Source organism: Pseudorca crassidens, chromosome 11 (genome assembly GCF_039906515.1).
Source record: "Pseudorca crassidens isolate mPseCra1 chromosome 11, mPseCra1.hap1, whole genome shotgun sequence".
NCBI classification, from domain to species: domain Eukaryota; kingdom Metazoa; phylum Chordata; class Mammalia; order Artiodactyla; family Delphinidae; genus Pseudorca; species Pseudorca crassidens.
This window is the reverse complement of record NC_090306.1, coordinates 11,600,302-11,744,480: the sequence shown is the minus strand read 5'-3', so window position 1 is coordinate 11,744,480 and position 144,179 is coordinate 11,600,302. Positions and strand designations below refer to the sequence as shown.

The 144,179-nt window shown below is 40.3% G+C and overlaps 4 protein-coding genes and 1 pseudogene across 6 annotated transcripts; 4 read left to right on the top strand and 1 right to left on the bottom strand.

Annotated features, from left to right (window-relative positions):
- Positions 1-39,014: 39,014 nt before the first annotated feature.
- Positions 39,015-43,273, bottom strand: PDE6H (phosphodiesterase 6H). The gene is made up of 3 exons (XM_067698637.1): positions 43,119-43,273; positions 41,931-41,971; positions 39,015-39,384 (listed from the first exon to the last, which is right to left on the bottom strand). Exons 1-3 carry the CDS (start codon positions 43,250-43,252, stop codon positions 39,308-39,310), a joined length of 252 nt encoding a protein of 83 aa, XP_067554738.1. The 5' UTR covers positions 43,253-43,273; the 3' UTR covers positions 39,015-39,307.
- A 14,289-nt stretch (positions 43,274-57,562) lies between these two features.
- ARHGDIB (Rho GDP dissociation inhibitor beta) lies at positions 57,563-75,903 on the top strand. Of its 3 annotated transcripts, XM_067695770.1 has the most exons (7): positions 57,563-57,729; positions 66,576-66,756; positions 67,463-67,546; positions 69,433-69,509; positions 72,924-72,987; positions 73,606-73,708; positions 75,226-75,457. In XM_067695770.1, exons 2-7 carry the CDS (start codon positions 66,582-66,584, stop codon positions 75,230-75,232), a joined length of 510 nt encoding a protein of 169 aa, XP_067551871.1. In that variant the 5' UTR covers positions 57,563-57,729; positions 66,576-66,581; the 3' UTR covers positions 75,233-75,457. The 3 variants fall into 3 exon arrangements, with proteins under 3 accessions (XP_067551871.1, XP_067551869.1, XP_067551868.1); XM_067695767.1 differs by lacking the exon at positions 73,606-73,708 and having other exon boundaries at positions 57,571-57,729; positions 75,226-75,903; XM_067695768.1 differs by lacking the exons at positions 67,463-67,546; positions 73,606-73,708 and having other exon boundaries at positions 57,570-57,729; positions 75,226-75,903.
- A 157-nt stretch (positions 75,904-76,060) lies between these two features.
- Positions 76,061-97,865, top strand: ERP27 (endoplasmic reticulum protein 27). Its single transcript, XM_067695766.1, has 7 exons — positions 76,061-76,997; positions 77,364-77,461; positions 79,181-79,318; positions 91,186-91,302; positions 94,893-95,018; positions 96,171-96,368; positions 97,154-97,865. Exons 1-7 carry the CDS (start codon positions 76,904-76,906, stop codon positions 97,199-97,201), a joined length of 819 nt encoding a protein of 272 aa, XP_067551867.1. The 5' UTR covers positions 76,061-76,903; the 3' UTR covers positions 97,202-97,865.
- Positions 97,866-118,636: 20,771 nt separating this feature from the next.
- Positions 118,637-121,337, top strand: LOC137202670 (mitochondrial intermembrane space import and assembly protein 40 pseudogene; annotated as a pseudogene).
- A 10,369-nt stretch (positions 121,338-131,706) lies between these two features.
- On the top strand, positions 131,707-134,938 carry MGP (matrix Gla protein). The gene is made up of 4 exons (XM_067695759.1): positions 131,707-131,865; positions 133,317-133,349; positions 134,079-134,154; positions 134,562-134,938. The coding sequence occupies exons 1-4, from the start codon at positions 131,805-131,807 to the stop codon at positions 134,701-134,703; spliced, it is 312 nt and encodes a 103-aa protein (XP_067551860.1). The 5' UTR covers positions 131,707-131,804; the 3' UTR covers positions 134,704-134,938.
- The last annotated feature ends 9,241 nt before the right edge of the window (positions 134,939-144,179 follow it).

Sequence of the window (144,179 nt, the reverse complement as noted above, 5' to 3'; positions counted from 1 at the left end):
AGATATAAAGTGATTTGTTCAAAATTACATTGTTAGTAATTCCAGGGCCAGGGATTGAACCTAAGCATCCTGCCTCAAAATACAGTCATTTTCCCACTATGCCAGAGCTGTCCTTTCCTTCTTTGTCTTTTGCAGTCATGAAAATTCATTCCTTCATTGCTCCCTGGTGGGGAAGGAACGTGGGGAGGTGAGCAGAAGACCACACTTCCATAAAAAGTCCTGTGTTCCCTTCTCTCTGGAAGAGGGTAAATGGGGCCAACTGAAATCCCAGTTACATCTTTTTCTGCTATCAAAGCAATAAGGTATAAAATACACTAAGCTCCAAACTCTAAATTTGAATATTATTTTCAAAATTCCTGGGGGAATAAAATCCTGTAACCTCACTACCCTACCACAACTTCTATTTTGGTAGTGTCACTTTTAGGTTTTGTATTACATGTATTACATATGTTTATATAGTGACAATTACTAAAGCTTTAGCTCCAAGAATTGCTCAAAATCTCCCCTCCAAAAACATTGTTTGTGGTGACAGGAGAGTCACTGGGGTCACACTGATACAGAAGGACAGCATCAGAGGGAAAGAGAGTCTTGAGACTCACAAAGAAAACTTCCTGTTTGTAGTCAAAACTTGGATTTGGAGCTTTTTTTTTTTTGCGGTACGCCCGCCTCTCCCTGTTGTGGCCTCTCCCGTTGCAGAGCACAGGTTCCGGACATGCAGGCTCAGCGGTCATGGCTCACGGGCCCAGCCGCTCCGCGGCATGTGGGATCTTCCCGGACCGGCGCACGAGCCCGTGTCCCCCGCATCGGCAGGCGGACTCTCAACCACTGCGCCACCAGGCAAGCCCTGGAGCATATTTTTAATTACAGTGATATCAACATGATTTCTGCATAGAGATTCTCCTTTTCTAGTCCTGCATAACCTGTTTTGGTTTGGTTCTAAAGGTAATTAGAGAGAGTGAAAGTAGTAGTGACTTTGATTAGCCTCTCACATCCAGACTTTTGGAAGTACATCATTTCAACGAAAAAGAAAGTGACTTACTTGAGTATTTCCTCTCCCCTTGAGCAATTGTCCTAGGTATTTTTCAGGGAAACATGGGTTAGGAAAGTGGTTTTTAAACTGTTGGCAGGGAAAAACAGATTGGGCTTGCGTCTCCTCCCCCAGATATCTCACTTCTAGAACAACTCAGATCTATAGGCATTATTTATGTTACACATCCATGTTAAAAAAAAAAAAAAGAAACAAACAAACAAAACCAAAAAACACAAGATTTTAAACATTGTGAAGATTGGTCTCGGAGTTTTGATGTGGTGTATTAATAAAGAGTGGGGATTGGAAATGCAGGGATAATGGATAACAGGGAGGAATGGTAAATGCCCAACATTTGTACATGTTGCTGTTCACGGTGGGCAAAATTAGAGATGTCTGTATCACTACTTTCCCCAAGGTTAAAATCTGCTGATGTATTTTCCCATAGGTGTTTTTGCACTTCAAGCTGTTTATTTTTGATTGTAGAATAAAATAATTTGTCCTCTCTTAAATTTTTTTAGTCATCAACAAGCATGAGAACATGTGTGGTGAAACCCTTTCTTGTACTCCTAAAATCACATTTTCTTCATGCAAATAAGACAGACCAAGCCTGGCAGATTGTCATAAGATTCACATATCTGAAACTCTCAGATGTTGAACTCTGGGAATTCAAGAAAATATTAGCAAATCTAATCAAACATAGTATAAAAGGAATAATCCATCATGACCCAGTAGAATTTATTCCACATATGTAAGCTGGTTTAATCTTCAAACTTTAATCAATCTAATTCACCATAACAACCAGCTAAAGAGGAAAAATCATATGATCATATCAATTAACACCAAAAAATTTCAACATAATTCAACTTCCATTCATTATAAAAACTCTCTGTATGCTAGGAATTGAGGGCGACTTTTCCAACCTCATAAAGAACATCAATAAGTAATCTACAGCTAACATCACATTTAATGATGGAAGATAGAATGCTTTCCCTCTAAGATCAGAAACAAAGCAAGGATCTCTCACTTCTATTTAACATAGAACTGGAAGTTTTAGTCACTGCAATAGTGTTACTGAGTCCAAGCTCATAGTGCTCTTAGCGTGACAGGCCAATAAATTGAGAGACGAGTTTTGGGGGCAAGGAATAGTGACTTTATTTGGAAAGCCAGCAAACCAAGAAGGTGGTGGACTAGTGTCCCAAAGAACCATCTTACCTGAGTTAGAATTCAGGCTTCTTTATACTAAAAGGTGATGGGGGTGTGGCTGGTTGTTACAGACTTCTTGGTGCAGGAATCCTTTATTTTTGCAGCTGTCCAAGTAGATCTGGTCACAATGTTCCTATAAACCTGCAACAAGACAATTTTTATTTTCTGTTTTGCAACTTTTTATCTCTATATGAATAGAAAAGTATTATACCTTTAGAGGTCAGAGCCTTGAAAATGGGCTATCACGCACATATCAGTCTACAGGCAACATTCTTTTAAAAAGGTGCAGAGCCAGCATGACTAAGCACAGGGAACAGAGTTAAAGAAACAGATTCAACATGGAGTCAGGTTTGTTCTTCTCTGTCACAATTATAAGGCACGGAAAAAAAAGAAACGGCACACAAATTGGAAAAAAAAGAAATCAAACAACCTCTGTTTGCAAATGGCATCGTGTAGAGATAGAAAATTCCAAGGAATCTACAAAACAAAACCACCTAGAACATTTTAGTAGGGTCACAGGATTAATGATCAGCACACAAAAATATTGACAATGAAAAAGTAGAAACGGAAATAAAATATGCATATCATTTACAATTGCCCAAAAGAAAATGAAATAGATATAAATGTAGCAAAACATGTATGGGAGCTGTATGTGAAAATGAGAAAATGCTGAGGAAAAAAATCAAAGAAAATTTAAATACTTGGAGAGAGTATGCCATGTTCATGGATTTGAAAACTCCACATAATAAATATCAATTCTCCCTAAATTTATGTATATGCTTATCAAAATTCCTATCAAAATCTCAGAAAGTTTTATGTAGACATTGACAAACTTACTCTAAAATTTATACAGAAGGGGAAAGACTCTAGACCTTTATTTTTCAAGATAATTTTGAAAATTAAAAATGAAGTGGGAGGAATCCCTCTTTCCAATGTTCGGGCTTAGTATATAGTTGAAATAAGCAAGAAAGTATATTACTGACAGAGGGAAAGACACAAAGATCAATGAAATAGAGAACCCTGAAACTGACCCACATTAACATGTCCAGTTGATTTTTGACAAATAAGCAAAAGCAATTCAATTCAATGGAGAAAGAATTACTTTTTCAATAAATGGTGCAGGATCAGCTGAGTATTCATTGGCAAAAAATGAATTTAACCTATATCTCACACCTTATACAAAATTAACTTACGCAAAATTTAACTTATACAAAAATGGGTCATGGACTTAAATGTAAAATTATTAAATGCCTAGAAAAGAACATAGGATAAAATATTTGGGACTTAGGACTAGCCAAAGTGTTCTCAGACTTGACACTAAAAGCATGGTGCATAAGAGGAGAAAGTAATAAATTGAATCTAATCAAAATCAAGAACTTTGATCTGCAAAATATACTGTTAAAAGAAAAGACAAATAATAGACTCAGAGAAAATATTTGTAAATCACATATCCAACCAAGGCTTTATATTTAGAAGCTCATGAAAATATGTTCCACATCATAAATAATTAGTGAAGTAAAAATAAAAATCACAATTAGAATCACTACATACCTATCAAAATGACTAAAAATACAAAATAATGACAACATGCAATGCCGGTGAAGATGAAAAGAAACTGCAACTGCAATTCTCTCTGTAATCCCACACTCATACATTGCTGATGTGGATGTAAAATGTAAAAGCCACTTTGAAAAACAGTTTGGCAATTAAGTAAAAAAAAAAAAACAGCGTGAAACTATTATATAGTCTAACAGTTGCATTCCTGGGCATTTATCCAAGAGAAATGAAAACTTATGCTCACACAGAAACCTATGCAGAAATGCTCCTAGCTGCTTTATTCATGATAGTTAGAAACTAGCAAAATCCCAAATGTCTTTCAACATCTGAATAGTTAAAGTGTGTTACATCCATACCATAGATTATACTTCACAATAAAAAGGAATAAACTCTCAGTATGTGCAACAACACGAATTTCCAGAGAATTATGCTGGTTTAAAAAAATCGAATTCCGAAAGATTCACACTATATGATGACATTTGTATAACACCCTTAAAAGGACAAAACTATAGAAATGGAGAAGAAATTAGTGGTTGCCAGGGGTTAAGGAAGAGGCAGGAGGGAGGTTCATGAAAAATTTTAAAAAGTGGTCTTCTGATATTACCTCTGATACTGAGAAAACTCAGTCAATGATAGTATCCTTCTCTAACCAAGAATGAGACTTCTCTATGTCTACTCTTCCAATCTTTCTCTTCCACTCTTGACCTTTGTGGGAGGTACTACGATGTAGATGCTGTCAGTCCCCACTCACGCCCCTTTTGATGTTATCATTGGAGTGAAAACCAGCCAATTTTCAACTTTCTGAGGACTTTCTCTGCAGGTGAGGGCCTGCATAAATCTGGCTAGAAGTGTTGGGGAATCAGTGTTCCCCCTTTACACCCACCTCTGCAACATTTCTTAACCCTCTCCCTTTGGGTGGGCAAACTATGAAGTACATTTTCAACATCCTGGGAGAATTAAGGTCCAGTCACGTACGGCAGTAACTGGTTTGATTATGCACCCTTTATCGACAGATTTCCCTACCTTTCAATTTCCCACGCTCCAGCTGGCTTTTCCTGAGTCACCACCTCCAAATCAAATGTCTTGTGTTAAAATCTTTGTATTAGAATCTTTGTATTTTCCTGAAGAACCCAAAATGAGACAATCACTCCACAAATCTAGGAGTTAGTTCTGGTGAGCTTGGGATGGTCTTTTCTTCCACTGTGTGTTTCTGTACTTCACACGCCCTTACCTAGACCTTGGAAAGAGGAGATCTGAGGTTCATTCTTTTCCTCTATTTGCTTTGACCTCATGAGCAATGAGTACAGAACCAGCCTAAGCATCCCTGGTTCTAGTACATTTCCCATCCCTTATTAGCTCCCTGAACATAGCCCGGACAAACAACCTCATTGGCTCTGAATTTCTTTTCTTGAATAAATAGGGATAACAGTACCCGCCCTGCTGCCCCCAGAAATCTGTCTCTAGCATAAAACGTGAACATGATTGGGAAAGAATAAAACACAATAACACGTGAAGTCAGAACATCCGTACCTTTGTTTTCCCAGGGAAAATTCTCTCTGTAATCCCACTGCCCTGGTGTGACCGGATGCAGAGAGGGGAGAGGCTCTGAATCACCCATTGAACCTTCCCCTTCAAGGCTTTCTCTGCATTCCACTAGCGCCAAATGGTTTTTGTAGCCAGTATAAGTCTGGTTGTGTTCTATCTTGTTGGGAACTTCAAACTATCTAATTTCCTCTTCACCAACCCTGCCACAACATCGTTTTGTGTTCAGCCTAAGCCAGAAAAGGAGCTTACGTTCTGTAAAAAGCATTTACACGTTCCCTTTGTTGTTTTGTGTGAATCTCTAACAAAGGAATCTGAGTTTTATGAATTTTCCCTTCCCCACATTCATAACAGAGATATATTATTTTCTCTCTCTTTTAAATTCAAAGGGAAGATGTTGCCCAAGGCAGAGACTACTTATTACCAGATATTCATTTTTCATGTAGCTTTCCCCCTGCTGCGGCTTAATGTAGAGATGATGAAGCTACAGCTCTCATATAATCCGGGTTTTAAATAACTACGACAAAGGTCTCTCTCACCCATCTTGGCTAAAATGGTGCAGATCTCTTAAAATGAGGGAAAGCTTTCGGAGTAAAGAAATGAGAAGTGTTTGGTAGAACATGTAGAAAAAATTCTCTTTTTCTACATTCTCTTAGAGGCAGTAGTAACTATAATGCCAAAGAGGCTTTCGCATTATACTTTTATTTAAGATCTGTGTGACCTTCAGCAAGAGACTTAACCTTTGTGAACCTTCATCCAGAAAATGGGTATAAAAATGATGACACCTACCTCAGGGGTAAAAATGCTCAGTTCCTGGCACAGAGTAAGTTTTCAACAAATGTTCGCTGCTGCTATCATTACCATGATCATCAGTAGCATTAATATTATTTTTTCAAAAGTAACATTATGGTCATTGAGATTCTCTTCTTAGAAGATGTACATTTTTCTTTTCTTTAAATAGCAGATTATTCATTTGCTTCCAACAGTGTGGCAATGCTGGCTCATTTGAGACTCTATTCCACTCCACAGAAAAATTTTCATGAGTGTCCCAAGGATCACCAGTTCTTCACCTGTAATGCTTGGCACTAACGACGCCAAGAAAAAAGTGTCTGCCTGTGTTTCCCTAATATCATCTTTACCTTAGTTTCTTAATGTTCTTGTGTTCCCCATCATCAGGGAACGGGCTTAATAAAGCAGGCATAAGTGGTAAGCAAGCTAATTACTTGCCTGTTTTCAGGAATTGTGTGTACTTTTAAAACATGTAATTAATAGACTTTATTTTTTGAGTAATTTTAGGTTTATGGAAAACATTGAACAGAAAGAAGAGAGTTATTATATAATTGTGTACTTTTCAAATCAATAAAATAATAGTCACGAGCCACTTACAAATATGACTCCAACTGGCTAAGAAAAGTGCATCTCTCTTGTCAAAGAGATGGTCTCACACTGAAGAGTTCAATTTTGCTTAAGAGTAGGACGCAAAGGTAACATAAGTAAGAGATGATGCTTAAGAAAAGGAGAGAGAACTCAAAAGACACTGAAAAGGTGTAAAGATTTTGTCCTAGAGGTAATGCGAAACTATTAAAGAATTTTGCACAGAGAAAATGACATAATCAGCTTCGTGTGGTAAGGTCATTCTGATAGTAATGTGTCAGATGGATTAAGGAAAGTCAAGCCTAGGTGAGTGGAAACTAACATGTCTATTGAAATAATTCAAATATAATAATTCAAATGAGAACTCAAGCAATGACAGTAAAATGAAGGAGAGGATGGCTCATATGTATAAATTATTTGAAATGAAATTAACAGACCATGTTGGGTCATTCTCGGTGAGGACAGCGTAGAGGAAGAAATATAGAATGACTCCCAGGTTCTGACTTGGGCAATTAAATTAATGATGATGTCATTTCCCGATAAAAAGCATGTAAGGAGAGAAGGACATCAGAAAAGAGAGTAAGTGGAGTTTTAAATATGTTGAGTTTGGGACGTTCAGGTAAAGCTATCTAATAGTGTATAAGATGTAACATTCTGGAGCCCAGAGAAAGATGTTTAAGGTGGAGATAAGATTTGGAGGTCATTAGCTAGTTGAAGAGTTTTCCTAGGGTGTATGTACTTGGAATAAAGGGGAGGGTCTAGGATAAAACCCTGAAGAATACCAATATTTATGGAGTAGCTAGAGGAAACAGCTTTAGCAGAAAAAGAACCAGGTGAAGGTGAAGTCAAGGAAGGCAATAGAGAAGAAAGTTTAAAGAAGAAGGAAATAATCAATGAGGCTCTGTAAAAAAATGCTTCTAATGTAGCTCGTCACTAGAAGGTCATTGACAACCTCAGCAAGGGGAATTTGCAGTAGACTGAGGTGTGAAATTGAAATGTCTTATTCATCGCTGAATCCCCATCACCTAGCACAATGATTTGCCCTTCTCTTTGTTCAGTAAATATTTATTGAATGACTGCATGATGTAGTCACTTAACCAACAGGAAGCAGCAGAATTGTTGTTCTTTTGTTGTACTCAAAATTTAGTGGTTCTCCTTCTCTGATCTGCAAGCTTATCTGATAGACTAACGTAATCACATGCGCTCAGCTATACACTTTGCATTCTGTGCTCTTACTCAATTATTCATGGTAGAATTTTAAAACAAAGTCCTTTTCTTTGCCAAACAGTTTAAAATAAATTTTTAATGCTTTAAAAAAATTTTAATTGTGGTTAAAAAAAAACATTAAATTTACCATCTTAACTTTTCTTAGTTCCCTAATGTTAAGTGCATTCACATTGTTGTGCAACAGAGCTATAGAGTTTTTTCACCTTGCAAAACTGCAATTCTATTATCAGTTGAACAGCTCCCTATTTCCCCCTCTCCCAGCCCCTGGCAACCACCCTTATACTCTCTGTTTCTAGAGTTTGGCTACTTAGGTATTTCATGTAAGTGGAATCATGCAGTATTTGTCTTTTTGGGATGGGCTTACTGTTCTCAAGTGTCAGCCATGCTGTATCACATAAAATGGACCTGTTTTTTTAAACATGGCTTCAGTACTTTTCGCCCAAAAGTTCCAAGAATCCAACACCACATATAAATCCTACAATTTCAAGTTAAGTGGGAATCATGAGGGTTTGTCCCTGTTTTGCGTGTTTCTTTAACAAGGAAAGAAATTCTTCTTCCTATCAGAAATCATTCAGTGATAGGGAACCCACAGACTTTGGGGGTGCCTACCCCATTTTTTAATATACCTCACCATTGAAAGTTACCACTACTCTACTCTCTATACCGTTCTGGAGAGGCATTTATTGAAATCCTAGAATCTGACAGAAATAAAGCAGCGATCTAATGCCAGTTTAGAGCACTGATTTTCCTCAAAAGCTCATAACATCCTTCAAGTCACCTTTGCCTTTCTGGCAACTAGCCATTCTATTCCTTGTATCATTAAACTGGGGTTACTGATTAATCATTCCCCATGAGATGACTGAAGTAACAACGTTTTGCAAAAAGTTTAAGCTTTCTGGCTTGAGGGAATGAAAAGAGAGAGAGGTATAAGAGAGGAAGGTTTGAATTTATCCCCAAAGACCAAACAGAAACAAAAAGCTGTCTGCTATCTCAGCTGCTGAAGGCTACCTCCTACCCTACCAGATCTTACCATAATTAAGCTCTCAGTATCCAATTTAGCATGACTGCAATTTCCAAAGGTATTTCAGATACAGAAAGCCTAAAGCATATTCCACACATTTTCATTTGTAGTTTGGTCAACAGAAAAGCTGAAAATGAGAAAGGAAGATGTCTAAATTCCTATGTAAATAGAAGATGAGGATAATCCAGTCATGATGCTTCTACCTACGCTTCTCAATTCTGTCACACATACATTCCAGAAAGAACTGGGTTAATCTTAGCTAATGTCATTCTTCCTTTTGGCCATGTACAATAGTCTAGTCTCCCGGAGGCAAACATGTTTAGTTATTTTTACTAGGGTTGAACAAATAAGCACTAAATCTTTCTTTAAAACTTGAGCTGATCCTCAACATAACCTTTTAGGAAGTTCCAAAAGGTTTTCTTGCTTTAAGTTTTCAACCTGGTGTTTTCACTTGTTCCCCTGTTGTCTACCAGCCAATCCTCACCTTTAAAAAAAATATTGTTTTGAGAAAGATTTTATCAGCTCTCCATATAAAATATGAGAAAATATTCCATGATTACTCTGTCTACAGTTACTTAAACTATCTTTTTAAAAAGTTTTTGCCAGGCAAGTATTCTTCTTTCTACCATAGAACACAAACAGTATTGTGGCCTTAGTACTAGTATTGACTAAGGCTTTCCCTTTGAGAAGACCCATAAGTGTACGTTGAAATTAATAGAAATTCCTTTATATGGAAGATGTTAACAGTTAAGTTTTACTATCCTATCTACTCAGATATATACGCTCTTGAATGCCCTTCATAACGGTTCCCTATGCCCAAGACTCCAGAGTTAGGTTACGAAGTATGACTTGGGTTTTTGCCAAACTACATGATGCTGCTCCAGGATGAAGCTGACTCTCTTTAGCCCCAAGCCCTCTACAGATTTGTGGAACATCCTCTCAGCCTTCTGACTTACACATGAGGCACAGCTCTACAAAAATAGTGATTCTTGACACTTTTAAAGAGAACACAATTACAAAGTATGTTCTTATATGTCACCTTAACACAACAATCTGAGATACCCAGGTCTGGAAGCATAGCCGCATTTCATAGATCAGGAAACTAAGGATAAGCCCATGGTCTAAAGACAAAGAGGTGAGCAGAGTGGAGACCAGATCCCTGGTTTCCTGACTATCTGGTTATCTGTGTAAGACCCAGAGTGAAAGCAACATTGTGCTTCATATCTCTTCTTCCATTCGGCTGTCTTTCTCTATACCCCTCATCTCTGTCTTCGCTTCATCAGTCTTCTATGCTTCTCCGGAAATTACCTCTGCCTCGTAAGAGTCAGTGCATATTGACACGTTGTAGCCACTCCCTGAGACTTCCTGAGCTGATGGCTTTCCTGAGCTCTAAAAACCTCTCATTTTTCTCAATGCCCTGCTAGACGGTTGGGACCAATTCATGAGAAATTAATGGGAGGTAGTGGTTTAGTGCAGTGCTTCTCAATCAGGGTGATTTTATCCCCTAGGTGCCCTTTGCAGTGTCTGGAGACAGTTTGTGCTATTGACATCTAATGGCTAGAGGCCAGAGACGCTGCTAAACGTCCTACAATGCACAGGACAGCCCCCCAAGACAAAGAATTACCTAGCCCCAAATGTCCATAGTGCCCCAAATGTCAAGATTGAAAAGCCTTGGCTTAGAGAAATAACCCACGCCACAATATTTATTACAGCCATTTTCCCAAAAGAATGACCAACATCAGGACTTTCTGTCACCATGGTAGTTGGAGAAGATGATAGGATTCAACGGAGTGGGGAGTGGGAGGGGCAAGAGGATGTGGTATTTTCAGTGAGGTCACAGAAGTAATAGCCTAGTTGGATTGTATGCACTGATCATTCTTGACACCATAAAGCCACGTTAAACTTGCAGGGCTGCTTTCTGGCAACACAGCAGAGCCTTGCCATGAGAGGAAAGCAAAAAAGGGAATGTGACCATGGAGTTCTCCATCTCAGAGACACTCAAGGTTTGTTGTGTGAGTCCCACAATGGATCTCCTGCTTCCAGAGGTGAGTTCTGGGCCAATGAGTCCCAAGCAACCACAGGAAATGATTACTTGATGGGCAAAGCCTTGAGAATTAAAAAGACAAAAATTATTTTTGATGTAGTATCCCACGGTGAGGAACACATATCAGATATGAGAACTTGAATGTGAAATCTATGGTCTGCTATTGCTGGATCTATCAGAGCCGGGGGTCATCTAATTCCACTCCATCTACAGAATAAAATACTTATAAAAATTCATTCTGAGACCTGTGCCATGTAAATTTCTAACTAGCACTGCAAAATTCCATTTCATCTCAAGAACAAAGAACAATTTACTCTCAGCCACAAGCATCCTTTCTTCCTTCTCTGACATCAATTATGTTCTTGGTTCCTCCTGTCTACCCTCATGTGGAACCAGCTCAAAGGACAAAGATATCCTTTCACCCCATTGTCCCTCCACTTTCGTGTTCATGACATGTATTCACGGTATTTTGAATGCGCTATGATTACTTAATTCTAACGTTTTTTGAAAGAACATTTTCCTTAAACTTCTTACTTTCTGACTCCAATTCTCCCAATCCAAGGTAATTTCTTCCCTCCCACTTAGCTAAATCCTGGGACCAGTCTTTGTTGCCTATCTTCTTGACGCCTGTTTCACATCTGATGCTTTTCCGTGCTCTCTACCTAACTGCTTTCCAGTTTCAACTGCAGAGGCATTTAGTTTTTATTTTTCCTCTCTTATTGTTTCTTTATGTTACCAGAACATTACATGTACACACGTCACTTCTTTTCTTTTTGTACTATAGGATTGAAACTATATGGGTATACAAGTTCTACTCACCACTACTCATGGAAAACTGCATTTATTTTGAGCTTTCATCCCAATTAACTACAACCCACGCATCACAGTCTGATTCACTGATTCTACTACTGAGATAAATAGGCTGGAGCTCTTCTACATTTCTCCTTTCCATAATCAATTTAAAGCAAAACTACTTGTGGGTTGTGTGTGAGTGATTCTGTGTGTGTGTGTGTGTGTGTGTGTGTGTGACCATCAGAAAAAGAGAGAAAGAAGAAGATTATTTTCAGGTATTTAAAGGTGATAGAGGGTTTCCCTGGTGGCGCAGTGGTAGAGAATCTGCCTGCTAATGCAGGGGACACGGGTTCGAGCCCTGGTCAGGGAAGCTCCCACATGCCGCGGAGCAACTAGGCCTGTGAGCCACAACTACTGAGCCTGCGCGTCTGGAGCCTGTGCTCCGCAACAAGAGAGGCCACGACAGTGAGAGGCCCGCGCACCGCGATGAAGAGTGGCCCCCGCTTGCCACAACTAGAGAAAGCCCTCGCACAGAAACGAAGACCCAACACTGCAAAAATAAATTAATTAATTAAAAGAAGGCTCAACATTAAAAAAAAAAAAGTGTATGGCAGAATTAATGAATCAATAAAAAAAATAAATAAAGGTGATAGAAGTTCCTTTTTCTTAAATAAGTTTCTACTTATTTCTACTTACTTCCACTTCAAGGTCCCAAGCTTATAAGGATCATGCTAAGAGAAGAGGGATTTAGGGCTGTGTTAGTTTCCATTCACTACTGGAGTCTTTTCCAATGGTCAACTATTTTTTATCCTTTGGCAAGGACACGTTTTTGTTTTGTTCAGAAAATCCTTTGCTGTTGGCAGTGCAGATATTTCAGTTCTCTGAAGGAAGTGGAGAGAACTGTGTGACAGAACATTTTTCTTGATTTTTTTCCTCAAAATGGAAGGATATGGGTCATTGAGGATGAGAAAAATAAGGTGTATTTTGACCTCTACAAAGTAAACACTGTATGTACTTCACCGTCCCACAGAGCCTAGTTAAATCTCTATAACCACTCAGTGTCAGGTCAGTATCATCACCAGTCTGCTTTTGTCCTGAAAGTCTAAGAAAAAAATAGATAAGAACTTCATGCGAAAGTATACATTTCACCTTTATAATAAAATACTGTTTAGAAGGTTAAAGGATCCACCCAGTGAAAGTATATACAAAGGCTTTAAACCTTTCAATGTGCTGCCCCCTAGTGATCATTTGCTAAAAAGACATCTCTGCCTGAGCGTTTTCTACCACAAGCCGGAGGCGGGGCCACAGCCCATGGGGCTAAGTTGGTGGTGATGATGGTGCTGATGTTGGGGGGAGATGAGGAGGGGCAAGAAATCCACCGAGGAGACTGAGACAGAAATACAGAGACCAAAACTGGTGTGGAATGGCTACTTCTCAGAAGTTTCTCTGATGCATTCATAGATTTTGTGGACTAACCCAGCCAGGCTTCATCCATGGCAAGTTCCAATCATCACCCCAGCGCTCTATTTTGGAAACCAGGGGCTAATGGGAGGGATTGAGAGGCAGGGGGAAAGAAGTTGGCCTACCAGCTGGTGGTAAAAAAAAACAAACCTGAAATTTACATATGATCACAATCCTGAAAGATGCTATCTGAAAGAGCCCTCTGGCTATTGAGAAATACTCCAACTTTGACACATTACCTTCTCTGCACAGCAAAATTATTGTGAGAAAAGGAGTTGAATTTGTGCCACGTTGGGAAGTGTTGAGTCTGGGCCCTGAGGGTTCGCAGGTCCAACGTCGGCACTCTGCCAGAGGTGAGATGTGGGTAAGCTGAATCCAGCATACAAAGAATGAGGACTTTGGAGGTCTGACCACGCCACTAAATACTGAATCTTTTGTTTCAGCATTCTAAGGTAGCCTACTGTCCCCTTCTTGGGTATGGAATATAGGCTTAACTTCTTCAAAATTGTATAAAGGTAAAATACAGTTTAGATGACATCTCTTTAACTAGCAGCCTATCCTTTTTGGCAGCCTTGCTCTGCTACTACTACCAGTATTACTACTACTAATGTAGAAAACATTGTTTTTGAATACCTACTGTGTCTTTCTTTAATCCTAAAAATAACCAACCCTAGATGTAAATCTAATTCCCCAGATATTGCTGCCAGGAGAGTTGCCCATGATTAGGAAACTAGTACATGGCAGCACTGAGACTTGAACTGCTTTGTCTGGTACTAAAGATAGAGTCTTTTCACTATGCTCAAGTTGCCTTCTCCCCTCGTTAACAATTGTTTCCTTTCAAGACATACAAAATTCTGTCTGCTCTTCAGGAAGATAATTAGCGAAGTTGATCTAATCTGAGCAAAGTAACCCTCCCTCTTCTCCTGAGTCATGTGGGCATTTGTCACCATGGTTTTTTGGAGATGGTGTCAGATTCAAGGAGATCATTGGACATTTCTAATCAGACATAAAGGGAAACTATGACAGAATAGTAGAAGTAACTCTGGGCAGATGAAACCTTGCAATTCCTCTCAAATTAAACAATATTTCTTTGGATGAGCAGACTTTCCCTCCTGCTTTGTCTTTCTAATCCATTGTACAGGACTGTATAGTGTCCCCTCAATTCATGTCCATCTGGAACCTTAGAATGTGTCCTTATTTGGAAATAGGGTCTTTGCAGAAGTAATTAGCTAAGATGATGTCATACTGGATTATAGTGGGCCCTAAACCCAGTGACTGGTGTCTTTATAAGAGAAGAGAGAAGGAGACTCAGATACGAAAACACAGAGGAGGCATAAGGAACATGGAACAGAGATGAGAGTGATCTCTCTGAGCCAAGGAACACTGAGGATTGCTGAGAGCCACCAGAAGCTAGGGAGAAACAAGGAAATTTCTTCTCCTAGAGCCTTCAGAAGGACCGCAAGCCTGCCAACACTTGACTTTGGACTTTTAGCCTCCTGAGCAGTGACAGAATAAACCTCTGCCCACCTATTTTGTGGTACTTTGTTATGACAGACCTAGAGAACTAACAGAACCTTCATCACTAATGGATTTATCCATGCAGTTATCCCCTTGAACACTGAAAAAGCATAGAATGTGAAAGACTGAAATAGAAAATAGTCAAGGTTCAGTGGCTGCTGAAAACACAGAAGCAAGACATGCCAAGTGGTTGGAGGGGAAATACAGCGATCCAGGGACTGAGAAAGCAGATAAGGTGAAAAGGACAGGTAAAAATACGATATTGACGTGAAACCACTTGCTGTTCACTTTTGTCTAAGGGTCCCAGTTGATGGTAATCAGTTCTGCCAATTTCCTAAAAATAAATTAGGAAAATTAACATGCTGAGAGGATTTTTTTTTTGTATTGGGGTATAGTTGATTTACAATATATTAGTTTCAGGTGTACAACATAGTGATTCAATATTTTTATAGATAATACTCCATTTAAAGTTATTACAAGGGAAATTCCTGGTGACGCAGTGGTTGGGAATCCACCTGCCAATGCAGGGGCATGGATTCAAACCCTGCTCTGGGAAGATCCCACATGCCGCAGAGCACCTAAGCCTGTTCGCCACAACGACTGAGCCTGCATGCCACAACTACTGAAGCCCACACTCCGAGAGCCCATGCTCCGCAACAAGAGAGGCCACTGCAGTGAGAAGCCCACACACTGCAGCGCAGAGTAACCCCTGCTCTCCACAGCTAGAGAAAGCCCACGTTCAGCAACGAAGACCCAGTGCAGCCAAAAATAAATAATTAATTAATTTTTTAAAAAGTTATTACCAAATAATAACTATACTTCCCTGATCTGTACAATATATCCTGTTGCTTACTTATTCTATACATAGTAGTTTGTGCCTTTTAATCCCATACGCCTATCCCACCCCTCCCCGCTTCCCTTGTAAACACTACTTTGTTCTCTATATCTGTGAGTCCCTTTCTGTGTTGTTATATTCATTCGTTTGTTTTAATTTTTAGATTACACATATATGTGATAACATAAAGTATTTGTCTTTGTCTGACTTATTTCACTAAACATAATAATCGCTTAGAGGATGTTTTTAAAATTAGTGTATTTAAGTTATGCTTTAGATATTTTATGTAAATAAAACCACTTTTCCCAATAAAAACATTATCTAACAAATTTTAATTCCAATATGCTAAACCAAAACATACAGTTTTAGATAAATGAGTGCTTTTTTAAAAATAAATAAACTTCAAAACCCGATATTCCTATGAAGGCCTTCCTAAAGTCAACAGTAAATGTACGTTTATATTAGTTCTAGCCAGAAAACACTTTCAAAATGCTATTAGTACACACAGTTCTCTGCTTACGGTTTCATAAAACCCTTAGCGGATACTTTTCGGGGCTCTTCAGAAAAACAAAGTTTGAGTTAAAGTTAATTGCTTTCTCAGAGCAAGCAAGCAGGAGTCTTGGATGGAGTGTGGAAATCCTTTCTAGTCCCATTCATTATTAAGGAAAACACAAAAGGACAACATAGTTTAATAAAAGGAACCTGGTGCAGAGACTCAGAAGACTCCACCTGAATTATAGCCCAGGCTCTGACAGTGATTTGCTGTATGACTCTAAGGCAAATATTTCATCTCCCGCTGTCTCACCTTTCAACTTACTTTCTGCTGTGTAACATTCGACCAGTTATACAATAACGTTCTACCTCAGTTTCCTCAGCAATTAAATTAAATAACGCCATCTTCTTGTAGGGCTGCTGTGAGGATTAAATGAGTTCACATGTCTAAAGCACTGAGAACGATGCCTGGCACAGAGTAACTAATATCAATGATTGCGGTCTTACATGTCTTCTCTCCCCTTTGAAATTTTAAGCTTCTTGAGGACAAGAATCACATCTTGCTCATCTTGGTAGCTCTCAAAATACCTAGAAAAAGATCTTGCATATAGTAGTTGCTCAATAATTAACTGACCTGAACGTAAACATCAAGGACAACGGCTATATACTATCTAGGTTGCTGGAGTTGCATTCATTTAAATGTTTCTAAAATCCTGTTATCCAGGAAAATAAGAGAAATCATTGGGGAAAACATCTGTGAACAAAGCATTCCCACGAGAAAGTTTCTAACAGGTTGGAAAAGTACTTTAAAAAATCTTCCCCCCAGTGAGGGCAGAAGACTTTCAGTCTCTCTGGGCGCCAGTGTGTGCTCTGTTAGCGCAGCCTGGAATATACCCACTGTCTGGAAAAGCCTAGTTTCTCTCGTGATCCCCTTCTCTTCTTTCTACTTTCCCCTTCCTGGCCCCAGGCCTCACCCCAGCCTCTTTCCCATTCTGCTGAAGACCTCCTTCTCCCAGGAGAACTAACTGTAAATTCTTTATTACTTTAGCTTTATTGCTTTTAGTTCTGGAAACAGTGCACTTTTAGGCGGTAATTATATTTCATTTATCTCTAAGAGAATAGCTAATAGCTTTCTGGTAATGCTATCTGTAATTCTGTAGCTGCTGAAGTTATGTGTCAACTAGAATCTCGAAGTAAACAAAGCTTATAAATTGATTCCTGTAGAGTGATGTAAGATCTCGCTAGACTCTAATGCCACTCAGATAAGAAGAACCCAGCTCTTCAGCTAAGCCAGCAGTGAAATCAAAAATACAATGAACATTCTGAGCCGTCTTGGAGAACCAGGAGAGATTAACAGTGAAACTCAACATGTGAATGTCAATTGTTTTGTGAAGCAGTCAGGTTGCAGGTTATCCAGCCTCCAAAGGTTCATGTGTTGTTTTTTTTTTCCCAAATTAGGTTCAAGTTAGCTTTTCCCATTAAAAAAAAAAATTATTTCATTAGAAAGAGACTTTAACCTTCACAGCGAAGAGTTCAAGGCATTGTAAACAGAATATAAATCACAGGTAGCTCTACTGACCCCCATAGAAGGTCAGCAGATGGAAATGCTTCTCAGTAAGAAGTTCATTTCCACTCTGATGTCTTAGCTGTGATAACAGGGTCAGGATGAGCTCTAAGGTAAACTACGTGTGGTGGCTTTCCCAACACTAACGAGCATGAAATGTTGGGAAACTTCCGTATACTAAGATGAGATTCACTTTCTCTCAGGAGATAGCGTTATGGAATGATAAACTGCATAAGCTCTGAGGACAGAACTCCACAGGTTTATATTCAAATACTCTTTGAGTTGGACAAGCTGTGTCGGTTTTTTTCATTTGCAAAACAGGCAGTAGTTGCGAAGACTAAATGAGTTAATACAACAGAAGGACCTAGCACATCATAAGAGATCAATGAGTGTTTGCAATTATTATGTTACTATTATTATTATCATTTAGAGTTATTTTTCTTCAGAATAATTATTAGAGTTATTTCATTCTGAATTGTTCTATTATTTATAATTATTATTTAGCTCTCTTAGCTCTTGCAACCTTTATTTCAGCTCATCTACTGTCAAGATGCTGCCATCATCTTTACTGTCCTGAAAATCTCTTTTTTTTTTTTAATTAAAAGACCAAACAAGAATAAAAACAGTTAAATCTGAAAAGAAAGATATTTAGAACACAGTCTTCCAGAGTGACTTGTTACTAGTCCTAAGGGAACTGAGGTCCCCGGGGAGCCTTTGGCGTCCGCAGGGTTGGAGGAGGCTCTATTTCTGGAAATACAAGGAATTTAGCCAGTTTTCTCCTCTCTCATCTGTGGCTTCTGTTTTCATTTACTGGGATTTCTATTTCCTCAAGACTGGTTCCAGAGTGGATCACAATTCTCCCCGAACTTTCCGTTTTTGTGCTATTTCCCCTAATTAACAAACAACACTTTTTCATCCAAGAATTTGATTACTATTACTATAGAGTAAAGAAAAAAAAAAAAAACGGTGCTTAAATTTTTAAAACATTTTAAAAAAATTTCTCAAAAAAAAGTAAAATTGGGAAGCTGCAGAACTCTCAAAGTTCTTATGAAACGCTGGGATTTTGACCCTGAATGTCTTTCTTGTATGGAACATAGACTCCGCTATCTTCCAGTTCTTCTGCCCATCTTAAAGGTGGAAACTTTAACCAAAATAGCATCCATCACTAAATCTTCTCCAAATCCTTTTCTTTTTAAAGACTCTTCAAAATAAGGATAAGGACATAATTAGGGTGAATGAATTAGGCTCTTCGCAAATGAGTGCCATGTACCTCAGATGAATTCCAGATGTACAGCTCTCATTTGGGGCCACCTCTGTGTTCCTCCATTTCTGTACATTAAGGGTCACTGGGTGAAGTCCGTTTATTTCAGGACCCAGTTCCCATCCTTAAACCAGTGTTTCTCAAATTTTAGTGTGTATCACAATTACCTGGAGGGCTTGAAAAGGCACTGATTCCTGGTTCCCACTATCAGAGTTTCTTATCCAATAGGTCTGGGTTAAAGCCTGAGAATTTGCATTTCCAGCCAGAATCCAGGTGATGCTGATTCTGCTGGGAGCACTTTGAGAACCACTGACTTATGGTTTTCCTACCCCGGTCCCTCCTTTCTTCTCAAACGGGGAGAGCCTTTCTGCAGAATGAAACCAGAGTGAGACACACAAAATCAAAGGAAAGGATGGGCCACACCAACAGAAACAGAAACAAGATCGTTCAGCTCAGGGACCCATCAGGGTCTGAAGCCAGCTTCAACACTCCATTTTCCAGTTATATATTAAAAGTTATAAATATACTTTTGGCTAAGCTAGTGTGAATTGGGTTGATGCCACTTGCAACAAGAGACAGCACAGCCAGTATAATCTCAGTAAAATGTACAGTTATAACAGTGTCCATTCGAGGGCATTGCTCACTGCTTCTGTAGGTAATCAGAGAAGTTATTTCTCCACATCAGTCTATCAGCTTCGTCAACAACAAATATCTATTAACGACGTGACAACCACCACATGTTTAATGATGGAGATCTGACGGGGTTGAAGCAGATGGAAATTCCCCCAGGTAGATGCAGGCACAGGAGGTAAAGTTGAGCATATGATTGGTGAGCCCAGAATCATTCAACCGTTGATTCAATAAATATTTGTTAAACCCCAGCTACGTGCCCCTCACTATGCCAAGTGCTGGAAGGAAACAGTGAAAAAGACCCTGTCAAGGTGGGGTGACAGAAGTGAACAGTCATTTACAGTAGAGTCAGATCAGTGCTCTGCAGGCATCAACATGGTACCATTGGCTCTGGAGTGAACAGAGGCACCAGGGAACCAGGAATGTGCTCTGTCAACTATTGCTCTGAGACAAGTTTTGGGTGATGGTGAGAACGCAGTGGATTTTAATGTTTTGACGGACAGGCTTTTGTCTTCGAATAGACTTGGATTGGAGGTACCACTGTTTTCTCATCTAGTTAGTTACATTGATTAATTACCTCGAAAGCCTCAGTTTCTCTTAGTTATAAACAGCTGTTTTTACCTAGTTTAGGTTCATACTGCAGTAAGAACTGCACACCAGTATCAAACGTACAATAAATGTCCTATCAATGCTTGCAAAACAAAATATCCCCAAATTACATAATTTTAGAAAAACAGTAAAGGAAGCCACCGTCTTCCACTGGAAATCTACTTACAGAGGAAACATGAAACCTGAAATTCCAAAGACCAATGTGACACTAAAATTAAATAGAAGAGGAATTTTGAGTGATCAGTAGCTTCAGAACTGAAACTCCAAGGAACATCTGTAAGAATCAAGACTGAGGCTATACAATTTTTTGGAAAATATAAGAAATGGCATGGTATCTGTTTTTGAAAATGGAAAGATGATGGAAATAAAAAGGAAGCCATGAGAGACATGCAGATTAGAAGCAGTGAAGACATAAGTGCTCTGCGGCCCTCATTCATGGAAAACAGGAAAATTGCCACTGTAAGATTATTCGTGTACACATAGTAGAAGAAAGAAAAAAGGCAAACCATCAGGCTTTAGACTTAGATTTCACCAAGAACTAGCTCCACTACTTTCTAGTTGTGGGGCATTAAATTCTGGGTTCAAGTCTCATGATAAACGATGTCATCAAAACACCTACAAGACAGGTTTGTGGAGAATCAAGAGGGACAGGAGTGTGAAGCGCCTAGGATACTGCTTTGCACCTAAGAGGCACTCGAAGGATGGGAGCTACAGTAACTGGTGAGACGGAGAGAAGTGAATTGACTCCCGCTCCACTGGGCAAGCGACACTCCATTCTGATGGCTTGAACCTTCCCACTGCATGACTCTTTCATCTTTTGCAGAACACAAAAAAAATGCTGTTATAGCCAAAGTCAAGTTGGTTGCTGGACCTTCAATCAACAATTCTGAGACAGAAAGCCTACTGTGGGCTTAATTGTGAAATTATTGAATATAAGGAATTTCAGGCATTTTAGATGACAGTTTCTGCCCCAGCCCAGGTGTTTCTAATGAAGAATTAACTTTGAAAGCTGCCCTGACTCTGACCCACCAGGAGAGGACAGTTTCTTAAAACATGGTTCTCAAAGTCCATGGACCTGCATCCCTCTTACTCTGAGCAGATGCTGGCATGAACGAGCAAGTGGTGTGTCAAGATTGGGTGCTCCTGGAAACTACTGAAATTGTTCCATATGAAAAAAATTTTTACCTGTCTGAGGATAGGATTATAAACCTATAGACAGTTTTTCTCCCCTCCAATATGATAGAGAAAGGGATGATCTCAGAATCCGTGGACCATTGAGTTTTTTACGTAGCATTTTAAAAAATAGGTGCTTTTAAAAGTAAGAACACATTGATCTCACTGAAATGTGTTAAAATTGATACATAAGTATGGCACTTATATTCTGTACATACCTCCACTTGTTTTATGTATTTAAATATCCACTCTCAGAAAAATATGTTTAAATTAAGAGAAACGCGGCAGTTAAAATTTTTTAACATCTTTATTGGAGTATAATTGCTTTACAATGGTGTGTTACTTTCTGCTGTATAACAAAGTGAGTCAAATATACGTATACATATATCCCCATATCTCTTCCCTCTTGCATCTCCCTCCCACCCTCCCTATCCCACCCCTCTAGGTGGTTACAAAGCACCGAGCTGATCTCCCTGTGCTATGCGGCTGCTTCCTACTAGCTATCTATTTCACATTTGGTAGTGTATATATGTCCATGCCACTCTCTCACTTCGTCCCAGCTTACCCTTCCCCCTCCCCATGTCCTCAAGTCCATTCTCTATGTCTGCGTCTTTATTCCTGTCCTGCCCCTAGGTTCTTCAGAACCTTCTTTTTTTTTTTTTTTAGATTCCATGTATATGTGTTAGCATACGGTATTTGTTTTTCTCTTTCTGACTTACTTAACTCTGTATGGCAGACTCCAGGTCCATCCACCTCACTACAAATAACTCAATTTTGTTTCTTTTCATGGCCGAGTAATATTCCATTGTATATATGTGCCACATCTTCTTTAACCATTCATCTGTCGATGGACACTTAGGTTACTTCCATGTCCTGGCTACTGTAAATAGAGCTGCAGTAAACATTGTGGTACATGACTCTTTTCGAATTATGGTTTTCTCAATGTATGTGCCCAGTAGTGGGATTGCCGGGTCGTATGGTAGTTCTATTTTTAGTTTTTTGGGGAACCTCCATACTGTTCTCCATAGTGGCTGTATCAATTTACGTTCCCACCAACAGGGCAGGAGGGTTCCCTTTTCTCCACACTCTCTCCAGCATTTACTGTTTGTAGATTTTTAGATGATGGCCATTCTGACCTGTGTGAGGTGATATCTCATTGTAGTTTTGACTTGAATTTCTCTAATGGTTAGTGATGTTGAGCATCCTTTCATGTGTTTGTTGGCAATCTGTATATCTTCGATGGAGAAATGTCTATTTAGGTCTTCCCTGCAGTTAAAATTAAATCTTAAAAATCCCTGCAAGTCAGTGATGAATTGTTAGAACTTCGAAATACAGAATTTGTAGAAACATCCACAGTTGTGGGAGAAAGAACATGGTGAATAAATCAGTAAAGAATCTTTATCCATTGGAGTCCAGTTAACAAAACTTGAAAGCATACTAATTACATTAATGGATGGAATTTATTATAAATAAATGATAATCGATTATAAGGAATTGCCTAAATAGGTGTTAAAAGACTGAAAATACAGAAGGGGACATTGAGGTAATAGACGTAAGTTCCAGAAGGAGGAACCACCATAGGGAAGGTGGAATTAAAGGAAGGAGTTGGTAGAGAAGGGGTGCTTGGGAGCCGAGCTGACTTCTGAGAAGACGCAGCCTGGCTGCTGCTGACACCTCTGCAGACAGTAGGGGGCACATAGCAAGAACTGGAGGCTAGAACCAGCACCACGGCTGCTGCCAAGATAGGGGAGCTGTTGCCAGGAGCTGTTTCTGTCAAGAGCAGGAACGTCTTCCTCCCTCCCTCTGCCCCACAGGTGCCCCTGGTGCCTCCTTCATCCTGGCACCGAAACTAGCCTCCCCACCCAGAGTCACAAAGCTGAGGACAGAATGGTGGGTTTGGAGTAGAGAGACAGTAACTTCATAAATCAGCACAGTATCTTCTTAGCAACCCCTTCAAGTAAACTCACGCAGAATCACAAATCACAGCAGGTGTAAAAGTAAGAGAACATTGATCCCACTGAAATGTGTTCAAATTCAACTGGCATCTGCAGTTTGCATTGATCTATCCAGAGAAGGAATGCCACTGTTTATGCCATATTGATCTTTGCAACTGAAACGGAGCAGGACTCTGTGGGGCTCCTGGACACAAAAGCCTTTCTGTGTCCCCCATTTCTTGACGACAGGAAATAGGCTCCATTCAGCCTCCATGACCTTCCCTGAGTTCCGTTAATTAGGGAAGGGAGAGGATGCAGAGACAAGGGAGAAACAAACAGTCAAGAGAAACAATAGTACAGCCTTGGGGCAGGGTCCTGGTTCCCCATCAAGGGATATACATGACAATATCTTTGAGCTGTTTTGCAGTTACTGAAAACCACACCCGGTGGGAGAAATTAACTGTATGCTGCCCACAAGCACATAGACCCCTAAACCCCAGACCAGGTGGAACCAGAAGGTTGATGACGCTGACTCCCACTTACCTCACCACCAACCAATCAGAAGAATGTCCATGAGCTGATCACACCCTCTTTGAACCACTACTATAAAACTCTTCACTAGCCCCTCTAGGTCAGGACGCACAGTTTTGAGGGCATTAGCCTACTGTGACCCCCTTTCCCTGACAAAGCAATAAAACTATTCTTTTCTACTTCACCCAAAACTGTCTCTGAGATTTAATTCGGTGTCGGGGTACAGAGGCCAGATTCGGCTTCACAACCATCCATGTGAAACAGGAGGGAAGGAGGCAGGGCACAACCTTTGAAACAATGACATAGCCCGAGGACATGACTTAAACTGATTAGAACCAAATGGGTCCAAGATGGTGGACAAGTCACCTTTCACTAGACCTTGAGCCTCAGTATACGATCACATCAGCAAGCTAAATGACACACCCACAGGCACCATGACAGTTCCAAGATGGACCACAGGATCAAAATGTGGGTGGTGGCCCAGTTCCTGGAAATCCCCTCCCCTTCCTAATATAGCTGGAATACTCCTCGCACTCATTAGCCTATGAAATTACCCACCCCTATAAAAACCAACAACCCCATACCCTGGTGCCACTCTCACCTTCTGAGATGGCCCACACTCTGTCTGTGGAGTGTGATTCTCTCTAAATAAATCCACTTCTTACCTATCACTTTGTCTCTCAGTTCTTTCTGTGATGAGACATCAAGAACCTGAGCTTCATTAAGTCCTGAAACCACGTGTGTGATCTCAGTTGGAAGACTGTGGGTTTGGGCCGGGTTCGAGTCCCAGCCATGTGGTTTCAAGTCCCAATCTGGGTTTTGGCCGGATTCGAGTCCTGGCTGCATGGGTTCAAGTCCCAATCTGTGCACGGTTTCACATGCACAAAATCATCTCATTCATTTATTCTTATATTTATTCACCCAAGAAGTATTTATTGACGTCCTTCTCTTTCCGGGCATTTTTCAAGGTGCTGAGATAGTTATAACGGTGAATAAGACAGATAAATTCCTTGTCCTCATGGAGCTAACATTCCAATGGGGTAGATGGACAACAAACAAATACATAATCGATGGCCAGTAGCGCTAGGTCCATGGGGAAAAGAGGGTATTCAATCCACTTTCTTTTCCTAATGTGATGAACACACAGAAAATTTTATAAAAATGCATGATTGCTCCAGTTTACCTGGATTGACATTTTACGTTAACATCCTCTCTGTCATAAGCCACCGTTTCAACTGTCAAGTGGTTCATATTAAGCAGCCTGATTGACATCGTGTACCTGATAAAACGACATCTAAGATTTATTGCTTTCTGGGAAGAGCCAAAATACTGACACATCAGCTCAAATGCAGCTCGTTGAGGTGGGTGGACTGCAGGAAACTCTCTGAAGATGTTCTGGTGTCCCAGATATATCTTGTGTGTGTCTGAAATGATCCATCTCAAAGAGATTTAGCGATGAGCTGCAGGCACAGATTTTGTAGGAGAAATTAAAACCTAAAGGAGATGTTTCAGGGGCTGATCCTTCTTTTAAAGCTTCAGTGGCAAATCACCTACTTGTAGCTTAGTGTACAGTTAGTTGCCTGGATAAAATAATATCGTAAGATGATTCTTTTAACTTTATTTTTACTGTGGGAAAAAGATGTATTACAGATGCCTTAACTCCAGCTTGTTTTGCTTCTTCTAGGCACTATGACTATTAAAATATGGAGAAAATTAATCAAATGTGTGTGTGTGTGTGTTGTGATAACCTCTGTTAGAAAAAATAACTGAGGTTATAACGTACATTTACTAATCCTCAACTAATTTAAACTCTATGCAATATCCACAGATTATGTATACCAACTTTTTTAAATGCCATGGATATAAATCTTAATTATTTTTAGAGCACTTAAAAAAATAACTCTTCTCGGCCATATGACCTAGCAGTCCTACTCCTGAGCATGTATCTGAAAAAAACTTGAATTCGAAAAAATACACGCGCCACTATGTTCATAGCAGCACTATTTACAATAGGCAAGACATGGAAACAACCTAAATGTCTATCAATAGATGAATGGATAAAGAAGATGTGGTATATACATAAAATAGAATACTACTCAGCCATAAGAAAGAATGAAATAATGTCATTTGTAGCAACATGGATGGACCTAGAGACTATCATACTAAGTGAAGTCAGTCAGAAAGAGAAAGACAAATACCATATGATATCACTTATATGTGGAATCTAAAATACAACACAGATGAACTTATCTGCAGAATAGAAACAGACTCGCAGACGTAGAGAACAGGTTGCTAAGGGGGAGGAGGGTTGGAGGAGGGATGGATTGGGAGTTTGGGATTAGCAGGTGCACAATATTATGTATAGAATGGATAAACAACAAGGTCCTACTGTATAGCACACGAACTATATCAATATCCTGCGATACACCATGATGAAAAAGAATATTAAAAAGAATATATATGTGTGTGACTAATCACTTTGCTGTACGGTAGAAATTAACACAACAATGTAAATCAGTTATACGTCAATTAAATAAATTAAGAAAAACTCTTCTCACCATATTCCTTCTCATACCTAACACTAAAACTCATATTCTGACTCCTCTTCTGAGACTCTAGGAATACCGGGCCCAAATTCCCAGGGGCTACTGCTTGTCGATGTCATGCAAAATGCAGCACAGTCTCTGGTTCTGCTCAGGCAGCTTCACCCAGTTTCTGCACGTACTGGCCCCTGGAGGCATTTGAGCTTTGCAGACTCTGCATTCCACTGAAGAGCTTAGAAGAAGTATTAAAAATAGTTAATACCCAGTAAGGCACGGACAATAGAGTGAGTTCCTAAAGGTCTCAGGCAATGTTAGGCATTCACCCCTAACCCCATCAGATTCACTTCTGATCCATGAGCAGAAGTCTACTGGAATGAGGATAGGCGTAAGTGTATTACTCTCTGGCTATTTGGAACTTTCCTTTCCTATCTTAAACATGGATGTGATGGCTGGTGCTGAAGCAACCATCTTGAAGTCATGAAAGGAAGGACTTGAAAATCCAGGCCAGGACATCTTTGAGCAGCCCTGACATCTTTAAGCAATTGAACTGTCACTAGACTCTACATACTTTCACTCTCCTTTTTATGAGATCTATACCAGATCTCATCCTTCATTCTTAAATATGAAGAGACAAACCAAAGATAACCACACATGAGAGAACAACTGGCATTATAAAGAAAAAAAAAGAAGATAGACAAAAAGAAAAACATAACCAAAGGGGGAAAAAAGAGAATTTGGGTATTCAAAAAGATTTTACATCTATGAGTAGGATGTGAAGAAAAAGGAGCAAGCAGAGAAAACTAAAGAGGTTAAAAACAGGATTGCAAAAAATAAAAATCAATAAAATAGTAGAAAAATAAAAGAGAGAAATATCCAAAAAATGCAAGCAAAATGATAAAGAGAACTATAATATGAGAAAAAATATAAGAGAAATAGAGAACCTGTCTTTTGACTTAGAATCCCAGAGAAAAGAGAACAGAGAAAATGGTGGAGAGGATATTATCAAAGAAACAGTTAAAAAAAAAAAAGATTCCCAAACTTAGAAAGACAGAACTTTTCAACAGAGAAGGGTTCCCTGATAGCTGAGTGGGAGCTGTGAAAAATCTTTGTAAATTTTAGAGCACCAATGATAAAAGATAATTATAAACATTTCCAGAAAGGAAAACACAAGTGTGATCTAAAAAAAAGAGTGTGTCTGGGATGACACAGCAATGCAACAAGGTTGGAAAACAATGAGTCCAGAGTGGTCCAGTAGGACAGAGGCTCTGGTAGGAGTGACTTCCCCAAAACAGTCAGAAGACTTGGTACAATAAACAAAATAATCGTGAAACCAGATAAACTTGAGGGTGTGACAAAGGCATATCATTCTTTTGCCAAAAAAAATAGAAAAACATGAGAAATAAACAAGTAAACAAAACAAAAAACTTTACAGGACTTTAAGTAATTGATGACATGTAAGAAAGAGAGTCCTTTTGACCTTAGTCCTGGAAGGTGTTCCGCTGAGCAGCCTGGAAATGTAGACATTGAATGGATGGAGGAGGGAATGTTTTCTGAAGCATGCTACTTGGCCTTGGTTTTTTGTTTGTTTGTTTGTTTGTTTTCTATTGTGGCCTCTCCCGTTGCGGAGCACAGGCTCCGGATGCGCAGGCTCAGCGGCCATGGCTCACGGGCCCAGCCGCTCCACGGCATGTGGGATCCTCCCGGACCAGGGCACGAACCCGTGTCCCCTGCATCGGCAGGCGGACTCTCAACCACTGCGCCACCAGGGAAGCCCCCCTCATCCTATCTTTATTCTCACTCCAAGTCTCATATCCCTCCAGCCTGGGACTTACATAGTCTTCATTACTGAGCTTGAAAGGAGAACATGGCTGATGTATCGAAATTGCCCATCAGATTGGCCAAAGGAAAATATCATGAGTGACTAGTCATCTCACCCTCTGGACCTCAAGCTTTTTCTTCTGTAAAATGAGGGCAGCCGTGAATAATCTGAAGTCTCTTCCAGTTTTCACATAGCTTAAGAAGGTATGTGCGTATTTATTCGCCTACATATTTGTTCTTGTCAGCACTAGATTGCAAATCTAAACATCCACAAGATGGCAGTAGAAGTCCAGTTCTATAAAGAATCTGCCCTGATTTTGCTTTATAATTGTCTTAGACTTGCTGATAGAAACTACACAGCATAAAGAACCAAGAGAAATATTTTGAGGAAAAGTTCGGTATGGCCATCAACCACACCCAGAGACCAGGCTTACCTCCCCCAACCTTCAAACATTTACCAAACCTCTCCAACAGCGTGTGAATTGCACTGTCACAAGTCCTAACAGCCCGAGTGTAAACAAGTTCAAAATAACGATCACAAAACCAAATTCTCTGCTTTGGACCTGCATTATCACAGTAGGAAAGCAGTCTGCTGCTCATTCCCCTATGCCTTCCAGCTATTTCTGAGATTCCTGGCAGGTACTTTATCAGCCAAACCTGTTACAACTTCATTTCTGTATCAGCCAATGTTCTGCCACAGAAACAGAACGACTAGGATATAAACACAGAGGGATAAATTAGGAGTTTGCGGTTAACATACACACACTACTACATATAAAATAGATAACCAACAAGGACCTACTGTAAAGCCCAGGGAACTCTACTCAATATTTTGTAATAATCTGTAAGGGAAAAGAATCTAAAAAAGAATCTATATATATTTTATATATATATATATATATATATATATATATATATGAATCACTTCACTGTACACCTGGAACTAACACAACATTGTAAATCAACTATATTTCAAATAAATAAATAAATAAATAAATAATTTTATGGCAGAAATTAATGTACATGATTGTGGGAGTTGACTAGCAAGACTGAAATCTTTAGGGCAGGCTAGAAACTCTAAAGCAGGTCCACAACCAGATTTCTTCTCCAAGGAAACTTCAGTACTACTCTGAAAGTGTTGCAACTGATTAGGTCAGGCCCACCTAGATTAGCAAGGATGATCTTTTTTTTTTTTTTTTTTGCTGTACGTGGGTCTCTCACCGCTGTGGCCTCTCCCGTCGAGGAGCACAGGCTCCGGACCCGCAAGCTCAGAGGCCATGGCTCACGGGCCCAGCCGCTCCGCAGCATGTGGGATCTTCCTGGACCGGGGCACGAACCCGTGTCCCCTGCATCGGCAGGCGGGCTCTCAACCACTGCGCCACCAGGGAAGTCTGATCTCTTTTATTTAAGTCAGCTGACTGTAGATGTTTATCACACCTACAAAATACTTTCACAGCCATACCTAGTGTTTGACTGAATAACTCAACACTGTAGCCTTGCCAAGTTAGTACATAAAACTGACCATCACCGTTTTTGTACCATTTTCCTTTCCTCCCTCTTGGGGGGGATGGGTTCTTTGGGGCAATGTCAGCTCCCAAAGATGCACATGTTGCCGGTGCTGCTTACGTTGGGGGTGTCTGGAGTACTCCTTCTGAACTATTGAAGCTGCAGCGCCCAGGGGTTTGAATATCCTCGTGCTCCCTTGTCCTCTTAATTTCTTCACCCAGATTTCAGCAACATGGTCTTTGGTTACGGCCTCTCTTCCCTGGCACTCAGGACACAGGATAATCTAAGTGGGAAGAACCCAGGACACATTCATGTACAAACCCACCCTCAGCCACCAGCTGTTTTCTTTAGACTAAACTTGTATATCTTGACTTTCTCCTCCATTCTCTTAGAATGGATAAATAAAGGTCTAACTCTTGGCGTGGCCTACGAGACACAAAGTGTCGGACATTTTCTGTTTCTGTCTGTTCTTGCACTGTGTTGCCACTGCCCCCCTACACTGGTTAACTGCTTTGTTCAATTCTTTGTCGTTGCCAGCCTCACTCCTGCCTTGGGCCCTTGTATGTGCTCTTCTCTCTGCCTGGTGTTCTCCCATCAGCCACGCCTTCATTACCCCAGTATCTAGATAATTGTATTTTCCCTCCAGATTTCACTTCAGTTGTCATTTCTTCGAGAAAGTCTGTCCCGACAACGTTACCCGGTTATTTCCCCACTATATAGGCCTATAGATTTATGTGCCACAAATACTTATAGACCTTACCACAGTTGAAATATTTTTTATATGTCAATTTTGTTTCAAGTATTTCTTCCCAACTAGAGGGTAAGTACCACAAAGCTAGGGACTATGTCTGGTTTTGTTCCTTATCATGTCTGCAGCACTTAGCAAGAGCACCTGACATGAATTGGTGCTCGAAAAATTTGGTGACTGAAGAAATAATTATCTTTCGTATTCCTTTCAAGACTTAACCAGTATATTCATTTCCTACGACGCTACCATAACAGAGGCAAATCAGGCTTCCGTAACGAGGTGTCACCAACTGGGTGACTTAAAACAACGAAAATTAATTCTCTCACAATTTTGAAGGCTAGAGTCTGATGTGAAGGTGTTGGTCAGGCCATATTCCCTCAAAACCTCTAAGGAAGCATCTTTCCTTGCTTCATAGTAGTACCAGATGTTTCTTAGTTATGACAGTATAACTTCTGTCTCTACCTTTATTGCCACATGGCCGTCTTCCCTGTGTTTCTCTGTGTCTGTGTCCCAATTCCCTTTTTTCCTTTTTTCTTAATCTTTTATATTGTTTTTTTCATTTATTATCAAAGTCGTTTTTTTCATTTATTAATCAAAGTAGAGTTGATTTACAATATCATGTTAGTTTCAGGTGTACAGCACAGTGATTCAGATATATATATAAATATATATATATATATATTCTTTTTCAGATTTTTTTCCCCTTATAAGTTACTACAAAATATTGAGTAGAGTTCCCTGTGCTATACAGTAGGTCCTTGTGGATCAACTATTTTATATATAGTAGTGTGTATCTGTTAATCCCAAACTCCTAATTTATCCCTCCCCCTCCCCTTTCCCCTTTGGTAACCATAAGTTTGTTTTCTATGTCTGAGTCTCTTTCTGTTTTGTAAATAAGCTCCTTTGTAGCTTTTTTTTAGATTCCACATATAAGCGATATCATATGATATTTGTCTTTGTCTGGCTTACTTCACTTAGTATGATAATCTCTAGGCCCATCCATGTTGCTACAAATGGCATTATTTCATTCTTTTTTTATGGCTGAGTAATATCCAAAAAATAGGCAGAAGATCTAAATAGACATTTCTCCAAAGAAGACATACAGATGGCCAACAAACACATGAAAAGATGCTCAATATCGCTAATTATTAGAGAAATGTAAATCAAAACTGCAATGAGGTATCACCTTATGTTGGTCAGAATGGCCATCATCAAAAAGTCTACAAACAGTAAATGCTGGAGACGGTGTGGAGAAAAAGGAACTCTCTTACACTGTTGGCAGAAATGTAAATTGGCACAACCACTATGGAGGTTCCTTTAAAAAGTAAAAATAGAGTTACCAGATAATCCTGCAATCCCACTCCTGGGCATATAGCCAGAGAAAACTATAGTTCAGAAACACACACGCACCACAACGTTCACAGCAGCACAATAGCCAAGACTTGGAAGCAACCTAAATGTCCACCGACCGATGAATGGATAAAGGAGATGTAGTGTATATATTTAATGGAATACTACTCAGCCACAAATTCCCCTTTTCTTAAGGACAACAGTCATATTGGATTATGGACATAGGGCATTGGGTAGAAAAGAGACTTAACGTTGTACTATGTTCACTTGTATACTCTTTTAATGTTTATCTTGTGTGTAGGCAAACATGTACATGATAAACGTGGACAGCCAAGTAGCACAACAGTTTAAACTGGTCAATAAGGGGGAACAAACTCAGAATTAGCTCAATGGATTCCAAAGTCTAATAGAAATGGTCTTCCCGGGGTTCATGAAGTGTTCATTCATGACAGCAGGTGGCAGCACTATGCATGATTTGGTTTAGGGGACCCTGGAGAAATGTGAAAGGAAAGTAGTTAACCACTCATTCTGAGAAAAGCTGGAAACAGTCTCAGTGCCTTGGACCTCTGGCCATAAAGAGAATGGTTTGCTCATGTTTGAAATATGTTTAGATTTATTACCTGAGTTTTAGAGTTTTATACCGGAAGGGTCCTTAGCAATTATTTCATCCAATATCCTTTCTTTAATCCTCAAACATTGAGCCCCAAGAAGACGAGTGAATTAGCTGATTACCTAGCAGGTGCTCTGCGGCAGGGCCAGGCAGAACAGAGCGCTCCCGACTGCTTTGCCGCAAGGAGATGGTGTCCACTGGTGTGGACAATTGTCCACACGATTCTCGCTTTTAATTTTCCGTTTTCAGCAGCCTGACTCTGCCCTAATGAAGCGGGAAGTCAAGCAGCTCATTTCAAGTTACAAAAAGAGAAAAATAAATACCATATGCTAACATATAGGTATGGAATCTAAAAAAAAAAAAAATGCTTCTGAAGAACCTAGGGGCAGGACAGGAATAAAGACACAGAGTTAGAGAATGGACTTGAGACACGGGGAGGGGGAAGGGTAAGCTGGGACGAAGTAAGAGATTGGCATGGATGTATATACACTACCAAACGTAAAATAGCTAGCTAGTGGGAAGCAGCCACATAGCACAGGGAGATCAGCTCAGTGCTTTGTGTCCACCTAGAGGGGTGGGATAGGGAGGGTGGGAGGGAGACGCAAGAGGGAGGAGATATGGGGATATATGTATACGTATATTTGATTCACTTTGTTATACAGCAGAAACTAACACACCATTGTAAAGCAATTATACTCCAATAAAGATTTTTAAAATAAAAAAAGCACATGCTAGTTTACACAAACACACAATTTTTATGGCCTGTATAAGCCTTCCCCTCTGGCCTTTTATAAAACAGAAGTTCTCTTCTGTTTCTCTCCTTGAAATAATTCAGTGTCATATCTGCTCAGTTCTCATAATATTAGTTTTTATGTTGCTCGGTCTTGTGTGATTATTTTTCCTCTTGTGCTAAATATTGGACTTATTGATTATTCTTGTCTGTGTATCTTTTCCCTTCGCGTCTCTAGTTGTCGAGAAAATGCTCTCCTTTCCTCCGTTTATGGTGATTCTTGATCTTCTTACAACAGCCCAGTGGCAATTGTTGAACAGCAACTGTGTCTCTTTGCCTAGGGTGTGTACACCAGAGGAGCACCTTCTCCTTACATACAGTTTTCTGCTCTAACTGTAATGCTAGGAACTCTGGAATGGGAGTAGGTGTCTACATCACCAGCACCATCAACCCCAACTTCTACCCAAGGATGCAAACGAATAGGAAAGGGGTGGTGGGTAAGCGAAGGTCACTGCCTCACCTGCCCAGAGAAAGCTCTCGTTCTCCCTGGTCCACCTAGTCCCGCCAGAGGAAGCAGATGAGGACAGTGAGAGACAGAGGCTGCAGAGGGAGGGTGGCCACACCAGGCAACGGCAAAAGGTCACCCCTGGGAATAATGGTGGCTGTCTGGCTCTAGCTTCTCGGAATTTGTCCAACACTTAGGTTCTGAACTCTCTGACATTCTCTGCAACTGAAGAAGCGCCTAACTGGGTTAGGTGTGGAGGAGGGAGGCATCGTCTATCTTATTAGTCCACACAACGGTCTGAGAGTCAGAACACACGACTATTAGCCCCTGTTCTCACACATATTACATATGTTTTGGGGGCAAGTGGAACTGATCTCGGAGAGAAAGCAGTGAGCGTTCCTGAAGAGAGATCTTAGTTCCCTGCCCGGGAATTGGACCTGGGTAGCCTGGATGAAAACCAGGAATTCTAGCCACTAGACCACCAGGGGCAAGAGGCTTGAAGCAAACTTCCCCTGGCTCTTACACCCAGTGAAAGTAAGAATATTTCAAGAAGGCAAAAACTGTAAAAACAGGTACAAAGTATACTCATAGAGACACAGCACAAGGTATGGGAGAGCCCCCAGAGAAGCAGTTTATTTATTTATAAAGTCAGAAGCTAGGCAGAAATACACAAGAGCCCACAGAGAAGCAGTTTATTTATTTAAAGTCAGAAGCTAGGCAGAAATACACACCCAGAGAGAAAGGGTATGGGCGTCCTTCCTAATGAGGAGAAGGTCAGTAAAGAGGTGATTTAAATCCCTTATATAGGATGGTTCTTCTAGGTCTTTGTTTACCTTTGGCCAATTATCCTGTTTCTTTTTTCACACCTGACCTGCCCTAGGATGCTCCCCAACATGCGTGCGCAACTTCTTGCTAGGATGGATCCCACCGCAGAGGCCTGTGGGTGCATGTCCACACTTATTATGGGGTGGCACTCCCTCCCTTTTTGACCCCCAAGGAGGCTTCCTGTGCGTGGGCAGACGGGCGGGTCTTCCTTGACCTCAGGTGTGGGTGCCTTATCTCTTTACTTCAGCAGAGCTCAGCTTCTGCCACTAGCTTTGTGCTTGGAGTGTCTGGGTGCGAACAAAGCTTCAATTTTACTCCACCTGACAAACGCCAGCTGTTCAGCCCAGGGGCACATCCACGAACTATCTCAGAGCCAGTTAAATCAGTCACTGGACGGCAATACGCTAAGAATTCGCTAATACCCAATGTTTAAAATATAGGCTTGGACCACATCAGTGTTTTCAAACGGACACAAATTAAGAAGCATTGGGGACCCATATCAAAAATACAGATTCTAAGATCTTTTCCTTGGAGATTCTTATTCAGAAAACCTGGTGTGAGGTGCAAATTGCATGTGTTTGTAACAAGAGATTCTCAGTGGCTCTTATTATCAAGAAAGTGTCAGAAGATTTCAAAAAATCCTCCAAACCCTAAACTTCTAGAGAATTCCCTTCTGCAATTGCTCTTTTTCATCTATTGTGTTCTTCCTATTTGACATTGTGCTTCCTCCGCTTCTGGGGTTTATATTAGAATCAACTTTGGAGGTTTTAAATGTATCCATGCTATTTCCCAACTCTAAGTAAAGATCACTGGTTGACAAAGAGTGTCTCTTCTTTGATACTAGTGCTCTGCTGGCTATGTCCAGTTTGCCCCTTTACATCCATTCTCCACCCTTTTCCGCCTGATCTTTGGTGTTGAAGGTGAACCCTACTCACCACATCAATGGGCTCCTTTGCTTCCTGACTTCAGGTTAGGTTTATCCAATGGGAGGCATCAACAGAAAAGGAGAGGATGGGAGAACAACATTGGGGTATTAATTAGCCTCACTCCCACCCCTCCTGGTTACCCATGGGATCACGGTGGGCTGGCTGTATCTTACTACTGAAGACCACCTCCCTCTCGGGGTTGGGGGGTACACTTCCTTATGATTAGAGCTGACCTCTTAGGGTTCCTCCAGATCTATGTTGGTCACATAGCCCCAAGATTGTTGCTAGCCCCAAGTTACTCTATTACCTTTTGTAGATTCTCCTTAATCCTTCCCAAGCCTTTGTAAATAGTCCCTTTGTTAAAATTTCCCCAATTACTCTGTTTGAGTATGGCATCTCTGCTCTCGGGATTTTGCTGGGGGTAATAATTTACCTTTATCTCTTTCACATGTGCTATTTGTGTAATAAAGGTTTTCTTGTATCTTATTAAAAATAATAGAAAAAATAGAATTAGAATTTAGGAATAGAAAGAACGAAATTCTAGTGCTTGAATAAGCTTTAAATTATGTCTATTCTACACTATGCTTCGTAACAGGAACTAACATAGTGTAGTAGGTCAAATGTACTTCAAAATCAAACAAACAAGCAAACAAACTCATAGAAAAAGAGATCAGATTTGTGGTAACCAAGGGGGGGTGGGGGATGGGAGGAGAGGGAATTGGATGAAGGCTGTCAAAAGATACAAACTTGCAGTTATAAGATAAATTAGTACTGGGGATGTAAGGTACAATATAATAAATATAATTAATGCTGCTGTATGTTATACATGAAAATTGTTAAGAGTAAATTCTAAGAGTTCTCTCATCACAAGAAAAACATTTTTCTATTTCTTTAATTTTCTATCTATATGAGATGACAGCTGTTCACTAAACTTATTGTGATAATCATTTCATGATGTATGTAAGTCAAATCATTATGCTGTATACCTGAAATTTATACAGGATTGTATGTCAATTATATCTCAATAAACTGGAAACAAATAAATAAATTATATCTATTCTAGCTTACTACTAAATACTAGAATCCTACATGAACTAGGTCTGCTCCATCCTGTTCATTGCAACTTTTAAAAAATTTATTGGCAATGAACATTTTCTCTTTCAGACTAAATATTATGCATTCTTCAACAGTTCTTCACATAGCATGGTTTCTAGATCCTTCTCTATCCTGGCCATTGGCTACGTTCCTTTGGGTGAATTCTGTTGTGTCAGCATTATTGCTTCATGTTTAGGAAACATTTGCAAAGTAAGCCAAATGTGGACAGATCTCCCCAGCTGGAGAAGAGCACAGGCATCCCTAAGTGAAAGGCACACCCTTCCACTGGGATGAGCAAGTGCAGACTGAAGGTTCTGGCTGCCAAACGGAGCAGCTGCTCAAAAACAGGCACATGGGTGGAGGCGTGAGCTCCTGCAGGGGGGAAAACATCCTTACCACTACACTCCTTGCATATCATGGCTTTACTTTTGAATTTATACCCTACTTCTTCTTTTTCTTTTTTTTTTTTTGCGGTACGCGGGCTTCTCACTGTTGTGGCCTCTGCCGTCGCGGAGCGCAGGCTCCGGACGCGCAGGCTCAGCGGCCATGGCTCACGGGCCCAGCCGCTCCGCGGCATGTGGGACCTTCCCGGACCGGGGCACGAACCCGCGTCCCCTGCATCGGCAGGCGGACTCTCAACCACTGCACCACCAGGGAAGCCCCCTACTTTTTCTTTTATACTTTTTATTTTTCACTAAGTATAATAGGGAAGAACAAATCTGACTCCATACTGGATCTGTTTCTTTTACTTTAACCTTTGTATTTTATTGCTTTTGCTACAAGTTAATCACTAAAGGGATGTTTCCTATAACTTAAAGTATGCATAATGGCCCGCCTGGAACCCTGGCTCCCATGCCTGAATGTTAAGCTAAAATGCCTTTGTTTAAGCTCAGAGGAAACATCCTGACTAGGCCACCTGTGAATGGCTACAGGAAAGAAGAAATTAACAACCCCCTCCAGAGTCTGGCCAGGACCAGAAAATATTTGCAACAATTTATCACCTTTTTATTTTACGTCCTCACACCTCTGCCACTTTGTTATAGAAAAGAAACTAGCATCCATATAAGTGGAATCTAGAAAAATGGTACAGATGAACCTGTTTGCAAGGCAGAAATAGAGACACAGATGTAGAGAAAAAATGTATGGACACCAAGGGGGAAAAGCAGGATGTAGGATGAATTGGGAGACTGGGATTGACATATATACACTAATATGTATAAAACAGGTAACTAATAAAAACCTGCTGGATAGCACAGGGAACTCCACTTCAGTTCTCTGTACAGTAGAAACTAACACAATATTGTAAAACAACTGTACCCCAGTTTAAAAGAAAAATAAACTAGCATCCAAACCTGGACAAGATGGTTCTTTGGGACACTGGTCCACCATCTTCTAGGTCTGCTGGCTTTCTGAATAAAGTCGCTCTTCCTTGCCCCTTTTTCGGCCTGTCATGCAGTGAGCAGTACGAGCTTGGACTCGGTAACATGAGGAGGGAACAAAGTGGAATTCTAGTTGGGCCAAGGGTTAAAATGAAAAATAGGCATGCTTTAAATGTCCATGATCTGGAAACCCAGTGTCCTTACCCCATTCCAATCCAGATGTGTCCCTTGGGCTTTTAGATTTCTGGCCATAAGGTAACAATGTCATTTGTGCAAAACAGTGAGTGCAGAGCCTGCAGCCGAAGAAATGTTCCGAAGAAATTTTCTCCAGCGCTGAGCATCTCTCGTTCCCGTGCTCAGACAAAGTCACAGAATTTATCGCTACCGTGAACCTTAGATTACTTAATTCAGGCAAACTGAAGGATCCCAAGAGTGAGATCTTTGCCCAAAATGATGGCGGCAGGATTAGAACCCAAATCTCTTTCCCCTCTATCATCCTGCCTCTCTTTTCAGTTAATTTACTCCATTCTTTTGCCACAAATTACAAAACTGAAATGAAGAAGTTAATACTGCTAGTACCCAAAGCATCCAAGCCAGACAGAGGCAGCCCTTGAATTGCACAATTGCCTTGAAAGTATTGGGGAAATATGTGCACATTACATCTGACACTACTTCACTGGTGAAGCAAACCATTATTTTATTTTTCCGATTCCGCTACCTATCTTTTGCATCTGAGTCTAAACTTTAAAGGATACAAATCTTTTCAATCCACTGAATCAAGGCACTCAGAAGGCTCAGAGTCTTGAGTTTAAATCTCCAGTTTGCCACCAACTCAGAACTGTACAATTTAAAGCTGCATCAGATCTCAGGGATAACCTAGTCCAGTAAAATTTAGACCCGGAGAGGCCGTGATTTACAAAATTATAAAGCAGAATCGGAACTTGACTCTTAATCCTATGCTGCTTTGCATGCACTGTGCTTATTTCCTGTGTGACTGTGCCTTCTTTGTTTAATTGGGTCTCAGAACAGGACATCAGATATTTGCATATAGCATTTAATACAACTTCATCATGAGATTTGAGGTATCTCCTTTATTAAAGAAAATGGTAGAGGAGTGACATAAATGGTATCTTAAAAGCCTAATACCAATCATAAATAATGCCTAGCTAAAACAGATTTGAAAGACTTAAACTTTGGAGAAATACTGATGACTTCTAACCAGCTGATAGGAAAAAGTGGTAATGTTTGAAAGGCCCTATAAAAAGTTGATTTCACCCACTCTTCTGAGCTAAACTATACTGCATGAGAGAGTCTGACACTAAGAGAACTCTTAATAGTAACTTAAGGGAAACGACTGTGTAAGCCAAAGAAACCACTTCCGACAGCTGTTATGTCAAGACTCTGGCAGATCAATAGGGCAGAAGTAACCAAAGTTACAGCAGATGCTGTTGAGAGTGGCAGAACCTCTGGTGCCTCAGATGATCCCAAACTGAGCGAGCTCGTTCAACTCCAAGTGGCTGAATGCCTCCCAAGGACAAATCACCGTGATATCTGCAAGGGAAAAAAGAAGAACTTATAAGCCAATCTCACCCCTAGGAGAGCCTCTTCTGCTCAAAAGGGCATCCTTCAGGCAGAGAGCCCTCACCCCTCCCTTCCATATGCTGTCTAGATGACCGGGAAGTTGTCTAGAATGGCCCTTCATCCCAGGAAGGATCAGACGCGTTGTTTAATCCTCTGCAGGGCTCTGATTCCCCCAGAACAGGCTCCCAAGGTATTTGTGTTGGTTTTATTCTGCATCCTTTTTGGGGAGATGATCCAAGGCTTTTGACTGGGGCTATCCTGTGGGAGTGTAGCTCTCTGATCACACAGAGTCTCACAAAACCACTAAAGAGGGAAGAAAGGTGGAATTCTAGTTAGGCCAAGGGTTAAAGTGAGAAATAGGGGTGCTTTAAATTCCCACGGTCTGGAAATCCAGTCTCCTTACTCCTTACCAATCCAGACATGTTTCTTGGGCTTCTCTGACTGCTCTTAAGCTCCTTTACATTCTGAAATGCTTATATCCTACCGCATACTGAGAAGTGATCTCAAGGCACCATCTCATCCAGTCTCTTGCATCAGCAATAAGATATTATTGTTCCCAAATTACAGGGAAGCTGGCTGATACCCAGAGTGATTAAACACCCAGCAAAACATCTCACAGTTGTAGAGACTAGACTAGAACCAGATCAAAGACTTCAGAATTTCCATCAGTATAAACCTTTTGCCACTGTTCCAAATATGTTGGCAGAGTTAAGGATGTATTCCAGAGTCAAAAGTGAATTTGCTGGTCTTATACACACCTGGCCAAAATAGAGAAGCATTTGTTTTAAAAGAGTAGCATCTGAGCTTTATCAAAGTGGCTAGAAATTCTATTTGAGATCCGAGGAGTGGCATTAGACAATAAAAAGTAGATAAACTGAGAGTTGCCCGGAAAGGACACTGATTGCTATGAGTGCCACCATTTATCAAAAGTGTATTGGATGAGCTGGAGACATGTGGCTACACAAAAACCTGCACAAGGAAGTTTATAGCAGCTTTATTCATAATTGCCAAAACTTGGAAGCAATCAAGATGCCTCTCAATAGGATAAATAAACTGTGACACAACCATATAATGAAATATTCAGTGATAAAAAGAAATGCATTATCAAACCATGTAAAGACACGGAGGGAGCTTAGATAAATATTACTAAGTGAAAGAAATCATACTATATGATTCCAACTGTAGGACCATCTGGAAAAGGCAAAACTATAGAGACAGTAAAAAGATTAGTGGTTGTCAGAAGTTTACGGGGAGAAAGGGATGAACAGGTAGAGCACAAGAGATTTGGGGGGCTAGTGAAGGTATTCTGTATGAACCTGTAATGGTGGATACAGGATATTGTGCATTTGTCAAAACCCAAGGAACTGGACAACACAGAGAATGAACAAGCTATTTCAGTTAATAACAATGTATTAATATTGGGTCATGAAGTATAACAAATGCCCCACGATAATGCAACATGTTAATAATAGGGGAAACGATGTACAGGGAGAGGAAGGTGGCAGAGGGGGTCTATAGGAACTCTGTACTTTCTGTTTAATTTTCCTATAAACCTAAAACTGCTCTAAAAAATAACGTCTATTAATTTTTAAAAGGACATGCAGGGGACTTCCCTGCTGGAGCAGTGGTTGGGAGTCCAACTGCAGGTGCAGGGGACATGTGTTCGAGCCTTGGTCTGGGAGGACACCACATGCCGTGGAGCAACTGGGCCCCTGTGCCACAACCGCTGGGCCTGAGCTCTGGAGCCCGCGAGCCACGACTGCCGAGCCCGTGCCCCTAGAGGCCAAGCTCCGCAACGGGAGAGGCCACCGCGATGAGAAGCCCGCGCACCGCGGCGAGGAGTGGTCCCCGTTCTCCGCAGCTAGAGAGATCCCGTGTGAAGCCGCAGAGACCCAGTGCAGCCAAAAATAAATAAATAAAATAAATAATTTTTAAAAAAAGGATGTGCAGTAATTTGCATGCATTATCCAACAAATAAAAATTCTAGCCAATTAAAAAATATTGTACCGGAGACTTTCAGTATGTAGGGCCCTGTTCTGGGTGCCAGAGGATGTGTGAAAAAAGGAAGTAGGTGAGGGAGTGGTTGGCCCTACAGAGTGAAAAGGCTCTCCTGGCCCCACCCTTGTTTCCAGTACCTCACTCTGTGGTCTCAGATTGTCACTTAATTCCTCTATGTCTCAGATTTCTCTTCTGAAAAATAAAGTTGGTCTAGACTCGCTCTAAGAATCCTTCTACCGTGAAAGACTACAATTCATCGTTGTCCTCCCTCAAGAGTATTTAACAAAACACGAAGATTCATTAAACTTTGGGGCAAGTCTGATTTCTTTTAGAGTTTTAGCCTCGGGGCATACACATACTTATTTTGGAAGTTAAGTTAAAACCCCACTTTTCTAGGTCTTTAAAGAATCTGCTGCCTTAGGTATTTCTGGTAACTTTCAAATGCCCCATGTGGCCTGAAGGAGAAAAAAAGGTGAAATTCCAAGGGTGAAAGTCACTGAAATCTTCGGGTGGCTCACCTGTTCCTAGTCCCTCCATGCCCGGAATGTCATCTCCAAACCTATGGAAAAAAATACCAGAGAAATTAGCTGATATCGGAGCCAAAGTATCCTGGAATAAGTCATGTGAAGAGTTTCCTGATTCAAAGAGAAAGAAGAAGAAGTTTAAGTTTTTGTATTTGAGAAACCCCTTCTGTCTGCATTGAGCTGGCACAAAGGAAATGGCACTCAGACAGGTTTTAGACAATGTGTCCCAGAGGAGGGATAGTTTCCCCTCTGTAAAAATTTAGCTCAAGACAATTGAGAGCCAGAAAAAAAAAAAAAAAAAAAAAGAGAGAGATCAGTGGGGCAATTTAGTCAAGCTCCACTTTTTAAAATAGAAATTAGAATGAGAAAGCAATATGAAAGTCATTAAAATGATTAATTTATCCATTTGTTTAGTTTATCCAAAAGTACATATTAAGCATCTACTATGTCCCTGGCATTGTGTTAGGCCCTGGGAGTTAAGGAAAAAAACAAACACACAAATTTTCTCTGAAGGATCTCAGTCTCAGGGAACAGATGACAAGAAATAAATGTGATATAAAATAACACAAGTTACCATTGCTGAATGTACAAAATGCAAACATGGAAGTAATGATAATGTTTGTCTAAGGGAGTCAGCAATGGCTTTCAGAAGAAATTAACATGAGTGTGTGTTGAAAATAAACAAGATTTTACCAGGAAGAGAAAGAGAAAAACAAAGAACTGAAGAGAGATTTGAAGCCATAAAAATAAACGGTGTGTTCTAGAAGTGGCCAGTGTTTCTGTGTTCCAGATGAAAGCACAGGTTACATCAGCGAAGGAGAGTGGTCAAGAAAAGTCTGAAAGGTCAAGTTGAAGGTCACTGTGAAGGTTCCATTTTCCATGTTAATTCTGGCTGTAGATCAGGAATCCTTTCCTGTAGAAAGGATTCCAGGACTGAAAACATGATTCAGCAAAGATTCTCTTAGATAGGAAAACAGAGGGTGTGGTTGGAAATTTTTTTAAGTCTATTTAATATTGTGAGCATTAATTTCTTAAAGCCAAAGCACTCTTTTTTTTTTATAGATCTTTATTGGAGTGTAATTGCTTTACAATACTGTGTTAGTTTCTGTTGTACAACAAAGTGAATCAGCCATATGGAGGGAAAAAAACAATAGAAAGTCTAATTTTTAATCTTGGTCTTACCCTTTCACACCTTTCTTAGGAGGCTTGCTCTTGAACTGACGAGTCTGCCTCTGCTTGAACTTGGGGGGTCCTTTGCGTGGGGTGGTGGGACCTTGGTTTGAAGTTGGAGGGGCCACAGTAGAATTGTCACTCATTCTGCTGGTCCTTGGGGGGCTGATGGTTTTCTTTCAGGCTCCTTAGACAGTAAGAGCAAAAAAGAAGACCCTTCAAGGTATGAGAACCATTACTTATTAGACCCTGACAATAAACTGGAGGTGGGGAGAAAAACACCTTGATAAAGCAGCTCAGTATCTTGTGTTGACACCAAAAGGGAGAAGTTACCTTTTAAAGGGATTTTTAAGAGAATGTGGTATACATCAAGGGAGGCACTCAGTAGAGTGGGATATAAACTGGCAACTGATAGAGTTCAAAAATCTGGATGGATTTGTTGCTCCAATAAATCTGCCACTAACTTTCTATGTGAATTTATTATAATGATGTCCTTCTGTTTGATCACCAGTTCTACCGTCTATAAAGGGAGAGAAATGAACTAAAGAATGTCTATAGTCTTTGCAGCACTGAAAAATTCTTTAAGCTTTACATATATTTGCATCTAGCTGTAAAATAACCTGCCTCTAAACGTTTATTGACCCATTTTTTATGGCCTCTGTTCTTTATGGTCCTTATTTTATTTACTTCTCATGTGATGCAGAGACTTCTTTCCTAGTTCTGGGGATGACAGTGTAGTAGTCTGGATAGGGGAAACTCTGAACCTGGTGTACCAACACCACGGAAGTGTTCAATACATCCCAATACACACACACACACACACACACACACACACACACACACAAGCATACAGAAGACAGTGTGGGGTGATTAAGTAGTAAGTGTGTGCTTTAACTCCACATCCAGATATAAAGTTTTCTAGCTACATATTCCTCAGAAATCTTCAACATTTTCTCCTATCTAAATCAAGGAGCTATCCAATATAATTTTCCCAGACTTTCATTTTAGCTACAAAAATGTACATAGTCATTCTTCAAGTACAAATAAAAGAACATAACAAATTTTTATTACATGTTATAATAACATGTAATAACGAATTAGCATGATTTATGCTAAGCTAAAGAATACTTTTCTTTCTCCTACTCTATAACAAAAGTCGATAGCACTTAATCTGGGAAGGAAGATTCTGAAAAACCTCCACAGAACTTCCAAACAGCCTTAATCTCCCACCTGGAGCCAACCTGTCCATAATCTACCGCCTGGGAGCTTGTTTTCATAGAATTCCATATTTCATTCATTATAGATTTATGCTAATATTCTTAACTTCAATTGTTCCCAACAATGTTTAGCTCATGCTAACCATCTTTTCTCTCTCTCTGCCACACTGCACACCCTTCAAAACTTATATTGTGTAACTTTTATTAACTTTTTCTTATTACTCTCAAAATCATGTAAAATTATTAATAACTCCTTGCCTCCAAGATATTTTTCCCTATTTTCTCTTCCCCAATTACTATTTTATTTCGATCCTGGCCAGTCCTCAACTTGTTCAATAAAAACACATTGACTACTCTGTGAGCTGGAACCAGGGATGGTGAAGCTGGCCAGGGTCCTGGATCAACTATACATGCAATGGATCTTGTCTTAATCCCCCACTGGAATATGCTCCATGAGGCTGCTTTTTCAGTCTTTGTTCATTTCTGTAGCCTCAGAACCTACAACAGTACCCGGCACATAGTAGGTATGCCACATACATATTTGTCAGATGAGTGAATAAATAAATAAAGAGAACTAATACTTTGAAACTTGGGTCCTGAGATCCTGTGACATTCCGGTGACCTTCTCCGTCAAACCATATGTAAAGCGTCAGCTGATCTTCACCGCATAAAGCCCTCAGTGGCTTTAGAAAATATGCTGCCAGCTCCTCTACTCCCTGAATCCAATTCTTGTGCTGCGGGCCCTCTCCTGCTCTGGTAAACGGACAAAGTTCGTGCCTCTCCCAAGTGTGGTTGGGAGCATGGGAGTGGCTTGGCGGGCAGCCGAGAGAAGCATTACTCTCTGACTGTGCCACCAGTAACAGACACGTCCCAGCTCCGCCAAAGCCACAGAGGAAAATTGGAGAATTTCCCTCAGATCAAGCTTTTGGACTTACCAATTCTTTCAAAGCAATAAGAAACTACAAACTTTCCTTTCTTTAATCTAGAGAGCCTATTAGGTTTAGGATTGCCACATTTAGCAAATAAAAATACAGGAAGACCAGTTAAATTTGAATTTCAGCTATACAACAAATGACTTTTTTTCTAGTATAAGTATATCCCAAATATTTCACGGTACTTACTTATACTTAGAAACTTGTCTTGTTGTTGTTTATCTGAAATCCAAATTTATCTGGGCATCTTCTATGTTATCTGGCAACTCTAACTGGGATCCTACTATGTTAGATCCAAAGTCTATAATGTGAGGGTCTAAGCTAAGGTAACCTTAGTCAGTCAAATCACCCTTTAGGGGGCAAAACAGTGTAAAGAGTAGATGCTTTAGAATCAAATAGAAATAATCTCAAATTCCTGCTCCACAGAACTGTTTATGTGACCTTGGATAAGTTGCATAACCTCTCTAGGTCTCACTCCATCTATAAAATGAATCAAATAATATCTTCTTTTTAGGGTAATGGGGAAAATAAGAGGGAATAACGTAGAGTGTTCGGTGAAAAATACTCAAAAAGGAGTAACCTTTTTATAGTAGACCTTCTGACAGTCAAGGAAGCCCTGCAAACAAATTGATGGTTTCGACATAGGTTCACCCGGACTCCCACACCCCTTCCTCCAGGCCATCTGCTGAAGGGTCCTTGTCAAGCACCAGAGAGGTAATTGCTACCTGCACTTGCTGGGAAATCCTCGGCATCCTTCAAATGCCCCAACTATTAAGTTATTTTTGCTCTCACAATTCTGTCTTAAGAGGACTTCTTTGGATTCCTTTGACAACCCTAACAGCAACCCCAAAGAACTTAAAATTCACACTTGACTTCTATGTACCCCTGATTACACTTCCCCTTTTCTCTGGTGAGTTTCTTTTGCATGTTTATATAATTCTGAAATTGCAGTTGCAAGTTTCTCTAGGCTTGGACGGAGTTCCTGACTAATTCCAAGTGTGATGCGTTACATAAAAGAATTGTCCTTGGAAAGCGTTATGTAACAGTTGCCTGGCTAATCCCTGAATCCTCATGGCCCTCAGGATCTGCGCTATGAATAATAACTGTTTTTACATTTATTGTGCATTTTGAGTACAATATTTCATTTTTGAGTACCTAGGACAGTCAACCAATCCCTAGGGTGTTTCTGTCATAGATTTACCCTCCAGTTTTCCCTGTAACATCTTTGGGATGAGCAGAACAAATATGACCTTGTCCTGCCTTGGAAATCAGTCCTGTCGGCCACAGGTATCACCTACAGCTGAACTTATCCTGACTGTGCTTTCCTGAGAACTCCAAGGGCATCCCTGGAAGCTGAATAATCCTGAATCTAGTATCAGACTTGATTTTAGCTGCAAGCAGAGGTTTCACATTTTTGCCTCGCAAAGTGCCAAGTAATTCATTCCTTCACGAGACAGAATGGTTTCCCTGTTTTTAAAACACGGTTAGGGGGCTTCCCTGGTGGCGCAGTGGTTGAGAGTCCGCCTGCCGATGCAGGAGATGCAGGTTCGTGCCCCCGTCCGGGAGGATCCCACATGCCGCGGAGCAGCCGGGCCCGTGAGCCATGGCCGCTGAGCCTGCGCGTCTGGAGCCTGTGCTCCGCAACAGGAGAGGCCACAACAGTGAGAGGCCCGTGTACCACAAAAACAAACAAACAAACAAAACAAAACAAAAAAAACACGGTTAGCCCTTCCCCTTTTGAAAATTACAAGCTCTTCCTCTGCAGAAAGTGGATGCAGCAATGTAAGATTTCAAGGCATAGGTTTGAGGGAACTGAGGTTACTGTTGCCTTAGACCCAAGGCAGCAGAGCTCAGCTGTAGGAAGCTACAGGTGATGCTCCACAAATTCCAGCTAAGGAAGGGCAATTTCTGAAGATTCTTGAGTCAGGTTCTCTAATGCTACTATTATCGCCCTAGGCTTCGAGTTCCCTCTTTCTCAGCAAAGATATGGGCGAGGATGGGGCGAATATAGGCGAAGGAGCAATTTCCTCCACGGATGTGGTTGGACCTATAAACGTCACCCAGGGTCCCGCTGAGGCAGAGAGAATCTAATAATGTGGAGAGCCAAGGAAGATCCAAACCAAAGCCGTGAAAAAAACAAAACCAAAAATCCAGCAAGTACCTTGCTTCAGCTAGGAGCAAACAAACATTTTAACTCGGAGGGAGAAGGTTTAGCACACCTGTCCTGCACTGCGGTCATTCCCCCACTGGTTCTGGTATCATTCCCCTCACCCGCATGCTCCCACATCAGCCTCTTGGTGCCTGGACTTAGTTTTCAAGCACACCCTGGGAGTAAAGAACTGTTTGCTCTGTGGTCACTTAGTGCCCCAGATCCCTCCTTTCCCAGAAGACTGTTTGCTATGGAGCCCCCAAAAGGGAGGGTCAGTTTGGGGTTGCTTCTAAGTGAATTTAGTAATCAAGGTTTGCAATGACCTTGTAATAATCAAATTTCACTCATTAGCTTGTCACAGGGCATTATAAGGAAGTTTGGGTGTATTTCCTCCATGTTCTCTCCCATTTCCATCCCCATCCCTGGTCCAGGCCCACAGGTTCAGTGTGTTCTTTTCTTCCATTTCTTTGTTTTAGAGCCAAATTGAACCCCCCACCCCGTGCAAACAAAAGCCCTTTGATTATATCCTGCTTAAACTCTCCAGAAGTTGAGAAATACTCACAGAGCTGAGTGTTTCTCCAATGAGCTGTCCAGTTGCCTTCTTCACAGTAGATGACTAAAGGACCTTTGCATCCTGATTTATCTCTGTAATACCCTCATGCTACCTAAGCGCATCATCATAGGCTTAGGAGCATCGGCCCAGGTGCAAAGAAGCTGCAAGAGTGTGGGGTGAGACTGGGACAGGCTTTTCTGTTAATTGGATGTTCTTACAAACGGACTTGGGCTCTCTCCTGTCCATAAATAAGTATCGAATTCACACACAAAGTGTTGATTTCCAAGGGGAGACTTGCAGATTGTAGTTCAAAATCTTTTTCCTTCTCCATTGTTACCTTTAGTCCTTACCCCCCATTCTTCCCTTTTCCCGACACACACAAGCCCTTGCATACTGTCCCTCTCTCTCCTCTCTCTCTCTGTCACACACACACACATATACACACACAGATGATCACATAATTCTCACAGTGTCCCCTGCTTCATTGGAGACATTGATCCTGGGAGCAGTGCCATTGAGAAAGACCAGTATCTCTCCCTAATCGGTGTTATAGGCATTTTCTCAGACAGATGAAACCACAAATCAGGAATAACCTAAAATTCAGTGATACGTGACAGAGAAAGAGCACAAGTGATAGCTGGGAACTCTTAACTGATGATATTTATTCGAGAATTGATTGCTGGATCTTTCGCACCAAACGCTTCAGGGTGTGAGGCCCAGACTACAATCCCCTTCAGTGGGACCCTTGACACCCATCTTCCAATTGCATTGAGCCACTAATATGAATTTGTACATCACTTTATACAGTTTTGAATAGACCTTGACTCATATGCCAGCATCATTAAGCTCTTTTGACAAATTTGTCATAAAGAAATTAAACGATTTATTCAAGATTGCATATAAAGTGAGTAGGGGAGCCAGGAGCAAGGCCCAGCCCTGCAAATATCTTGTTTATTCAGCTGTCTTTCTACTCCACTACAGCAAAGCAGACCTGGACCGAGATGCCTGTGTTGCTGGTTACTCTGATGCGTTGCTAGTGAACTACAGTGTGCTTCTCTAAATTGTTACTTATAAGAGAATTGTACTCCATGAGATTATAGAGAAAGAATATCAATGTATCCTTTCTAGGCAGGGAATGATTCTTAACCTGCAGCCCCAAGCAGGTTACATAGGCAGCTAACCAGCTTAAGGGGTTTTTTCAGTAATCTTTCCCTTGGTATTTACCAAAATTAGAGGATTCTGAAGACAGCAAACACCTTGCAGAGGCAGCAGGGTGTTTTGTCTCTGGATGGGTCTTTCCACTCCCTCCTTGGTCTCCATTACTTTTCACATCTTTCTCTACTCCTACACACCAGACCCATGGATGTCTTGATGCTTATCTGTCAAACCCTGCCACATTCTCCATTTCTTTGGTGAAGAACAGAGGACTTCTCATCAGAAACAGTGGAAGCCAGAAGGAAGTGGCACACTTTTCACATCCTGAAAGAAAAGAACTGTCAATTCTGAATTCTATTATCAAGTGAATTGATCCTTCAGGAATGAAGGGGAAATAAAGACATCCTCAGACAAAGGAAGATGAAAAGAATCTGTCATCAAAATACCTTGAAAGAATAATAAAGGAAGTTCTTGAAACAGAAAGGAAATGACAGAAGAAGACAATGTTGAACATCTAGAAAGAAACAACGATGAAAAGAGTAAAAGTATGGGATACAAGGAGGCGTATGAAAGACAAGGAACACGGTGAGCTTCGGCAAGGCTATGTGGAGAATGAAACATTGTTCAAGACCCTGCAGTTCTAAAGACCTGGTCACCTGGTACCTTCAGGAAGTGCATCGTGTTTCCCTGTTCCAAGTGGCTTCTCTTTCTGCTCTGCCTCCACTACTTCTACTGAGTCTTAGAGGATTGGAGTAGACTAGCCAATCAACACCCCCTGCCTCTGTTGGACAGAGTTCTACCAGGTCACTTCACTGGTCATTGCCTTGCCCAGTGTGGTGAACTTTTGGTCTATCTATCTCAGATCTTATCAATCGGGTAATAGGGTCACGCAGCTATGAACAAGGTGATCAGTAACCAAGTAATTTCCTGGAAGAAGCTTGGGTGTGCCTGGATTTCACAGACAAAAGAAACAAAGCCAGCAGGAACCTTGCTGGGGAGAAAGAAAAATAGAAGATTTATAGATGGATGGAGTGACATAAATGTAATAACATTATTTAATAGATGAATATTAAACACATTTTGCTAAGTGAAAGGATCCAAAGTCAAAAGACTCTATACTGTCTGATTTTATTTATGATATTCTCAAAAAGGCAAAACTATAGGGCTGGAGAACAGATTGGTGGCTGCCAGGGGGTGAGAGGAGGAGTTGACTATAAAGGGAAATGAAAGGAATTTTTGAAGGGCTATGGAATGGTTTGGTATCTAGATCATAGTGGTGGATATACAACTCTATGCATGTGGCCAAACCTATAGAATTGTACACCACAGAGAGTGAGTCTTCCTATATGTCAAATTTAAATCTAAATATCATAAAATACTTTTCTAAAAAAATAATCTTTGTTCCATAGCTCTATAATCCTTAGCTCTTAATCCTTTCTGATGGATGGGAAAGTCTTGTTAATTATATACAGGAAAAGAGTTAAAGGGCAGGTACTAAGTAATTAGAAAGTAATTAAGATTTTAGCTGTCCTATAAGCTGCTTACACAAGTGCTAATCTCTAATCTTCCTTTAGTGTTTCTTAAAATACCAGTGAGTCGGAAGACACACATCAAAAACGCATCTCCTCCACATTTTGAATCTCCCAGACTGAGCTTCCCACTCTACTAAGGCACAAGGGACCCTAGAGAGGAACACTCTAAATGTGGATGAGGAATGCACAGGGCCAGTCCCTCCTTCCCTTAACACCTACCACGCTAAGGGATTCTCCAGAACGACGTTATCAAGCTTGAAAAAAATAACTTCATTAAAAATGCAATATTCTCGGGCTTCCCTAGTGGCGCAGTGGTTGGGAGTCCGCCTGCCGATGCAGGGGACACGGGTTCGTGCCCCGGTCCGGGAAGATCCCACATGCCGCGGAGCGGCTGGGCCCGTGAGCCATGGCCGCTGAGCCTGCGCGTCCGGAGCCTGTGCTCCGCAACGGGAGAGGCCACAACAGTGAGAGGCCCGCGTACCAGAAAAAAAAAAAAAAAAAAAAAGTGGGTTCAGCAATGGGAGATCTCATCCATTTACATAATTAAACCAGTGTTTCCCAAACTTTAAATTTACCTGCAGAGTTTTTTTAAAACAGCTTCCTGGCCCCAACCCCTGAGATTCTGATACAATAGTTCTGAAATCAGGCCTAAGAATTTGCATTTCTAGCAAATTCCTGGGCGATGCTGATCTGCCGATCCTCAGACCGCACTTAGGGTAACCTGGTTTAAACTACTGCCCATAGCCTGATGAAGCGTAAATCATTAACTTAAGGTTGAAATCCAGTTTTATACATCACACTTACTGTCTGAAATCACTTCCTAGAAAAGACCCAGTGTCTTTCAAACTCAATACTCAACATGTCCAAACTCAAGTCATTACTCCCCCAATACCTCTGTTCATTCCTTTGTGTTCTCTATCTCAGCTGGTATTCCTACCAAGGACCCACTCATCCTAGCAAGAAACCCATAAGTCATCTGTGATTCCTCACTCCTTCTCACTCTCATCCTTCACATCTCATTAATCACCAAGCCATGCCAATTGCACCTAAATCTTTCTCGAATCTGATCACCTCTGTCTCTAGTTCAGGCCTAAACAGTCTCCAAACTGGTTTTGTTCTCATCAAATCCATCTACACAGCTACCAGAGTAAACTGCAAAGGAAAACACAAAATCGATCCTGTCCCTCCTTCACTTTCAATGGCTCTGATCACGGGCAGGATCAAGGCCAAGCTCCTTGTTTACATAGTGTAAGGGGTCCACTGTGACCTGGACCTGCACCTACCCCGCTCCAGGCATGCTTCTCCGCCTTATGTAATGTGCGCTTTGAGGTCCAGCCACCCTGAGCTGCTTCCTTGTAATCCCCTGCACATACCACATTATTTTAGGATGCCACTCCTTTGCTCGTTTCCGCTTTCCTCAAATGCCTTCTCCTCCCCTTCCAACCCTCCTCATGTCAACAACCCAACACCTACTATCCTTTGAGACTGAGCATTGTAGTCACTTCCTCCAAGAAGGCTTCTCTGATATGCTTACTTAGTGCTCTTATAATACCCCATGTATATTACTTTTCCTAGGCTCACAAAAAGTTTTCCATTTGTTTATTTCTGTTTTCCCCCATTACATCCCTGGCAACAAGGACTAGCTGCACAGGTCTAGTTCTGTGTCTTGTTTATCTCTGTACCTGTGCACAGGTCGTAGCATGCTGTGGACTGGGAAAGATTAAGAGTTTGTGGAATTAAGAAATGAGTCTTTATGCCAAGGCTATGGAATCCTGAATAATGCAGTTAAAATGTAATATATATGAAAGAAAGGAAGAAAAAGAAAGGTTGGTCTCATTGACCCCTGCAGACACGTGACCATACTCATACTCATCCTTCCCCAAGGCAATATTCTCACCACAGGAAGGAGATGGAATCAGGGGTAGAATGTAGGTAATTCTGTCTAGTTTAGATAGAAACACTTCTACTAAAAAACTTCAATTCTGGCATGATTTTATATTTGTATAAACAGTGCACACTCTAGGGGTTCAGAGAAAAATTACACACTTGTTTTGCATCAGCAGTGGAAAGGTTCAGCGAAAGAGGTAATATTGGATATGCATGCAGGCTGATTATAAGCACTGAGATGAAAATGACTCTTTTCCAGTTATTCTAACATTTGCTCTGCAGTAATAAGGATCAGAATGTGATGGTGGTGATGATTTTCTTAGGCTGGACCATTTATTGAGCACTTACTCTGAAGTAGGTATGCTGCTATATGATTTCTCACACATTATTTCCAACCCTTCCAGCAACGCCGAAGTTGGATATCAGCCTTCTTTTACAGAAGAGAAAAAACTAAGGCTCAGAGGACTGAAACCATTGTCCTAAGGATACAAGGACAGGAAGACACAGAGCCAGGATATCTGCCTGAACTGCAGCTCTCCGCTCCACCCCAGGTGCTGTTTGGGCCTCAAGGACACATTGCAGAATGAATACCTCTTGCGGCAGAAAGTCTTCCCTGAGAGTTTGTTTTCCCTACTTGTAGCCTCCAAGAAATATGTCTGTGCGGGTGGGTGGAGGCAATGGTGGGATGCAAATCCCACATCTCTTTGAGGACTGAAGTTGAAGAGTTCCTTTGAGATGTCTGTCGACTGAAGAAAATTTGCGCAGCCTGAAATCTGTGAGTTAAGTTTTATGCGGGGATCTTACTGAGGACTGTAGCCTGGGAGTCAGCCTCTCACAGAGCTCTGAGGAACTGCTCCGAAGAGGTAGAAACTCTGGTCCAAAACGACAGCTCCTACCACTCTGTGACTCTCTCAGAACTTGTCACTGGCAGAGAGAAATTTCTTCCCTGCAGAAATTTTATCTCAAATGCATCTAGTTTTAAGTCTGTGGAAGGCCTTATTTAACATCATATGATGTCCCTAGAAGGTGCTTTCAAAATGCTGGTTAACAGAATGCTTAATATTTGCTTTTTAAATTTAAAAAAACAAAACAAAAACGAGATTAGCCCTCTGAATTGTCGTTCTTCTTCTCTGTTTAATATAAAAGCACCAGGCCAAAAGAGAAGACTCCCCAAGAACAAGTTCAGTCCTCAAACTCAGATCCTGATGGCAACTCTGAAGGCAAGAAACCGTTAGACCCCAGGCCTTGTGCTATGACCTAGCAGTGCATGGTCTAATTTGGGGAGAAGGGAGGGAACTAAAACATTCAAGTTTTTACTCCATCGAATGATGAGAGAATAATGCTAGTTTTGAGCTCAGACAATTTTTGGTCACGATGGATGTATTTAGAGTTGATTTTGGTGATTTCTGCAATGTCAATAGCATTTTCACCAACACTGTGAACTTCTCTTCTCCTGGCTTAAACATCCTTAGTTTCTTCAGTAATTATTCTGATAGTTTCTAGAATTTTCCCTCTGGTCAGCCCTCCTCCACATCCCCACCAAGCTTGTTGATCTCATCTAGAACGTATGTAGTTAGCCAACATTTTTCTTGAAAAACTGTGTCTGCATTAACATAATACTCCATGTGTCATCTAGCATGGCTAGCCCACATTCTAATAGTACAATATATACATGTGATCAGGACAGTATTACTGAGAGGGTCCAAAGTTGAACTGTCCACCCTCCCACCATCTGACACATCACACTATTGATTGTTTGCTATATCTGTTGTCTGCTACAGCCTTGGGAGTAACTTCCAAGACAATCTCAACTCTCTTTATTCTCAACTTTTAGAACTTCCTTTTCTTTTTTCTAGTTATTTAGATATAGAACTTTACATCTATTTTATTTCAAATGCATCTAGTTTAAGTCTGTGGAAGGCCTTATTTAGCATCATATGATGTCCCTAGAAGGCGCTTTAAAAATGTCGGTTAACAGAATGCTTAATATATGCTTTTTAAATTAAAAAAAAAAAAACCGAAATATGTCTCTGCAGAAAGGGGAAGTTTCAACAGTCTGCAGTCATCCGTCACTTTTTCAGGCTCATGGCGAAGGTACCATGGAAAATTTGCCTAGAATTGACATTTCAGTATCCTTAGAGCAGCAAAGGAAAGCTGGAAAATACTTAAAAGTTTTGATTGTTTTCCGGAAAGTCCTGTGCAAATTTCCCAGTTCCATTGATTTCATTTGGCATTACAGACCTAAGGTCCTTAGAGTAAGAGCATCTTACTACCATGATAGGCATTTTCGTACACTTGCAGAAGCTCAGATATGGAGATGGGAGCCTTGGTACATAACACATCTTTTTCAGCAGGGGCTAGAAGGGGGATGTCTGCCATGTTAATCTTCTTGACGGAATCTCTTAATCTCAGTTTTCTCATCAGAAAAAAAATACATGTGAAAAATGAACTGCAACAGAAGAAAATGAGAAATGGTAATTTCAGGTAGATCCCAACCCTGACTGTGATGCTGGAAGATATTTTAGAAGAATATGACAATTGTCCCCCTACTTACTGAAAGTCCATCATTATATCATCAAGAAGAGGCTCTATTCTACATTAGCAACTCTTAATTCATTTGAGGTCACGGACCTCCTTGAAAATTTGATGAAAGCTATGAATTCTCTCTCTTCCTCCAATAAATGTACACACACTGCATACATACATATTTCTTTTACAGACACTTTTAGAGGTTTCCATACCTTCCAATGTCTGTGCCTAAAGCAGTGCATTCAGAAAAATTGTGAGGACATATTGGGTTTAGAAGGAAAAAAAAAAAAATGCCCTTTTTGAATAGTGATGGCTTCCCTAAGAGCATGAGAAATGGGTAGAGGTATCCATTGAATCTACCACTCCCAATTTTTCAAATCCTTCTTGTTCCAAATAATTTATTCTACCTATGTTGTTGGTTTTTATTGATGTATAGTTGAGTTACAATGTTGTGTTAGTTTCAGGTGTACAGATCCTTCTGTACACCTGATTCTTTTCCAGTATAGGTTATTACAAGATACTGAATATAGTTCCCTGCGCTATATAGTCGGTCCTTGTTGTGTATCTGTTTTATGTACAGTAGTGTGTATCTGTTAATCCCGAGCTCCTAATTTATCCCTCCCTCCTCCTTTCCCCTTTGGTAACTATAAGTTTGTTTTCTACATCTATGAGCCTTTTTCTGTTTTGTAAATAAGTTCATTTGTATCTTTTTTTTTAGATTCCACATGTAAGTGATATCATATGATACTTGTCTTTCTCTGTCTGACTTACTTCACTTTGTATGACAATCTCTAGGTCCATTCATGTTGCTGCAAATGGCATTATTTCATTCTTTTTAATGGCTGAGTAATATTCCATCATATATATATATATACCATGTCTATATATACCTTCTATATATATATACCATGTCTTCTTTATCCATTCATCTGTCAATGGACATTTAGGTTGCTTCCATGTCTTGGCTACTGTAAATAGTGCTGCTGTGAACATTGGGGTGCGTGTATCTTTTAGAATTATAGGTTTCGCTTTTTTTGGATATGTGCCCAGGAGTGGGATTGCTGGATCATATGGTAACTCTACCTATGTTATTCTATGTTATTTTTCAATTGTCTGTCTCCCCTAGAACATAAATTCCACAAGAGAGCACAGATTTTGAGATTGTCTGTTGCCTACTGCTGTATCTAGATACCTTGTATTCATAAACAGTGTATCTAGATGCAGTGTCTAGAACAATACCTGGAGGAATTATGTGCTCAAAAAATATTATTGAAAGAAGAAATATGTCCCTTCTTGAGAGCTCTGAGCTACAAACTTTACTATCTTCTGTGTAAATTAATATTCGCTTTTATTTATAATACGGTCAGATACTTTGTTTCAAAGGCTATGTCCTATCTACAGCATTTTGAAATTTATAGACTAAATCTGTATTTGGTTTTCCTCACTTTTATTAATTTTAATTCTATACTGTTTTCCTTTTCATATTTTTCTAGATTAATCTCTTTTCTCCCATCAAATGACCACCACCTCCTTACTTATTTCAGTTCCATTGACTAAGGGTAAGATCCAGCTGGTGACCTCAACTTACTAAATGACGTGAACAGAATGCACTACATTTAAATGACTACAAAATAAATGTCAGTTTCTCATAATAAATGTCAGTTTGCATAATTAGTCAGCTCTAAACATATTAGAACAATGTAAATGCTGAATATTGAAATATTAATATAAATTAGCATTTATTATTGGCAGCAACAATGGAAACGTCTAGTGAAAATGTGGCTTGGGTGCTTTAAAAACTGTTTGTTCCCGCAAATGATTTAAATATGGCCTCTGCAACTTGTTTCCATTTAAATTACTTCACAAGCCATTTCCTCAAATAAGGTACAAAGACAATTTTAGCACTTGTTAAATTATAACAAGTTCTCAGTTAGAAGACTATGAATTAATGAAGTTTTATTTTGTAATGCATTCCGAGGTTTAATCAAAACAGTGCTTTGGCTTCTTTTAATTTAAAAGAAAAATTAGTGAAAACTACAATAAATAACATTTGACGGTTTGTGCTGGAATACACGCTACATCTTGAAATTATGACCGACAAAACTCTAAAGCTCAGTTTGAGGACAAATGTTAAGACTTAGGGCTAAATACATGTAGTTAAAATTCATAATGTCTTAGCACCCAGCATTCACTACCAGCTAACTTTCAAAATATCTGGCTGATAAGGAAGCTGGCAGAGACCCCAAAGGAACAGAAGTTAGTGATACAAAGTAAGGTCTATGTGAATTTTCTGCTACTGGTTTTAGATTACTTGCCTCAGAAGCGTATGCACGGAAATTGAGTTTTAGACATATCCACACAATTATCCATAGGGCGCACAGTTATAAGCTCCAGACCCTTGTCTGAACACTGAGGTATATCCGTGCTCACGTGGGTGGCCATGCTCTCACATGTGCCATGAATCGTCAGGAATGCTGTTCAGAGTTGGCTGATCAAGAGATACACAGCGCAAAGGAACAGGATTTGAGACAGCCCAGGGTTTCCTCTTCAAGTAGGTTTAAAACTTTTTTTTTTTTTTCTCACAACTTCCTTCCTGTTCTAACTGCCAGTGCTCAGAAGTCAGCCTTGAGAGACAGAGGCACCCAGGACGGAGACGTGAACCCTTGAATGTAAGTTGAAATACCTTCAGGGTAGGGGAGGCTACAGGTGAGCACAGACAAATGGAGGAATCTCTACACCAGACTATAGTCCTCTACGGTTTATTTTTTTGAGAGGGGCTGTGCCTCTTTAAAACAAACTTTATGAAAAGAAAGTACCTAAGGAGGCTGCAGAGAAGGGGAAGTCAGAGCGGCAGAGCGGGAGTGGCAGCAGTGACTCAGGGGAGGCACCTCGGTGAGGGAGGGTGAGTGCTGCAGCCCAGGAGATAAATTCTGGATGTCCTGGAAAAAGGCTCTGAATGTACCCACTGGGCGCGCCTGGCCAGGTTCCTACAAGGCTGGAGCCGGCATCTGGCCAAGCTCAGAAGCAAAAAGACTGTAGATCCAAACTGATACGAAACGCGTTGGTGGATGGTGGGTTTCTGCTGGGGTGGAGATGTGTGGTTTCCTGTTTATAGGCAGACTTTAAAGGGACTGGTTGAAAAGAAAAAAATGGTTCAAAGTTGTCAAATATTAAGCTCTTTTCCACTGAAGAATTTTCTGGGGATGTAAGAGAAATGCATGATGAAAGCCTCCCCTAGGGTACAGTGGGATTTAATTATCCAAGGCGGAGCATGGCTATTTACTCATCACTCTACAGGGATAGCATTTCTACCACTAGCAAGAGCCAGTGAGATGGGCAAAAAGATAAGTGCTGTTGTTGCCGAAGACCAGCTCTTCACCTCTGAGAGAACTCAAAGCAAACACAGAAGACACCAAACAATTTATTAAGAGATACATTCTAGAAAAATCCAGATAGGACCCCCAGTCAGTGGGCCTTCAAAATGTCAGGGTCTGAATCTGGCAGCCATGAGAAGTGCTTTAGGTGTGACCGGAAATACTTTCTTCCTTTTTAGAGGATGTCCTAGGCAGCATGTTTTAGAAAGTGGTCTGCAATTAAACTCTGGACCTAGGGTAACTTGTGGCATGGGTCTGATAAACTCTGAGCTGTTCTTCTGCTCAGGGTCGGGGAATGCAGATTTCTCCTACATGGAGGTCCCATAGTCACCCCTTCATGTAGAGACCAAGAACCACTGAATTCAGGGTTAGCATGTTGGAGCCTCAGGGCAGGAATGATTAAGCAAAGAGAATCAAGCGGTCTGTGCTGGCCCCAGAGAGTCCAGTCATAGGCAACCATCATTCACCTTCGCCATTGCTTTGTTTCATTACCTTTATAAGGAAAGATCCCTCCCAAATCCAGATACGACACAGGCATAGTAAGATCATCTTATTATTTCCTGAGATGTGTGGACTTCTGAGAGAATAGTTCATTCCCCATCCATACCGCACAGATCCAGCACACGCGGAATAACCAGGTTTTAGCCGAACAAAGGCTGGCATCTTCCAGGCATTGGAATTCGGTCCTTATTTGGGAGACCGTGAGTTTGTCCCTCAGGAAGTATCCTCGGAGCAATGTCAAGGTTCTGTTTTCAGTGGAAGCTCAGAACAGCAGAGTCGATCAGATGGAAAGATGAGCGCCCCGACCAATTCATGGGAGCACAATAAATTCCAAACTTCAGCTGGCAGGAAGAGAGATGCCTTGGGGGGAGTAAAAACTAAGCAGATAGAGAAAGAGAAACAACTTACGTGGAGGGCCTTCTTTGGGTCAGATCTGGTATGAGAAATTTATAAATCTGAATTCTGAGAGGACACAGTGAGGACAGGAAGGCTCAGGAGTGTTCAATGACTTGGCTAAGGTCACACACTGGTGCAAAAAAGAACCAGTAGCTACAACGCCTCAGAGGGACATTTTAGGAAATGCCCGTGGAAGAAAGATTCTTTAATCCCACATTCTGGGCATCCTTGTTCCTGGGTCAGTGTTACTGTCACCCAGGATCTTGGGTTAGAGTCCATACTGGCACCCCCAGAGATGGGTCTCATGTTACTCCTGAAACTTCAACATTTATCCATTCAATGAAGAATCACTGAGTCCCTCCCTGCTGGTTTGCACACACTCTGGTTTCCACAGCCAGAGCTTGTAAAAATTCACTTGGGTTTTCTTAGAGGGGCTGATATTCACCATTTGTGCTTATAAAAATTGTCTCTACTTCTGTCTAACTTTTCATGCTTAATTTAAAACCTCTGTGAATGGATCGAATAATTGCAGTGTAGTCTTTTGCCCAATAATGGCTGACTTAATGCAGTTTTCTTTGAGGATTATTTAAAATGAATGTTTGTGGAAGTAGAGTGACTTCACACAGTAGAGGCTCAGGAAAGATGAATGCGTCCTCTGAGTTCTCTCTCCTTTTGCATATGAATCTGGGTGTCCACGGGGCACTGGTCCTAGGACCACCCCCCTTCTTCCTTGATACTAAAATCCATGGATGTTCTGAGTCCCGTGCCCTCAGTATCAGCAGAAGACCAACTGTACTATGAATGTCCAGGAAGGAATGATGTATTATTTCTCAGGAAATAATTCTTTCAAGGGAAATGCTAAAGAATTCTGCTTCTAGGAACCTGTACCCTCCTCTGATTGATCTTAAAGTTTATTGTAATAAGACAGTGTAACAAGACACTGTCCTCTCAGGCATGGGGTTGGTTCCTCTTATCCAGCACTGCACTTTCAGATGTTCTTGGTGGGGGGTGGTAAAGAGCAGCTCTGAGAAGCCCTGGAAGCACCAATTCCTCTCGGTCACTAGGGAATAGTGACACACCAGAAAGGAAGCCAGAAACAGGACAGCTTCTGGAGTCCCGAAGGATAAACTTGGATTCCCCAAATGAGCCAAATTACCACGTAGACAGCAAAGCAGACCGAAATCCTCCTCCACTAGCCCTGAGAGGGTCCAGCTCTCCATGACCTGCTGGAAAGCTACAACCCCAGATGTGGGGAAAGTGGGCATATCCTGGACATTGGGAAACGAAGATGACAGGGAAAGCTGATGCTCACGTAGGTACTTCTCTGACGGAAATCCCCTCCTTCTGTGACTTCCACATTTGTCTCTCTCTCTCCCTCCACTTTACTCTTCTATCTAATACTCCCGGCCTGTGCATCTAAGAAGCAACTGGCAACTTCGGGGCATGAGTTAAGTCTCCACTGTACTTTGCTCCAGAGCCAGAGGGAATTCTCTCCATTAGCTGTGCCTGTGTCTCCTGTCATTTCCCATCATTCACAGAGTGACCCTTGGCTTCACTTATGAAAGGGAGCAATAAATAGAATCTAAAATTAAATTGCTTTTTAAAGAAATATAATAGTGACAGTCCCATTTTATGGCTGACTCAGTTCATAAACAATCCTTGCAGTTCCCAGAACTTCTTGTCTCTTTCGTACTCCTCAAAGAGACAAGGTCTATTTTTAAGAAGGAAGGAGATGAGCTTGTCAACACTGCAGATCCAAAAGAAAGCATTGGTGTCTGACAGTCAGTTACCTTGCTGAAGCTGAAACTGTAGCAAAACAGACAGCGGCACCAGGAAGGGAGGAGAGGAAGGGAATAGAGTGTTATTGAACATCTACTATTGACCAGGACAGTCCAAGAACTTTTCATGTTTTCTCCCACTCTTCAACCCTGTAAAGAAAGATTATTATTCCCACTTTACTGGTGGAAAAACTTGGGCTCAATGAGGTTAATAACTGGCTTAAGTCCCATAAAAAGTCAATCGTGGATACATATTTTGAATTTCTGGCCCATCGGTCTCAAAGCTCAAGTTCCAGGAGACATACAGGGTCATCTTTCTATGAATTAACCAGGTGATTTGTTTCATCTAAACTCAAGAGTTTTACCTTTTCTTGCCCTCCAATGATTTAGAACTGCATTAATGAACCAGTAGAGTGTGCTCCATCCTGGAGACTGGTAAATTCTTAAGTGCATTTCACTTTCAGTGTCTTGGAAATTTCACTGAATTTGTAAGCAAAAACACCGATTTGTGCTATGTTACACTCATGCCATGAGTACCCACCCTAATTTAATCTGGCATTTTAATTGAGCCTGAGAGGATTAAGTTGCTGCCTCAGCCCATCTAAATCTTGGCACTGTTTCACTGAATACTAAACATGGGTGTGTGTGGGTTTGCTGTGAAAATTCACATGTGTAGGCATCTGTGAAGCAGGAAATAGATAAGTAGAGTGGTGAGCACATTAAAAAAAAAAAAAAAGCATATGTGCTTTGGGGCCTTATGAAATATAACATTGATAATTCTCCATTTCACTTCTACTGTGTAAAGAACCAAAGTCAAAAACAACCTACAAACAAACAAAACAACCCTGCTCTTTGTGGAACAGGGGTGAGCTGCAGAGGGAGGTGAGCAGACCCCAACAAGAACGTTCTGTGCTGATGGGCTGGGTACTCCCCAACCTCACCTCCACTTCCTCTTTCCCTTTCTTGTTTTACAGCCTTCTTTAACTTAAGGAGCATTAGGGTCACTGAATTGTGAAGGGGTCTCAGAGATCTTTTAACACAATGATTTCATTTTGCAGAGGCCAAAACTGGAGCAGAGGTTCAGTGACTTGCGCAAGGGGACGTGGAGCCTAGTTGCACTGAAAACCCTCTTTAGGTGACACTTCCCTGACTTGCTAAAGCCGCCCTGCAGAGTTTTGCAAAGCAGCACTTACCTCTGCCTGTGCACCCCCCAGGGAGATTCCCACAATGATCAAACAAGCTCTCCAGAGCTCTCCAGTTTCATGATTACTTCTTAATAAAGAGAGCTGGAGTGACAGAGCATAGAGCCTCAGGTCAGACCACCTGGGCTCAGATATTCATTCTGCCGCTTTCACAAAAAGTCTTCTTGGGCAAGTTACTTACCTCTCCTTTAGTTTCCCGGTCTGTAGAAGGGAATGGTGATAACCGCAGTCCTTCAGGTTGTGGTGAGGACTGAATGAGATAATCCTCATGACAGCATTTAGCACTTATGTCTGATAACTCTTAGAATTATTATCATCAATTACAAAACCAGCTGTTCTTTAGATGATGAGATTAGAAAAAAGTCTGGAATTTCCATAAAATTACTATTTTCACTTCAGCAGCACCCATAAAATGGAAAAGAGAAAAATGAGGGATTTCCCTGGTGGCCTAGTGGTTAGGATTCCAGGCTTTCACTGCCATGGTCCGGGTTCAACCCCTGGTCAGGGAACTGAGATCGTTCAAGCTGCACGGTGCGGCCAAAAAAAAAAAAAAACAGTAAAAATTATAAGAAAAGGAAAATTGTATTTGTAATTCAATATACACACACAGGTAGTCTGGGAAACCATTGTCAAGATATATAAACCAGTTGGGACTTTGGGAGAATCTGAAGTTCCCCGGAAATGAACTGTGAAATTGAAAATGTAGGATCTTTGGGGAATTCACATAAATTTGAAATAGTAAAACAGAGGTAGGTAGTCTCTTATATACACCGGTGAAATAAGGTAACGGAATGTTAATTTAGCTGACACTTGACTACAGGTAAAGGCCTTAGAAAAGGAAAGCACCTAGAGATGGTCTGCCCTAACCCCTCACTTTCCAAGATGAGGAAGGGAAGATCACAGCAGTTGGAACATTTGCTCACAGGGTTACAGCTAGTTAGTGGCAAAGCCAGAATGAAAACTCATGCATGATGAGGCCTAGTTCAGTGAGGGAATAATTATCCAAAATCAAATAGATTGACCCAGAACTCTTCCCTAAAACTGCCCCCTGTGCACTATCGCTCTTCTGCTGGGCTCGTGGTCAGATCCAGATGTTACATGGTCTCTTCTCCTGCTTCTGAGGGCCAACGTTTCAGGTTCACAGACAGGATCCGTGGCTTGAGGCTGAGTTGTGACATTGGTCTGGCCAGGCTTCGGAGACAAGCAAGCTTCCCCTTTAACACTCAGCGCTCTGCTTCATTGTTTCCAAAAGTTACAGTTTCAAGGTCATGTTCTTAATCATGGACTTCAGTGGAATCTACAAAGGACTTCAGGAGTCCATGAACCCCTGTACTGCGTGCACAACTTCATTGGCTTTTTTTTCCTTTTATAAGGACCATGACCCTTACCCGATTTTTAAAGAGCTTTGTAATCTCCAAAAAGATTAAGAACCGTCAGTCAAACAAGCTGGGCTTTTTGGTATGGCTAGATTGCTCTTCCTCCAATGTCTTCTCCACTTTGGAGAATAACAAATATCAGTATGTGCTAAAGTACAGTGTCTTGTAAATACTAGATGCTCATCATATATTTGTGACCTTCATTTTGCTTTCAAAAGGCCTTTCCCTAAGAAGTGGTTTCCAGTCCTTTATTTGCCATATTATGACATTTTCATCTTTTTTTCCAATCACCTCTCCAGAGTGAACTGGTTTGGGGTCATCTGACTACATCTCTCTTTTTTTTATGTTATATAATTAGACCAAATTATTTTCATGTTGTCCCGAATTTCCTCCTCTTGACTTCTACAATTTCATATAGTAATCCCACATTATCCTCTGATCTTCAATGCCTTTAAATAAATTTTTGGCTCATTTTTATAGAGCAATTATTGTATCTGTAATGAATCAAGGAAATTTAAAAGTGACACAAGTCTCAGATTCACTAATGAAAAGATCAAGCTCTAGATGACAGATAAATTGACTTGTCAATGATTACACTGTGAGAAGTTAGGAAATGCTGTCCTAGACCAGATCTTTCTCTCTCTCTGTCTCTCTGTCTCTGTCTCTATCTCTCTCTCTCTCCTTTCAAAATTGAGATTTGAGGGTGCAGAATTACAATTCCCTAGGTTATTGAAGTCACCGTGATTTTCTGTGATGTCATCATCTCATGGTCAAACTTCAAACACATGACTTGTTAGAACCAAGCAATATATTCCAGAAAGTCCTGCCTATGGGGCCTGAGATGCTTTCATCTGTAGATAGCTTTCCTGATGCTCTGTCTGCAGGTTTCTTATGTGACCTCTACCCTGGATATCTGGTCAGGCTCCAGAGGAGAACCTGTCTCATCTGATTAGTCTCCTCTGGGTTGCTCTTTATGTGTGACTTAATGGTTGTCCTTAAACTACCCACAACCTACAACCTCCACCCACTGTATCCTTCATTGTTTTTCCAACCAGTTCATTCACTTTCCCTGAGTGTTTTTTGTAACATGAGGTGAGTTAGTCACTCTGTTTATTGTGATCTTCTCTAGAGGCTCAACTCTGAGTGGAGCTGGTTCTGTAGCTGAAGAAAGAGTTGCCACAGGAACAGGCCTACATGCTTCCTTCCTACACAGGAAGTGGACCTGGGCATTGCAATACTGTTTTCAGAGTTGATCCAAGAGTCACAGTGTTTGGCTTGTTATTTTGCTGGAAGAGGATGGATGAGCCAGGAGATATGATTTCTTTTCCTTCCCTTTTTTTATTCTGTTAAAACTGCTTTTGTTTGGCTTCACTTCCAAATTATTTTTCTTCCTCTTGCCAATAATAGTGACATTGAGACTCAAAACCATAACTGATTTTGGCCAGACACAGCTTCACTCTCAGGGGACTTTTTAGAGATTTGAAGAGTCACTCAGGATGAGATGTAATAGGTATTTACTTAGTGTTCTGCCACTTCCGAGCACTAAAGCCTTTACCCAAAACAGGGAAGAGAGTTACCCTCAGAGCAGAGCAAAAGGAAATCAGGACATTATCTCCTTCTCCAAATATCTCCCTTGTTTCCCCCAAATAGCTCCATTGCTTCCAGCCATGGGGCCTGAAATTCTTCCAGTAGAGATTTCTTCCTCTTTATTAAGACATGGCATCTCACCCTGCTATGTGAACTTGGGCAATTCTTTTAACCTCTGGGTTTCAAGGTTCTCAATGATTAAATTAGGGTTTGGAATATATTACCTCTAAGGTTCATTTCATCTCTGAAAAGCTCTGACTATACATGCCCTAAGAGGAATAATTTTAAAATTTATTATTCATTCATCAACACTTATGTGTGAATAATTTTATTAGATCTTCCCTCAATGTTTTAACACAAAACAAGTAAATATAAATGATGATGAAAGAAGACAGACCCCAGAGTATGCCCAGGTGAGGTCTTAGAGCATAAGGTCAGTCAGGGGAAATCTCGAGAGGGTAGAGAGGTACTAAAAGGGAAGTGGAAATTGATAGAAAGTACTAAAGACACAGTTACAATTTGTCTGGAGGAATTTAGAATCCTTTGCTATTTTGTGTCATTTCAAAAGAACAGAAGATCTTTATATATAGAACCTATTAAGTCAATGAATGAACGCTTATAAAATGGCTGAACTATTTCAGTGTCTTGGGAGATTCAAGAGAAACACAACACTTAGTACCTGTGCTCAAGGAATTATTAGCAGTGTTGGGTGAAAACCAATCAGACACTCAGGCAGGTATCACAGGGACCTACAACTTCTCATGAGTTACCTTTGAGCTCTTGCAGGAGTTCAGGGAAAGATTCAATGAATGGGAAAGAGCTAACTGTTTTCAGCACATGCTTGAAACCATCATAACTGGGATTGTATACACTGAGCACTTTGACACTGGCAAGGCTGGCTGGATTTGGAGGACTGTGATAATTTCTATAAGTATATGAGCTAGGGCCACTCATTATGGTCCGGGACAGCTGTACTATGTTGTTTCACTTGTTTTACAGGATTCCCAAAGAGTTACTTATTTTCTGTCAGTTTCATTCAGTGAACAGGAGAGACACATCCCAGTATGGTAACATTCAGGCATGTGAAAGGAAAGCCTGGAATGCATTATATTCTTATTTTGTGAAATACAATGAGGCTGAATTAGGGGAAAATCTGGAAAATCACTGACAATTACACAAGTTCATTAGGGCAAAAATAATGCTAAGAACAGCCCCACAAACATCGTTCATATCCACTGACTTTTGGCTAATAGACCGTCCTCTCTCTCTCTCTTTCTTTCTCTCCCTCCTTCTCTCTCTAGATCAAAATGACTGAAAAGGCCCCAGAACCACACCTGGAGGAGGATGAAGAGCTGGATGGCAAGCTCAATTACAAGCCTCCACCACAGAAGTCCCTGAAGGAGCTGCAGGAGATGGACAAAGATGATGAAAGTCTAGCAAAGTACAAGAAAACGCTCCTGGGGGACGGGCCTGTGGTAGCAGGTGCGTGTGTGCCGAGATGCGGGGCAGGTGAAGGGGCACTGACAAGGCAGACATTTCAGCTACTCAGGAGCAGTTGCAAAGGAAAGTGTACCAAGTGCTTCCAGGGTTAAGTGAGTGAAGTGCAATCTCTATGTGCCGAATCAAGTTATGGACCAGATAATTAAGTTTTTTTCAGAGATAAGGTGCAAGTTGACATTGACATAGATAAAAATAACACATAGGGAGGGTTTAGAAGGAATTTCAGACTACCACTCAGAATTGTCTTCTCTCCACGATTGCTCACCTTCTCTCTTTTTCTTCTCTTTCTCCTTCTCACTCCTTACCTAAATAACCATCTCTTCCACATACACATAGGCAATGGCGAACTAAGACATGGCCCAAAGATATGGATGGGCCGTGACTAACCAGCAGAGTACCCATAGCCACTCAGGAAATGTCTGCTATTGAGGATTGAGATGGACCTACAAGGACCTGAAGCAGAAATAGCATCACTGGAATGTATAAGGCCACTAAGACCAAGCATGGTGAATCAGCCACTTCCATTTCTTTTCTCCTCCAGATGGAGATATCCCTTTTCTTCGTTATCTTGTCTCTCTCCTACTTTAAATGCACACACACACACACACACACACACACACACACACACACACACACGAGTACGCAAATACCTCCTCTCTGTGCTTACATTCCCTTTTGAATCCTGCAGACCCAACAGCCCCCAATGTCACTGTCACCCGTCTTACCCTGGTTTGTGAAAGTGCCCCAGGACCCATCACCATGGACCTCACTGGTAAGTGGACACATCTGTTCTGTTTAGTGGGGCCTAATGGCATCACTGGGCAAACTGGTTTCTGTCCTCTGTCCCAGCAAAAAAAGAGAAAAATCCTAGTAAAGTGAATTCTAGTAAGGTATGCTGAGTCCAGTTCACAAATCATAGTTTTCACAGTATTTACTGTGCTTAATGAAAAGCCCAGTCTCTGTCTCTAATTGAAAAGGGGTCAGGTGTAAGTACTGGATATATCTACCTGTATCATATTTACTTCAGATTTTTATCTCCACATGGTAGCAGGAGAATTACTATTTGTGTAAAAAGACTGCTGATGGAAATGTTAAGAAGCAAGCTGTATGCTTCTGAAATGGTAATATTTATACAATCTAAACATCAGAGAAAATATTGACCTTGCATCAGCTACAGAACTTACCCGAAGACAGGAAGAAATCTAAGACCTCCTGAATAATGCTAGGAATTCCACTGTTAAATACACATTGTTTAACTTAAAGCTCTGATTCTTTTAAAGAAGCAACTTCCCCCACTAAAGATGTACAAATTAACATGTTATTTTCTTTCACTTTATTGTGACAAGGGTCAAGTCCTTTCCTGAGACTTAGGTCTGGAGGAAATGAGGAGAGCCGGGGAAGGTGGCTGATTTGGGGAAAATTGGCAAATGGGAGGAATGAGGAAAGGGCCACTGAGCCAGGGGTTGGGGGCATGAAAGGCAGGTCTTTAGTAAAAAACCAAAAATTATTACTAGATTCAAAAACTGGACTCATGAGACAGAATAAAGCATGACTCTAGAACAGTAGGCTTAACAGCAAGGTGGTTCCCCTCACACAGGACACATCCACTCTTTACCTTATATGGGCTTTTTGTCAGAGAGAGGAAACGGGAGGTTAAGACACACTTCCTATTCAAGCGAAATCATTAGAGCATACATTCGGCTACCTCCACGTTCTAGCATTCTCCAAGAGAGAAACTCTCTCTCCCTCTCATCGGACCTCAGACCTCTTCCTGTGCAAAATTGTGTAAAGTTACCAGGTACAACCGTCATTTTGCAAGATAAGGTCTGAATTAGTGCTAAGGAAACCTGCTCTGTTCAGAAGGGCTTGATGGTATTGCAGGGAAAACTTGGTCTCTGTCCTCTTTTCCCAGCAGCAAGAAAACCAAATTCAGTTTTCTGTCACAAAAAAGCTATGGAGGTGAATCCCAGATGTATACATAGGATGCTGGTACCAACTCTGTACATGAAGCAGGTGCACAGAATTGTGCAAAACATACACACACACACACACACACAGTCACCCCGAATGTCCAATTATACAGGATCACGTTGGGAGAGGAGCAGAGAAAGATCACCTCTCTAATTAGGGGCAGATCTCAGTTTTATGGAGCCTGAAGCTTTTATAACTTAAGTGATGTTTCCTTTTCCTTAAGAAAAATAATATGAAATTGCAAATGCAAAAGCAAAATTAAGTACAAAAGTGAAATTTTTTTAGAATGATAAAAAGGAACCAAATGAGTACATTTTTTAAAGCTAGAAAACACCACAAATCTACAAAAAAAAAAATAGCTGGCACTCATATAATATTTTTCTCCTATTTCTTTATTTGAGGGGTGGGGGCAGAGTCTTTAACCATAACATCTTACATACCCTTAAGGTTGCAGTCAAACTTGGGGAAAAGCTCTATCACATTTCTTTCACATCTGGCTGCAAGATTTCAGGCATTTCAAATGTGTGTTTGTGCAGCAACTAATCTCAGACATTCTTTGACTTGAGGACCATGTGGACCATGTTGCTCTGAGGAGCCCAGCAAATGGCTCTGGAGCTTCAACTTCATTCATCTCCTTGTGAATGTCCTTCTGAGGAGAATTAACTCTGTCAAAATCCACTTCTACAGGGGATCTGGAAGCCCTCAAAAAAGAAATCTTTGTGCTAAAAGAAGGTGTTGAATATAGAGTCAAAATTAACTTCAAAGTAAGTATCTGGTTTTGTATGTTTTAATAAAGTTTAAATCCTTCCTATAATCAGAGGAAGAAAAAATCAAATTTCTTGCATTATCACGTTGGCATACTTTTTGTTTATTTCTCTTTTTTCCCTGGACTGTCCTCTCCCCAATCCTGGGCTCTACCTGTTACAGGTGCACCTTTGCTTCATGCCTTTTTCCAGCCAGGACCTTTCCCTTGGACTCTCCCTTGATCACTGAAGCCAATGGGATCCCTCTCCTGGGACCTTCTAATACTCCCATCCACAAGACACATATTACTTTGTATTATATACCATGTGTATCATTTCTCCCCTATTCAGCCTAAACACCTTGAGACAGGGAGAGACTATCTATCCCTTCTTTGCAATATTTCAAGCAAAACTTTTTAAATGGTAGATATTTCATGACTATTTATTGAGAAATAGATAAACGAATGAATCAATTAACAGGAAAAGAAAATAGAACAGCTAGAGCCTCAGCTCTAATTGCTCAAGGATATATAAATTCAGGGGGTGTGGTGCTTGGTAAATAACTGGAAATTACGACTTAGTTGTAGAGCAGGTAAACAAGTAAGAGCAAAACTAAGTAGGAGATAAACTGACATAGAATGAATAGGCCCGTATCCCAGTGAGCAACCAACATCAAGGAGAAAAGTAACCTTGACTTTGAAAACAAATGAGTTAGAAATTCACTGTTTGCATTTAATGGCTTATATGTGCTTTGGTTGCCCCTCACTCCCAGTTGGTCACTTCCTCCAGGGCTTGGGCTCCACCAACAAAGACCCCATCTGCCCTCTCTATTTGCACACCAGCCCTTCTTTCTCTGAGGTTCAGGATATGATTCAGGGTCCATGGACAATCATTCCCCGCCACATACAAATATGCCTCAGAATAATTTCCTTCTGAAAATATTTGTTGATGCCTACTCTGTAATAGACACTCTATAATAGTCACTTACTTGTTTCCTGTATTTATTACTAAGGCACCTGAGAGTTTAGTAAGGCATTGTATCCAAAGAGTCTTCAAATGGGTTTCACATCAGTCCAATTTCGAATCAGTAATGCTACCGCCTTAATTTTTCAATTTAATAAGCAGTTGGGATTGACACATATACATTAGTATGTATAAGATAGATAACTAATAGGAACCTGCTGTATAAAAATAAATAAATAAAATTCAAAAAGAAAATGTTGGTGTGAATAAGATGAGAAGGAAAGGTCTGGTGCGTGGGCTTCTGCCATGGGTGGCAAGGCCGGGGTTGGGTCCTCGGCAGTCAGGATTACACACGAAGGCGATGGAGAAGGTGGGCACAGAAAGCAGATTTCAAGTCCCATCCACTTCAGAGATTTGGCCTTGTCTCTAACAGGGAAAGATCACTCTCTATGTGTAACCCACATAAAGTCGAACCTCCCTGTGGCCTGTCCCAGCGTGGATCGAGGAAGAAACACCAGTTCCAAACTGAAAATATGTCATTGGAAAGTGATTTAAATCTTTACTGATGTCTCTTGAAAAATGTCCAAGAAAGTTTGCATTCATAACACCAGTAACACACCCTAGAATTTCATTAACTCTCTTAGTTGCTCTCAAAGTTCTTCTCTTTCTTCCTCAAAACTTAACAACACTCTCCAAAAACTGGGATGGTTCTTTTAGTTTCTTCCCCTTTTCCTTCTGCCTCCCAAGGAGATGTGGTATATGTGATTTCCATGGCTCTCACTTTTTTTTGTTTGTTTGTTTGTTTGTTGGGGTTTTTTTTTTGCGATACGCAGGCCTCTCACTGCTGTGGCCTCTCCCGTTGCAGAGCACAGGCTCCGGATGCGCAGGCTCAGCGGCCATGGCTCACGGGCCCAGCCGCTCCGCGGCATGTGGGATCTTCCTGGACCAGGGCACGAACCCGTGTCCCCTGCATCAGCAGGTGGACTCTCAACCACTGCGCCACCAGGGAAGCCCGGCTCTCACTTTTATTCATGCTCCCAGTAAACTGTCTTTTCCTGGGGTGGAAAAGACAATTGGGAGGGATGTGCAGGCAGAGGAAGAGAATAACTAGGAATATTTATACTTTTCTTTCGTCTGTCTCAACCACATTTATGTTAAGTGAACACTCTATTGAGCAGTAGAAAAACAGGAGTCTCTTTATTTTGAAGCCCTTATTTACTACTCTGCCACCATTCCTGTTTTTTGGTCTTTTAACCACCAGACCACATCTTCTACTAGGCCCAGAAGACCAGCTTAGAGACTTCTAGAAAGATGCATTCATTTTTCCTATTTCTATGAGTCACATGTGGAAATCAGAGGAATTAGAAAGTTCGGGTTTCATTTCACCACAGTTTCTTCAATGAAGCTGTTTTCTTTCTGTCTGCTTTTGGTAGGTTCATGCTACAGATTTTACTGAGTGACAGTTTCAAACCTCAGCTGGCAGTATTCACGGCTATGCTACCTCGTTGCCAACGAAACAAAATGTAGCGCTGACAGATTGCCTTAACTATTCTGTCCAAAACAAAAAGGGAGTCCTACCTATTGTCGAGGAGAACCTATTTTTAAGATGCTTTAATTCTTACATCAGTGAACAATTAAACAAGCCGTCCAGCTAATGCTGCCACAGCCACTTTAATTTGTTTGTATAAACATGACCACTGTATAAAATTAACAGAAAGACCAGTTCAGTCCTAGGTAGAATGAATCATGGAAAAACAAAGTGCTTGGGCTGTCTATATTTTCATTCTGCTTTAGTAAATTTTCTTTGAAAGGCTTGGGAAAGTGGCAAGGTCTCAGACAACGTCTGAAAATGACAGCCATCCAAAATACAGATGCAAATGGATTTCACCCATTATTTACATATGAGGGGGATGTTTTCCTGTGACCCATCTCCTCATCTCTAGACTCCAATCACAGTTACATTCCAGGCAAAGTCACCTTCTAGACCTGATTTTCCATTACGACTTTTCTCTTTGTTTGTTTTTCATATGTTAGGTGGATCATTTCTGAAGTTAGGAGTTTTCAGATATTTACACAATAGTTTCCATGGGTACCTTTGTAACCTAAAATGAGGATGGTCTTCTGGCCAGTAATATCAGGGAGGGGAGATCAAGACCATTCTCTGAACCATTGAGGAAGGAGAAATGCAATGAAGAATATTGAGACAATGTTGTAATTAACCATCCCATCCCCGACACCAAAAATCACAGTATTAGACAGTTACAACCAGATTGGTAACGTTGAGTCTTGTGACCTCCTCTCTCCAATGTCTGCCTCATCACCGCGCTAAAAGACAGTAGTAACTTATTCTGAACCAGATCTTCAGTCCTTTTGTCCTCAGAGAAGCCTCAGCTAGGTAGGATCAGCATGAAAGATGAGGGAAAATGAAAGATCCTCTCTAATCCGAATCGCTTGACTCCTTCCCACCTACAGGTGAACAGGGATATTGTGTCAGGACTGAAATATGTTCAACACACCTACCGGACTGGGGTGAAAGGTAAAGTATCAACACTTTCCACTGTCCCAAACTCTGCTTCTCACCGACACTTAAACTTCAGGTTATTAGCAACTTTTGGCCCTAAACTCATTTAAGAATCTGATGACAGCTGTGGACACTCACCCTACGAGAGGCACACATATACTTCTGACCTACATATTAATGGCAAGGTCTGTATTCAGGAAACTTAGTTAAGACTGGGTCAGCCACTAACCTTCAGCATTCAGCTTCTGGAATTCAACTTTATTACTTATAAAGGGGAAGAGTAACCAAGATGAGTTTGAATCAAAGTACATAAATGTAGTCTTAAAATTTAAAAAAAAATCAGTTCACAAGTATAAAACCTGGGTGTCACAGAAATCGAAGATAGGAAAGACCTATCCGATGGGAGGCGGTAGCAGCATACGGGGGGCAGGTGGCGGGGCAGAGGGGTAGGGACAGTGCTCAATTTCATAAACAAAGAAATAGAAAAAAGTACTCTTTCTAGAATCGAGAAAAGCTTTGTAACTGAAACAAATAATATCACATGACTTAACGTGCAGTTTTCTCGACAAGTTGTACCTAAGCGGTACATGCCGTGGGAACCTGTCTTCAGTTGTCTTCCATTAATATGGGCAGGGAGAAGTGAACGGTGGAAGGCTGATGGAAGCACTTGTAAAGTTCCCTTTTACCTGAAGGTGTCAAACAGCATCCCCCAGAAGTGTGAAACAATAATGTGTAGGTCAGTTCCTCCGAATGGATCAATGAGGGCTAGGGAAGGCACTGATCAATTTGCATGACATAGAGAACCACTCAGTGACTCAAATGCCACAGAAGGTTGTTAACCTGAAAGATCTCGGTTGATCATTCCAATACCTAGTCTCATGAAAAAATAGTTCAGTTTATTATTTTCCTTTGGGCGTAAAGACTGTGGTACTTCACTCGGGCAAGAGGTCGATGAGGTGTCTGTAGCCGTTCCTCCAAGCTTATTCAAAACAACAGCTAACTAAATGTCACCTGCCTGCCTACCTACCTTTACTTATACTTTCTAATCCCTACTATTCTTAATATATAATCCAGTTACCTATTAATAACTTTGGTTGGCTATTTTTACCATCTGTCCCAGTTCATCACTATTTTTTGCTTTTACCAAATGATTGGGTTTTCCTTTCCATTTAATTATTCCATCCATGAATTCTGTTCATTCTGATCCCCAGCTGTTACCTTATCTCCTCCAACTGTTCATAGAATGATAGTTTGTATATAGAAGACCCTTGAAGTTCATTATATAGAAAAGAAAGAGAGGCTCCAAAGTGTTAGGTAATTGCAGAGCTGAAGCCAGAACTCAGGTCTCAACTAGTTTGAGATATTTTTTTATGGAGATAGAATTGACATATAACATTGTATCATTTTGAGCCTTATAGCATAATGATCCGATATATGTATATATTGCAGAATGATTACCAAAAGTTTAGTTAATACCCATTACCACACATAGTTACAATGCTTTTTTCTTGTGTTGAGAACTTTTAATATCAACTCTCTCAGCAACTTCCAAATCTACACTAGAGTACTGTTAACGATGGTCACCATGCTGTGCATTCCATCCCCAGGACTTACTTATCTTATAACTGGAAGTTTGTACCTTTTGACACCTGGGATTTTTTTTTATGGTATAATCTGCTACATCTCCATAAAAAGAGTCTAGATCCCCATGGATTTAGGGCACTGATTCCCCACCTTCCTGAATCTCAAAATCAGCTGTAATGTGTTTTAAAGACACCGATGCTTGGGACCCACAGCAGGTCCCTAACCTTTGGGAGTGGGTCAAAGAATAGTGTATTATTTATTTATTTATTTATTTTGCTGTACGCGGGCCTCTCACTGTTGTGGCCTCTCCTGTTACAGAGCGCAGGCCCAGCGGCCATGGCTCATGGGCCCAGCCGCTCTGCGGCATGTGGGATCTTCCCAGAACGGGGCACGAACCCGTGTCCCCTGCATCGGCAGGCGGATTCTCAACCACTGCGCCACCAGGGAAGCCCAAGAATAGTGTACTATTCAAAAAAACTCCAATTTAAAAAAAAAAATGTTTTTAAGAGAAAAAAAAAAGTTGCCCCAGGTAAATCTGGTATTTAGCCATGATTGGAAACCATTGCTCTTGGCTTTGATCACAGTGAGCTGTGCTCCAAATTCTTCAGTGTGCAGTGTTTGTTTTCCCTCTACCAGGCTTTCACCCTAATGAATTTTCTTTCTTCCCAGTGGATAAAGCAACATTCATGGTTGGCAGCTACGGGCCTCGGCCAGAGGAGTATGAGTTTCTGACTCCAACTGAGGAGGCCCCCAAGGGCATGCTGGCTCGAGGCACTTACCACAACAAATCCTTCTTCACGGATGATGACAAGCACGACCACCTTACCTGGGAGTGGAGCCTGTCCATCAAGAAGGACTGGACAGAATGAGCGCCTCCGCCCATCCCTTTCCCTACCTTTGCCACCAGGAAGAGCCCCATCCCTCCTCCCTGATCACAGCTGAGCCCCATCTCCAGCAACCTCCACCTTCTCTTATCGCTGCATCCTCTCCCACACTGTCTCTCACAGTGGTCCCCCGAACAAGATGCTTAAAACCCAGGCTTTAATCCTGCCCCACGCTTCTGATCCCCTCTCATAGCCAGATCTCCCCAGTTCTCCATCCCAGTAGACAATCATTTAATATTCCCTCTCTTATTCCCATTCGAGCAACTAGAGGCCAGGAAATGGGCAAACTAGCACTAACAGTCCTTTTGCCTTGGGTCCCTGTATCTCCTTCCTACCCCTGGATTCTCCTGTGGCTGCTGCTGACTCATTGAAGGTCCCTAATCACATTCCCTGGGGTTCTTCTTCACTGGGAGACACTGTAAACAGCACAAGAGCACAAGAATAAAACAGTTGTATGATCAGATTGAGACCCTCATTTCTTTGCTTTCTTCCTTCAAACAAATATGGTAACCGGATGGTTCCCATTCATGAGTTTCCTCAGAGGAACTGGGGCAGAGCACAGTACACGTGGTGTTACATCATTGGGAACAGTCTCGTTCCCCTGTTCCAGTGCGATGGGCAATGAGCTTTCAGGATAGGAATGGTAGGAAATCTCAATTTATTTTATTTTATAGTATTATCATATAGAAGTTTCTACTAAGCTGGAGACTTATATATCCCTCTGCCTGTGAGAATCTCTCGAATTTCCACAGGCACCTGGGCCACATCAGGCACTGTTTCTCTCCTGCTTAAGATCTTTCAATGGCTTCCCATCACCTACGAAATAAGACAAGCTCCTACACTTAGAATATAAAGCCCCCTGCGATCTGGTCCCAGCGTGCCTTTCTGCCTGGATTTATCATTCCCTTTTCTGGTAATACTAAATTACTAATAAATCTCTCTCACACCACGTTTACATCTCTGTGCTTTGGCTCTTTACATGAAACTCCCTTTCCACCTTCGTTGCTTCGTAAAATTTTACTTACCCAGGACTCTGTTTAGGCATCCCCAGCAGGAAGAAAGCCTTCACTGGACCCCACCAGTGTTTAAAATGTCTTTAGTTCATCCTCTCCTAGCACCCTGTGAGTTTCCCAATTTTATAATCATTTCCATTTTATATTTAAATGATCTGTTCATTTGCCCATTTTTCACTTAAACAATCTAGCCTGGGAGAGGTGATCAGGTCACAGTTATCATTGTATCTCTAGTGCATAGGTCAATACTCGGCATAGAATATTTTATTTAAATGAACTGACCTGACTTTCTTCTAGCTGGTTTTGTTCTGAGGCCCTGTCACTGAACTCCATCTCTTATCTCAGAAGTCGAAGGTCCCCCATCCCAGAGCCAGCTGCTAAGTTCCCAGAGCTTGAATAACACCACAGTCAGCTGAAGAGTGGGCAGCCTCAGACACCACGGCCGGGAAAATGGGGGCCATGCCATTCAGACGCCTGTATCTGTTATGTCTCTTCATGTGCAAACCATCCCCGGAAGTTGCTGCAGAAGTTCAGGAATCCTCAGGTAAAAGAAAAGAACACCATGGGGTGAAAGTGTTGTTGGAAGAAGGGAAGGGAACATGACAGGGCTCTGGGTATATGTCCTCCAAACCTAGGAAACTTCCCAGGAGATGCTAGACAAAGATCTGCCTCCCCTAGTCTGGCATTCTCCTTCAGAAATAGGCAATCTTGTGGGGACCCCCCTCCCCATGTTAGTAAAAAATAAATAAATAAAGCCTTGGAATGATAACTGCTAAATCTCATTGGCCTTAGTATGAAGAGAAAAAGTAGAGCTGCCCTTATAATTTAGAGCTGCTTCTTCTCTATTCAGTACGCCCAAACCTTCTGTCTCTCTCTCACTCTCCCCCCACCCTCCTCTGTCTCTGCCTAGATGGTCCCGGTGCCTGGGAACCTGTCTGGCTCACAGATGTCCAGGCTGCCATGGAATTCGTCGCTGCTGCTGAGGTGACTGTCATAGGCTTCTTCCAGGTTCGTCCAGATACCCCCCCGCTGTCGTTCCTCCAAAGAACCAGAAATATTCTACCTCAAGGGAGCCACGTTAGTCACCTGCTGGCCAGATGACACTGCCTTAGCAGCCAAGGGGTACAGAGTCTGCTTTTAGCTTGTCCATCAAGATCTCTCGATTTCTAGCCATTCCCAGTCTCTGAATTATGTCTTCCTCGCACTTGCTTCAAGAGTTCTGAGACTGCCGACTGGGCCTCCCCATCTGTGGATGCTTTGAAGCTTTGGACAGTATCTGAATTTCCGAGGCAGGGGCCAGGGTACCCCAACTTCTATCATCCAGACAACGTATTTGTCAATAGTTGCCTCCAGTGTAGAACCTCTTACCAAATAAGTAGTCCCCTATGCTTCTTCCTCTTTTTTTGCTCTGAAATGTTGAATAAGGATGGCATTTTGTATATGGAAGGTGTTAGCCTCCATCTTCCAGATTGGCTTCCTGGCTAAGAAAAGCAGCCATAAAGGAGAAGGCATCATTCCAGCATTTTTCTATTTGTCTGGAGGTAACATCTGGAGATTCTCACAGCTGATCAAGCCCCTGCTCTCTCCTGGCAGACCTTCTTGTCTTGCTTCCATTCATTAATTCCAACTCATCATCACCCTGTCTATTCTGTGTACACAGCTGGAAATAGCCTTGATGAGATGTAAGTCGGGTAGGAAGACCGGGGAGCAAATTTTTCAGTGATGAGAGATCTGAACTGTAGACAAAAACAGCCACCCTCAGACAGGAAGGAGTGCCAAGGAAGTGGAGTCGGGTGCAATAACTTAAATGACCACCAGGTGTCGTTGTTTGATTCACGAGCAATTCCATTCTGAGGAGCAGAATAAAAAAAGAGGAAGCCTTGATGAACAATTGTTCATAACCTCAAATGAACTCCACACACCTTTTTGGATGAGCAAGGTGCCAACTCCCTCTGCTTGACCCCAGATGCAAGGCTAACCATGATCTTTTCTCTTAGCACATCTCCTTCTCTAGCTAGAAAGGTGTCAGGGACAAATACGTTCACTCTAGTGTATTGCCTGGAGCTGCTGAGGACAAAGGTCCCATGACAGCAGGGAGATAATGCCAGCTTGCTATAGAAGGACTGGAATCATCACTCAGAATAGGCTTCCCTGCTCTGTCCTGCAGGCCTGGGTTCTAGAATTGGACCAATCCATGAACAGTATCTTGATGGCTTGCACACAGTGGAAAGAGGACTGTTCCTCTACCTCCTACACAAGCCTTTGTTAATAAACCTTCTAAGCTTCCACTTTAATTTCTCTTATTTTTATTATTTTCTTTTTTGACCCTTTTGACAGCACCTATTTCTGATTTTTGCATTTCTTTTTGCTTCCACAAATTATTCCCCAAACATTTGCCCCCTCTGGTATATCAATGACAGAGCAGCCCAACTCTGCAGGTCTCTATGATTTTGAGACCCCTCTCAGCTACTAGTAAACTGCAAGTTCTATGGTAAAGCCAGACAGGAGTCCCAGGCTTAGCCACAATGTTGTAGTTACATATTAACCCACCCAGCCTGGAAAATTCAACAATGTCACTGCAAATCCAGCCTGCATTTTGAGAGGTCAGTGTTGTCTCACTGGACACTATGATTTCTGATATGAATGAACACATTTCTACTCCCTAGTCTGTTTCTCTGTCTCTCTCCTCCAAAAACAACCTGTGGGGTTTTTTCTTCTGGTTTTTAGGATTTAGAAGTACCAGCAGTGTCCGTACTCCACAGTGTGGTGAAAGATTTCCAAGATGTGTCATTTGGAATCAGCACTGCCTCCGAGGTTCTGGCCCACTACAGTGTTACTGGGAACACCATTTCCCTCTTTCGTCTGGTAAGTCAGGTGGGCAGCTCCAGCCTTCTCCCAGTTTTTCCTTGGGTTGTGGACGTACAGACTTCTGAGACCAGAAAAGAGTCTAGGTCTTGAACACTAATGGTGCTGCCTGAGTCAGGGACCATGATGACAAGGACGATGGCTCAACTCAAGCTTCCTAAACAGATGCTGTCATGACATGGGAAGAAGCCTGGACTGAGGGTCAGGACATAAGATTTGGAGTACTGCTTTGTCACCAACCAGCCCTGTGACTTGGGCATGTCACTGAACATTTTTTGGCTTCAGTTCTTTCATCTATAAAATAAAAGGGTTTGACTATATCATCAGTAAGGTCATTGTGAGCTCTAAAATTTTATATTTTCATACCTTTGAGAGTTCACTTACATTCATCAAACATGTGGTAACAACTACTCTGTGCACTATGCAAGATAATGATAATAAAAACACATCGAGTATATTCTCCCCTCTCATAGATCTTACAAATATAGTAGAGATTGTAAACAAAATATGCACGTATCCATAATACAAAGAGCATCACCATGGATAAAATATTACAAGGGTTCAAATGATAAAGGCAGGGTAGGAATTCTGACCAAAATAAATTATGAAGGAGACAACTGAACTGGGATTAAAGAACAGATAAAATTTGGAAAAAATAGAGGAGAATTCATGGCCAACATGGGGGAAAAAAAATAAACTTGGGAAACAGTGATCAGGCCAACTTGACTGGATCTCAGGGAACATGTTTTGGGCAAATGAATAAAAGACAGAGAAGCTTGATTGGAACCATATTGTGAGGAAATTTGAATACCAGCTTAATGGGTTTGCACTTAAGTTGCTTGGCACAAGGCAGCCCCTCAAGACTTTAGATCAGGGGAATAATATGAACAGAAATGTGTTCGCAAAATTATTTTGGCAGCAATGAGTCAGACGGACTGTTAGGCAAAGAGACAAGAGTAGAGAGAACTTTTATTAGGCTGACAAAATAGATCATGTACTAAGGATCTGTAGCAAAGAGGTAGCAGTAGAAAGTGAAGAAAAGGCAGGTCCTGCAAAGATAAGATATCAAAATTATGGAAAGGAGGCAAGGTTGAAAACCAGGGTACCTAGGAATAGTGAGGGCATAAGAGAAATAGGGATTTCTGGTGCTTTATTTTGTTGTTGAGTTTACATTGTTGGTGGAATACCAAGGTGAAAATGACCAGAGTCCACTGGAAATGAGAAACTGAGCAAAAGTTAAAGTTTCAAGATTTCTGGACTGAAGGTCCTTCCCGCTCTCACTTCCATCCTATCTATCTCATATTCCTCATCCAGCTGTCTTTTAAATGTATTTTCTACTCAGTGTCTCCAACTTTCTTTAAGCCCTTAAACTACCTAGTTTATGTACCACTCCATTAAAACTGCTTTCATCCAGTCCAGGGTAGCGTCCATATTTCCAAATCCAATGAATACTGCTTAAGTCTTATTTTACTGAACATTTCTGCCATATTTGACATTGTTGGCCTCTCTTTTCTCTTTAATATTTTCTCTTTCCTTGACCTAGGAGCCTCCTTCTGCTGGTCCACTTCTTCTTTTCGTCTCCCTGGGATATTCTCTTCCTCCACCCATACTACTGCCTGACTCAATGTTCTTCCCAATGTAGGTTATATAGTCCATGCTCCATGGGGCCAAAGACTGTCTTGTTCATTACTTCAACCACCGAGCATTTAAAAGTGCCTGTCATGTAGCAGGTACTCATAAATGTTTGGTGAATAGATGAATATGTGAATGAATTTTTTTTTTTTTTTTATTTTTTGAAAAAATATTTACTTGGAGCAGTTTTAAGTTCAGAGCAAAATTAAGAGAAAGATATAGAGATTCTTCTTATCTCTTGCCGCATACATACATGATCTCCCCCATTATCAACATCCCCCTCCAGAGTGGTACATTTGTCACAATTGATGAAACTACACTGAAACATCATAATCACCCAAACTCCATAGTTTACTTCATGGTTCACTCTTGGTGTCCTATGGTCTATGGTTTTGGACAAATATATAATGACATGAATCTATCATTAGTGTATCCCAGTATTTTCACTGCCTTAAATTCCTCTGTACTATGCCTGTGAAGGAATCAATTACTGAATGAATGTGTAATCCTTCAGTGATATAATAATTCTTTCTCATGTTTGACGATTGTGTGTTTGTTGAGGATTTGGAATGTTTTACCTCTAGCCTGGACCTCTCCTGTGATTCAGATGCTTGCTGGATATAACTGTTTGAATATCCTCATAAGCACAGCAGTCTTAACTTTGTCAAAACTGAATTTGTCATTTGCGCCTGCTGAATCATGTTCTTTCCTCTAAAACACTGTCTTACTGAATGGCTGTGTTCATTCAGTATCTAATCTTTGCCAATCATACCTCCTACCCTACTGAGCCTATGTTCTCCTCCACTCTTTCTATTTCATTCCTTGCTTAGATTCTTAGCATCTTTGGCATAAACATTTTCAATATCTTCTTAATAGATCTCCCTTTACTACTTCTTATAGTTTCTAGGTTGGTATCACAATGATGGATATAAAATGGAAATTTGACCATGACACGTCTTTCCTAAAAACTCTTCAATATTCCCCATGTCTTAAGAGAGCAAAATCAAGATATTTAAATATGTAGTTTGTTTTTTGTTTTTTTTTTGTGGTACGCGGGCCTCTCACTGTTGTGGCCTCTCCCTTTGTGGAGCACAGGCTCCGGACGCGCAGGCTCAGCGGCCATGGCTCACGGGCCCAGCCGCTCCGCGACATGTGGGATCTTCCCGGACCGGGGCACGAACCCGTGTCCTCTGCATCGGCAGGTGGACTCTCAACCACTGCGCCACCAGGGAAGCCCCTCTTTTTCTATTTCTTAAAAGTACTTTTATTATCTGATTTAGTTTTTGGTTAACATATAATCTTTTAGAGAAAACATGAGTATTTCAACGTTCTAATCCCTGGAACCTGTGAATATGTTACTTTATGTGGCAAAAGGGACTTTGCAGATGTGATTAAGAATCCTGAGATGAGGAGATTATCCTGGATTATCTGGGTGGGCCCAATGTAATCTCAACAATGCTTATGAGGGGGATACAGGAGGTCCAAGAGGAGAGAAGATGCTATCTATGGTGCTGGCTCTGAAGATGGATGAAGGGGCCAAGGAATGGCTAAGGTCTCTAGAAGCTGGAAAAGGCAAGAAAATGTCTTTCTTCGCTAGAGCTTCTGGGAGGTCTACCAACAACTTGATTTTAGTTCAGCGAAACTCATATTGGATTTCTGACCTCCAAAACCGAAGATAATAAAAGTGTATTGTTGTTTTTTTTAAGATAGGTTAGCTATTATTTTTATTCTTCCAATCCAAATCCTCTCCCAGCAACTAGGCATCTTTTTTTTTTTTAACGTCTTTATTGGAGTATAATTGCTTTACAATGGCATGTTAGTTTCTGCTTTATAACAAAGTGAATCAGTTATACATATACATATGTTCCCATATCTCTTCCCTCTTGTGTCTCCCTCCCTCCCACCCTCCCTATCCCACCCCTCTAGGTGGTCACAAACCACCTAGCTGATCTCCCTGTGCTATGTGGCTACTTCCCACTAGCTATCTATTTTACGTTTGGTAGTGTATATATGTCCATGCCACTCTCTCACTTTGTCACAGCTTAGTCTTCCCCCTCCCCATATCCTCAAGCCCATGCTCTAGTAGGTCTGTGCCTTTATTCCCATCTTGCCCCTAGGTTCTTCATGACCTTTTCTTTTCTTTTTTTTTCTTAGGTTCCATATATATGTGTTAGCATACGGTATTTGTTTTTCTCTTTCTGATTTATTTCACTCTGTATGACAGACTCTAGGCCCATCCACCTCACTACAAATAACCCAATTTCATTTCTTTTTGTGGCTGAGTAATATTCCACTGTATATATGTGCCACAGCAAAGGAAACCATAAACAAGACTAAAAGACAGCCCTCAGAATGGGAGAAAACATTTGCAAATGAAGCAACTGACAAAGGATTAATCTCCAAAATTTACAAGCAGCTCATGCAGCTCAATAACAAAAAAACAAACAACCCAATCCAAAAATGGGCAGAAGACCTAAATAGACATTTCTCCAAAGAAGATATACAGATTGCCAACAAACACATGAAAGGATGCTCAACATCACTAATCATTAGAGAAATGCAAATCAAAACTACAATGAGATATCATCTCACACCAGTCAGAATGGCCATCATCAAAAAACCTACAAACAATAAATGCTGGAGAGGGTGTGGAGAAAAGGTAACACTCTTGCACTGCTGGTGGGAATGTAAATTGATACAGCCACTATGGAGAACAGTATGGAGGTTCCTTAAAAAACTAAAAATAGAACTACCATCTGACCCAGCAATCCCACTACTGGGCATATACCCTGAGAAAACCGTAGTTCAAAAAGAGTCATGTACCACAATGTTCATTGCAGCTCTATTTACAATAGCCAGGACATGGAAGCAACCTAAGTGTCCATCAAGAGATGAATGGAGAAAGAAAACTGATGTTTTTACTCCTAGGTTCTATTTACTCTAATGCTCCTCATTCTAAAGACTTAAAAAAAAAAAAGAAGAAAAGAAACACACTTTCTCCTAAACCATTTCTCTATCTCCCTGGCACTATTTAATCAAACCCCAGGATTATTTCTCAAGAGCTAATCTAGGCATGGCATATTTTGGCAAAGAAATTTTAGAATTTGTCCCTACAGTAAATTTCCATTGTAGGAACATGTTTAGAAATAAGCTGAAATAATAAGTGGGAATATGAGTTGACAGCTATGTTGGAGAGATGAGAGACTGGCAAATGCTATATTTATGGAACGCATCACCTGCAAAAACAGTGCAGGCCAACTATATACATGCGACTGGGAACAATGTAAAATGGAGCAATAGTAAGTTGTGTATGACAACCTGTCTGTGTGAGGACAGAGCTTGTCTTTTGTGAGAGTGATAGCAACTCTCACCACTCTCAACAGGACTCTTAATGTTGCCCCAACAGAGATGTAATCCCATGTTGAATAAACCATGAGCCTGTCCTAAACTGGAATTTCAGATATTATTTGAATGTTTACCTCATTTTGAGTATTCTCAATCACTTCTGTTTTAAGAAATATAAGGACTTTCCTGGTGGTCCAGTGGTTAAGACTCTGTGCTTCCAGTGCAGGGGGTGTAGGTTCGATCCCTGGTTGGGGAACTAAGATCCCACATGCCAAAAAAGAGATATAATTAGCCTAACTTTGACCCAATGGGATAGTAATGGAAACACAGTAGAGGCATCCTTTCATGCCTTTCACAATTATTCCTTGGAAACCTATTATAAGAAATGCACCTTTCCAAGCAGAGAATCAGAAGAAACCAGTGCATAAAAGTAAACTGATAAGAAAGGCAAGAAGTAAGATACATCACATTTTTAAATATTTTTTCTAAAGTATATATTTACCAAGTATATGGTAAGCTAAGCAACTTATAAAAACAACCCAGAGAAGCAGCCGCATAGCCCAGGGAGATCAGCTCGGTGCTTTGTGACCACCTAGAGGGGTGGGATAGGGAGGGTGGGAGGGAGGGAGACGCAAGAGGGAGGAGGTATGGGGAAATATGTATATGTATAACTGATTCATTTTGTTGTAGAGCAGAAACTAACACACCATTGTAAAGCAATTATACTCCAATAAAGATGTTAAAAAAAAAAAAAAAACCCAGAGACATGAGGGCATTTGTTAAACAAATGATTTCTCCGTGATAGCCCAGATATTTAATATTGTAACTGGTGTAAACTAAGACAACTTTAATATGTTTTATGAACTGTTGGGTTGTTAATTATGGAAATTGAGCAGAATTCAAAGGAATATTGCTGGAATACTAATAAAGAGAAAAGGAGTGATGAAATCCATTGGTAGCACACAGTGTCTGAAACATAAAATAATCCACATCTGATTCTCTTGGGGAACCTCAAATTATATTGTAAGGTGACAACCCTTCTGGTTTACTGTTTACTGTTTTTATTCAGGTGCCTCTTTCCTTGGGGAGAAAAATAATATGATTTTTCAAGGAAAATTCTTTCCAAAAACTGGAAAAATATATAAAAATTTTTCCCCCACTCTTGGTTCCAGGGTTGGGTTTTTCTTTCCAGGGCATTAGGCAAATAAATTCCCTTTACAGAAGAAAGAATTCCTTTCAAATGTTGTTTCCAGTAACCCTACACATGAACGTTCCAGAGTTTTTTGGTTTAAGAAATAGAGAAATAATCGGGTATGTTTCGTTCAAAGAAGCCCAACCAACTGGAAAGGCTTCAGGAGGGTGGTTTTTATTAAAGCTCTTTGCTTCTTAGAGAAAGTTATCACCGCTTAACCACGGTGCTTCCAGTATACAACATGCCTTAAGTCCAGAAACACCTGGAGGAGCTGGAGTTTCCTGTTCGTCTTGTTCTGGGAAATGTGAGGGTTTGCCTGGAAAAGGGAGCAGAAAGGGAGGAACTCCTGGCTCAGACCACAGCTCTGTCCCCTGAGCTTAGACACCAGGCCTGCAAGTTTCCAGAAAAATAATCAGGAAGTATTTAAACATATTAACGATTAAAAGGACACTGGTTGTGATTATAATGATGATTTTGATGGTTGCACAATTAGCAAAGCCTTAGGAAGGAGACATGCCAGGTGACAAAGCAGGCCTTAAGCAGCTTTTAAGATCCTTTGTGTTCACTTTCTTCTCTATCGACTAGAGGAGAGGGATGGGAGAAGGGTGGGCAAGGACTCCACCTAGGAAGACTTTTTTCTCCTGCTTTTATATTTCTGCCCCAAGCTTTCTACTCAAACTGTGTGAATTTTAAAACAATTAAATATGCAAAATAGTTCACCTTTTAAAACATCCTGTGGTTTCGTTGAATTTTTTTCAAAATTCTTTTTTTGAAAGACAAACATTTTCTGTACCTCGGCATTATGTATTTCATAAGTTTGGGTTGTGAAAAACAACCGTGAAATAAAGTGATTAAATTGCCATCTGACTGAGGTCAGCACTTCTGGGCCTCAGTACCTAATACACAGCAGGCACTCAACAAATAATTGAACACAAATGGATTATAAGAGAAAAACCCAGATATGACTAAACAGACTCCGAATTAATCAAATTAACCATAAAGAGTGCATTGGGTTTCTTGGAGGTTCATATTGCTTTTAACTATACCTAGTGAGAGACCACCTGGAAGAAAAGAAGAGAAAAATAGAAGATGGCTCTGATCCAGGGCAAGATCTGATGGGGTAGGACTGATATAAGATAGCAGATAAAGGGTAAGAGTTAAGGAGTGTTCAAGTGTTGGTGGCCCAAAGATCTCAAAAGTGACCCAGACTATTTCAGGAAGCAGAATTGTTCAGGATCTGGCCCTGACAGTTCTATCTGTAGGCATAGTTGCTATGGGTGATGGAAGCTTTATCTTCTGTCTCTATGGGCATGAGGAGATGGGAGAGGGGAATGGGAAACTTCTGGGAACAATGTTTGGCAATATGACATCCTATCTTTCAACATACCTGAGTATCATGGAAAGGCAGCTCTAAAATGCAAATCTGGGATAGCAGACCAGGTAACTAGACAATCCCTTCCACTAAGGATAATTTTTTGAAAAAGCTGAGCAAAAAAAAATATTTTAAAGAAAGACCTTGGAGAACCAGCAAGAGAAGGGGGAATGTCTAGGCTAAGATCTAAAATAAAATGGAAACCCAAAAAGGTGAACCCTGTATTTGGACTGCTTTTCATCTGGGGGACATAGCCAGTTCTAGAAGGAGCAGCAGAGAGGCTGAGAGGTTTATTAGCATTTTTGCAATATTCAAGGAGCCAGAAAATTAAATGTTGGAGTTCAGGGACCACAAGGAGAAGTAGGAGGTAAAACTAGTAAGACATCCTTTGCTCTACTTTGGACCCTAAAGAGAAATACCCTAAAATCAAAGATGAACCATAAGTAGATCAGCCCTCCCAAGAGCTGCAGCACAGATTCGAGTCACCTCAGCCCCTGATCATATATGAATATATAAATACACACACACACACATACACACATATATATATACACACACACACACATACACACATATATATATACACACACACATTACATATACCTGCACACATATATAATTATATATGTATCATCTATATAATTTACCCGTAGCCATGCCATAGTATAATAACAGAAAGTCAAAGAAAAAGAGAAAAATCTTAAATCAGACAAAAAAGATTACCTTCAAAGTAAGCTCAAAGGGTAATACTAAGATTCTCAGATGACTTCTCAATAGAAAGAATGGAATGCAGAATACAAATAATTATATCTTTCAAAAACTGAAAGAAAATAACTCTCAACAAAGAATGCTACCCCCAGCAAAAATAACCTTCAAAAATAAAGGTGAAATAAGCATATTTTAGACAATCAAACTGAAAGAATATGTCACCCAACAGATCTAACTCATTCTAAAGGGAATACTAAATGTGTTCTCTGGGCAGAGGGAAAAAATTCCCAGATAGAAGCTCAAAAATGCAGGAAGAAATGAAGAGAAACTAAAATGTAAATGTATGCATAAGTGTAAATGTATATTGATTATATAACAATAATAATAATGTCTTGTGAGATTTAGAATTAACACACAGAACAATAATGGCCTGTAGGTCTTGAGTGTGGGCCATGGACTGATTTGGAAGGAAGTAAAGTGTATTCGAGTGTTCTAATGTCTGCATTATCCAAGAAGAAGGTAGAATTGCCAGCTCATATTAGATTCTGATAAGTAAAGTATGCATGTTGTAACGCATGCTGGTGATCCTTAGGAGAATAATTATAGCGTGTGTAACTTCTGAGTCAAAAAAGAGAAAGAAGGCATAATAAAAAGTGCTCAATGGATTCAAAGTAAGCCAAAAATGAAGGAAAATGAGATTTGGAACAGGCAGAACCAATGGAAAAATGCATATTTAATTAAATATATTAGTAACTACATTATATAAAAATAATCCAATTAAAAGGCAAAGATTATCAGACTGGATTTAAAAATAAAACTATGTGCTTTCTACAAGAGATACAATGTTTTAAAAAATAGGGATATATGTAAAGTATAAAGATAGGTTGAAAGTAAAAGGATGGAGATATGCCATGTAAACACTTCTAAAAGAATGCTGGTATAAGTATATTAGTATGAACAAAGTAGTCTTTTATGCAATGAGCATCCCTAGGGATAAAGAAGGACACTTCATAAAGACAACAATTTTAATTTGCCCAGAAGATTTACCAATTCTAAATCTGCACACATGACTTGAGAATATATAAGAAGAAACTGACAGAACTGTAAGAAAAAATGGTTAAATCCACAATCATACTGGGAGATTTTGACACTCCCCTATTGAGAGAATAAGCTAGTCAAAAAAAAAAATATATATATATATATATATATAATTTGAATTATAAATTAACTAAGTGTCCTGATGAGCATATGCAGAATACTGTATTCAAAAACTATAATATATGCATAAATTTAAGGACACATATCACATATACAGAAGTTGACAAATAATAAAAATAAAATGTAGAAATTAAGCTGGAAATCAAAAACAAGCATATAACCCCCAAATCTTACATTTTGAAATTAAAAAATACACTTCTAAATAACCAATAGGTTAGAGAAGAAATAAGAACAGAAATTAGAAAACATTTTGAATTGAATGATAATAAAACATACATACAAAGTTTATGAATGTAGAAGGCATCCATAGCCTTATAACGGGAAATATGGAGCTTTTAACATGTATTTTAGAGAAGAGTAATGCTAAAAATCAGAATCTAAGCATCATTTTAAGAAGGAAGAAAAAATGAGTCCCAGGTAGATTTTAGATCCATTGTGAACGACAAAATAATAATGTTTCTAGGAGATAAAATAAGAGAATATATTCAAAACTTTGATGTAGTCAAAGCACTTTAAACAAAACAAAACAAAAACACACACGAGTTATAGGAAAAGGTTGATAACTTGACTACATTGAAATCACCTTCTGTTCATATGCAGTCACCATTAAAAGGGAAGTCCCCAGTGAGAAAAGATATATAGTATAAAACCACAAAGGGTTCATATCCAGAATATATAAAACATCTTCAAATCAGCAAAGAAAGGATCAACTCAATAGAAAAATAGGCAAGTGACTTGAACACAGACTTCAAAGAAATGGATATACAACTAGTTAATCAGAGAAATACAAGTGAAACCACAGTGAGATACTACCAGATATTCACCAAAATGAATAAAATTAGAAAGGTGGATAATGCCAAGTGTTGGCAAGGATGTGGAACAATGGGACATTTCCAACAGTACAAATGCAAATGTACATTATTGTCCATTTTAGAAAATAACTTTGACATTGTCTCCCAAACACACATCAAAATACATGGCAAAAATACACATATCCGGGCGTCCCTGGTGGCGCGGTGGTTGGGAGTCCACCTGCTGATGTAGGGGACACGGGTTCATGCCCCGGTCCGGGGGGATCCCACATGCCGCGGAGCGGCTAGGCCCGTGGGCCATGGCCGCTGGGCCTGCGCGTCCAGAGCCTGTGCTCTGCAACGGGAGAGGCCACAGTGGTGAGAGGCCCACATGCCGCAAAACAAAAAACAAAAAAACAAAAAACATAAAAACAAAAAACAAAAAAAATGCACATATCCTACAGTCAAATCCTAATCCTAGATACATGCCCAACAGATATAGAGACATGAGTACCAAGAGAAATGAACAAGAATGTTCATTGCAGCCTTATTTTAATAACCAGAAGCTGAAAACAGTCTAAATTTTCATCAGTAGTAAAATGAATAAATGCTTTGCAAATTTATACAATCAGATATTATAGAGCAAGGAAAACGAACAAACTATAGCTAAATGCAATAACATGGATGGCTCTTATAAACAAAATTTTAAGCAAAAGAATTGAGATACACATACAAAAAATAGTTTGTTTCCACTTACATAATGTTTTTAAAAAGATGAAACTGAACTATAACATTAAGAGATGCATTTTTAAGCAAGTAAAGCTATAAAGGAAAGGATGAAGAAGGTCATCATAAGTCAGGATAATGGTCCCTTTGGCAGAAAACTAATGGAGTATTGATTAGAAGGGATCACAGAGGGCTTCAGGCATTCTGGCAATGTTCTATTTCTTTCCCTGAGTGGTGGTTCCACAGTTGTTTGCTCTGTGATCATTTACTGAGGTTTACATTTTCTGTTTTGTGGTTTTCTCTGTATGTGTGCTTTATTTCACATTCGAAGGGTACATAAATAAAACATAAATCTGATCCTGTAAGTGTCTCCCCTTGCCCTCAGGTTAGAGTTTAATCTACTTACCTTGACTTCAAGGCTCTTTGGGAATTTACCTTGCCTACCCCACTGTCTATGTCTCTCTTCTACCCGCACTTAACATCTACTGCTAGAGTCAAGCTAAACGAACTGCAGCTTCTAGAATGGGCATCTCGCATCATTTTGCCTTTGGCAAATGCTGTTCTTTATTTAAAATCCCACCCCCATCCTCATTCATCTGAACAAGTCTTAGCCATTCTTCAGGAGCTGCCTCTTCCTGGGAGTTTTTCTGCTCTTCCTTAGGTGACAAATGGGTCTGTGATGACACTAGCCGCATTCTGTGTGATGTTTCTGTTTACTTCTCTGTGTCCCACAGGACAGTGTGTTCCTAGAGGGCAGGGAACATTTCCTATTTACCTTTCTGTCTTTAGAGCTTTAGTTAGTGCCTGACATGTGGTAAATAGTCTAGAAACATTTACTGATAAATGAAGACAGTGACAATTTTATCCTTTTTGTGTGACCCAGGTGGATAACAAACAACTGGATTTAAAGAGTGAAGACATTGAAAGCATGGATGCTACCAAGTTAAGCCATTTCATTCAGAGGAACAACCTCCACTTGGTGACAGAGTATAACCCTACGGTAAATAGCCCCTGTCCGCAGACCCTTAAGTCCCTATGTCAGGGAGGGTACTTGCCTTCATAGCAGAAATCCTTTCCTCCAGGAGTCCTGATCTTTTGACCAATAATAATATTAACCACAAAAAAAGATATATATATATATATAAACCACCATTAATTGAACACCTAGTTGTTTATGTTGCCATCCCTCTACAACCCTTAAGATTGATAGACTTGTCCCTACCCAACAAAGAAAGAAACAGAAAAGTTAAATGACGTCACATGACTAGTAAGAAAGAGAGAGTGCAGTGCTGAGTGACTACTTCGAAACTTCTGAGTTTGGTTGCCTGAGAGAGTTCAGTGAAGGCAACAAGATTGTGAGCTCGCCACAACTGCAAAAACGCTGAAGGTCCATTTTGTTTTCCTAAAGCATTGGTGACCAATACTTTTGTAAATTACAATAAAAGTAAATTAATAGACCAATGAAATGTTGAAAAACAAAGCCCACCGATCATGTATTTGGATGTCGCAACAATGTAAAATTTTTTTAAAGTTTTTATACACCTATTCCCATTTTCTGTGCCTATCTCCTTGTGGACTAGTAACTAACATTTCCTGGTCTGGCCTAGACCCTCAAGGGGTCTCAGGTTTCTTTCTGGGTTTGTCTTCCTTGGGTGTTGCATGCTGCCTGAAACCTGGGTGAAGCTGCTGGTCCACCTGTCCTGCTGGCCTTCTAACACTCTACAGCTTATAGAATTACCTTGCATGTCCTGCCTTTTGCCTTCCTGAACGTAAGTCGTAGACTGATGGAGTGTTGACTTCCAGTGATCTACATCAGCTCAGAAATGCTATGCGCTCTCTAGTAACAGTACTTTATATGCATGTCATGCTTTTTAGAACTTACAAAGCCCTTTCACACCATTTTCTCATTTAATACTCACAGAGATTCTTTGAGGTAGAAGAGAGGAAATTATTATGTCCATTTTATAGAGAACTCTCGAGTTCCAAACAACATTCAAGATTACACAGTAAGTGGAAAAGGCATCTTTTAAGGCAGAAAATTTAACTGATGATGCATTAGCTCATATTGTCTATTTCTATTCTACTGGAGAGGAAATGGGAGTTCAGAAAAGTGAAGTAACGTCCTCAAGGCCATATGAGCTTCAGTGACAGCCTATCCACTCGTCCCTGATTTTTTTATGACTGGTCTGTCTGACTGGGTCCTGTGGTTTTTCCATTGCCGCACATAGCCTTCAACAGAAAACACCCCTTTTCCTGTTGACTGAATTCCTGTCCACCTCTCACACCATGTTTTTCTCCATGGAATGGTGACTCCATTTCCACTTCTGGTAAGATTCCAAACACATGCACCGCAGGGGTGTTGGCAGCAATAATTGAAAAGGCATTTTTCTCCTAGATCATCATCATTCTGGTCATTGTGTCTATAAAGCTGCCAGGAGTGCATGTGGGACCAGGAAAGATGATCTTCCGGTCCCTGAGCTTATGGTCCAGGGTCCTGGAGTTCTGCAGGCGAACGAGGGCAGACGCAAGGACTAGCCTTCCTGAGCTCTGATGCCTGGTCCATCTCTCATCTTAAAGAACAATGACATTTGTTAAGTTCCATATTAGTAGTGACAGCAAATCACATCAAGAAGAAATTAGGAAAGAATTTCTTTAGAGAAGCAAGTTCAATTTTTATTGTGACTTTTACATTTCCGAAAAGTAGTTTTTCTCAACGGGTGACCTGCCCACACTACTATAGTTGTTTCTCATCTGTTGCTGGTACAGAGGTTTGTATCAGTAGCAACTGGGCAGAAATTCATAGCCATGTAGTTGGCCTCCTGTGCACTTTTAAGGCACACACTCAATCCTTGGCTTCAAGGTGAAAATCCAGCTGTTTAATCTATTAGAATTAAACTAATCACTTCTGCTGTGTTCAATCCCTTCTGCTAAGACAACTATATCATTTGACTCCTCAGCTTTGATTTTTTGACTCTTCTCAAGCTTTCTTCTCCATCTGCACTCTAGGAGAGTAGATGCATGCTCTAAATTTAAGTAGCAGGATCTAGTAGAACAAGAGACAATTATTTAGCATCCAATCTCCCAAACTTAAAATGTAAGACCTGGTTTGAAACTCCAGGGGGAAAGTTTTGGGAAAGAACTCACTGGACTCTCCTTACCTACATGTTGGCCAGTAGAGCTGAAAAAAAAATCTCTACAGAGGAGTGTGTAGCTTCTGGAAGGATCCTACCTAGTTGCTCCCCCTCCCACCACCCTGGGACTCTGCCCAAAGATTCCTTAACACACCATACTCTCTCTTCTTGTGCACATGCTTGTTTTACAGCAGTGCTTTCTGTATTTAGAAGGGAGGGGTGAAAAGGAATGGGATTTTGTTTAAAATAGCGACAGTTGCAGCACTATTTCAGGAAAGGGAAATGAAGGGAACCAGTGCCAGAGTTTTACACTCTGTCTTCTCTCCTCCCTCTGGTTCACAGCTGTCCCCTCCCCTCCATCACCGACAACTTCCTGGGGAATGACCATCTCTAATCAGCAAAAACGGGCCAATGCTTCTGGTCTCCTGAAGAGCTTACCTTATGGCTGACCTGAGGTGCTCTGATTCAACCATGCTGAGGGCTGAATTGGTTGTGTTGAGGATTTGCCATCAGCTGTGTATGAGGCGGTACATCCCGCTGATTAAGACCATGGACTCTGGAGCCGCACTGCTTGCTGCGAATCGCAGTTCAACACTTTCAGGACTTTAGGAGATCTTGGGCCTCAATTTCTTCTTTTATAAAACTGGGACTTTGAGGATTAAATTAGTTATTACACGTAAAGACCTGAAAACAGTGCCCAGCACATCATAAGCACTCAAAAGTATACACTACTGACATGCAAAGGCCACATTTTAAGTGCATCTGGGTCCTCTCGCAACATGAAAAGGGGTTTAAAAGGTGACTAAAATGTTCCGTGGTGTATTTGTTACCTATTGATGCATAACGGCTTACTCCAAAATTTAACAACTTAGAACAGAAAAAAAATGGACTGTCTCGCACAGTTTCTGTGGGTCCACCATTTGGGAGTGGCTAGGGTCAGGTGCTGCAAATCTGGGGGCTCATGTGAAGTGGCAGCCCTTGGTCAGGGAGGCAGTCATGGGAAGGGTTGACTGGGGCTGAAGAGTTTGCTTCCAAGATGGCTCAATCACAGACAAGTCAGTGCTGGCTGTTGGCAGGAGGCCTTAGCTCCTTGCCATGCGAATCTCTTCATAAGACTGCTTGAGTGACCAGCATAAGAGAGTAAGTGATATGAGTGAGAACAAAGCAGAAGCCACTGTGTCTTCTATGACCTAACCCTGGAGGTCACACTCCAGCATTTCTGCAACATTCCTTTGGTTACTCAGCTCAGCCCTATTCAGTGTGGGGAGGAGAAAACTGCACAGTTGCATGAAAACCAGAGGTTGAGACTGACTCAGCACCATCTTGGAGGAGTTGCCCCTGATGTCATGGATGGACAGCTCTCATTTATGTTCTAGTGTACCTATTCACCGGTTGTCACTAATGTTTTTTTTCCCTCCTTTTCACTTTCATTCTACTTCAATACATTTCAATTTCCCAGACTGTAATTGGCCTATTTAATAGTATGATTCCAATTCATCTTCTACTGATGATGAACAAGGCCTCCCCAGAGTATGAAGAAAGCTTGCACAGATACCAGGAAGCAGCTAAGCTCTTCCAGGGGAAGGTAAGTCTGGACTGGGAAATACCTTTTTGAATACTCAGCAACAAGACACTAGAAAAAGGGAGATGGGACCAGGGAAGTGAGATAAATGAGGAAAATACATCAGGTTAAGAGATAACAAAGTGAGAACTGGGGCATAATAAATCCCATTACTCTGATTTAAAACTTAAGATGTATTTTATACTCTTAAAGATGTATTTAATCATATCTTCCATCAGCAGTAAGTCTATTTCTTTTTTTTAATGCCTTGATGGGTGCAGAGAAAATAGAGACCCAAAGAAACTGAAAATTAAAATCACCTTTTAGTCACGATTTATTTACTCCTTGCTATAAACTCTGAAGTTTTAGACCTCAGGACTTATTTCTCATCTAAAACACCTGTCAGGTATCTAGTGCCCACTGGATGTCCAATAAATATTCATTTCTTTCCCTTCCCTACTTTGTGCAGTTCTGCTTATGTTACTGAAATAGTAAAACTTCAACCACTTCAAGGCTACTGCATTGAATTAGAGGCCTCGATGACAAGGGCTGTCTGGTAATAAAACAAGCTGACTTTCTGGTTTTCTGGTTTCCCTAACACTGGAAGTTTTCAGTGTTACTAAACATAAATAACTCTCTAGACTATTATCAAGAAGATTTCCACTTTGGACAGAAGATTTGATTTAATAATACAAAATAGTTAACAGTTTTCAAGCACTTACTATACGCTAAAAACTATACTAGAAATATTAAATCCATTCTCTCATTCAATCTCCCCCAACAAAAGCCCATTTTTCCAAAGAGAACACCTAATCTCAGGGAGGCTAAGTAATGTACCCAAAGTCACACAGCTGGAAAGTATTACAGGTAACATTTAAAAAGAATTCTCCACATTTAGTCAATAGGCCATACTTTCTCCCTTAGCTAACCCCTAAAGTCTCTTCAAGTTCTACAGTCTTAAAATTAAATAAACCCAATCAAAGGGATAAAAAACCAAAACAATGCAAAATAAGAAGAAATTCATTTTAACTCAATGAAGATTTAAACTGTGTGGCACAGACCCTAAATTCCATCAGTGTAAACTCCAACAATCACAAGGTGTTTCTTCCTCCCCAGAGGAAGAGGTCTTTCTTTTCCAAACTTCTTTCTTTCTTTTCCAAACTTCTCCAACTGCAGATTCTTTTTATTCTGGTGGACAGTGGTGTGAAGAAAAATGGGAAGGTGATATCATTTTTCAAACTAAAGGAGCCTCAGCTGCCTGCATTGGCAATTTACCAGACTCTGGACGATGTGTGGGATACACTGCCCATAACGGAAGTCTCAGTAGAGCACGTGCAAAACTTTTGTGATGGATTCCTGAAAGGGAAGAGGTTGGTAAGTGTGAGACTACAGGTAAAGCAAGTTGAGGTTTGTTTCCACTCTTGGTTCCTTTAATTTCCTGTTGAATAAAAATTCTTTGACCTCCACTGGATTTGATTAAGAGTAAAGGGATAGGAAATGTGCATATAAATACATGCACTCAGCCTCTTCTTTTGCATAATTGATAGAGTATTATACACTATTGTATATCATTGTACAGCTTGACTCTTTTACTTAACATGAAGTATCATTTTATATGTGAAAAGCTTTCTTATAGTTTATTAACCAACTACACAGAATTTTAATGTATCGATGGACCATGATTTATTTAACTATTCTCTTATTGATTAGATTGTTTCCAGTTTTTTTCCAGCTGTTTCTCATCCCCCAATAATATGAACAAAAGTCTGTTTTACCCAAACTTTGTCCACACAATGTGTTCTCAAGCTTTCTGATCTTTATTAATATTAAAGGCGAAAAAATGGTATCACTGTAAAAAAAGAAAAGAGTAAAGGGATAGGAGGATACGGTGGTCAGAGTTGGGATGCTTTTTGAGATGTAGTCATGGGAACAGAACTCCAAAAACAGTTTTGGAAAGGTCTTGCATATTCAAAGGAGCTGAATTTTGGATTTTACCATTCTGTGTACAACATCAATGGGAAACAAGTAAATTCCATAGGAGGATTCATGAGATAAAAATTGAAGATGGATTTAGGACTTTCAGGAGGAATTGAATAGCTCAATTTTCTAATCTCAGAGTTCAAAAACAAGAGTGTTATCAGTCTCATGGTGTTTTTCAGAGAGAAAATCATGAATCAGAAGAAAAGATGTCAAAGATGGAACTCTGATTTCTCCCTGCTTCTTCTGCGTAGGACAAAGTAACTACTTGATGCCGAATAAAAAGGGGTGACCCAAACCTCAGAGACAGTAAACAGGATCACCAGACTTTACACATACACATACATGCACAAACACACACACACACACACACACACACACACGTGCGCACGCGTGCACGCACAGCTCCAGTTTGTTCCTTAAAGTCTCATTGACTCTACTTTCCCTTTCTTTTAAATTTTACCCTTCCGATTTTCTCTTCTGCATTCATACTGAGTAGGCCCATGCACTGTCATACATACCACTGGATGCAGGCTTTATGAGAAATACTGCGCTACTGCTATGAAGTGACAGCATTCCCAGAGGGAGATTGTTCCGGTGTGTCATTTGATACTGAATTCGTATACAGCACGCGACTTACACACAACATCTTGTAGGGTTGCCTGAGGGTTGAAACTCTGCTTTCCTCATGTCCCTCTCTGACTCAGGGTCAAGGACAAAAAGATGGTTTTAAATGCCTTTCTGAAATTGTCTTTTTGCCAGAAGTCAAATGATATTTCCAAGTCTCTGAACTCAGCAGAAACAGACCGTGTAGAAACTCTATTCTTGTTTCAAGTTCCTAACTCCCCCTATAAATCAACAGCTGCATGATAAATAAAAGGCTATCATGTTATAGGAAAAGACTGACATCTCTTTGCAGACCAAATCCCTTATAAATATCCCGCCACCCAACTCAGCAGAATGGACCTCCCCCTTTTGTATCTACTGTTAGAGTCAGGTCATGAGCCACTAATGTGTTATCGTTCACTGTGGGTGGGATGGGAGCTGGTAGAGACCATCTTGCATGAGGATTGGTATAAATGTGGCAGAGGAGCTATGGGAATCAAAGTAGGTAAAAGGTTGGAGAAGGGGTAGGAGGGGGGAGCTTGGCCCCAGGGGCGAGCTGGGGCTGGCTAAACGTGGATTATTGCAGGTGAAGTGTGCAATCCAGCCCTTGTGGAATGGAGGGAGAGTTTGGCTGAGTGTCTCTGGCCCACAGGCTGTTACTGTGAACACACAGATGAGACATTGTTCCCAGGAGGTCCTTGGCTCCAAAGCAAAGTACCTAAGTGCTGAAGAGCTGAAAAACTACAGTGTATACCTAAGGACTGGTCCAAGTGGGGAACAGAGACTGAAAGACTTAGTTGTTCCTTCCTGGGGGGAAATCTCCATGGCCACTGAGCTGGGAGTCAGCTGCTGGCATGGACTCTGTGAAAGCAACTGTGTATGGTATACCCCTCGGCAACACGAGACCAGTAGATTCTGAGAAGCCCATCCCATCCATCCACAGGTCTACTGAAAACCACCCAAACAGTCTCCTGCTTAAGGCTGAAAAATATTCCTGGGATAGGCACATCCCAGAAGCCTCCCTTTGATGCTGCAAACCAGAACTCTTGACATTTACAGTCAGGAAATTCTTCCTGATATCCAGCTGAGGTCCAGTAGCCACACAAGCTCGTTTCTTCTTACCTGTACTGAGTGGAAATTCTTAACAGCTGCCAATCACCATCACTAAATGGTACCTTTAACTCCTTGCTGGTTGGTCTTAAGCCCTCTTATCTAATCTTCTTTCCTCCATACTCATAATCCAAACTTTTCACCTTTTTAAAAAATTTCCAAGTCATTTGATTGACTTTATTATTTTCTCTCTTCCCTCTTTTTCAAAGTTCCCTCTTTCTTTGCTTAAAATAATGGGATTCCAGACTATCGTAGGAATTTGATAAACGCTAAAACATAAATTCCCATGAGCTATATTTTATTCAATATTGAGTTAATTTTTCAAATATTTTACTTGAAGTCTTCCCCCTAATAACTATGGTCACCACTGACCATAGGTCTTACATTTTTACGGTGCATTTTTCTGCTTGATTACCTTCCAATAGCGATTTTACTATACAGAGTACTTTGTATGTGCCTTTTTATCTTTATGGTATTTAATTTAATTATTCCTTCTCAGTTTATGTTTCTCCAGAACTGAAAGATATGTTTGTCTGTCTTCTTCACAGTTAATCTTGTTCTTTGTACAGGAGTTATGACCAAAGAATGGAACTTCTTTCAAAAGAAGAGATTTATAAAGGTTCTCATTCATTCACTAAAGATCACACTTAGTATTATAAACTTCTGTCATCTTTAGATCTTCTCTGTCTTTGAGTAATATCTTCCTAAGACTCTAGATTCATTTTCCCAAGGCCATATTATTGTTGAAATATCTAGATATATCACAGCTATTTTTCATTGTGGAGTCATTTATTGGTCCTAGCTGGCAAGACTGCCATACTTTTTCCCTTAGAGGATGAAGGAAGTGGAGATGTTATACAATAGAACTTTTTAAAATCTATTAGAAGGTTTGGAAGACTACAACAGAAGGCAGAAGTGGGAGGAGGGCATGAGTCAGAGCAATGCCAGGAAAGTTTGTATTTGAGTCTCACCTCTTCTGTGCCTGTGGCTTTGTGACCTTGGAAAAAACACTTTCTATCTTAGAACTTCAGTTCACTGAAGATAATACAATAATAATTCATAGGAGTTTTTGAAATCCCAGAGTGATAATACATATTAAGTAAGTTTTTCATTACTTTTATTTTTTGGTTTAATGCTACCCTGTCTTCTCTGGGTAATGGTCATTTCTCCAATTGTCAGAACTTATGGCAAAGGAAAGTCTTCCTTCAGGAGAAGTAGTTGAGATAACTTTTAAAGTTTTGTGTTTTTGTTAATCAATCAAACATGGAGGGTCTGGGAGTTGAACCCATGGCCTCATGTATGCTAAGCATGTGCTCTACCACTGAGCTACACCCCCTCCTTCTTTGAAATAATTTTTTTGAATGTAGGCTTTATTATTATCCATGTATGGTGAAGCCAACAGATCAGGAGATGATTGCCATTGAAAAGATAGTTTGTTACTCACAGTTCCCAAGAGGAGGGCACATGCCATGTCACAAAGGGCCACATGGGGAAACACCAGCGTTGGTCAGGAGACAGAAGAAACAAGGAGGAAATATGGGCAAGAGTCTTCATTGTGGCTTTTGTGGGAAGGAACAGTCAAGGCAGGGTAAGCAGGATTGGCTGGTTTGAATAATTTCAGCAGACTCTGGGCCATAGAAGCTTGCCCTGAACATGGCCCTGGTGTTATTAGGGCAAATGGATTTTGTCCCAGAGTGTAAGAGCCTTGTGAGAGTTCAGTAAAGGAGGTGGTATGGGTACAGAATATGGACTTGTTAATTTGCATGTGAAAGAAACTCTAGCAGATGAGTTGTTTACTACCTCTAGAATTGGCTAGCTCTGGGAGGAGCAATCTCTCCAGGGTCAGCAAGGCCCCAGATGTCAAAGCATCAGAAACATATGGTTAATACAATCCTCTCACACTCACCTGTCATGAGATTTCTCTCCCAACTCACCTAGTTTGGTCATGCTACAAAGGAAGGCATACTGTCTTCATCAGACCCTTATTAATACACGTATACCTTGGGTGTGGAGGGATAAGATGGGTACCAAGTGGTGCATTATTAGAGAACAGTTCATTTATTCATATATTCATTCATTCATTTAAATACTTACTAATCAACTACAAGGATGTCAGGCAAAGTTGCCTCCTAAGAGAGAAAATTTGGCCTTGGGTGATGAGCTATAGAACAGGGAAGTTTCAGTTGTAGTGACAACAGGCAGCATGGAAGCCATCAGACTGATTCAGAGAACTTTAGGACAGAGAAAGCTGGATAAAGGAGAAGGGGGTGCTGTGGAGAGGGATGGATGGGAGGCTGGCAGTGGGCTGAGGAGCCCCGGAGTTGGGGAAGAGGAACAACAAAGGGACAGAGTCTACCACAAAAGGGGAGAGGCTCATCATGGACAAACTTTACTTCACAATTGAGTTTGGAACCAGTCCTATTTATTTCACCTTTCTGGAAGGATCTGGTTTCCTAAGCAAGGAAAATAGAACAGGAAGTGGGATATATCTGACGCATGCTCCTAATTACAGCACTTTTACATGCAGAGACCTAAGAATAGAAAAAGAAGGATGTTTAAAACTTCTTTTGAGTTTTGAACCTTTGAAGAAACGGTACTCAAGAAATCAAAGAAACAGATGAATTTTAAAGTCATACCTTTGTAAACAAGCATGAGATTCACCCTCATTCAAATCATTTCCAAGATAGGCCAGGGTGTCATTCTTTTTCTTTCCATTCTGCAACCAGAGGTCATTGTTTCTGTGCGCTTCACAGTGAAATATCTGAGTGACTCTAGGAGCAGAAGGTAAGGGAGAGTGAAGGATGAGGGGGTTAAGCTACATCTATAGGTTCTGAAAAATTGTGTGGAATCCAGACTTTAATGTGTCATTGTCCAAACAGTTGCACTAAGTCTTAATAGCAGGATTCAATTTTTACATTAGACCTACTAGTCTTAATACAGTAACATGGTTTTAACCTGGGCTTGAGGAAGAAAAAATAGATGAGATTTGACCTAATTCCAGCTGTAGTGAAGAATTTAAAAATTAACAAATATGTAGTGTTGGACTTACCTGGTGGCACAGTGGTTAAGAATCCTCCTGCCAATGCAGGGGACATGGTTCAAGCCCTGGTCCAGGAAGATCCCACATCCTGGGGAGCAACTAAGCCTCTGCACCACAACTTATGAGCCTGCACTCTAGATCCCGTGAGCCACAACTACGGAGCCCGTGTGCCACAACTACTGAAGCCCATGCACATCGAGCCCGTGCTCCACAGCAAGAGAAGCCACCTCAGTGAGAAGCCCGCGCACCACAACAAAGAGTAGCCCCTGCTCTCCGCAATTAGAGAAAGCCCGCGCGCAGCAATGAAGACCCAACACAGCCAAAAATAAACAAATAAATCAATTAATTAATTTAAAGTGTAGTGTTACAGGTCATGTTTCCCAGAAAGAAGACTCTGAGACTGAATTTCCTTGCAGAAAGTTTATTGGGGGGTGTTCTTAGGACCTGTGAGGAAATGAAGAAAGTAGGATTGGGCAGAAGGAAAAGCTGGGATGTGATATAGTCACACAATATCCAGATCATCCCATGGGGCTGTTTGGTGCTGAAATGTCCTTGCAGAATTATCCCAAATTGGAGAATGGGGGTGGGGCCTTTATACCCTGATGTTGATCATCTGATGCAAGCCACACACAGGAAAGGGTGTGATTGTGGGCAAGGTGACTCTCCTTAGCAGAGGACAATCTCTGGGTTTGAAGTTAGTGAGTGGGAATTCTGCTGAGAACTGTCATCTGTCAACACACCCAGCAGCTGGGCTGCTATAGTCTGAGTGTTTGTGTGACCCCAGGATTCATATATTAAATTCCAACACCCAATGTGATTAGGTATTAGGAGATGGGCTCTTTGGGAGGTGATTAGGTCAGGAGAGTGGAACCCTTGTGAATAGGATTAGTGCCTTTATAAGAGATCCCAGAGAGTTTCCTTCCCCTTCCACTACGTGAGGATACAATTAGAAGTTTGCCACCCAGAAGAGGACCCTCACTCAACCATATTGGCACCCTGGTCTCAGACTTCCAGCCTCAAGAACCATGAGATATACATTTCTGTTGTTTATAAGCCACTCAGTCTGTGGTATTTTGTTATTGCAGCCTGAATGGACTCAGACATACGGGAAGAGTGCTTCTGATCTAAAGAAGTTGGGGGTGATCTGCTCACCACAGTATCTTCTTTCAGGCTACCATAATCATTGTACCAATGCTATGCAAAAGAATGAGGAAATAATAAATTTGTTTTATCAAATAAAATATATAGCTACTTCACTGAATTGGGATTGGGGGTGAATGTTTGCTTATGTTATCTTCAGAAGAAGGGTTAGAGCAGGCTTCCAGTGACTTGTTCTCACAGTCATTCACCCATCCATCCTTTCATCAAGCATTTATTGTGTCTCCCACGCAGCGAAGATGTTTCAGGAAACAGACTAGACCCCATATGTTGACTTCACCCCTTCCCATCCCCAGCCATCTGGTTTCCCAGTAGAGGACAAATATGAAGTTGACTGGGAATTTGGTCTGTTGGTTCTCAAACTTGAGAGCTCCCCAGGTGAAACCTAAAATTGGCCCCTGCACACTAAGAGCAAGGAGAGACAGAAGAAAGAGAGCACTCCAGGTCAGCAGGTGGCAGTTTTAATCAGCAAGGAAACTTCATCCAAGGCTTGTTTAGGGTGGCCGAGAGACTAGTAGATCTCTGCACCTGCCCACCAGAATCTTAAAAGTTTATACAGAGATCTTAACAGGGTTCAGTCATGTATACTGTCCAGATGGCCTCAACAACACGTTACTCTCTCAAGGCCGTGTCCTTGAAATGGCTCCAGCTATGAGAACAGTGGGCAGAACGTACCTTCTAAGGACAGGGGAGTGGGTGAGGAGCCTCCAGGTGCCCAGGTCCAGGTCACAGGTCAATGTCCTTTCAATGACTCCTTCCAACATGGTCTGAATTTCTAATGTACTCAGTAAGTATTCAAATATTTTAAAGATGATGATGATGTATACTCAACAAAGGGAAAGCGAAGACTTGAATAGTAATTTGTGAGTGAGCAAAAACTAACATTAGATTTAATTCTCAATTCTGACCATAATGCTTATTTATACCAACTCAATTTCATAAACACTATCATATCACTTATTAAATATCTTTTCCCTTATGTTCAGAGTCAATGGTGCCTTACCTTCCTGTCTCCACTTCCTGCTCCTCATTCCCTCTAGTATGTTCACTTTCTTGTTAATAATTACCAACCCTGATGTCCATCCTTCATGACTTTCCTACAATTCATGGTCTCTGTCTCTACTTCTCCCTCTATCTTTACCTCTTCCTAGGATGTTGCTCCGGGTGATGACATGGGGGAGATGTTGAGGCAGGTTGAGTTAGTAGGAGGGCATAGCACAAAGGGGCATAGTCAGGGAACGAAGTATCCAGGAGGAAGCAGATACATACTGAACAGTATATTGAAAGTTCTGGCCTGGTCCTGCACTCTCCACTTTTATCACCATGATCATGAGAATCTTACTGGTCCCAGAGGGCACTCCACTGCACTTAGGCAAACAAACATGCCACAGAAAGAAAATGGGAAATAATTACTTGGATTGACTCATTCTGCTCACTCCACCTGCTCTTTTCCCTTCACACCACTAGTAATATACCAGGGCTGGAGAGGGGAAGAGGCTAAGTCAGTCAGTAAGTGGAAATGTTAGGTGTTTGTGGGCAGGCAGGTGGTTTGTGGTAAGGTATTTACATGATTGTGAAATGCAAGAATGGTATTCGCCAATGATGGGATGTTGATTTGTAAGGCAAGGGCTAAAGGGTCAGAGAACTATTGCTGTGTTGGGGCCAGCTAGTATTTGGAAAAGGATGGCAGTCAGTGAGGTTAAGGCTGGATATAATTATGGAAGCTAGACCAGGTCTTAAAATGGCAACTTACTAAGGGTGACAGTTTTAGAATTGTCATCAACTTATGACCCTCTATTTCTCCTTCCACTGTCTCATTTTCCAATTTGCTAAATTACAAAATATTCAAGTTCATCAGCGTTTCCTCAGGGAGAAAGTCACCATTTTCTAATTGTGTGATTCTGGTTACATTTTAGTATCTTAGCAAAAGCCATTTCCGAAAAGTCACAAACACAATTTTCACATAGTTTTCAAGACATCCGATTTTAAACACAACTTTCTCAAGTTCCAAGAAGAGATAAAATTTTAAGAATAAACTTAAAAGGATTTGGTTGCTAGATAAGTAAAGAATGAACGAGGAAAGCTGTGATAATCATTAAGCAAGATCTTAAAAGGGATGCATTTAGAACAGACCATATAATAGTTACAGCTCTTAGTCACCAAAAATGGAATAGAACCCAAACCACAGCAAAGGCTGTTTCATTTGTGAAGCCAATATTAATTTCTCATGCACCTCCACAAATTCTTGACCATGTTTCAGTTTATCCTTAAATAAACAGATACTCAAAAATCCAACAAAATAAAAGGTTTCATTTTTTTTTCTTCCTATGGAGAGATCGAGACTTTAAGATCTGATCGAAGTGGTCACAGTTGTATGAAAGGGAAGAAACTCCAAGGGAATAGGAATCTCGTTAAGGAAAAAGTCACCTCTCCAAGCAGCTGTGCCTTCCATCAGAGTTACTCCTCTGCTCAGCTCTTAAAAGACTGTCATGGGTTTTGTTTTTAAGACATCTAGTCTTTTATCATCTGTCACAGTAAAATGATTTTCCACTAGAAGGGTTGGGCATGGATTGTCCACAAAGAAGCATGTGAAAGGATCTGTCTCTTTTAGTGTAGACATGGAAAGTTAAATTTTACGATAACAAAGTCCAAAAAAGAAGTGACTCTTAGGAATCCAAACACTCTTTAAAATTAGCCCAACATATTGGACAAATTAACCAGAAGCATCTTTTGTGAAAATGAGCATAGGAGCATACGTACCTTCCAGTCTTCCTTTATCAGACACTTTTCTAATTCATATTAATGGGAGGGAATGGTGGGAGAGAGGCCTGCTGTTAGGAAAACTGAGGTGAGAGAGGAGACATTTGGGTCTGAATCTGGACTTGCCCATTAAATTCAGCATGTCATCTTGAGAACATCTCTCGGTCTCATTTTCCCTGCATGTAAAATGGAGTTCATCGTAACTTTCTATCTCCTCACAAGTATACAGTCGGGATAAAATGAGATGAAGAATGGAAAGCATTCTGAGATATAAAAATACACATTGACTTTGGCCCGGACTAAGAAACTCCAGTGAACTAGTCCTGCGCAAACACGCACACACCCTTGTCCAGATGCACCATAAAAGGCAGCCTCGAATGGCTGAGAAGTAGAGGGGAGAAAACAGGAGAATCCTTAAACGCAGAGTCTATCAATTAATAAAAAGTTGACTCAGAATGTGTGCTCACCTGTGTGCAAACTGAATTGTTCCCACATTGGGTTTTCAACCCAGAAGAGCCAAAACGGAAAATCCCCCTTTGTAGGTACTGTCTGGTAACTGTGTGATGTATTGTTTGATCCCATGCTCAGAAGGGGAAGACATCTTACTTCTCTGAGTCCCAGTTTCCACCACGCAAAATAAGGTGGTGGGAGGGCTTCCCTGGTGGCGCAGTGGTTGAGTGTCCACCTGTCGATGCAGGGGACACGGGTTCGTGCCCCAGTCCAGGAAGATCCCACATGCCGCGGAGCGGCTGGGCCCGTGAGCCATGGCCGCTGAGCCTGCGTGTCCGGAGCCTGTGCTCCGCAACGGGAGAGGCCACAACAGTGAGAGGCCCGCATACCGCAAAAAAAAAATAAAATAAAATAAGGTGGTGGGAAAAGTGATTGTAAGGGTTCCTTGAACTAACATTTTCAGTTTTGAAAATTGAAGGAAAAGGAGGGCAGAACCGACTGACTAACTAGTTCCTGTCCTGGGCGCCAGGACAGACATATTGCCTCCCTATCGTCCCCTCAGAATGAAAATAACTTTGGTTCAGTTCATTCCAGCACAGCCTTAATCTACCACTGGTTTGTAAATCAATCATTAGACTCGACTCAAAAGCAGCTGATTCTATTTCTGTCTGAGTCTCAATGCCAAAATTCAATGCCTAGTTTGTTTGGTTTTAATAAATTTATTCCGTGTTGCAAACATTGTGCAAAATGGAAAAAAGTCTAGAGTGGTCTGAGTTCAGGAAGTGAGGGCAGGGCTTCTTTATGAAAAATAAACATCCTCCTCCTTGTTTCCTTTTCACTCTTTTCTCGCAAATCTGCTCGCTCAAAGCCCTTGGAATCCAAGGCTCCAACATGTGCTTATTGCCTCAGATCCACGTAGATCGCCTCTGTGAATAATAAAGCCAAGAATATATGAAGTTCCTAAAGGCAGCTGACAGTCATACAAGCTGCACATGACAGAAAAAAAACAAATTACCTGAACCCTAGTAGGATCCTTTATCTTCCTTTTATAAAAGTTGGCACATTAATCCCCGTGAAGGAGACACGTTTTGTCTGAATCTTGCCTTCCATGTTTTTTGGCACTCACTGCCCTTCTAGTGTTAACTAAGGATGTAACCTTTACCACTTCCTGTCCACCACGGTATTCAGACCTATAACTAAATCCAGGATTGAGTCTGTTTTCAGCTCTCTCTCTTCCACCTTTAAGGGTTTTCATTTCCTTTGGGCTCTGCTCCTTTTTGTTTCTCCTCAGGAGATTTTGTGAAGTGCTATTAAAATATAGAAGGAACCACACCCATAGCAGGAACCACACTAATATTAATTCTAGTTCAACAAACACTTGGAAGGGCCTGGTAGGAGGGAGTATAACATGGGGTTAAGCGCACAGCCTCTGGAGGCAGACAGCCTGATTCTACTACTTATTAACGGTGTAATAACAGCATGGACTTTCTCAAGGTTACTGATTTCTCTGTGCCCCAGTTTCTACAATGTAAAATGGGAATAATAACAGAACTAACTTCCTAGCTGAAGATTAAATGAAATAGCACAAGTTAAGGACTTGACACAGAGCAAGCACTGATTATCATACTTGAGAAATATTCCAGAGTAAGCAGACATCACGCACTTCACAAACTTTCTTTGTTTTTCCTTTCTTTCCCTGGCTTGTGCTATGCACTAGCTGTTCATTTTACCTAGAATGCCCACCGCACCTTCCCTGTTGGTGGCCCCTCATCAAGTCATCAAGGGCCCCAGTCAAATGGGTCTCTCTGGGCTCCCCTAGCACACGGTACAGGCCCTGAATAATACAGCACTGATCACTTCCTACTGCCATAATTTATTATATATTATATAGATATAATATTTTTTATATATTTCTTATATATGATATATTATATATATACATCTTTACAAAGCATGTAGCACACACTGAGAACTCAGTACATAGTTTTGATCCCTGGGATACATCCCCAAACCTGTTTTCAATAGTTTCTTTCTACCACCATGTCTCTGATGACCTGATAATGTACGAGCATATGACCATGACCATCAGAAGACTCAGAGCTGTCTGGGGCATACAGATTAGCTTGGTTTCTTCCAAGAACAAATTTGCTGGAATCTATTGGTTTTCTACTCTAAGAAACTGTATGTATGTTCCCCCACCCCCCAGAGGAAGGCCACACAAATTAGCAGCCCCAGCTGAACAAATTAACTTTTTGGAATTTAGCTACTTACCTAAAGAGCCTTTGGAAATTTTTCAGATTAGACCAGGCATTTACTGATAGAAGAATACATCAGGGAGGTGGGAAGTAGGATTGAAAACTTATTTTTAAAAATAAATGAGTGTTTCTGAACAAGTAAAAGGACAAAGAATACTGAAGGCATAAAAGAAAGAAGAAAACCAAAAAGAAAGAAAGAAAGAAAGAAAGAAACTGAAGTTTTTCTCATTTGAAATGAGGAGGCACAAAATGTGGGTCTCTCTCTCTCTGGCTCCTGTGAAGGCTGGCTCTGGAGATGGCCACAGAAGTTCTAGGAGATGAGGGACATAAACTATGTAATCAAGAATTCAGATTAATCAAGTTGACAAATATTCCAAGACAGCCTGGAGTAGAGGAGAGAACTCAAACCTGAGCTCTGATCTCAGCCTCAACATTTACTGGTTCAACCTCTGAGCAAATTAGCCTTTCTAAACCCCAAATGGAGATAACATGCATATCTGGAAGGGTTTTATGAAAATTAGAAATAAAAAAGGTGAAATATCTGGAATATATTTTGGACTTCATAAATAATAGATATTATTTTTCTTAAAAAGTGTATGAAGCAATGTAAGTAAAACATGCTTCCTAACCCACAATAAATATATGATGCATTAAATTTAATGTACTAAAACATCTTCAGTAATTATTTCCTGAAAATAGCAATTTTTCAGTAGCAAAAGAAGAGAAAAACTCACTGAAAGTTCTGGGGAAAAGTGGGCAAAATTCTTTAAGACACATAAAAATGGCAACATCTACCTCCTAAAACAAACATACTACTATGACTTGGCATTTTTATTAGGAAATAGATTTTTACCCAAGTAGATTTTTGCCCACTAGTTCTCAGGCCAATTAAATATTGTATCAATGGTTACACAAGATATAGGACCTGAGCTGGTCCACGGAAAATAGAAAGGATTTAGGTAGGCAAAGGGAGAGGGGAGCAATCCAAAAGAAAGGAGGGGTGTGATGCAAAAGGACCCAGGTGTCTGAGATGATCCTGAGCTTTTAAATGCCCCCATCCTCCCAGCCCCAATAAAAGAAACTCCTACACCCTTGCTTATTCACAACTACATTCTGGACCTTTTTCCATATTCTTGTCTCCTTGCACTAGGTTAGGAGACCTATTACTGATCTCTTAATTTCTGGCCACATTTCCTGTCTACACATCCCTAAACTCTACCCTAGGACCCAAGGTATAATATATTGTCCCTCTGGTTTTACCCCTTGACTTCCTTTCCTTGATAATAATTTGAACTTGGTGTCTTTTTCTGGTCCTTCTAGATGACTGTTCAGCCTGATCCCATGGGGCTATTAGAGCTAAGGTTCTTGCCAAGTCCTTGGGCCCTAGAGAGGGGATGGAAAAAGACACGAAAAATACAAGATCTTTGTAAATTAATTTGACTGAGGCAGTATTTGGGAAGGTGAGTGGTTAAAAACTTTGGCAAAATTACCGAGTTCTTTCCACGTTGCCTGTCTTATAAAACACTTTGTGTTAGCCAAATTATATTAGCTGTGAAGTCCCATGGCCTACCAAAGGCTAAGTGACAGACTGAAACTTTGTGTCGGAGGTTATGTTGTCACTGAACTATGGTAGCCAAAGTCATCCCCTCCAGATTGGGAAAGGCTTTCTCTTGTCTTCTTAAAGGAGAGTGTAGAAGTAGTTATGGTCATAGTCATGGTTCTTACAACAAACTCAATTATAAGCCATCATTATAAAAGTGATTTAGCAATATTTCCCGTGTGACTTGGTCAAACAACAAATGCATATTGATTGCCTACTCTGAGCAAATCATCCCAGTGAGCTTATTTGGTTTAAATTCACTATATATAACTCAATTTTGTTGAGATTGTGCAATATATTGTTTGGTTTTATTATTATTACTATCATTATTTGGCTTATTATTGTTCCTGGTAAAGGAGTTGAAAAATAGTAAGCAAAAGGAAATCACAGTAACTTACCCCTAAGGACTCATCCCCTTCATCCATCCCTGAGTACCAAACTGTTCCTTCTGTGGAGGAAGACAGGTGGGAACCTGTTTAGGAAAAGGTGTATTTTCATTTATTTTGAAAAATAAATGTAACCATTTATTTGCATGGGCTGATGACCCTCAGATTTGTATTTCCAGTTCAAATCAGACACTGAACACCAACCACTTTCTCTATATTTCTACCTAGATATCACGAAAGCACCTCAACTCACCATATCCATTTTGATTTCTCCCACAAACTACGAACTGCTGTAAATTAGCACCGGTTGTGCAAAGCAGAAGCAAAGGAACCGTCTCTGACACCACACCTTTACCTCTGCATTCATTATTTCAACATCACCTTCGAAACGACTTTCATATCCCTCTTCCTTTCTTCCTTTTCAACATCGTCTTGGTTTAAGCTCCCATCACTCTAGCACATGGACTACGACAATGGCCCCCCAAATTGATCTCCCTGTGTTAACTCTTACCTCTTTCCTATCTGTTCTCTTCACTGCAGCCAAACTCATTTTTTTTAAACACAATATAATTATATCACTCTTCTCCTTCTTAAACTTTTTCAATGGTTTTCAATTACCTTTAAGGTTCAAAGAAGTTAGATCTTTGGCATTTTCACATGGTCCTGCCTAATTCCCCAACCTGGTCTTATGTCTTTTTTTTTTTTTTCAGTTTTATTGAGGTACGATTGACAAATAAAAATTGTATATATTTAGGTTATACAATATGATTTTTTAAGGTATATAATGTGTGAAGTGATTATGATAGTCAAGTTAATTAACTCACTTATCACCTCACATAGCTACCTTTTGTGTGGTGTGCGTGTGTGTGTGTGTGTGTGTGTGTAATGAGAACACTTAAGATCTTGTGCCTTTAAAAACACAAAGCCTGGGCTTCCCTGGTGGCGCAGTGGTTGAGAGTCTGCCTGCCGATGCAGGGGACACAGGTTCGTGCCCCGGTCCGGGCAGATCCCACACGCTGTGGAGCGGCTGGGCCCGTGAGCCATGGCCGCTGAGCCTGCGCATCCAGAGCCTGTGCTCCGCAGCGGGAGAGGCCACACCAGTGAGAGGCCCGCGTACCACAAAAAAAAAAAATTAAAAAACCACAAAGCCTAATTCCACCTTACAACTTATATAGCTATTGTTCCTTGAGCCTGTAAGACTCTTTCTCTTCCTGTTCTTACTACCCCCTTTATACACTTAACTCTTTTTTTACCTCAAATTGCAGATCAAATATTCTTCTTCAAGAAATTTTTTCCTAACCCTCTAAACTAAGTCTGGATCCTCTGTCACGTACTTTCTCAACTCACTGTACTTTTCCTTCATAATATATATATATATATATATATATATTTTTTTTTTAAATGTGTCTCTCTCTGAGAGAACACATATTATTAGACTTCTTTTTAAAAATCTATTTTAACAGTCTGTATGTTAATTGGTGAGTTTGGCCCATTTACATTAACTAGAATTACCACCTTATTAAGACTATTTTCTACAGCACAAAGCTTTTTACATAACTAAGACTTTCTCACAGTATTTATAATTATTTGTTTATATATCATCCTCTCTATAGACTATAATTTTCTTGAGGACAGATATGAATTCCAATTAATACAGTATCTGCGCAGAAAGGCAAATATCATATGATATCGCTTATATGTGGAATCTAAACAAAGGGTACAAATGAACTTATTTACAAAACAGAAGCCGAGTCACGGATGTAGAAAAGCTTATGGTTATGAGGGGATAAGTGGGTGAGGGATAAACTGGGAGATTGGGACTGACATATACACACTACTATCATGTATAAAATAGGTAACTAATAAGAACCCGCTGTATAGCACAGGAAACTCTACTCAATACTCTGTAAGGGCCTATATGGGAAAAGAATCTAAACAAACAAAAAAAAGAGTGGATATATGTATAACTGATTCACTTTGCTGTACACCTGAAACTAACACAATATTGTAAATCAACTATACTCCAATAAAAATTTTTTAAAAAAAGTTAACAAGAGAAAATTAAAAAAAAAACAGTATCTGGAATAAAGTAAGTAGCAGTTTAAAAGTCTTGTAGAAATCAATTTTCACTGCAAAGCAAAGGAGCTGTTACAGTGGAGGATTACTGGACTAAATGTCAATATTATGACGTAGTATGAGTGTGTTTCATGTTTGGTGATTGCAATCATTGCTGCTTTTCTTGTGGTCATCCATTTACAATGCTTGGTGTCAGTTTATTTATCTCTTGTAAAAATAAAATACAGTGTGTGTGTGTGAAAGAAAAAAGTCTTGTAGAAAAATTAGCAAGTGAATGAATTATCATTATTGTGCTTAGAAACTGCCTTGTCAGTAATATGTTAACTTGTTTTTATAAATTCTATCTAGCAAATAATTATTAAGTGCTTACTACTTGCCAAGCAATGCATCATGTGTTATATTAGAATACAGATATTATGTATGTTAAAATACATAATCTTCACTTTTTAGATACTTATAATCTAATATAAATGATATATAATCCAATACAAATTATATCTACACTCACATATAAACAGGCACACAGAGAACTGTTTGAAGTCAGGTAAAACCCAAGGCATCCAAGCCATGACATCTTTTTGGACAAGTCAGTTGACAGTTCCAAGCGTCCCCATAAGAACTTTGTAAAGATAAACTATATTCTCTTTATCAAGATAATATTTTAGACTATACTTTGTATTTACATGCATTTATTATGGATTTTTATTATAGACTTGCTCAGTTGTTTGCATACTTTTTATCCTAATCCTCTTTGAAGAGTACTAAGAATTGCTTCTTTTGTATGCATGTATTCTATTTTTTTAATCAATTTTTGTGCATGTCACTAGTGGGAATTTTTTCTTTAAAGTATCATTTAAGTCCTAGATTAGATAGTTTAAATAATAAGTTATATGCCAGGACCTGTATAAATTTATTTAGATATTCACTGAAATGTTCCAGTATCTTTATCTTTCTTGAGCTTTTTTTTTTTCCCCAGAACATTCAAAATGCCTGAGGGTTCTTTAACTGCCCTCGTTTGAATAATTAATTCTAATCTCACACCATATGGAAATCAACCCTACAAGCCAGGTTTGCCAAATCTCTTCATGGCAGTCCATGTGGTTGCTTTCTTTTTGTGCAACAGAAAGACACGCTGGCACGAGGAGCAGTGAGTCCGTTTTTTCACTTCTCCTTGAGCACACACAGGAAAAATCTCAGCCAGAGGAACTGTGCCTGGCCCTCGAAGGGGTGAGTTTAGGTACAAAGCACAATATGAAGACCAAATGGAAGGCCGAGAAGTCCAAGTTAAAGTTGCCAACTGACCTCCAATTGTTGCAGGAACATTTTTACTTTTGCACCATTGTCCATTTGATTTATTCCTGGCACCAACATATTAAGTATTTAAGCCCTGCTCTTCTCAGGATTCCACGGTATAGAGAACAGCCCATATCTGTATTTGAGTTATTTCTCGTTCCCAAGAATCTTTGGCTTCAAAATGTGTATCCCCACAAATCCTCCACCTCTGGCTGCTGACCTTGTGAGAAAGTTCATATGTCATCTGAAAACGGAAAGAAAGTACTGAAATTCATTCCAAGAAATACAGCACAACTTCTGGGAAAGGCGAAAATGGCACAAAATTTTCTTCCTTTCAGCTCTTCAGCAAATGTTCAGTGAGCGTAAAAAAAAGTGCACGTAGAGAGAGAGGAGATAGCCTTAGTCTCTCTTTTTTGTGAATGAACTTTTTGTATATTACTTCTAGATAAGACATTCACATTTTTCCTTTTCTAACAAAAGTTGTGCTTTGTTTTAAGATAGTTGGCATAGATGAGAGGCTTGTTTTGCTGAATCAGAAAAAAAGCAAAGACAAGAAAGAAATGAAACTGTTTAATAAATATTATTCATTTTTTAACTTAATGAAAAAAGTAGTTAATTTAATTATTTAATTAATGATGGCCTTTTGGCCATCTTCCTATATTCTTGTTTTCTGTCCATTGAAATTCTTTTTTTATATAAATTGATTGATTGATTGATTTTTTTTTTTTTTTTTTTTTTTTTGGCTGTGTTGAGTCTTCGTTGCTGCACATGGGCTTTCTCTAGTTGCGAGTGAGGGCTACTCTTCGTTGTGATGTGCGGGCTTCTCATTGCGGTGGCTTCTCTTGTGGCAGAGCACAGGTTCAAAGCATGTGAGCTTCAGTATTTGTGGCCCACAGGCTCATTAGTTGTGGCTCACGGGTTCTAGGGCACAGGCTCAGTAGTTGTGGCGTACAGGCTTAGTTGCTCTGCAGCATGCGGCATCTTCCCAGACCAGGCTCAAACCCATGTCCCCTGCTTTGGCAGGCGGATTGTCAACCACTGAGCCACCAGGGAAGCCCCACTGAAATTCTTATATCTGTAATCTGCAAACGTTTGGTGCTGTACATGGAATCAGTTTCTTTCTATGACCTCAACTTGTATATACAGGTTCACTCCAGCAGATCCATGTGTAAAAACCTACACGGAAAGAAAAACCCGCAAGGGGAAAATTTACATCCCACACACAGTAAGGGAACGTTTCTTGTTTTGCTCTTCCAGAGGAATTCTTGCTACTCAAGTGATTTTCTTTGAAGAGAAAGGACAGTTTTTCCTGTACTTACACTATAGTTTGATTTTACAATGTTATCATCTGAAAATTTTTCAGGAACATTGCTATTTCACAAAGTGGATAATCAGCTAATTTAATAGTTGGATTACCATATAAGCCAAAGGTAGAAAAAATACGAGTGAAATAGTATTTTTCCCTTCTTTGAGCATACTTATAATTATTTTGTGTTTCAGATTATAGCAATTTCCTATCTTTGCAAGGAATTAAATTTATCCTTCAACTAAACAGCAGAGATATATTTAGTGTGTGTTATGATAGACTGTGGGAGCGGATTGTTAAGGGTAACTTCACTGAGCTCTTACAGTTTTCAAGCACTGAACAAGGTTTGCAGGTAAGACAATGTGTATGGGACTAGGGCTACAAAGATGAATAGAATACAAGCCCTGACTTCCCTTTGATGAGCTTAAAATTCATTATCATGTAAACAGACAATTTCAGTATTTTGCAGTGAAACCGGGTGTGATTTATGAAAGGGTGTCCTAGGGTTACTATGAGGACACATCAGAGGCATTTAACTCAATACGTGAATTCAACAAGAGAGTCTTTTCCTTCTTTCGGCAAGAAAGAATCCAGTCTTTCCAGAGATGACAGTTTCCTAGATAGTCAGTTGGACCCTGGTGGATAAATGTGCTTGGGGTGAGAAGGGGAAGAGACCTGTGATTGTACCATCAATAGCTGAGGAGAGGATGTGTGGCACATACGGAGAACAGAAATGCCTGTAATTCAGAGAGGAAGAAGGTGTGCACTACTAAAGAAATAAGACAGAATGCTAAGGGAGTGTTTAGGGAAGGAGAGATAACCTAGTTGGGAAGCTTACTTATGTAATACATAGCGAAGCAGGTGGTATTTGAGATAAGCCTTAAAAGATGCCCAAGGTTGCAATAGACAGAGACAGGAATGCAGAAAGAGAGATTATGCAATTAAATGAGCAAAGATGTGATGACAAACACTGAAGGACATCTTAGAACAAGTTATTCAGTTTGGTTAGAGAACTGGTTACATTCAGAGGAAAAGTGAAAGAAAAGAATGGGACAGACAGCTGGGAATATAAGGAAGGGAACTAACATTTAATGAGCAACTACTATATTACAGACACTTACTGGGTAGTTTACAAGGATTATCTCATTAAATCTTTACAACACTTTATGTAACAATTGTCATCCTTCACATGCTAAAGTGAGGAAATGACTTATCCAGGGTCACATCACTAATTAGCAAGAATAATAAGAACTACTTTCATGGAACATTTACCATATGCCAACACTGTGCCTGCTAGATGCTCACATGCATTATCTTATTTAATCCTCACTACAACTTTATAAACTATTTTCCATCAGCACCCCCATTTTTTTCAGATAAAGAAAATGAGAATCAGAGAAATGGCAGAGATCACTTAGTGACAGAGCAGAATTCAAATTCAGTCCTGCTGACTACAAAGCGCATGCTCTTTTCCACCATCTACTATGTCACCAGAGAATTGGGGATATAAAAGGGATAGGCTACTGACTCAATTCAAGCACTGGGCAGCTGTTGTATGTTAGAAAGATGAATAAGATCCAGTGGCTAAGGTCATGGAAGCAACCTAAATGCCCATCGACAGACGAATGGATAAAGAAGATGTGGTACATATATACAATGGAATATTACTCAGCCATGAAAAGGAATGAAATTGGATCATTTGTAGAGACGTGGATGGACCTAGAGACTGTCATACAGAGTGAAGTCAGTCAGAAAGAGAAAAACAAATATCGTAGATTAACACATATATGTGAGATCTAGAAAAATGGTATAGATGAACTGGTTTGCAAGGAAGAAATAGAGACACAGATGTAGAGAACAAATGTATGGACACCAAGGAGGGAAAGTTGGTGGTGGGGGGATGAATTGGGAGATCGGGATTGACATATATACACTAATATGTATAAAGTATATAACTAATAAGAACCTGCTGTATAAAAAATAAATTAAAAAAAATAAAAAGATCCAGCGGGTAACCTCAAAACCCTCACAGTCTGGTGAGAGAGCAAGTGTTCACGCCAGACTCTCCTCCTTACTCATCCCGGTCCCCACCCCATATCCATTTCTCCTGCCCTTCTGTTGCTCTCTCAAAACAAAACAAAACCAAAAATTACATCTTGTTCCCTTTAGTTTCTCTTCCCTTCCTTTTGATCCCATTCTTACTTGCACTCATTTATCTCCTGCCAAAAGCCAGAGAAAGCACTCCAATGAAAAATCCCTTCATCCCCTCAACAAAATAAAAATCTCTTTTAAAATTTCATAGTGGCCAGAAAAAAATAATGTAAGATTACAAGAAACAGGGAGAATGATAAATTGGAAGAATCAGAGTCAGGGATGATGCCACCAAGATTCAGACAAGCACTGGTTACAGGACTGTTTAAGTGAACAGCAGTGGGCAGGCTAAATTACATTTCCACAGGTCATCCCAACCCACATTTCACTGCAGCATTTTCCATCACAATTCTATCAGGGAGGAGTTAGATGTGGAAACAATCTCTTATTTCACAGCCTGTTCACTTCTTACCTTGACCAGCAGACGTGTTCTGCACTATACTCTCCCTGCTACTAACCTGGAAATTTTTCCTTTCTGTCCTCTTCCAACTTTTTCTGAATTTCATCCTATTTCCAGGGTTTGCAGTGACTAGATGATGAAACAAAGGAGAGGAACTGTAGAGTTTCAGATCTCTGCCATGAGATTTTTCTCCACTGACCAAACCCCGGCTAAAAAGATTGCTTTCTTTTGTCCCAAGGATTTCAAAGCATATCAGTGTCCAACTTGAATGAATGAAGTTATTTGACAGCACTGGGAAATGACAGCAGAGAGGGCCAGCTGGGAGGTGGTGATTTGGTGAAATTTTTGCAAGGCATCTTGCTAGTGGTTTTCAAGCTCAGGGGTGGACACCCAAACACCAGTCAGCCCTGGAAGAACCACTTTCAAAATAGCATTAAGAACACAGTGTTCCTTCAAACCCTGGATTATATAATTATTTCTCTATCTTGTTTATCTATTCCAAGGATGAAATAATCTAGTAGCACACAATTATAGCAGTCTATTTCAATACATGTTTAGAAAGAGAATTAAACGATTTTTTCAAAAGTCACATAGGCATTGCATGGCAGCGTCAGAACTAAATTGAGCTCTTTCAGCTTCTAATTTAGTTCCCATTGGACGAGACCTTGCTGATTCAATCACTCCCACTTTTTGTCTACTCTCCTCTGCTTTGGTCATTCTTAACAATCTATTCCTTGACTATTGGGGGAAAACCAAAATAACACTAAACCAATGGAGTTAAACCTATCTTTTTGGAAATAACATTGTGTGTGTGTGTGTGTGTGTGTGTGTGTGTGTGTGTGTGTACTCCATGACATTACATGCCAGTGATTAATGGATGTGCTTTACATGTGTTGTCCTATTTAATCCATCCAACAGTCCTGTGAGTCAAGTTTTATAAGGCCCGAAAAGATAGGAGACGCAGAACCTGTTCTCTATTTTGCTTTGAGTTGAAGGAGCATCTTGTAAATTAAGCCCAGATTTCCAGTTTTGCTTGGGGTCTAAGTAACTGTAGAAGTTGGCTTTGTAGACACCATGGAGCCTGTATTCTTATACCAAACCAGATGACAGTCAGCAAACATGAGTGTTCATAGACTGGGATGAGACTTGGTGATTCCTGAAGTGAGACTTGGTGATTCCTGAAGTGAGATGAAAGGTTTTAGGAAGCAACATATTTGAGTTGGAGCTTGTTTGGACAAGACAGTTTAGTGTGCAGAGTGCTGGATAAAGAAATGAGGGACTTAGGTTCCAATACCTAATTCATCCCTTTCTCTGATTTTATAAGTCATTTAACTATCTGGGATTAAGTGGCAATATGCAAATCCTTAATTTCTATTGTCTTTTTTTTTTTGCTGTACGCGGGCGTCTCACTGTTGTGGCCTCTCCCGTTGCAGAGCACAGGCTCTGGACGCGCAGGCTCAGCGACCATGGCTCACGGGCCCAGCCGCTCCGCGGCATGTGGGATCTTCCCGGACCAGGGCACGAACCCGTGTCCCCTGCATCGGCAGGCGGACTCTCAACCACTGCGCCACCAGGGAAGCCCTCTATTGTCATATTTTAAAGGACATTGAATAAATCATTATGTTAAGTATGTATATCTTTGTTTAATTTTATCTTTAGCTCTGAAACTGGGAACTCAAGGATCCCTGTAGACACAATCACAGAATTATTTAAGTAAGTATCAGAACATTAGGGAATACTGTATGATTGTATCAGTGGTTAAAATCATATTCTTCTAAATCAAACAGCCCTGTGTTTGAATCCCATCTTTGCCATTTAATTGCTGTGTGACCTTGAATTAAATATGTAACCTCTGAGGCTTCCCTGGTGGCGCAGTGGTTGAGAATCTGCCTGCCAATGCAGGCGACACGGGTTCGAGCCCTGGTCTGGGAAGATCCCACATGCCGTGGAGCAACTAGGCCTGTGAGCCACAGCTACTGAGCCTGTGCGTCTGGAGCTTGTGCTCCGCAACAAGAGAGGCCGTGACAGTAAGAGACCCACGCACCGCGATGAGGAGTGGCCCCCGCTCGCCGCAACTAGAGAAAGCCCTCGCACAGAAACGAAAACCCAACACAGCCAAAAATAAAGAAAGAAGCTTTCATTTAAAAAAAAAAAAAAAATATATATATATATATATATGTAACCTCTTAGAGCCTTAAGTTTCTCATATATAATATGTGAATAATTATACTCAGTATGTAGGATTATTATGAGAAGTAAAGAACACAGTGAATAAAAAGTGATTATCACAGTACTTAGTATGTAGCAAAGACGATGTATGATATATCAATATTACTTGGATAGTTGTGTAATTTTATTTGATATCTGTTATCATATTTTTTAAAATGAAGCTTTTAATAGAAAAGAAAAGGGTAGAGGAAATCATCTATACAGGAAGAATAGAAAAATTACAGCTGTTCTGAACCAAGAGCTCAGCTAACCTCCAGACTTCGCCTTTCCCCAGAAGTTTGTGCCCCGACTTCCCTAGATGCTCTCCCAAACTTGAGTTCAACAAAGACTGATTTTCATTTAGTTCAGCTAAGACAAATTAAGAAGAAGACAGGGATCTGATGGATGGGAAGCTATGTGGATTAATAAATCTGAGCTGTAGAATCCATGCAAGGGGCTTCCCTTAGAACAGAGCTAAGAGGTCGGCACTGTCTCAGGAAATTGGCTAGGTGTTTCTCAGTTCATTGCCTTTTGATGTCCTAGAAAGTGATTTCTGTTTTTTATCTTCAGAGATGTTGCTTCCTAACTCTTCTTTGCCTTTTTCCCTTTACTGGCAAGAGAAAGGGTTTTAGAGCTGCCAGTAAAAGAATAATATGAACTCATAAAACCAACATTTTGTAAATAAAGCTGAATCTCATGGAACTGAAAGAAAGAAATCTAACAGGAGCCAAGAAAATTTCTCAAAAAGACAACATGCCTAGTAGCAGTCTGAAAAAGACTTAGAGAAAGGATAAGAAAGGACAGAGAGCAGAAGATGTGGAATTGGTGGGGATATATATTAGCTTCATTATTACTATACCATTATTTTAGTCACAGAAATACTATAGAAAAGGGATAACTCTTTTGGTGTATGTTCCAGGACATACCATTCTGAGAAACTCCTCCCCACAGTAATTCCTGGCAGCTCTGTCAACCTTCCTCCTCCTTCATTCTCTCCCTGAAGTCTGAGCTTCTCATCAGTGTTTTTTGCAATGTTCTGCAAACAAAAGTACTGCTGAGTGCCCATAAAAATGTCGCTCCAAAGCCACCCGCCCCGTAGCGGAGAGGTCACGGCGTGAGGCCACGTCCACAATCGCCGCGAGGTCGGGGCGCCGGGCTGCACCACGGCCTACAGCCAGCAGGAAGGGAAGGATCGAAGCATATTTGTAACCAGAGAAGACCATGAAACTCCAAGGAACGCGGAGCTGGCGGCCGACGACCCCAATGATCCGTACGAGGAGCACGGACGGATGCTGCCCCACGGAGACAACATCAGCTGGAACTGCCCGTGCCTTGGGGGGATGGCCAGCGGCCCGCGTGGGGAACAGTTCAAGGTGGGCTTTTCCTGCTTCCACTGCAGCAGAGGATGTCAAGGGGTCGGACTGTGTAGACCAACTCCGCGCAGGAGCACATGCAGAAGTACCCGGACCTCTATCCCCAGGACAAAGAGGAGAAGCCAGCGGATCGATTAGAGGAAACGGCTGCCTCTGAGGCCACCGTAACCAAAGAAGAGGAGGGGTCCAGCTAATGAGGGCCCAGGGCGCTGGGCTCCGGCCTCCTTTAGAGCGTGTGAACATCTCCAAGGAAGTGTCCCTGCCTCTGTTGTGCTGTGCGCTGTAATGGACAAAATAACACTGTGTTGATCAGGGGTCTTGGCCCCTTGACATATACACTGAAAAACGGGTTGTATGAATGTGCGTCTCGCATGAACCTATCAGCAAATGCAGCTGCCGCTTTTGAATTCTCTTCTCAGATTGTCCTGAATTTTGCCGCTTTGAAATAATGTGCTGAATAAACTCAGCAACCAATAATCATTATCTGGGAGTGTCTTGTGAGTGAGCGGACTTATTCTGATTCATTGTATCCCTTTTAGTAGATTTGATGGCTAGTTGGAAAGTGAAATAGAAACAAAACATCTTCCTTTAAAAATACTGGAGTCGGGCCATTCCTTGTAGAAGAGGCAGGAAGATCAGACCTTGAGGATGTGACGAAGCGCTATGCTTCATTTCTGATATATTTTGGTTTCCCGTTTGCATTGAGCTGCAGGTTTTCTACATTTGGAAAACAGAGCTTTGGACCCTCTGAGTGACTCCTTTGTAAGTGAAGAGAAAGGCTGGTTTTTCTTCTGTTCTTGTTATTCCAAAAGCCCTGGTTTGGGGTCTGTGTTCACACTGGCTCTGTCTCAGCCTGTTCAGATGCAATGTTCTTGAGAGGTGGGGACCTAATCATTACCAAAGTAGCATCCAAGAGAGGAAACGGTGTCAATTAAAAGGAAAATGTGATTTTTACCTGAAAAAAAAAATGTCAGTCCAATGAGAAAACACATCACTTGGTCTTCTCTAGGGCCAGCTGGTTGCCTAAACAAATGTCTATAGAGGAAGGGCCACTGATTAAATTTGTGATCTAAGAACACTCTTTATTCATGAGAGTAGGATCTATATCTGCATTTTTCTCCACTATATTTCCAGCTTTGTGTTGGCACATAGTAAATGCTCAATAAATTTGTAAGACGGATTCATGGATGGATGGATGATGGATGACTAAAAACATGAGGCTACTTCTGGCTCTGAAAGGTGTGGCCATGATTTGCTTTTCCTCCTGAGACAGGTAGAATAGGAGATCTTGTATTTCTCTATAGCTTCCGTTGCCTGGGAGTTATACCATACTGCCCATCTCACATGAGGAAATTCCTGTACAAGCTAAAAAAAAACCTGGTAATCATATCACTGTCTCTCTCATATCTTTGTTGTCAGTTCTGGGAGTGTCTTCAAATATTCTCTTCACGAAAGAATACTTTTCTTGGACTTCCCTGGTGGCACAGTGGTTAAGAATCCACCTGCCAATGCAAGGGGACATGGGTTTGAGCCCTGATCTGGGCAGATCCCACATGCCGCGGAGCAACTAAGACTATGAGCCACAACTACTGAGCCCGTGTGCCACAACTACTGAAGCCTGAGCACCTAGAGCCTGTGCTCCACAACAAGAGAAGCCACCCAATGAGAAGCCCATGCACCACAATGAAGAGCAACGTCCTCTCGTCACAACTAGAGAAAGCCTGCGCGCAACAATGAAGAGCCAACACAGCCACAAATTAATTAATTAATTAATTTTTTAAAAAGAATACTTTTCTTGAGTAGTAAGGGGGAAATATCTATATAAATGTTTCTCATAATTACCTAAAATCCAAATGTAAGTTAAAGCTTCATGTGGTCTAGTCTTTACAAGATATACAAATTTTAAAAATACAAAAACGATTTCAAAATTTTTCGGCTATTCTCAAACAATCTTTTACTATCTAAAACAATACAATTCATAACTAAAGCCATTCTGACTTGTCTTTTCCCATGTCTTACTCTCAATGTCTCACATCCTACAGCTGCCTGAAAGCTTTTCTGTCCACAGCTCAAATCTCTACCTAAAACTCCCCCATCCAACAAACCAAGTCTGCAAAGCTCTTCCCATTTCTCTCCCTCCACTTTTTATCTACCACCATTTTTTCTCTCTCTCTTCTCTCTGATGAGTTGATCTTGGCCTTTTTTGACACAAAGGACCCATCGAGAGATTCCCTGCTGATGCAGGGGTTAGGAATACACCTGCCAATGCAGGGGACAGGGGACCATGAGCCCTGGTCCGGAAGATCCAACATGTCACAGAGCAACTAAGCCCACATGCAACAGCTACTGAGCCTGAGATCTAGAGCCCACGTGCCACAACTACTGACCCTGCATGCCACAACTACTGAAGCCCATGTGCCTAGAGCCCATGCTCCGCAAAAAGAGAAGACACCACAATGAGAAGCCCACGCACCACAAGGAAGAGTAGTCCCTCCTCAACGCAACTAAAGAAAGCCTGCGTGCAGCAATGAAGACCCATTGCAGCCAAAGAAAAAAAGGACCCATCGGGTTAGTTCAACTCCTCTTCATAAGAATACATGGCTGAGAGAGCCCGAAGGAAGTCCAAATCATATACAGTTTGACAAAACATGCTGTGTGGCTGACAGGGTCTTGGTGCTCCGGCCGGGTGTCAGGCCTGAGCCTCGTAGGTGGGAGAGCCGAGTTGAGGACACTGGTCCACCAGAGACCTCCCAGCCCCTTGTAATATAAAACAGCAAAAGCTCTCCAAGAGATCTCCATCTCAATGCTAAGACCCAGCTCCACTCAATGACCAGCAGGTTCCAGTGCTGGACACCCCATGCCAAGCAACTAGCAAGACAGGAACACAACCCCAGCCATTAGCAGAGAGGCTGCCTAAAATCATAATAGTTCACAGACACCCCAAAACACAGCACCAAATGCAGTCCTGCCCACCAGAAAGACAAAATCCAGCCTCATCCACCAGAACACAAGCACCAGTCTCCTCCACCAGGAAGGCTACACAACCCACTGAACAAACCTTACCCCCTGGGGGCAGACACCAAAAACAATAGGAAGTACGAACGTGCAGCCTGCGAAAAGGAGACCACAAATGCAGTAAGTTAAGCAAAATGAGAAGACAGAGGAATACACAGCAGATGAAGGAGGAAAGTAAAAACCCACCAGACCAAACAAATGAAGAGGAAATAGGCAGTCTACCTGAAAAAGAATTCAGAGTGATGGTAGAAAAGATGATCCAAAATCTTGGAACTAGAATGGAGAAAATACAAGAAATATTTAACAAGGACCTAGAAGAACTAAAGAGCAAACAAACAATAATGAAAAACACAATAAATGAAATTTAAAATTCTCTAGAAGGAATCAATAGCAGAATAACTGAGGCAGAAGAACGGATAAGTGAGCTGGAAGATAAAATAGTGGATATAACTACCACAGAGCAGAATAAAGAAAAAAGAATGAAAAGAATTGAGGACAGTCTCAGAGACCTCTGGAACAACATTACACGTACTAACATTTGAATTATAGGAAGAATAGAAGAATAGAAAAAGAAAGGGACAGAGAAGAATAGAAAAAGAAAGGGACTGAGAAAATATTTGAGGAGATTATACTTGAAAACTTCCCTAATATGGGAAAGGAAATAGTCAATCAACTCCAGGAAACACAGAGAGTCCAATACAAGATAAATCCAAGGAGAAACATGCCAAGACACATATTAATCAAACTATCAAAAATTAAATACAAAGAAAAAATATTAAAAGCAGCAAGGGAAAAGCAACAAATAATATACATGGGAATCCCCATAAGCTTAACAGCTGATTTCTCAGCTGAAACTCTGCAAGCCAGAAGGGTGTGGCAGGACATATTTAAAGTGATGAAAGGGAAAAACCTACAATCAAGGATACTCTACCCAGCAAAGATCTCATTCAGATTCAACAGAGAAATTAAAACCTTTACAGACAAGCAAAAACTAAGAAAATTCAGCACCACCAAACCAGCTTTACAACAAATGTTAAAGGAACTTCTCTAGGCAGGAAACACAAGAGAAGGAAAAGACCTACAATAACAAACTCAAAACAATTAAGAAAATGGTAATAGGAACATACATATCAATAATTACATTAAATGTAAATAGATTAAACGCTCCAACCAAAAGACATAGAATGGCTGAATGGATACAAAAACAAGACCCATATATATACTGTCTACAAGAGACCAACTTCAGACCTAGGGACACATACAGACTGAAAGTGAGGGGATGGAAAAAGATATTCCATGTAAATGGAAATCAAAAGAAAGCTGGAGTAGCAATTCTCATATCAGACAAAACAGACTTTAAAATAAAGACTATTACAAGAGACAAAAAAGGACACGACATAATGATCAAGGGATCAATCAAAGAAGAAGATGTAACAATTGTAAATATTTATGCATCCAACCTGAGGCACCTCAGTACATAAGGCAAATGCTAAGAGCCATAAAAGGAGAAATCAACAGTAACACATATATAGTAGGGGACTTTTAACACCCCACTTTCACCAATGGACAGATCATCCAAAATGAAAATAAATAAGGAAACACAAGCTTTAAATGATACATTAAACAAGATAGGCTTTTACTAGTATTTATAGGACTTTCCATCCAAAAACAGCAGATTACAGTTTCTTCTCAAGTGCTCATGGAACATTCTCCAGAATAGATCATATCTTGGGTCACAAATCAAGCATTGGTAAATAAAAAATTGAAATCATATCAAGTATCTTTTCCAACCACAATGCTATGAGACTAGATAACAATGACAAGAAAAAATCTGTAAAAAATACAAACATATGGAGGCTAAACAATACACTACTAAATAACCAAGAGATCACTGAGAAATCAAAGAGGAAATCAAAAAATACCTAGACACAAATCACAATGAAAACACAACGACCCAAAACCTATGGGATGCAGCAAAAACAGTTCTAAGAGGGAACTTTATAGCAATATAATCCTACCTCAAGAAACAAGAAACATCTCAAATAAACAGCCTAACCATACATCTAAAGCAATTAGAGAAAGAAGAACCAAAAAAACCAAAGTTAGCAGAAGGAAAGAAATCATAAAGATCAGATCAGAAATAAATGAAAAAGAAATGAAGGAAACGATAGCAAAGATTGATAAAACTAAAAGCTGGTTCTTTGAGAAGATAAACAGAATTGATAAACCATTAGCCAGACTCATCAAGAAAAAAAGGGAGAAGACTCAAATCAATAGGATTAGAAATGAAAAAGGAGAAGTAACAACTGACACTGCAGAAATACAAAAGATCATGAGAGATTACTACAAGCAACTCTATGCCAATAAAGTGGACAACCTGGAAGAAATGGATAAATTCTTAGAAAAGCACAACCTTCTGAGACTGAGCCAGGAAGAAATAGAAAATATAAACAGACCAATCACAAGCACTGAAATTGAAACAGTGATTAAAAATCTCTCAACAAACAAAAGCCCAGGACCAGGTGGATTCACAGGCAAATTCTATCAAACATTTAGAGAAGAGCTAACACAATCCTTCTCAAACTCTTCCAAAATATAGCAGAGGGAGGAACAGTCCCAAACTCATTCTATGAGGCCACCATCACCTTGATACCAAAACCAGACAAAGATCTCACACAAAAAAAGAAAAATACAGGGCAATATCACTGATGAACATAGATGCAAAAATCCTCCACAAAATACTAGCAAACAGAATCCAACAGCACATTAAACAGATCATACACCATGATCAAGTGGGGTTTATCTCAGGAATGCAAGGATTCTTCAATATACACAAATCAATCAATGTGATAAACCACATTTAAAAATTGAAGGATCAAAACCATATGGTCATCTCAATAGATGCAGAAAAACTTTCAACAAAATTCAACACCCATTTATGATAAAAACCCTCCAGAAAGTGGGCAAAGAGGGAATTTACCTCAACATAATAAAGGCCATATATGACAAACCAGCAGCCAACATCATTCTCAATGGTGAAAAACTGAAAGCATTTCCACTAAGATCAGGAAAAAGACAAGGTTGCCCACTCTCACCACTATTATTCAACATAGTTTTGGAAGTTTTAGCCACAGCAATCAGAGAAGAAAAAGAAATAAAAGGAATTCAAATCAGAAAAGAAGTGAAACTGTCACTGTTTGCAGGTGACATGATACTATACTTAGAGAATCCTAAAGATGTTACCAGAAAACTACTGGAGCTAATCAATGAATTTGATAAAGTAGCAGGATACAAAATTAATGCACAGAAATCTCTGGCATTCCTATACACTAATGATGAAAAATCTGAAAGAGGAATTAAGGAAGCACTCCCATTTACCATTGCAACAAAAAGAATAAAATACCTAGGAATAAGCCTACCTAGGGAGACAAAAGACTTGTATGCAGAAAACTATAAGACACAGATGAAGAAATTAAAGATGATACAAACAGATGGAGAGATATACCATGTTCTTCGATTGGAAGAATGAAATTGGGAAAATGACTATACTACCCAAAGCCATCTACAGATTCAGTGCAATCCCTATCAAATTACCAATGGCATTTTTCACGGAACTAGAACAAAAAATTTTCACAACTTGTATGGAAACACAAAAGACCCCAAATAGCCAAAGCAATCTTGAGAAAGAAAAACGGAGCTGGAGGAATCAGGCTCCCTGACTTCAGACTATACTACAAAGCTACAGTAATCAAGACAGTATGGTACTGGCACAAAAAACAGAAAAATAGATCAATGGAACAAGATAAAAAGCCCAGAGATAAACCCACGTACATATGGTCCCCTTATCTTTGATAAAGGAGGCAAGAATATACAATGGAGAAAAGACAGCCTCTTCGATAAGTGGTGCTGGGAAAACTGGACAGTTACATGTAAAAGAATGAAATTAGAACACTTCCTAACACCATACAAAAAAATAAACTCAAAATGGATTAAAGACCTAAATGTAAGGCCAGAAACTTGAGCAAAACATAGGCAGAATACTCTATGACATAAATCACAGCAGATCCTTTTTGACCCACCTCCTAGAGAAATGGAAATAAAAACAAACAAATGGGACCTAATGAAACTTCAAAGCTTTTGCACAGCAAAGGAAACCTTAAACAAGACCAAAGGACAACCCTCAGAATGGGAGAAAATATTTGCAAATTAAGCAACTGACAGAGGATTAATCTCCAAAATATACAAGCAGCTCATGCAGCTCAATATCAAAAAAAACAAACAACCCAATCCAAAAATGGGCAGGAGACCTAAATAGACATTTCTCCAAAGAAGATATACAGATTGCCAACAAACACATTGTCAACATGATTAGTGATGCTCAACATCACTAATCATTAGAGAAATTCAAATCAAAACTACAATGAGGTATCACCTCACAGCGGTCAGAATGGCCATCATCAAAAAAATCTACAAACAATAAATGCTGGAGAGGGTGTGGAGAAAAGGGAACCCTCTTGTTGGTGGGAATGTAAATTGATACAGCCACTATGGAGAACAGTTTGGAGGTTCCTTAAAAAACTAAAAATAGAACTACCATACGACCCAGCAATCCCACTACTGGGCATATACCCCGAGAAAACCATAATTCAAAAAGAGTCATCTACCACAGTGTTCATTGCAGCTCTATTTACAATAACTAGGACATGGAAGCAACCCAAGTGTCCATTGACAGATGAATGGATAAAGAAGATGTGGCACATATATACAGTGGAATATTACTCAGCCATAAGAAGAACCGAAATTGAGTTATTTGTAGTGAGGTGCATGAACCTAGAGAGTGTCATACAGAGTGAAGTTAAGTCAGAAAGAGAAATACAAATACCATATGATAACACATTTATATGGACTCTAAAAAAAAAAAAAAGGTTATGAAGAAACTAGGGGCAGGACAGGAATACAGATGCAGATGTAGAGAATGTACTTAAGGACACGGGGAGGGGGAAAGGTAAGCTGGGACGAAGTGAGAGAGTGGCATTGACATATATACACTACCAAATATAAAATAGATAGCTAGTGGGAAGCAGCCGCATAGCGCAAGAGGGAGGAGATATGGGGATATATGTATACATATAGCTGATTCATTTTGTTATACAGCAGAAACTAACACACAATTATAAAGCAATTACACTCCAATAAAGATGTTAAAAAAAAAGAATACATGGCTGGAGTTGACACATACAAAATTGTCTTTGAGACTCGGAGTGATACAGGAGGAGAGAAAAGGAAGAGCTCTGAATACTCACACATGTTAATCATTTTTACAAATCATGTATGAATGGGATTGAGCATAAGAGAACCCAGGCATAAATGGAAACAGTGGAAAGGAAAGATAAGAGACTCGTGAGAGATAGTTTCCAAAATAAAGTGTTAGCCTTACAAAAAGCAAGATGGTAAAGAGAGATGCGTAAACGTTTAGGAAAACCAGTGGAAGCAGTATTTAAGATAACTTGTGAAAAAGGTGAAGCTTAAATTGGAAAGAGAAATGTAAGATTTTCAAGTTTGGACTTAGCGATTGTAAAAATAAGCAATTGTGAGGTCAGAAGGCTGACAGAGCACAGATGCCATCTGCATTTGGGAGTAGAGGGGACTGCTAGAACCGACTGGAGAAAGATAGAGCTAGTGTACGTTACGAAGCACGTGTTTGTAGCCGGAGAAGAGAGAATCCTTTTTAATTCTGGAGATGGGCTGGGGGTGAGAGGTGAGCAGCCTACTCTTTTTAGGGTGAAACATTGGAATTTAACTTGTTTCAAATTATGATGATTGGGGGTTAGTGATTAAGTTGAGTACATATAAAATGCTATATGAACCATGCCATGTAGTAAACTGGCTTTTGCAAATATAATGACCTGGATGATTTATCTTGGAAAAAGGGCACAGAAGCCAACATTGAGAACAAATCTGTGATTTAAAGAGGAAAACAACCCCCACTCTTGTGAGTATAAATTGTGATGGTCGAGTTTATCAAAGATGATCATACATTGTCTTCTTTCTGAGGTCTTTTTTAAGATTTTATCCCAAAGAATATATCTCAATATGAAATAATCTGGAGGGAAAACCTGAATTTTATTGGTCCCTTTAGAACTCAGTAATCCTTCAGACTACAACCGAGTTTTTCCTTTAACAGGAAATCCTTTATTATTTATAAAAGCTCTTCACAGGTTGGGGTTTGGGAGGGTGAGTCCATCCCAATAAGACAAAAAGAATGAGGCGTGAGGCTCCACCTACTTGCTCACCACCGCTCTTAGAAATAAATCTTTTTTTATTGAAAAGTACACCCACCCTCCCTCATCCCAGCCCTTTTGCTGATCCAGCCCAAGTTAGAGGTCCTGCAACTTTACCTCTTCTACAATCTGCTGCTCTGTGATGCAAGTCTATTTGTTTGCCGAGAAGACTCTTTGGTACCCAGGCAACAGAGACACATCTGATAGAAAATGTTTTCTGATTGTCCAAGAGGTTAAAAAATAAAAGACCTCTGTCTACAAGACAACCAGAGACACCAAATTGCAATCTTCCTCCTAAAAGAAAAGAAACAGTGCCGCTGGTTCTGATGGTACAGTGGAGGTGTGTGTTTGTGAAAATCTGTGTTGGAGGATACAGGATGGAGGTGTGTGTTTGTGAAAATCTGTGTTGGAGCATACAGGACAGCTAAAGAGCAAAGCGAATAGTAAGTAGCTCTTACTTACCTCCTTAGGGACTGTCTTGGTTGTCTCTAGGTCACCCGCATCACCTAGCAGGGTACCTTGCATCTCATCGGCCACTCACTAAAAGCATATTGAATTAGTTCATTATCAAGACAGTGCCTTCAGAAAATGCAAGATGGGTACCCACATAACCTTGCTGCACTTTACATGCGTGATATCCAGGCTGAGAGAGCATCAGGGCACAGGGGTGAGCTCAACTCACAAAACTGGATGGGCAAGTTGTTATGGAGCAACTGAGGAAACAGAACTCAGGGGGTCCCTGGCCATCTCTGTTCTGAACACCTGGAAAAATGCATCAGGCTATATCATCAGGCGAACACCCAATTGGTTAGGATTAAGAGTTTAACCCTACTGGAAAAATAATTCTAAATCAGTGCCAGCATAGAAAGTGAAGTCCTTTCTCCCCCAGAACCTCTCATCCATCCATCAGGGGAGCAAACAGAACACTATGGCTCTGTTTATGGACCAAACCTGAAAGACCCAAAGTCAGAGCCAGGAGGGCAGACCAGAGAAGGAATTAGAAAGGCAAACATGTGTTTGTGGCAACTCCCTTCTCCGTGGACCTGTGCCAGCTCTGACCCAGACATGGGGTGGCCGCAACTTGTGTACCAGGGCAGCAGCTGCTGTAGCACAGTCGGGTCCAGAAATGAGGGAAAACTGCTCACCCGGAGCAGATAATATCTGTAAGGAATGAATATTTGGGAAAAGTCCCAGTGCTAGTTGAGTGCCAACCAGTCCCCACCTTCTCCGGCCCCCTCTCACTGGTTCCTCCCCTTTCAGCTGCTCTGATTCTTATAAAAACTCCACAGCCTTTCACCAGCAGCCTGTAGGAGCCTCTCTCTCTACCGCCGCTGCACAAGACAGTGAGAGCGACCCGGAGACACCATGAGGAGTCTACTCCTTCTCTCCATCCTGGCTGCCTTTGCTGTGGCAGCTCTCTGTTATGGTGAGAACTTTCTCCTGCCATTTCTTTGTTTTTTTCTTTTCTGCCTCTGACTTCAGTTGACATGGATTTTTCCTCTCCCTCCTCCTTTTCTTCCCCCTTTCTCTATTATAATCTTAGAGGACTATGAGTTTAACATTTCCCAAGCCCTTTGCACACTGATCTGTTCCATCGAGTCTTTTTTATATCTTCAATATCTGGACTATTGTAAGTAACTTAGCAGGCAAGTTCTTTCTATGGTAAGTCACTCTACACTTGGAAATTCTGCTGTCTCAGAAAGAAGATATCAACTTCCCAGCCCCTGAGCTCCCATTTTTTTAAGGATGTGTGTTTAGACTTTGATAACAATTGGTTAAGGGTATCGGTTGAATCACTCACCTTTAAGAGATTCAGTTTTCACATGAAGTTTTATGTATAGCTCTCTCTAAGAGCAAGACAGTCTCACGAACTTCCCATATTTCTTCAGTGGATGAATTTTAAAGTAAAGTTTTACATTTAAAGAACCTCAGAGAAAAATCGATTCCTTCGTTTCTATTGCTAAAAGACAAATTTTGCTTGGTTTCTATGTGTTGTTAAATATCTCTGTGTGTGTTCAAAGCTAAAGAAAGGAAATCTGAAACAAAATTATTTTTAGATCATTCAGTCTTATGCTTCAATTATCTGGGTATTCCAGGTATTCCTGAGCTCAATTATATTAATAACCATCTGTATTTTGCTTCCTCCTCTTGAAATTATTCACCAGTTTTCTGTGTCAGAAGATTTGGTTTCTTCACCTTCTTTTTAACTTTTCAATTATATTCACTTGCTTGCAAACGTGAGCTTCTTATTGCCAGATTTACCTGCTGTGCCCAGGAGAGTGGTAGAAAGAAGAAAACTGTTGCTTTGGCATCAGCTGAGTTCTTTCTCTGAACTGGCATTGTGCCCAGTGTGAGATGTCAGCTGAAGCCAGTGGTTTCTGTGGCTGTCAATTTAACACAGGCTCTTAAGAGGCTTTCAGAACCTCTTGGACACTTGTCTTGGGAAAGCCAAGCTGAGCCATCTGCCCAGCCTGCCTGGAGAAACTTGCCTGTTTTCTAGGCCCTTTGTGCCTTCCTTGGCCCTGCTCTCAGACAGGTCCCAAATTAAGCAAGGAAGGCTCTCTGGAGCCTTGTGTGCAGCACTTAAATTGTCTTATTTCTCAAGACTAAAGACTTCATAGCCCCTGGGAAATTTTAGGCAATACCATGGGCACTAGCTCCTTCAACACCGGAAAAACTAAAGAGTAGAGATATCCCAGCAAGGACAGAGCTACAGAAACAACTCATGAATCCTAAATGCCTGAAATTTGTAATAACCACACTGCTAAATATATTTCTCCCATCTTTTGGGCTCTTCCCTCCCCTTCCTTCCCTATATTTAGACTGTTGTGGTGTGTGAAAGGTAGCAATAAAATGGGTCTTTTTTTTTAATTCCAGAATCTCATGAAAGCATGGAATCCTATGAAATCAGTAAGTGAATATTTGACTTCCTTATTGAAATCTCATGTATTGAAGAACCTCTCCCAATTCTTAAATAGACAAAAAGGTAATATATTTAACAGGGAGGGAAAAGAGGGTCTCTTTTGGAAAACTAAAGTAAATTTAAAAATTCAACTGTAAAAATCACCAGAGGAGCAATTTTTTAAGTTTGAAATAGTGTAAGATGGCAAGTATGCTTTCAACATACTTAGGAGCCATAAAATCTCATTTGCAAATTTTAAGTCGGTACCACATCAGCCACACAGATGGAAAACAGGAGTAATGACAAAGTACAGAATCGGAGGCCGAGTCTGCTGGGAGACCACAGGCATCAGCAGTTGGATGCTATCAAATATCAACTTATAAAGACTGAGTATAGGAATAATAGCATATCACTCTCATCTTTAATTTGTTCATTATTTTTATGATGTTTAAACTGTTCATTTACTGGAAATCTAAAATTATGCTTAACAAGGCCTCAGGACAGGGAGAATTTCTCCTCACAGGAATAAAAAACACAGTGAGTAGGAATACCAAGATCAGGTATTCGATCAGGCAGTTTACGAAATCTGCTCTATCTATCCATTTAATTTTCACAGATCTCTAGTTACAAGCAATGCGTGAATGAATGAGCTTTCAGATATGTTTTTGTCAGAGAATATTCATGGAAATATTTTCAACAACTGTCTCCCTAAGACTGCACTTATTTTCTGTTTTAAGATCCCTTCATTAACAGGAGAAATGCTAATATCTTTATATCCCCGCAACAGAGATGGAGGGTGAAAGCCCAAGAGAGGTAGGTGACAAAACTTGATGGGGGAGGTCATCTTTCCCAGATCTGAATGGAGTGAGAAATGGGTTTTTTTCCATCATATATATTATTTCTAATTATATTCCCAAATCAAAGAATTTAAAAACAATGTACAGAAAACAACTGAATTTCTAGAAGACTATTTTGTGAAAGGCCCAGAAAGGAGAGGGAGGGAGGAGGAAAAGGAGGACAGAGAGAAAATTTCTATTTCCATTAAAAAAGAAAATCCCTGTTCCACCTTTCCTCCCTGTTCTACAAGTATCTCTTCATATTGGGGGATGAATGAGATCTCTCTATGATATTTTCTTATTCTTTTTTTTTCTTTTCCTTTTTCTCATTTCTCCACTTTCTTTATGCTTCTCAATTTGGGCCTCTTTTCTTTCACTTTCTAGAATCCGAGAACACAGCAAATCTGCATATGAGATCAACAGGGAAGCTTGTGACGACTTCAAACTTTGCGAACGCTATGCCTTGGTTTATGGATACAATGCTGCCTACAATCGTTATTTCCGGCAGCGCCCAGGGGCCAAATGAGATTGGAAAAAGTTTCTTTCCAGAGCCTGGTGCCTGGTTTTGTATTCCCTTGCAGTAGCATCACTGAACTATATAGACACATACGAATTGCTTAATTGTTCCTTAAATGTTCTTGTCTGGCTGCACTCCTCTTTCCTGCCCCCAGTTGAAAAGTAATGGAAGTGCAGTGGAGTGAAGGTCAAAGGGAAGTTAAGATGTGTGATTATTCCATAATAAACTTCTGGTAGGATACATACATTTTGTGAGTCTGATTTATTCTGGGAAAATCCTGAAATAGTTCAATCAAGGCCCACCTAGCCCAGAGCAGTAGATTCTGCTAATCGTGTTCTAATGTTGATTAGAAGCATAAGTGCATAGGAAGAACACATCTTAGAAGACACTCACTCACCCATAACTTGTCTAGACTCTCTCTACCTTGGGGTCAGTGAATCACTGCTTCCTAGTATATGTTTTCCAGGATTTTCACACATCATAGATGATCAGTCATATGACTTTCCTGCTCCCAAACTCTTTTCCTCGGCTGCCGCGCAGCGTGTGGGATCTTAGCTCCTCCACCAGGGATTGAACCCACTCCCCTGGCATTGGAAGCGCAGAGTCTTAACCACTGGACCTCCAGGGAAGTCCCCTGCCCCCAAACTTCAAATGACTCCTAAATTCCTTCCATGTGGATTCCAGACTCTGTACCTTGGCTCATCACCCTCACCTGAATGTTATCATATCCTAAGATGCTACAGTCTTGACTCTTACTTGAGTCAAGAAAATATGTGCGCTTTCAAAATGACCAGACATTTTTACAAGATTCGATCATGGAATTTTGGAGCCATGCAAAATGCTAGAGCTCCCTTAAGCCTGGTTTGCCAATGAGGAGGCTCCAGAGTCTCCTGCTTGGTAGTTAGGGACAGAGCCCAGGATTTCTCAATCCCAATTCAGACCTTGTTCGCCTCTGTCATGAGGACTGCTGCATGTCCATCCCTACATCCGTTCCTTCTGGTAGGCCCACTGCCTCCATCTCTTTAGTGGAGCATCTTTCTATGCCTTCAAAACCCAGCTTAAGATTCAAGTACTTTATGAAATGTGATGGTTAAGTCCACCCAGCTCCCATCACACTACGCAAGCCAGTATCCAGCACTTCAAGAATGTATTTAAAGTCACTTTGCTATACAGCAGAGACTGGCACAACATTGTAAATCAACTATACTTCAACAAAAATTAAAAAAAGAATTTATGTAAGGATTCAAGTACAATTATATTATTCAATTCATGTTTTGATTAAATTTCTTTTATGTATATTTGTTTGTCTAACAGTATGGTAAATTCTTTGAGCGCAGACACTGTAACTGCAATTTCTTTTCTCTCTATAGCCTTGGTGCTATGTCTGTTCACAAAGGGTATTCAATGAACGCTAAAAAACCAGACTGACTAGTCATGCCTGGGAGTGATCAGCCAATTCTGAAACTGTTAGATTCATCACAATGATGTGTGTCATATAATTTAACCCATCGTCGTATTAATATAATGATGGGTGTTCTACAATTTTCTAAGCTCTATTGCATGCGGTAACTCATTAGATTTTAGAAAAATGCAGAAGATGAGTAATACGTATTAGATGGTAAAACTGAAACTCAGAGATGTAACTTTCTGAAGACACTGTAGTAAATGCAGTGGTATGCCACTCAAATTGAGGCATTATTCACATGGTCACCAGATATACTGGCAGCAGTTAGGAAGGCCATAACATTCTCTCAGCGTTTCATTTTCTGTCCCATGGCCTGAAAACTCTCTAAGAAGTTGGGACAATTGTAGGGCTTACCTTATTTGTTTCCCATCTCTTTCGCATCAAGATCAAGTAATCCAAAAGGAAGAAAAAAAAATAGAGGAAAGGGGGAGCAAAACAACAAAAGGGACATATTGAAAACAAATGGCAAGATAATAGACTTAAACCTATCTCAATAATCTCATATGTAAAAAGTCTAAACAGTGTGATTATCATTTTACTTCTACCTATGTTATAGATCCTACAATACTTTTTTATTACTTTTGTTTTAAACAGTCAATTATTTTCTAAGAGGTTTGGATAATACAAAAATATCTCATACGTTTACCCATGTAATTTCCATTTCCAGTGACCTCATTCTTTTGTGCATCCATATTTCCATCTGGTGTCATTTTCTTCCTGTCTGAAGGACTTCCTTTAACATTTCTCATAGTGCAGATCTGCTGGATTCTTTAAGTTTTAAAAATTTGCCTTCATATTTGAAAGATATTTTCACTGTATATTGAAACCTATGCTGCCAGTTTTTCTTCTAATTCCTTTAAGATATTGTTCCACTGTCCTCTAGCTTACAGTGTTTCTGATATAAAATCTGTTGCCATTCCTATCTTTATATCTCTGTATGCACTATGTCTTTTATCTCTGGCTGCTTCTAAGATTTTTCTCTTTATCATTGGTTTTGACTAAATTAGTTATGATGCATCTTGGTGTGGTTTTCCTTATTTTTCTTGTTCTTGGAGTTTATTGAGCTTCTTGAAATGAATTAAGTTTAGAAAATTTTCACTCATTATTTCTTCAAATATTTTCCCTCCCTCACTCCTCTTCTCCTTTGGAGACTGCAATGACATGCAAGTTAGGTCACTTGAAGTTGTTCCATAGCTTCCTGATGTTATTTTCATTTTTATAAGTAGTTTTTTCTCTGTGTGTTTCATTTTTGACAGTTTCTTTTAACGTATTTACAAGTTTGCCAATGTTATCTTCAGCAATATCTAATTTACTGTTAATCCCATTCAGTGTATTTTTCATTTCAGTCATTATAGTTTTCATCTCCAGAAGTTTGATATGGGTGTTTTCGGATTCTCCATGTCTCAACGTTTTTAACATCTTGGATACTGTTATGATAACTATTTTAATGTCCTTATCTGTTAATTTCAATAACTGAGTCACTTCCAGGTTGATTTTGATTAATTATTCTACTTTTTATGGATCATAATTTCCTACTTCTTTGAACTCCTGTTAATCTTTTATTTGACACCAGACATTGCAAACTGTACCAGATATCCCTGTATTTCTGTAAGTATTCTTGAACTTTGTTCTAGGATGCAGTTAAATCACTTGGGAAAAGCTTGATCATTTTAAGTTTTGTTTTTAAAGTGAGACCAATGCAGCATTTAGTCTAGGGACAATTATTTCCCCCAAACTGAGGCAAGACCTTCTGAATACTGCACCCAATATCCCATGATTGGGTGGTAGGAATAGGCAATAATCCCAGCCCTGAGTTAGTGCCAAACACTGTTCCCTCTGTTCCACTTGGATGGTCATTTCCCCACATGTATGTGCCAATCAGTTTTCTGCTGCCTACCTGAGGGGTTCTCGCCACAGTTATCTAGAGACACTCTCTCCTCTCCAGTATTTTGTCATGTGAGTTATAACCACCATATTCTCCCAGGACTTACAACTCCATTTCACCTCATAATGTCCCCTAGATTCCGTCTTGGTCCCACCTCCCTGAACCATGGCCTGGAAATTCTCTTAAGATAATAAGCTGTGGCAATCACAGGACCATTTCGTTTGTTTCCCATCTCCTAGGGATCACTCTCTTTCATTGCTTGATGTCCAAGGCCTTGAAAACCATTGCTTTATATGTTTTGTCTGATTCTTTATTTGTTTCCAGAAAGAAGGTAAACCCCATCCCTGAGACTTATTATTGGCCTAAAATCCATTATCAGGCACAACTACTCCAAACGGTTATCCCAGCCTCAGAGTCCCCCATAGACTTGGCTGAAGCATTTATTGCAGTTGCATAAGAGTTCAAATGCTCATTCTGCCTGCTCCTACTTCCCTCTCCCCTCTCCTGTTATACTCAAGAGTACTCCCCAATAAACCATCTGTATACAGACTTGCAAGTCTTAAAGTTTGTTTCCCAGGAACCAGACCTATGACAGACATTCAGATAGTAAATTGGGAGACCAGGGTCCGTCAGCTCCAGACCTCTTGTTTTATTTATTATACAACACTAGATTCATAGTTTTTGAGCTGGCAAGGAGTTCAGCAATAACCTAATTCAACTCCCTTCTTTTACACTGAGTAATTTGAGAGCTTAGAGACTAAATGACTATTGCAAGGGCAGGTAATTCTATTCTCTTGAGAAATTCACTTGTCCTGACCTCATAAAATCTAATTCCCTAAGCCAATTTTTTAAAGGGTTATTTATAAATGATCCATATATGTGTAATAATCTCCTACTTCCCCATCTGATGAAGCTATTTTTAATGTAGTTTCTGCCTCAGTCAGAATTTTATCTACCTTCTCAGTCCTATTTCTTTTTTTGAAATATTCTGGTTTGTCTAGAGCTAAGACACATGAAGTAATAGGTCACAGGTCTTATTTTTTTCCCCCATTAATGATCTTGGTAAGGCCTTTCATGGAGTAGTATGTCCTGGGAACCAAAGAGTGTTTAAACACAGCCAGGATGCTCTGCTCCTTTCCCATAAAAGCAATTTAGGATTTTGGCATAGCATTTGAGAATAAGGACTTTGACAGTAGGCCTCCCAGCTCTACCACTTTGAACTGTGAAATTCTTGGTTAAGTTAATTAATCTTGCTGGGCATCAGTTTCCTTATCTGTAAAAAAGATAATTCTAGTTCCCACCTTAGAATTGTAAACATTAAATAAATGATTATATATAAAGTGCACAGAACACTGTCTAGCATATGGTAAGTGCTTAGTAAGTGTTAGCTATTTCTACTGTTATTTTCTATGGTACTATTACTATTATTGTAATGCACTATACTCTGGATATTAAGAAATAACAAGACAGTCCCTCTTGAAGGCAGCCAGCAGGACTTATAACCAAAAACTACTGATAGCACTGGGCTGTTTGTACTCACTCCATTCTTCCTCTCTTCCACATATGTTGACAGAGCATGCAGTTTCAGAAGATTAGGCCAGGGGAGTTCATTCTGATTTAAGGAAAATCATGATCTTAGCTTTCATGCTCAGCTGGGTTTGGAATTCTTATACCAATACTTTTATGTAATAATAAAATATCCACATTAGAATGCAGTTAGAGTCATATGCTTATATAGCAGTAGTTGTAGTATGTTCAAGCACTATTTTCATCTATACATCTACCTTTTTAATAATAGAAATCTGCAACTAATCTGATGTTCTACACCCACGTTCTTGAGTATCTTGATTATCCATCATTAGTAGACTTTCCTTCAGTTTCTCAATCCTACTGCTTCTGGCCTCGTTCCTTTTCATAATGCAGAACTCTAATGAGAGTAAATTCTATCCTAAACTCATTTTGATTTGGAACCCTGAAACTTTGCCTAGATTGCCTCTGGTTTTTTATTTGTGAATTAGGGTTCTATTTCATCCTAGATGGTCCTTCTCTGGAACCCAGACATTGTTACCTCTCTATCACCAGATAAACCTGCTTCCATGACCCCTCCCCCAGTAAGAATCCCTGGCAACTGAAGTTAATTCAGACCAGAACATATTAATCTACTCTGCTTTCCCTAAAAGAATGGGGCACCTTTATGCAGGATGTGTTATACACCTTAAACTACCAAGCATTATATAGTGGTATGTTTCCAACAGGAAGAATACATGGGTCTGAGAACTAAGGTATGAAAGCAGGAGTGGCTCTATGTATCATATTTTGTAACTCACATGAGGAATTTATATTTTCTATCCTTAAAATTCTAATATATGTGGGCCTGGAAATCCTGGTTCATACAGAGGGAACAGTTTCACCAGGGACATTGGAAGAGTCCCATTTAAGTTCTAGCTGCTCCCTGGTCACTCCAGTCTTTTCATGATAAAAGACCAGTTAGCAAGTAAAGGAGTCATCTTTCCTAAAGGGGATGGTTGAGCATATTCTTCAGGAGAAGACAGGGCTTCTGAATCTAAGAAGGGAAAAACACATTTGCTATCCAGGTAAGCCATTGTAATATATCTTGATATTCCTCTGCCCATTCGTAACAGTAAATGGACAAGTATATCAGCCATGGTCTGAGAAGGGCATGGTGATCACCTCACACTCTCAGAAATGAGGGTCTATTTCACTTACCAACTTAGACACCTAGACCACCAGATGTGCTAACTAAGAGTGAGGGAATCTAGAATGGGCCATTAAAGAGGAATACAACGAGTATTAGTAGTGGTCTTGTGACCAGCTGCAGGAGCAGGGGCTGTAGCCTTCACTACACTAACCTTCACAAGTATACTAACTTGCTCCAGGAGCGAATTATACTTCAAACATGTGAATATACCAGAGGAGAAATTACAAAGCTAGGAAAGAGGAGATAGCTGTTACACTAAAACTGGGGAAATACATTTCTATAGAACAGCCATAGTATCCAGGAAAGTGTGACTAGAATCTATCTATTGTAAATTTTTCCTGGAAAAGGGACCAACCAAAATCCTGGAGAAGCTGTTCCTAGAACATATTGCATGAAGCAAGTGGATGTAACAGTGCAAGTGTGGACCGTAACTGATGCTGCAGTGCTTCCCCCAGATCCCTTCTTCAGGGCTGAGGCACTCATTCCCTCAGATGCTGGCAGCTGACGGCTTGCAGGTAGCTGAGTCTCTGTCCTAAAATTGCCCTGAGCTGAAAAGAGCAGCTGGCCCCAGTCCACATTCAAAACTGGTCAATGCAAGGGCATAAAGGCCTTAGCCCCTCTCCCCTGACGCTGACATTTTTCAGTCTTGTGACTACTTCTTTCTTATCTTCCCTTCTCCTGCTACCTCACTGTTAAACAGTCAGAATGTGTCATGGCTCAATTGCTCAGTCTATGAATATGCACACACACACACACACACACACACACACACACACACACATATAAAGCAGAAGGAGGATATGGAAACCTCTTGGCGGGCTTTAAATTCATCCTAGTATTGAAATTGGCCCCAATTTTTCTGATTTTAAAATGTAGCTCCCCACTGCCCAGCAGACTCCTTATGTGACTGCATTATGAGATTTATCTGTTAATTTCTTTAGAGAAATGAACTGGGTGACCTGTGGGGAGGTTTTCCCTCTCTCATTTCTGTGAATTCAAACATGGAAAGCTAACCAACAAACAAGAAAGCCAGAAACATAAGTCATCTGGGGTTGTTAAAACGTGAGGTTAAGCTTTGAAAATACTGTTAAAGAAATGTTCCTTTTTCTCAGTTCGTACAGGAGATTTTTATGGTGTTTACCTAGAAACACTCTGATTCCTGTACTTTGGAGAAAGCAGTATACAAGATTTGTCTCTACCTATTTCACCTAGTGATGATAACCACTCTTTTGACAACAAACCTGTAATAAAGTAGGAAAGTAATCTGCACGTATTTGGGTGCATGTGATTAAACATCCCAAGAGAGAATTTTCCTTCTTATAAGGAGTCTTGGAAAGGTTTCTAAAGAGTAATCATTTTGTATTACAAAAGTACTCAGAGAAAATCTCAAGTGCTGTGACTTACTCATATGAGTGAATTAGTCCTCAAACATGAGATTATACCAAAGAAGACATTTTAGAGCTGAGAAAGAGGAGATGAATTTTTCACTAAACTGATAAGTACACTTAATCTAAAATGGAATTAAGAGTTGGAAGAAAAATGAAGCAAATTTAGACCAGTTTCCCAAACGTGTGTTCTAAAGAACAATGTTCCTGTCCGCATCCTGCCAAAAGTTGTTTTATGCTCAAATAAGTTCTATAGACTTTATATATCCCATTTTGGGGATATATATATATGTGGAGAGTGAAAGAGAGAGATATGATTTAATATATGAAGCCCTCACATATGATGCGTGGTCCATCAATAAAGGAATCTGAGTCTATTTAACACAAGGGTTCACGAGATAATTTGACAACAGAATATTCTTTTCAGAAGGCATTGATCAACATCTTGCACAACCTATTTTAGAATTTAGTCAAGCCCAACCTCTCACTCTTTCCTCTGTAGCATGGCTAGTATGAATTTAACATTTAACAAACAGTTAACATGTACCTGCTCTATGTCATACAATATGGCCATACAGTAACATGATGATGCAGTTTGCACTTAAAACTCTAGTGTTACAAAATTCTCTAGGTCACATGATGTACTCGTTCATTTTTGGATAACTAAATGTTAGGATAGAAACTTTTCTTATATTGAATCACTTTAAACATTTTGGCCTTAATTCTTCTCTTTATTTCACTTACCAAGCAAAATGTTACCAATGACCCAATGCTACACATTCCATTTGCCCTAATTCTAAGACAGCAAAGCTATACAATTTCTTTTATATTACTTTATTATTGCGGTAAGCAATTTAATATCAGATGCACCATCTCAACTATTTTAAGTGTTTAATACATTATTATTGTTGACTAAGGTACAATGTTGTACAGCAGATCTGTAGAGCTTATTTATCTTGCTTAACTGAAACTTTATGTCCCTTGATGTGTAACTCTTCATCCCGCCACCCATCTCCTGATAATCACCATCACCCTTCAATTCTACAAATTCGACGATCTCAGATACTGCATATAAGTGGAATAATGCAGTATTTTTCTTTCTGTGACTGGCCTATTTCACCAAGCATAATGTTGAAAGATTCATTCATGTTGCTGCACATTGTAGAATTCCTTCTTTTTTAAGGTTGAATACTATTCCATTGCGTACCACATTTTCTTTATCCATTCATCTGTCAGTGGACGTTTTGCTTGTTTCCACATCTTGGCTATTGAGAGTAGCACTGCAATGAACATGAGGGTACAATTATCTCTTTAATATCCTGATTTCATTCTTTTGGATCTAGAGGCGGGATTGCTAGATCATATGACAGTTCTGTATGTAATTTTTTGAGGAGCTGCCATACTGTTTTTTATAACAGCTGCACTATTTTGCATTCCACCAACAGTGTGCAAGAATTTCAATTTCTGCACAATTTCACCAACACTTATTTCTTGTCTTTCTGATAATTACCATCCTGACAGTTATGAGGTGATAGCTCTGTGTGCTTTTGATTTGTATTTCCTTGATGATTAGTATCAGTATCTATTCCTTTATCTGTTGGCCATTTATATGTCTTATTTTGAGAAATATCTATTCAAGACCTTTGCCCATTTTTTAAAAATCAGGTATTTATTTATTTATTTGCTACTGAGTTCTAGGTATTCCTTATATATTTTGGAGACTGACCTCTTATCAGAAATATGATTTGTGAGCAGTTTCTCCCATTCCCTAGGTAGCCTTTTCACTCTGTTGATTTTTCCTTTATTGTACAGAAACTTTTTAGTTTCATGTAGTCACAATTGCCTATATTTGTTTTGGGTACCTCTGTTTTAGTGTCATATCCACGAAATCATTACCAAGAGCAATGTCATAAAGACTTTTCTCTAAGTTTTCTTCTAGGAGTTTTATCATTTTAAGTCATAAATTTAAGTCTTTAACCCATTTTGAGTTGATTTTTGTGTATAGTGTAATATAAGGGTCCAATTTCATTC

Excerpts from the sequence above, each read along its gene's own strand:
- ERP27 (XM_067695766.1), top strand. The coding sequence starts at position 76,904 with ATGGGGGCCATGCCATTCAGACGCCTGTATCTGTTATGTCTCTTCATG. Across the intron at positions 76,998-77,363 it reads AGAAGTTCAGGAATCCTCAG|ATGGTCCCGGTGCCTGGGAA; the intron begins GTAAAAGAAAAG and ends GTCTCTGCCTAG. Across the intron at positions 77,462-79,180 it reads CTGTCATAGGCTTCTTCCAG|GATTTAGAAGTACCAGCAGT; the intron begins GTTCGTCCAGAT and ends TCTGGTTTTTAG.
- MGP (XM_067695759.1), top strand. The coding sequence starts at position 131,805 with ATGAGGAGTCTACTCCTTCTCTCCATCCTGGCTGCCTTTGCTGTGGCA. Across the intron at positions 131,866-133,316 it reads TGTGGCAGCTCTCTGTTATG|AATCTCATGAAAGCATGGAA; the intron begins GTGAGAACTTTC and ends TTTTAATTCCAG. Across the intron at positions 133,350-134,078 it reads CATGGAATCCTATGAAATCA|ATCCCTTCATTAACAGGAGA; the intron begins GTAAGTGAATAT and ends TTCTGTTTTAAG.
- ARHGDIB (XM_067695767.1), top strand. The coding sequence starts at position 66,582 with ATGACTGAAAAGGCCCCAGAACCACACCTGGAGGAGGATGAAGAGCTG. Across the intron at positions 67,547-69,432 it reads CATCACCATGGACCTCACTG|GGGATCTGGAAGCCCTCAAA; the intron begins GTAAGTGGACAC and ends CCACTTCTACAG. Across the intron at positions 72,988-75,225 it reads CTACCGGACTGGGGTGAAAG|TGGATAAAGCAACATTCATG; the intron begins GTAAAGTATCAA and ends CTTTCTTCCCAG.
- PDE6H (XM_067698637.1), bottom strand. The coding sequence starts at position 43,252 with ATGAGTGACAATTCTACTGTGGCCCCTCCAACTTCAAACCAAGGTCCC. Across the intron at positions 41,972-43,118 it reads CCTAAGAAAGGTGTGAAAGG|GTTTGGAGATGACATTCCGG; the intron begins GTAAGACCAAGA and ends TTTTTTCCATAG. Across the intron at positions 39,385-41,930 it reads CATGGAGGGACTAGGAACAG|ATATCACGGTGATTTGTCCT; the intron begins GTGAGCCACCCG and ends TTTCCCTTGCAG.